This window comes from Mesoplodon mirus (assembly GCF_964341445.2).
Source record: "Mesoplodon mirus genome assembly, chromosome: 18".
NCBI classification, from domain to species: Eukaryota; Metazoa; Chordata; class Mammalia; order Artiodactyla; family Ziphiidae; genus Mesoplodon; species Mesoplodon mirus.
Genome location: NC_138994.1, coordinates 16,854,944 through 16,997,460, shown reverse-complemented (window position 1 = coordinate 16,997,460; position 142,517 = coordinate 16,854,944). Strand labels below are relative to the sequence as shown.

The 142,517-nt window shown below is 51.4% G+C and overlaps 1 protein-coding gene across 2 annotated transcripts; it reads left to right on the top strand.

Annotated features, from left to right (window-relative positions):
* Window positions 1-28,002: 28,002 nt before the first annotated feature.
* MGAT5B (alpha-1,6-mannosylglycoprotein 6-beta-N-acetylglucosaminyltransferase B) lies at window positions 28,003-96,797 on the top strand (the record flags this gene model as incomplete). Of its 2 annotated transcripts, XM_082604922.1 has the most annotated exons (18): window positions 28,003-28,070; window positions 31,890-32,002; window positions 41,118-41,265; window positions 52,715-52,830; window positions 53,362-53,435; window positions 54,464-54,634; window positions 55,492-55,656; window positions 56,367-56,536; window positions 73,689-73,820; window positions 75,210-75,343; window positions 79,653-79,783; window positions 80,171-80,255; window positions 87,148-87,407; window positions 88,421-88,567; window positions 88,755-88,871; window positions 93,979-94,053; window positions 94,443-94,699; window positions 95,229-96,797. In XM_082604922.1, 18 exons carry the CDS (start codon window positions 28,003-28,005, stop codon window positions 95,425-95,427), a joined length of 2,562 nt encoding a protein of 853 aa, XP_082461048.1. In that variant the 3' UTR covers window positions 95,428-96,797. The 2 variants fall into 2 exon arrangements, with proteins under 2 accessions (XP_082461048.1, XP_082461049.1); XM_082604923.1 differs by lacking the exon at window positions 80,171-80,255 and having other exon boundaries at window positions 87,252-87,407.
* Between the last annotated feature and the right edge of the window lie 45,720 nt (window positions 96,798-142,517).

The following is a 142,517-nucleotide window of genomic DNA, read 5'->3' as shown; positions in this document are numbered from 1 at the left end:
AGGTGGATTCTTAACCACTGCACCACCAGGGAAGTCCCAGTGAGTCTGTTTCTTTTTTGTTATATTCACTAGTTTGTTGTATTTTTAGATTCCATATATAAATGAGATCATACAGTATTTGTCTTTCTCTGTCTGACTTATTTCACTTACCATAATACCCTCCAAGTCCATCCACGTTGTTGCAAATGGCAAAATTTCATTCCCCTTTGTGGCTGAGTCGTATTCCATTGTGTGTAGGTATAAAACGACAGAAGTTTATCTGCTCACTGCTCTGGAAGGCAGACATCAAAATCAAGGTGTCAGCAGAGCATGCTCCTTCTGAGGACTCTAGGGAAAGGTCCTTCCTCACCTCCTCCAGCTTCTGGGGCTCCAGGTGTTTCTTGACTTGTGGCCACATCACTCAATCTCTGCCTCCCAAATCTCCCTCTGCCTTTCTCTCTCTCTTTCTTTTTTTTTTTTTTTTGGCTGCACTGCAGGCTGGCGGGACCTTAGTTCCCTGACCAGGGTTTGAACCCACACCCTTGGCAGTGAAAGCACGGGAGTCCTAACCACTGCACCGCCAGGGAATTCCCCTGCCTTTCCCTTATAAGGACAGTTGTCATTGGATTTAAGCCCAACCTGATAATTCAGGATAATCTTATCATGAGACCCTTGATTTAATGACATCTGCATAGAGTCTTTTTCCAAATAAGGTCACTTGCTCAGGATCCGGGAAGTGGACAAATATTTTTTTGGGGGGCCACCGTTTGGAGAGTGAGTGTGCTTTGGGGTGCAGCTGCAGCTGTGTTTCTGAGCTGTCCTTCCCCCCCAGGACTCTCTGAAAGGTGGACTGTCTCACGGCCTCTCTCTCACATCTGCAGGCTCTCCCTCCACCCCCAGCACATTTTCCTCACCTTGTAAACCACTCTCAGTCTTGAACACAAAACAAACTGAAGACCCGTTTTCTTAAGACCACTGTCCCTGGAACTCCATTCATCCCATTTTTCCTCAGCTCCCGGACGGCCCATAAAGACAGTCCATGTTCCAGGTCTCACACCGTGGGCCTCCCACTGGGCTCTGGACATTCTGAATCTGGGCCTGCCTCCCAAGGGGCTCCTGTGACCGTGACCGTGGCTGCTGGATGGAGCCCCTGGGATCCTCCATCTCTTTACCACGTTTCCTGGGTTGGAGCCTTACCCTCCCGCTGGCTCTGTAACAGCTCCCAGCTGGGGACACGTGGGCCAACCAGGGGTCTGTGCCAGTGGAGAGTGGGTCTCAGCTCAACCCCTCACTAGCTGCCTGTTGATTTTGAGCAAGGCACCTCTGCTCTGGTTCTCGGGGGCTTAGCTGGCCGTGGAGGCCATCGGATGGTGGAGGTTGAACAGGACCAATCGGCAGGCGCACTGTGACTTCCATGGCTAAGGGCTCCTCCAGGGGAAGGTGATTAGGACTTCCCTTTTCTCCCAACTCTGCTCTGAGGGTGAGACATTGGGGTGGGGGATGAGGCCCAGGGTTTCTGAAGCCCCGGCACCTCTTGCTCAGCGCAGCCTCGTCCTTTCAGTATGGCTGAGGTTTCTTCCTGGGAATCTCTATCAGCAACCTGGAAGGGCCTGGCTGGCAAGCGCTGGGGAACGAGGCTCCACACCTGCTGTTTCCTGGCTGGAGAAAGGGCGCAGCTCTGCTGATGAAATTCTACGTGGATTAATTAAAATGGGGGAAAGCATTTCATTGTTGGATCTTGTTACGGAGGTACCAGAGCCTCTTTTTTGGTGGTGGTGGTGGGGAACATGCTCCAAGCCTAGTTTTTTTGTTTTTTTGTTTTTTTTGGCCAGCCTGCACGGCTTTCGGGATCTTAGTTCCCTGCCAAGGATCGAACCCGGGCCCCGGGCATTGGAAGCTCAGAGTCCTAACCACTGGACCACCAGGGAAGTCCCAGCCTGGGGGTTTATTGTAGGGGAGAAGCCGGTTGCCTCAAAGGCTTTGATTGGCTTCATCTCAGGAAGACTCTGGGATACTCCCTGTCTCACTAGAGGTGCACTTCTGTGTTTTCTACTTGTTAGAAGCAGGTCCTTCGGTCCAGCCCACGCTCCAGCAAAGAAGATTCCACAGGGACACAGAGGTGAGGATCATGGGGCCATCGTGGAAGCTGCCTACCAGTTCACTGCCTATGGGAACGAATATGTGTCAGGGGAGTGTGATTTTGGTTCCATGGGAGCTATTAACACCCACAGATTTATAGGTCAGGAGCATCCTCTTCCTGGCTATCTGGAAGAGATAGGCCCACTCGGTGGCCCATTAATTTATTTGACTTATCATATTGTACACTTTGCACACCACTTTGCTTCTGTCTATGATAGAGCATCTAGTTAAAATCCACAAATTACAGATCTGTATAAGAGCAGGTAGCTGCATGTATAAGAAAATGCCAGGGACTTCCCTGGTGGTCCAGTGGTTAAGACTCTGAGCTCACAATGCAAGGGGCCCAGGTTCAATCCCTATTCAGGGAACTAGATCCCACATGCTGCAACTAAGACCCGGTGCAGCCAAATAAATAAGTAAATAAATATTAAAGAAAAGAAAAAGAAAATGCCCGCTCTCAAATGTCAGCATGAAAAGTTGTTTGTCGATAGTTGTAGGTTTGCAGATTGGGGCTCTGCCTGAAAAATGGCAGGGTGAGACTTCATCCTCTAGGGGAGCTCGGCCAGACCCATGTTAATGCAGCCACAGGATCGTGCTTACCCTGGAGAAATCAAGGTCCTAAGACAGTGGTTTCTCTCTATTGCCACTTCTGGTAGAAATGACTCGGCAAGGCTCAGCTCTGGCTAGAGGGGACCACCCCACCGAATGGGCCAGGCCAGCTCCTTAGGCCACTGGGCAGAGAACTGGGGGAGGGTGAGCAGGAATCAGGACACTCTCTTCCTTTCCTGAACAGGGACATATTTTAAAGCAGCTTAGAATCCTAGGAAATTACGGGGCCTGTGGTCCCATTCCATTCAACTAAAGGGGGCCCTGGAATGACTACTTTTGATCGGGAACTTCGACCAGGTCCTACTTCTGCTTCGTTATCTCTTCCTCCTCCCATGATCTACTGCCCTTTGTGGGGAGCCCCACTCCACCTGGCTCTTCCGGGCGTGTGATGTATTAGCAAGTGCATGGATGTGGCACAGGACAGACCCTTCAGGATCCTGGCCTCACGACTTCCCAGCTGTCAGACCTCAGTTTTCCCGTCTATAAAGTGGGGATAGTGCCACCTACTTCGTAAGGTGGTATGAGGATTAAATCATCTAAGCAAGAGGTTGGCAGAATTACAGACATATCACAGTCACGTGAAGTATTGGGCTCCTCCTCTCTCCTCCCATCCCCCACGACAAAGCAAGACAACCAGAGCTTTTCTTCTGATATGGAATGCTGACTGTTTATGTGGGCTTGTGGAGGGGCATTCCTTTTGTGCGGCAAGTGTGGGGAATGGGAGAATGTGTATGCGTTGGCGAGGTTGGGAGGGTAGCTCACAGAGATGGAAAGGCCAGAGTGCTGCTCTGATTCTCATTTCATTCCAGGAGGGCCTCCTTGTAAGTGATGATGCTAGGGATGCAGGGCATTGATGGAGCCCCCTCCCTGGAGGCGGCCCCAAGCAGCCTCCCTGGTCCCCTGTGGGGGGACAGTGGCGAAGGAGCCTTACAGAGTGTTACGGACCGAACATCCCTGTCCCCAAACTCACAGGTTGAAGCCCCAGCCCCCAGTGTGATGATAATGGGAGAGGGGGCCCTTGGGAGGTAATTAGGGTTAGATGAAGTCAGTAGCTGGAGTCCTCATGACGGGATTGGTGCTCTTACAGGCAGAGACATCAGAGCTCGCTCGCTCTCTCCACCACGTGAAGACACAGCAAGAAGGCGGCTGTCTACAAGCCAGGAAGGGAGCTCTCACCAGACCCCGACCATGCTGGCACCCTGATCTTGGACTTCCAGCCTCCAGGTCTGTGAGAATATAAATTTCTGTTGTTTAAGCCCCCAAGTCTATGGCGTTGAAGAGAGAGCCTTCCAAACTGCCCCTCTGGAAGCTTCTGCCTTGGCCGGTGGCAGCTCAGTGTAGTTACAGGATGTCATCTGTTGGAGGCTGGGCCCCTTGGATGGATGAGAATGCATCCTTCTTAGCGAGAGGTTGCTTGTCATTCAGCAGAGGTCAGGGGTGAAGGACAGTATCTGATTGGGTCGTAGCCCCTGACATTTGGTGGCCTCCCATGATTGAGAGAAAGGCACAAAGGTTGATTCTGAGCCAGGGCGAGGCTAAATAGGAGTCTTTGGGCAGCGATTGGATTATGTTCTTCCAACGGCCACCTGCAAGTTCTGTTCCTGCAGAGAACTTGAGAGCCTCTTGAGGGCTCAGTCAGGGAGGCCAGCCGCCCGTCTTGGATTGAAGAGGAGTCCTCCCCATCCTGGGGGGCTGCCCTCATCACTGATCCCTGTGGCTTCAGCAAAGACCCCCAGAGAGTGGTCTCTCTGTCCAGCCCCTGTCATCCAGGGCCTCAGCCTGCTGAGCCCTGGGGGACATCGCTCCCCACCTCCACACGGCCACATCAGCTCTGCACCTCCCCCAAAGATGTTCCCTTTGTTGCTAAATTTATTTTTGCCTTGTCTGTGCCCAATTATGCTTATTTTCTTCCACCGCTTGCCTCTGAGCAGGGGCGGAGAAGGGAACAAAAAAGGGAAACTGATTTGCGCTCATTGTGTCCACGGAATGCTCATTTTCTTTGTGAGATTGAAACGTCTGGGGGTCTGAGCTTTGAAAGTTTGTCTTAAATGGTCTAATTGCTTGATCTCAATCCTGGCTTGGTGTCTTGCATTTGGCATTTCCTGGATTTGAATCTGGAGAGACAGTGGGGGGGCGGGGCCGGGGGGTTGCCTAACTGATGGATATTTTTAGCACATCAAAGTTTGCTTTTCTGGGTCAATTCTATCCTGTCTCATCACCACCTTCCAACCTGTGGTATCCAATCTTGTCACTTCCCATTGCCTCTAGGACCTGGTACGAGGCCACCCCGGTGCTGCTGAATTAACTACAGGATCAATGGCACCAGCCTGACAGTGTCCCCAGAGAACCCAGGGGCACCGCCCAGCCCTGTGCCCAGGGAAGGGGATGCACGTTTATCGAGCTCCTGTTTGTACCAGAGACTAGGGACCAGGGGCTTCATTTAAGTCACCCATTCTCAAAGTGGGGTCTTCACAAAGCTCCAGGAATTTTTCTTTACACAAGTTGACCAAATGCAGAAACAGACATGAGAATCCAGCTGGCTTCGGTTAAGCCAGACCTTAAAGAGATCTGCACTATTGTAAAACGATGCCTTTCTTTGCACAGAAATTGTGTTGTTTTGGAAACTGGAGTTTTTTTTCATTAAAAAATGTTATTTAGGGCTTCCCTGGTGGCGCAGTGGTTGAGAGTTCGCCTGCCGATGCAGGGGACACGGGTTCGTGCCCCGGTTTGGGAGGATCCCACGTGCCACGGAGCGGCTGGGCCTGTGAGCCATGACCGCTGAGGCTGCGCGTCCGGAGCCTGTGCTCCGCAACAGGAGAGGCCACAACAGTGACAGGCCTGCGTACTGCAAAAAAAAAAAAAAAAAAAAAAAAAATGTTATTTATGCTAACATGTCGTTGCTTTTTTTTTCTTGGCCACGCTGCATGGTTTGCAGGATCCTAGTTCCCTGACCAGGAATTGAACGCGGGTCCCCTGCAGTGAAAGCACAGAGTCCCAACCACTGGACCGCCAGGGAATTCCCTTTTTTTTTTTTTTTTTTGGTTGCCCCTCCCCACATGCGGGGATCTTAGTTCCCTGAACAGGGCTCGAACTTGCAGCCCCTGCATTGGAAACACAGAGTCTTTTTTTTTTTTAAATAAATTCATTTATTTTATTTATTTATTTTTTGGCTGTGTTGGGTCTTTGTTGCTGTGCGTGAGCTTTCTCTAACTGAGGTGAGCAGGGGCTACTCTTCGTTGCGGTGTGCAGGCTTCTCATTGCGGTGGCTTCTCTTGTTGCAGAGCATGGGCTCTAGGCGCGCAGGCTTCAGTAGTTGTGGCACGTGGGCTCAGTAGTTGTGGCTCGCAGGCGTGGGCTCAGTAGTTGCAGCTCACTGGCTCTAGAGCACAGGCTCAGTAGTTGTGGCACACGGGCTTAGTTACTCTGCGGCATGTGGGATCTTCCTGGACCAGGGCTGGAACCCGTGTGCCATGCATTGCAGGCGGATTCTTAACCACTGAGACACCAGGGAAGCCCTGGAAGCACGGAGTCTTAACCACTGGACTGCCAGGAAAGTCCCCACCCTATTGCTATTTTTTAAGTGAGTTAATAGGTTAAAATTGAGATTTCTCAGTTTTAATTTCTAATATTATAAATATTGATCAACCATGCATGTAAACAAAAGTTCTCTGGGATCTTCAGTAATTTTTAAGAGGGTAAAGGAATTCTGGGACAAAAAAATTGGGAACCACTGACGTAAGTAACATCATTTAATTCTCCAACCACTCTTAAGGGAAGCAGTATTATCCCCATTTCACAGATGGAGAAGTTAAGCCTCTGACAAGTTATTTACCCAAGGTTTCACAGTAAAGTGGCTGAATTAGGACTGGAAAAAAATACTTCATTAAAAACAATAGTTAATACATACTAATTGGAAAAAAAACTGGAAGATTAAAAAATTTAACCCATCATAAGTCTGCCATTCAATATTTTGGAATACTTCCTTTGTCCCCAAACTTTAAAAAATAAATAAATTTATTTATTTTTTTAAAATTTATTTTTGGCTGCGTTGGGTCTTCATTGTGGTGCACGGGCTTTCTCTAGTTGCGGTGAGTGGGAGGCTACTTTTTGTTGACGTGTGCAGGCTTCTCATTGCAGTGGCTTCTCTTGTTGTGGAGCACGGGCTCTAGGCGTGTGGGCTTCAGTAGTTGTGGCACGTGGACTCAGTGGTTGTGGCTTGCGGGCTCTAGAGCGCAGGCTCAGTAGTTGTGGCGCATGGGCTTTGTTGCTCCGCGGCATGTGGGATCTTCCCGGACCAGGGATCGAACCCGTGTACCTGCATTGGCAGGTGAATTCTTAATCACTGTGCCACCGAGGAAGTCCCTGTCCCCAAACTTAATTTACATAATTTGGATCGTTACCATCGGTGCAGGATTTGAACCCAGAGGTGGGTCATAGCGACAAGCTGAGATTGTGTCTCTTGGAGGCAGTGGCGGGCAGCTGCGGTGAGGAGGTGGCTTCTGCCTTTGTTTCCTCCTGTTTTGAGAGTGTCTAGGGAATTCCCTGGCAGTCCAGTGGTTAGGACTCAGTGCTTTCACTGTTGAGGGCCTGGGTTCAATCCCTGGTTGGGGAACTAAGATTCCCAGAAGCTGTGCAGCAAGGCCAAAAATAAATAAATAAATAAATAGAGTGTCCAGGAATAGGTCCTGTAGACTGTATGTTACAGGCTGAATTGTGTCCCTTCAACCCCAGGGCCTCAGGCTGTGACTGTGTTTGGAGACAGGGCCTTTAGGAGGTGATTAAGTTAAAACGAGGCCATTAGAATGGGCCCAGATCTAGTGTGACTGTGCCCTCACAGGAAGAGGAAGTGTGGACATGGAGAGACGCCAGGGATGTGTGTGGTCAGAGGAGACCCTGTAAGGACCCAGCAAGAAGGCAACATGTGCAGCCAAGGAGAGAGGCCTCAGGAGAGACCAGACCCCCGACACCTTGACCTTGGACTTTCCGCCTCCAGAACTGTGAGGAAACCCATTTCTGTAGTTTAAGCCCAATGTCTGCGGTACTTTGTTGTGGCAGCCTGAGCAAACTACCACACGGTGTCTTATTCTCTCTTTGGGAACAGGAGCACGAGTGGGGTGGGGCCTTCAGACGACCCAGGCTGTCTCCCACGAGGGGGATCTGCAGGGTGAGGGGCACAAACCCACGAGAAGCAGCAGAGACTGGGCCTGTGAGCCCCTCCCAGGCCCGGCATCCTGGGGCCCCACTTGGCCTGCCTCAGGCTGGGGCCACCACCTTCACCCCGAGCTCACGGGGTGGGGAAGCAGCTCAGACCCTTCCAGGCACAGACGTCTGCTTCCGTGGATCTGACCCTGCAGAAAGGACCCCGCTGGCCCGGACCCACCGAAGAAGAGCTCAGGCCCGGCCTTGGTGGTGGGCCAGTGCCAGTGAAACCTGTACCGAGAAGAAGAAGCAAGACAGCAAAGTGCCACTCAGCACACCATCCAGGGAGTGAGCGCAGAGGTGGGACAGGGTGCCCCCTCCCCTTGCTGACTCCCGGCCTGCGCTCTGTCCTCTGGGCTCCACGTCTCAGGGACACCCTGGAGAAGGTGCAGCCAGGCAGCTCCGTGAGAGGCCGCCGAGCATTCCCAGTGGTGCCCAGGCCTGAAGGCCCCGTCCCTCCTCCTTAACGAGGACATGGACCTGAGCGTGCTTCCCACCTCCTGGTGTCACCCTTGAGCTTGTGGCCAAATCTAGCTCCCTGTGCACCTGTGCCGAAGAACAATACGGAGACAGAGAACTGGAAGATAAGACATAGAGAGGCTTTTTATTTTCTTTGCCAGGCAAAGGGAAGACACGGTAGGCTAACACCTCAAGAACTGTGTCCCCTCCTTGGGGAATTGGAGAAGATTTTATATGTGGGGCTCGTAGTCTGGGGCATGTGATAAAGGATCAAAAGTAGTGAAGATCTTGCATTTCTTTTCTTCTGTAAATTCATGGCCAAAGCTGGCATCAGGTGGCTCATCAACCAGTGTTGATGAGTTATTGGCTGGTGTTCCTGAAGTTATCGGCCTGTGACCTTCTTTCTGAAATGATGAGTGCTACAAGGGAGTGTAGGGGGAGAAGAAATGCCAGGTGCAAAGGGTAATTTGTACGGAGTCAGAGAGTAATCAGCTTTGTGAAGGACAAGTCTAGCTACAAGTGTTTCTTAGTAGTAACAACTAAAGAATAAGCAAGATTGCTTAACTCTTTTTTTTTTTTTTTTTTTTTTTTTTGCGGTTCACGGGCCTCTCATTGTTGTGGCCTCTCCCGTTGCGGAGCACAGGCTCCGGACACGCAGGCTCAGCGGCCATGGCTCATGGGCCCAGCCGCTCCGCGGCATGTGGGATCTTCCCGGACCAGGGCACGAACCCATGTCCCCTGCATCGGCAGGTGGACTCTCAACCACTGCGCCACCAGGGAAGCCCTGCTTAACTCTTTCAGGCCTGTTTATGTTGTTTCCTCAGCCTATTCATTGTTTCCTTATTTTTCCTGGTTATCAGGAGAGGAAAAAACCTCATTTCTTTTTTTTTCTTTTCTTTTTTTTTTTTTTTTTACTGCGTTGGGTTTTTGTTGCTGCGTGCGGCCTATCTCTAGTTGCGGTGAGCAGGGTCTACTTTTTGTCGTGGTGCGCGGGCTTCTCATTGCGGTGGCTTTTCGTTGTGGAGCACGGGCTCTAGGCATGCGGGTTTCAGTAGCTGTGGCGCACGGGCTTAGTTGCTCCGCGGCATGTGGGATTTTCCCGGACCAGGGCTTGAACCCATGTCCCCTGCATTGGCAGGGGGATTCTTAACCACTGTGCCACCAGGGAAGTCCCCATATGATTTTTCTTTATCCTTCATCTGTCTATAGACACTTTGGTTGTTTCCATACCTTAGCTATTGCAAATAAGGCTGCAAGGGACATGGCAGTACAGATAATTCCTCAAGATAGTGATTTCGTTTCCTAAGTGTATATACCCACAAGTGGGATTGCTGGATCACATGGTAATCACATGGAAATTTTTAATTTTTTAAGGAACCTCCATACTGTTTCCCATAGTGGCTGCACCTGCTTACATTCCCACCAACAGTGCACAAAAGCTCTCTTTCTCCACATCCTCACCAACACTATCTCTTGCCTTTTTGATGCTAGACATTCTAACAGGTATGAGGTGATATCTCATTGTGGTTTTGTTTTTCATTTCCCTGATGATTAGTGATGTTGAGCTTCTTTTCATGTACCTGTTGGCCATTTGTATGTCTTCTTTGGGAAAATGTCTATTTAGGTCCTTTGCCCATTTTTAAATTGGGTTATTTGGGAGGTTTTTTTGCTATTTTTAAAAATATTTATTTATTTATTTAGGCTGTGCCGGGTCTTAGTTTCAGCACACAGGATCTTAGTTGCAGCATGTTGGATCTAGTTCCCTGACAAGGGACTGAACCCTGGCCCCCCGCATTGCGAGTGCAGAGTTTTAGCCACTGGACCACCAGGGAAGTCCCTTTTTTAGCTATTAAGTTGTATGCATTTCTTGTTTTTTTTGGTTATTAACTCCTTATTGGATACAGGGTTTGTAAATACATTCTCCCATCCCATAGGTTGCCTTTTCATGCTATTTTTTAAAATATTTATTTATTTATTTGATGGTTGATAGTTTCCTTTGCTGTGTAGAAGCTTTCTTTTTTCTTTACGTAGAAGCTTTTTAGATTAATGTCACCCCACTGTTTATTTGCTCTTTCGTCCCCTTTGCAGCATGCTGTTTCTACAAGGTTGTCAGAATATCAGTCAGTGTCCGGTCAGGGCAGGAGCAGCCAAGCTTGGCTCCTGTTTCCTTGAACGTGTTGTCCTGGATCATCTGTTCTGTGATAAGAGAAACAGGAGCAGCGCTGGTGTGGAGCTGATGGATGGCTTCCAACACCCTCAGGCCAAGGTGCTTGCTGGGATTCTGAGTCATGCTGTTGCCACTGCTCCGCTCCCTGTGTCCCAGTCATGCCTGCCGGCCACTCTCATTGTTGGAGACCTTCTGAAGGTCACTGCCAAATCCTGATGCCCTAACTGCATTGTGGGTCAAGGTGAGAAGCGAGGTGAGTCTTCCCCTTGGACAGCGCACGGCCCAGTAGACACCCTCAGGAGGAATCATGGGTGCCTAAATGTATTACGGAGAGGAAGGATGGGGGGTGGATGTGGAGACAAGTCCCCAGGGGGACCTCCCTTGGGACAGATTGGAATCTACAGCCCTGGAAAAGGGTGTGACATGAGCTGGGAAGGCCTGGAGAGGGTGGATGTGGTCAGGGCCCCAGGGCCTGGAGCTGCCCAGTTAACTACAGGCGAGCAGCAGGATTTCTGCCCTGGGGCCCCCCTATCCTAACCATTCTGGGTGGCCCATCACCAGCATACTGTGTAGGCTGTTGCCTGTCTCCTGGGATGTTGGGCAGTTCTCTGAAGGTTTGACTCCCTGCAATGCCTCTCCGGGATCCCATTCAGCACGGCAACCCTCACCCAGGCCAGCCCCTTCCCGTCTTCCGTGACTGTTATGCTGAAGGAGTTCTAAGTTTTCAGATTATTTGTAGCCAAGGTAACCCATCAGTATAGCACAAACTGATTCCTGTTTTGGATGGAGACAGTTTTTATTGGATTTCCACTTAGTCCCCATCTTTCTCTTTGGTTCCCCTGTGTCTGGGGTTCCTGAGGCTGCCGCCACATTTGGTGATTCACTAGGACTCACAGGTCTCAGCATAGAGTTGTACCGACGACTAAGGTTTATTACAGAGAAAGGACACACAGTAGGATCACCAAGGGAAAAAGATGCAGGCGGAGTCAGGAGAAATCTGTGCACAGGCTTCTGATGCCCATCCCCACTTCCTCCCGTGAGAGGGCACGGAGCGTGCTCCTTCCTCCACAATGGAAATGCACTTACACGTGTACTGTGTGTCTGCCCTGGGACACCCATTACAGACTCAGCTCCCAGGGTTTTCAGTGGGGGCTTCTAACGGGGACATCTATGCTGAGCAACCTTCAAAGTTCCAGAGTCCTCTCAGCACGACAGACCCTCATCATAAACCACATCGTTTGGACAAGCAGGGCAGGCACAGCGAAACTGCCTTATTAGCTAGGGAAGGGAGGCATGGTTCAAGTACCAAATGACCAGGTGCCAGCTCTGAACCAACTTTTCTTCTTTAGAGTAAAATAAATGGGGTTTTTATTCACTCAAAGTTTTCTTTTTTTTAATTGAAGTATAGTTGATTTACAATGTTGTGTTAGTTTCAATCTATTCTTTTTCAGGTTCTTTTCCATTATAGGTTGTTACAAGATACTGAATACAGTTCCTTGTGCTATACAGTAGGCCCTTGTTGGCTATCTATTTTTAATTTCCATTTGCATGGAATATCTTTTTCCATCCCCTCACTTCAGTCTGTATGTGTCCCTAGATCTGAAGTGGGTCTCTTGTAGACAGCATATATATGGGTCTTGTTTTTGTATCCATTCAGCAAGCCTGTGTCTTTTGGTTGGAGCATTTAATCCATTCACGTTTAAGGTAATTATCGATATGTATGTTCCTATGACCATCTTCTTAATTGTTTTGGGTTTGTTTTTGTAGGTCCTTTTCTTCTCTTGTGTTTCCCACTTAGAGAAGTTCCTTTACCATTTGTTGTAGAGCTGGTTTGGTGGTGCTGAATTCTCTTAGCTTTTGCTTGTCTGTAAAGCTTTTGATTTCTCCATCGAATCTGAATGAGATTCTTACCAGGTAGAGTAATCTTGGTTGTAGTTTCTTCCCTTTCATCACTTTAAGTATATCATGCCACTCCCTTCTGGCTTGTAGAGTTTCTGCTGAGAAATCAGCTGTTCCCTTGTATGTTATTTGTCGTTTTTTCCTTGCTGCTTTCAATATTTTTTCTTTGTCTTTAATTTTTGCCAATATGATTACTATGTGTCTCGGCGTGTTTCTCCTTGGGTTTCTCCTGTATGGGACTCACTGTGCTTCCTGGACTTGGTGGCTATTTCCTTTCCCATGTTAGGGAAATTTTGGACTATAGTCTCTTCAAATATTTTCTCTGGTCCTTTCTCTCTCTCTTCTCCTTCAGGGACCCCTATAATGCGAATGTTGTTGTGTTTAATGTTGTCCCAGAGGTCTCTTAGGCTGTCTTCATTTCTTTTCATTCTTTTTTCTTTAGTCTGTTCCACAGCAGTGAATTCCACCATTCTGTCTTCCAGGTCACTTATCCGTTCTTCTGCCTCAGTTATTCTGCTATTGATTCCTTCTAGTGTAGTTTTCATTTCAGTTATTGTATTGTTCATCTCTGTTTGTTTGTTCTTTAATTCTTCTAGGTCTTTGTTAAACAGTTCTTGCATCTTCTCGATCTTTGCCTCCATTCTTTTTCCGAGGTCCTGGATCATCTTCACTATCATTATTCTGAATTCTTTTTCTGGAAGGTTCCCTACCTCCACTTCATTTAGTTGTTTTTCTGGGCTTTTATCTTGTTCCTTCATCTGGTATATAGCCCTCTGCCTTTTCATCTTGTCTATCTTTCTGTGAATGTGGTTTTTGTTTCACAGGCTGCAGGATTGTAGTTCTTGCTTCTGCTGTCTGCCCACTGGTGCATGAGGCTGTCTAAGAGGCTTGATGGGAGGGACTGGTGGTGGGTAGAGCTGACTGTTGCTCTGGTGGGCAGAGCTCAGTAAAACTTTAATCCACTTGACTGTTGATGGGTGGGGCTGGGTTCCCTCCCTGTTGGTTGTTTGGCCTGAGCCAGCCCAACACTGGAGCCTATCTGGGCTCTTTCGTGGGGCTAATGACAGACTCTGGGAGGGCTCACGCCAAGGAGTACTTCCCAGAACTTCTGCTGCCAGTGTCCTTGTCCCCACGGTGAAACAGAGCCACCCCCGCCTCTGCAGGAGACCTTCCAATACTAGCAGGTAGATCTGATTCAGTCTTCCCCGGGGTCACTGCTCCTTCCCCTGGGTCCTGATGTGCACACTACTTTGTGTGTGCCCTCCAAGAGTGGAGTCTCTGTTTCCCCCAGTCCTGTCGAAGTCCTGCAATCAATTTCCACTAGGCTTCAAAGTCTGATTCTCTAGGAACTCCTCCTCCTGTTGCTGGACCCCCAGGTTAGGAAGCCTGACGTGGGGCTCAGAACCTTCACTCCAGTTGGGTGGACTTCTGTGGTATAAGTGTTCACCAGTCTGTGAGTCACCCACCCACCAGTTATGGGATTTGATTTTACTGTGATTGCGCCCCTCATACCATCTCACTGTGGCTTCTCCTTTGTCTTTGGATGTGGGATATCTTTTTTGGTGAGTTCCAGTGTCTTCCTGTCAATGATTGTCCAGAAGTTAGTTGTGATTCTGGTGTTCTCGCAAGAGGGAGTGAGAGCACGTCCTTCTACTCCGCCATCTTGGTTCCTCCTCTATCTAGTTTTAAATTTTATTTATTTATTTATTTAATTTTTTGGCTGCACCGTACCACATGTGGGATCTTTTTAAAAAAAATTTCTAATTAATTAATTTAGTTTTTTTTGGCTGTGTTGGGTCTTCATTGCTGCATGCAGGCTTTTTCTAGTTGCGACAAGCGGGGACTATTCTTCATTGCAGTGCACGGGCTTCTCACTGTGGTGGCTTCTCCTGTTGCAGAGCACGGGCTCTAGGCGCGTGGGCTTCAGTAGTTGTGGCTTGCGGGCTCCAGAGTGCAGGCTCAGTAGTTGTGGCCCACGGGCTTAGTTGCTCCGTGGCATGTGGGATCTTCGAGACCAGGGCTTGAACCCATGTCCCCTGCATTGGCAGGCAGATTCTTAACCACTGCGCCACCAGGGAAGTCCCCCACATGTGGGATCTTAGTACCCCTACCAGGGATTGAACCCATGCCCCTTGCATTGAAGGCTTGGAGTCTTAACCACTGGATTTCCAGGGAAGTCGCCAGTTGTCTATTTTGTATATAGTAGTGTGTATATCTTCCTAAGCTCCTAATTTATCCCCACCCCCCACCCCCTGCACCAGCACCAATTCCCCTTTAGTAACCATAAGTTTGTTTACTATGTCTGGATCTATTTCTATTTTTTATGTAAGTTCATTTGTATCATTTTTTTTAGATTCTACATATATGTGATATCATATGATATTCGTTTTTCTCTGACTTACTTCACTTAGTATGATAATCTCTAGGTCTACCCATGTTGCCGCAAATGGCATTATTTCGTTCCTTTTTATGGCTGAGTAATATTGCATTGTATATATATATATATACCACATCTTCTTTATCCATTCATCTGCTGATGGATATTTAGGTTGCTTCCATGTCTTCGCTATTGTAAATAGCTCCACTGTGAACATTAGGGTGCATGTATCAGAACCAACTTTGCAAGCAAGCTGTTCTAGAGACAGTGGCTAGGACCTAGTCAGGCCCTCTCAGGTGGCTAACTTCTCCCTGTAAACAAACAACTGTACCTCGGAATGACTGTACTCTCAGCTCCTCTCCTCTGTCATCAGCTGTGACCCCAGTTTCCTGGCTCCCTGCCGTGGAACCTCCATTGTACATCAGATGTTGAATGGGCATTTCAGCTTCTGCTTTGAAAAGCACCCCCCCCACCCCAACCCAATACACACTAGTTATTCTTCCATCTTCACTGCCGACTGTTAACTTAGAGCCATATTCACACCATTTCTACCACACTGGATAGATTTTTCTAACTCATGCCTCCATGAGGGGGTCTCAACTTTGATGGTTTGGCATCTTCCTTGAGGGTGGTTCTAGCCTGTGAGAGAATGACCTCCTTCTGGCTGAATTCCTCTTCCAGATGCTTTCCACGAACCTTCAGTGGACAGAGCCGGAAGTGCCTGTGTAGTTATCTATGACTGTGTGTTACAAACAGTGCACAAGATGGAAGGAGATGCAAGAAATTGGTGCCCTAGATTGTCTCCATTGGAGTGGACAGGGTAGCTGGGTGGGGGTAAGAGTGGAAGGGAGACAAGGCACTTTATATCCTTGGATATCCTTTACAATTTTGTACCATATGCAAGGATTACTTTTTCAAGCAAAATTTAACTGCAATGAAAAAGAGGAGGAGGAGGAGAAGGAGAAAAGACCACAGCAGCACTATTCACAAGAGCTGAAAGGTGGAAACAACCCAAAGGTCCATCGACAGGTGAATGGATAAACACAGTGTGGTCCCTCCATACAGTGGAATATTATTCAGACATAAAAAGGAAGGAAATTCTGATACTATATGCTACAATATGGATGAACCTTGAAAATGTTATACTAAGTGAAAGGAGCCAGACACGAAAGACCACACAGATATTGTATGATTCCACTTGTATAAAATATCCAGACAAGGCAAATCCATAAAGACAGAAAGCAGATCAGTGATTCCCAAGGATGGGAGGGAGGGAAGAATAGGGAACAAGGCTCAGTGGATGTGGGGTTTCTTTGGGGAGATAAAATGTTTTGGAACAAGACAGAGATGGTGATTGCACAATGAATTGAATGTACGAAATGCCACTGAATTGTATATTAGAATATGGTTAATTTTATATTATGTGAATTTCACTTTGATTAAAAAAAATAGAATATATGCCAGAAAGATTCTGCTCAGCAGGAAGGGCTCTGTCCGTATACTGTGGGCTCTGGAGGGACGGGGTCCTGGGGCCCGGCTGAGTGCACGCTGTGTCCCGTGCCTCTCATTGCCTGTTCTGCATCTGGCTTTCCTGGGTTCCACAGGTGAAGTGGGGGTACGTGCACAGTACATCTCTACTGTGCAGGTTAAGTGTAATGATGCACCACATACAGACCCAGCTAGCAATCAACAAAAATGGCACTTAGGGGCAAATTCCGACCAGTACCCTGCAAATAACTGTGTTTTCAAAATGCACAAGGAAATGACAAAATCTGCTGTTAACCTCAGGCTGCAGCATCGCCAGGCTGGGCAGCTGGCAGATGGAAAGTGCTAATGGAGGAGTCTGTGGTGAGTCCAGTCTACCAGGAGCCCCTGGCTCCGTGCCTGTGTCCTTAGGAGACAGGAAGAAAGATCATGTTCATCTCCATCCGTGAGGCTGGAGGACCACACCTGGCCTGGTTGAGAAACCAACCATATTAGGACAGGGGCATCAGCACCCGGGGACAGGGCCTGCCAGCTGGGGTAAGGTTTCCTGCCATCAGGGTTTGGGTCCTAGCTGTTTGGGGAGAGACGGCACCAGGGCCTTGGGGTCTCCCTGTGAGATGATAACACTCATTCCCTGAGGACTGACCGGAGGTGCCAGGCCCCGCACTGAGCCCCTGACTCGCATCGACTCTTGCCCCCTCTCCCCCAAACCCCTCGCGCCGGCCTCTCAGGACACCCTCTCACGTGGTGGAGGGGACCAGAGCTCAGCTGGGCGGGGGACGTGCTCTGGTCCCCACAGCCAGCAAGTGGCAGTGCCAGGATCTGGACCCAGGGTTTGTTGACTCAGAATCTCAGCTTTACAAACGACATGATGCTGGGAGTTCAGGGTTAGGTCAACGTGAGGATAGTGACCCCTCCCCCAACTATGTGCAGGTGGAATTTCCATACATTTCAAACATCCCACGTGAATCATCAAAAAGCCAGTGAAGGCCTTTTGGGAGAGAATGGTTCTGGGCCAGCAAGGGGTCTTGGGGAGCCAGATGTCAGAGGCTGTCAGAGGCCTGGGTAGCTCAGAATGGGGAGTTCGGGGTCAGCTCCCCTGTGTCTGGGTGGTAGTTACCTGTGTCGGCTCCATTCTTTCTTCAAGTCAAGAGCTGTCTTGAAGGACAGAACTGAAAAATTTCACCATCTGAGTTCATTGAACTCCCCCCTTTCCACCTGAGGGCAAGTCTAAGATTGGGCGAGCCACACTTGTGGGACAGGTGCCGACAGGTGGGACTGAGTACAGCTCAGGAGCAGGGCAGGATTCTCTGAGACATCTGAGACATCTCAACGTGTTCCTGGAAAGTCACACAAAATACCTCTGACTTCCATGAAGTGAGAGAGTGGGACCAGGAGAGGGCGCACTTCTAGCCCCCCATCTCCCCACGCCCCTCCCCCCTCCCCCTCTACACCCCACCCCACCCCGGCCCCCCAGCCACCCTGGGCAGAAGCAAGAAGGAACAGGCTGAGGGGATGGGGCCCCATGGAGAGGTGGAGGCCTGGCCTCACAGGGGGTGGGAGGCTCTGGGGTCCTGTGAGAGATTTCATGCAGGGGTGACAAGTCCCTTTTTCCCCAGTGTCACCTCACTGGGCCACAGCTTTCTCAGATATTCCAAACAAGACTCAATTCATTATCATCTTAAAAATGGATTTATTAAAAAAAAAAAAAAGCCCGCAGCTCAGAGAACTGCTGGGATTTGGGATGACTGATGGCTTTATTAGCTTGCTTCAATTTATATTTATGGAATTAAACCAGCAGTCAAGGGGCACTTAATTAAGGTTCTTTCTCATCAGTTGAAGAAGAGAAGATGGCGGGGAGACAGGGCTGGTGACCCATATTCTAGGAGGAAAGTTTTTTTTTTTTTCCCGTATGTGGGCCTCTCACTGTCGTGGCCTCTCCCGTTGCGGAGCACAGGCTCCGGATGCGCAGGCTCAGCGGCCATGGCCCATGGGCCCAGCCGCTCTGGGGCATGTGGGATCTTCCCGGACCGGGGCACGAACCCGTGTCCCCTGCATCGGCAGGCGGACTCTCAACCACTGTGCCACCAGGGAAGCCCAGGAAAGTTTTAAGTACTTGCAATAACATGCTGGAGACCCTCGGTGGGGGGGCTTGGTGGGTCACAGGCCGGGAACAAGGGCTGTCTTCACGCTGGGAACCCTGGGGCCTGGTCCCGGTCCTTCACTTCTTAAGCATTTGCTGGTCAGAGCAGCATTTATTTGGCGTCTGGTCCACAGCGCCCTCTGTGCTGTGTCTGCATATACACAAGAGCACAGAGCAACCAGGGAGCTCGGGCTTGGAGACGGAATCGGGGTTCAAATCTCGGTTCTCCCCCTTACTAACTGTGTACTTGTGGGCAAGTTATTTCATTTATTAAAAATCGAGATATAATTCACATAAAATTCACCCCTTTTAAGGGTACAATTCAGTGGTTTAGTATATTCATAAGACTGTGCAAATATCACCACTATCCAGTCTTATATATTTTCATCACCCCAGAAAGAAACCCCCTACCCATAAGCAACCACTCCCGTTCCCCTCCCCCAAGCCCATAGTAATCATTAATCTACTTTCCATCTCTATAGATTTGCCTGTTCTGTACTTTTCTGATAAATGGGATAACAATATGTGACTGGCTTGTTTTACTTAGCATAATGTTCTCAAGGTCCATCCATGTTGTAGTGTGTCAGAACTTCCTTCCTTTTCAAGGCTGAAGAATGTTCCATTGTATGGATGGACCACATTTTATTTTTTCCTTCTTCTGTTAGTGGACATTTGGGATGCTTCCACCTTTTGGCAGTTGTGAATAACACTGCTCTTGGGACCCTGCTTTCAGTTCTTTGGGGGTATGTACCCAGAGGTGGAATTGCTGGATCATATGGTGATTCTATTTTAATTTTTTGAGGATCATTCCTTCTTAAGGCTGAATAAATAGCATTCCATCATAAGGACACACCACAGTTTATGCATTCATCCATCAATGAGCAACTTGGGTTTTTTACACTCCTTGGCTATTCTGAATCATGTTGCTATGAACATTTGTGTACTGGCTTGTGTGTGGCTGTGTGCTCTTGTTTCTCTTGGGAAAAGACCTAGGAATGAAATTACTTCATCCTTTGAGTCTCAGTGTTTGTTTGTGAAATAGTAGTTGTGACCTTGCAGGCTTAGTGTTAATTGATGCACCACCTGGTGCAACGTGGGTGCTCAAGAAATGGAAGCTAATAATAACAATGATTTTTATCTTTCTCTGTGCCTGAATCTAGTCCTTGAGGAGCTTATAATTTAGTAGGAAAATAAGACAGACAAAAATCAGCACTTACTTTGTATCAGGCCCTGTGAGAAGTCCTTAGGTGCAATCCTCACTCTTTATTTATTTATTTAACCATTTAAAAAATTGAAGTATAGATAACTTACAGTGTTGTGTTAATTTCAAGGTTATAGCAAAGTGATTCAGTTATACATACACACATACTTGGTTGGCCGAAAGTTCATTCGGGTTTTCAGTAGGATCATATATATATATTCTTTTTCAGATTCTTTTCTGTTATAGGTTATTACAAGATATTCGGTATATTTCCCTGTGCTATACAGTAGGTACAATCCTTACTTTAGAGATGAGGAAACTGAGGCTCTGAGAGTAATTTGCCCGATTAAGGCAGGGATGGGGCGGCAGGATTGGAGCACAGGCCCCTCTAACTCCAGACTCCTGCAGTGAGTGAGGCAGTGGCTTGTAGGGTCTTAGTTCCCCAACCAGGGATTGAACCCGGGCCATGGAAGGGAAAGAGCTGAGTCCTAACCACTGGACCACCAGGGAATTCCCAGAATGAGGCAGCTTCGATCTGGGGTTGAGAAGACCACCCCCCCCCATCCTGCAGACACCTGCTGCCCTTCAGGTGCCCAGGTGAGCATGCAGGGCAGGGGCCAGGCCATGCCCTGGGGGCTATGTGTATATACACCCCCAAAAGCCAGGAATAGCACAGGGAGGCTGACCTTGGGGGTGATACTCAGAGTGAATGGGGATTTGCACAAAGGAACCAGATTTGGTGACAGTGGGAAGTAGGGAAGGTTTGGGGCAGGAACTCTTTGGATGGCGTGGGAGTGAACACTGCATGAGGGGTGGGGGCTTGCGAAGTAGAAGTGGGGTGCCGAAGGCAAAGTGAGAAATGGCCCCAGCTGACGACATGTCAGGCTGGGCTTAGAAACTGGGGTCCTTAGAACCAGCCCTTCTACTTTTCCCTGCCCAAACTTCTCTACTGGATGTAGCTTGTGTCAGATACTGTCCAGGACATCTGGGGCACATCGCTAAACAAGAGATAAAAATCCTTCTCCTAGCTGGGGGAGTGCATCTTCACCCTCCCTCATCTGCCTCCTCCTCAAACCTCTCAAGGGACCTAGAAGGGATCATGGCCCCCCAACAACAAGCTGGGGCACGGGAGGCAGAGGCAGAGTGGGATTGATGAAGCGGGGAGGGACCGCTTTCCACACCTGCCGGGTGTTGGGAGGTCCTTGCCTCTCAGTAGGGGACGGTCCCACACGGGGTTGGATGCCAGGAGATCTTGCTAAAAAGGGACAGATTCCAAGGTGGTCTGAGACACAGCTCAGCGAAACTTGAAATCCTGCATCACCCTTGCCTGAATGGAAACCAGAGAGGGGAGCCTTTGGGCAGTTGCTCTTTTGAGATGATCTAGGGGTATTGGGGGAGAAGAAGGGGGAAACCGAGGCAGCTGGGTGGCTTCCCATGTCCACCAGCAGCTCTTGGAGGGAGGGAGCTTTCTTCCTGGGGGCTGAACTCTTTGGAGGACGCCTGCTCATGCCTGCCCCCCAGGACCCCTGGACCAGAGTTTTGGACACAAGGAGTGACATAGGTTCTGAGGTCTGCTGGGCTTGAGATTGGAGGCTGGATCTGCAGTGATCCCTTGAGCAAGATACTTCACCTCTCTGAACCTCTGTTTCCTCATCTGTGAAGTGGAGATATGAGCTTGTGTGCAGGGAGCATCAACCTTTGCAGTGCCTGGCAGTGGTGGCTCTAAAAGACGGTATGTCCGTTTTCTATTGCTGCTCTTACAAATAACCACACACATAGTGACTTACAACCACACAAAGGTATCAATCATTTTGCTGTTCTGGAGGTCAGGAGTCCAAAATGCGTCTTATGGGGCTAACGTCACGGTGACAGCAGGGCTGTTTTCTTCCTGGAGGCTCTGGGGAGAATCAGCTTCCGGAGGCCACCTGCATTCCTTGGCTTGTGGCCTCTTTCTCCATCTTCAAAGTCAGAGGTGGCCGGTCTTTTTCATGCTGCTTCCCTCTTCCATATTTAAGGACCCTTGTGATTACATTAGGCCAACCCAGATAATCCAGGATGATCTCCCTATTTTAAGGTCAGCCGATTTACAACCTTAATTCCACTTGCAGCCTTACTCTCCTTTTGCAATGTTACATAACATATTCACAGATTATGGGGATTGGGACATGGTCATCTTTGGGAGACCACGATTCCGCTCACCCCAGATGGCTGCTCCCATACTCCTGCAGTGACCTGTGATGCAACTGGGGAAACTGTCCAGAAAGAAAGGGAGTCTTTTTTAAAAAATTTTTGTTATAATTTTTTGTCTGTGCCATGTGGCATGCAGGATCTTAGTTCCCCGACCAGGGATCGAACCCGTGCCCCCTGACTTGGGAGCACGGAGTCTTAATCACTGGACCACCAGGGGAGTCCTGGGGGTCATTTTTTTTCAAGTTGCCCTGCTAAAGAAAATTTAAATAAAATAGCCATATAGCTGTGGTGACATATTTAGAATCCCTGAGTCATTTCTGGGCACCTGGTAGGTGCTCAATAAATGGAGTCTCGCGGTCATGTTAAATGAAGAGCTTGCCTTTGTCTCCAGCGCTGGGATGGGGTCCACTTGGGAGGGTCCCCTGTCTAGTTTGTCCTGGGCTTCCCTGCCCATCCACACACACGCACAGACACAGACACAGGCCTAGCCGCTAACTTCCCTGTAGAACAGGGAAGTACAATGGCTGTGTTTCCTGCTCTTACAAGCTGTGCGGCAGAATGGCCTTCTGTCATAAATAAAAATAAACCCCAGACGCTGCTTTTCAATTGGAGGATTAGCCTAAATGTGAAACAGAAAGCACGAAAGATGAATTGGAGCAATAGCTCTCCCCACTTCTCGGCTGCCCTGCCCGGCTCTAGGCTGCGTGCGGCTGCTTCTTCCCGCCCAGCGAGGTTGCCGATTATTTGTGCACAGTGTCAGTAAACGCTGTTAGGACATTATTAATGCCCCGCTCTCTGGCAAAGGACAATGGCCTGTTGCCTCTTAATGTGCTGTCTGCTGCGGCAGTCGGAGCACATTAAATGGGGATTTCAAACACCGTAAACCACATGTTTCTTTCTCTCCTCTTCCCACCCCAGGCCGCTGTGAGCTCCAGAAGCAACCTTGAAACCTTGGGCTGGTGGGTGTGTAGTCAAAGCTGTGATGCCCCAGGAGACTCCAGGGGGACCCTCAAGGGGGAAGGGAGGTCCCCAGGGAGCCCCTAGAACCACTAGGAGTCTTGACCTTCCTGGGGGCAGCACTGTGTCTTTGCTGCGGGGAGGGGGACCTGGCCTCAAGGGAAGCTGGACTTGCTGGGCGGGCAGGGCTGGTGGGCTCCCTGCTCTGCCCTTGGGTGACATCTGCAGGAGGGCCCAGATGGCAGACCTCCAACAGATTGTATCGGTCTTGCACAATGTTCTAAAAATATTGAGTCTGCATTTTAAAATTGTGTGGCCACACGTGAGAAGCCCAGGTTTCTGACTCCCTTGAAATAACTGGGCCCAGAGTCACACAGAGCAATGGCGGCACGTCCCCTCGGGGACCTCCAGTCTTTGGCGTTCTCTGATCACTCCAACCCCTTTCTACCAGGTCCCTGAAGTAGGTTGAACAGTGCCCGCCGCCACCGTCCCCCCCACCCCCCCGCAATTCATGTCCATCTGGAACCTGAGAACGTAATCTTATTTGGAAACAAAGTCTTTGCGGATGTAATTAGTTAAGATGAGGTCATGTGGGATTAGTGTGAACCCAAATCCAATGACTGGGGTCCTTATAAGAAGAGGAGAGGACACAGAGAGACACACAGAGAAGGTCACACGGAGACAGGGGCAGAGACCGGAGAGATGCAGTTATAGGCCAGAGGATGCCAAGGAGTGTTGGGCCCCGCCCGAAGCCAGCAGAGGAGCACGTGACAGTCTCCCTCAGGGCTTCTAGAAGGAACTGACTCTACCAGCACCTTGATTTAGGACTTCTGGCTTCCAGAACTGTGAGAGAATAAATTTCTTTTTCTTTTTTTGCCATACCGCACAGCATACCGGATCTTAGCTCCCCAACCAGTGATCGATCCCAGGCCCCCTGCAGTGGAAGCGCGGAGTCCTAACCACGGGACCGCCAGGGAAGTCCCGATCATACATTTCTATGGTTTGAAGCCCCCCAGTCTGTGGTCGCTTGTTACAGCATACCTAGGAGACTACTATAGCTCCCCTCCCTTCTTTGCATGGCCCACCATCTAGGTATTTTGAGTACGACACCCCCGAACAGTAGTACATCTCCCACTTTCCCCAAATTCTTTCACTGGAGTCCTGCTCCCCTTTTGGACAGAGGCCCTCCCCTGCCCGGCCAGTGCCTCTTGCTGGTGCTGAGCTTCTCCTGACCCTTCTCCAGACCATCGGGTCATGCAGAGGGCAGTGGGAGAGAGCCAGGAAGTGCCACATTTAGAACACCCGGGCTGATGCAGGGTCTGCACCTGACCCCCACGTTGGGCTAGCTTGTGGTTCTGTTTATAGCCTCAAAAGAGTAAAACAGTAGAAAGGGGAGGGTTTTGGAATCTGGTGTGACCCGGCATCCTGGGTCCTTGGATGTGCCCCCCAGCAGAAGTGTCCCCTATTCTCCTCTCATTTGTTTAGGGTCACTCTGCTTCTTATCTGAAGGCTGTGGGTATGTATCTAGAACATGGGTGTTTCTCCAGTGGTTCTCCATCCTGGCCAGCTATGTGGGCATAACCTGTGGCATTAAAAAACAAATGTGGGGACTTCCCTGGTGGCACAGTGGTTAAGAATCCGTCTGCCAATGCAGGGGACACAGGTTCAAGCCCTGGTCCGGAAAGATCCCACGTGCCGCGGAGCAACTAAGCCCGTGCACCACAGCTACTGAGCCTGCGCTCTAGAGCCCACAAGCCACAGCTGCTGAGGCCCGCATGCCTAGAGCCTGTGCTCTAGGCACAAGAGAAGCCACCGCAAGGAGAAGCCCACGCACACCGCAACGAAGAGTAGACCCTGCTCCCCATGGCTAGAGAAAGCCCGCGCGCAGCAACAAAAGACCCAATGCAGCCAAATATAAAATTAAAACAAAACAAAAAACAAATGTGGCATTGTAAAGCAATTATACTCCAATAAAGATGTTAAAAAACAAAATGAAACAAAACAAAAAAACCCCCCAAAAACCCCCTAAATGTGCCGGGAATTCCCTGGCAGTCCAGTGGTTAGGACTCTGTGCTTTCACTGCTGAGGGCCCAGGTTCAATCCCTGGTTGGGGAACTAAGATTCTATAAGCCACACAACATGGCTAAAAAAAAATGCCCAGGGCCCATCTTAGGTACCGAATCAAAATAAGGACTGCATTCTGCAGGTGATTCTGCTGAGTCAGGGCTGAGAACCACTGGCCTATAAGCCAGGGTCTTAGTTTGGGTTCCCCAGAAATAGATTCTGAGACAAGGGTTCAAGTGCCAGTAGTTTATTTGGGAGGTGGCCTCAGGAACATGGATGGAGGAGTGGGGGATGAGGCAGGGAAGGAAGGAAGCCAACATGGGGTACATGACAGAGCCGGTTACCACTGTGGGCAGAGGGAGCTCAGGGAACTCTGGGAACCGAGTATCCCACCTGAGGGAGAGGGAGCCCTTGAGGGCTGCTTCCGGGGCATGAATTCCCTGATACTTCTCTCTTGCCCCTGCATGTTCAAGCATATTCTCACAGCCAGGAAAAAAGCCTCAGGCGGCGTTGCATGTATTCTCCGTGGTCTGCCTTCTGGCATGTAGAGGTGAATGCCCGGGGAGTAGGACAAGGCACCAGCAGCAGCTGCTACAGGTGGACAATAACAAGAAAAATCATAACCACCTGCTGGGAGGGCTCCAAGGTGCCAGGCAATTCATGACTGGCAATTCACAAGTTTTCTCCTAATGTCTGCAGCACAGCGGAGAGCAAGCAGGGCCACATACACTGAATTTCACCGGAGACAAGAGGCTGACAAAGGGGAAATGGACTCTGAAAGGAAGAGGCAGCAGGGTGGTCTGGTTCAGGGTCTTTCGTTGTCTGCCCCAAGCCTCCCTGCCTGGCTCAAGCCTGCAATGGGGTACCCTCTCCCACCTTCTGAAATCTGGCTTCCGGCCAAGAGAAGGCCACTTCCCCAGATGAGCCACACCAGACATGGCTGTGCCTTTGGGGAGACCCCCATCTTCTCCCCTCCCTTTTGACCTAAATGCCAACCAGGAGCAAATGTGACCCCCTGAACTTACGGGAGAGGTGCACACAATGGGAAGAGGCATTTCATGCCCGAGTGTAGATGTGGCTTTTGCCCTGACATCCAAGGCTTCAGTTATTGCCTGAGTGTGTAGCAGATGTTGGTGCCCAGGGACAAGTGGGACCCCAGCAAAGATCCCCCCACCACCCTCAGAGATCTCCTTGGCCAGCCTGCCGTGATGCCCAAATTTCCCGTCACCATTTGTCACTCTTCGGCACGAAGGCCTGGTCAGCGTGTCCTTGTTCAATGTAAATTGGCTACCTAGCTGGAGTTAACATATTAATCCGCCAACACCCATTCATCATTGGTTTTCATATCAGCGGAGAGCAAGGCGATGAGGTAATGGAACGTGGGACAGGTGAATTTTGATGAGGAACGAGCAGGAAAAGCTGAACAAGAGTCACAGCTGGTGAGAAATGGCTCAGAAGGGGCTGGGAGGTGGGCTAGGCGGGCAGCAAAGGGGCTGGGGGCCAGGGGCCTAGTTGGACCAGGCAGGGACTGGATAGACCAGAATAAAGGTTTTGTCTTGTGGAAAGACCTTCAGGGTCAACTATGTCATTTTACACGTGGCCGGAGGCCTTGGGCTCTTCCCAGCCTGGGCCTTCCGTCTGTGCCTGGCCAAGCTGGTCTGGCAAGTGCTGTTCCTGACTGAGCAGCATCCGCAGATCCAGGCCTGGCTCTGGGAGCTGCCCTGCCTCGGGTGCTCACAGGGGCCGCTGACCCCTCTCTGCAGTGGCAAACACCTCTCCAGAGTCAAGAAGTGGAGGGAGGGTGGGGTGGGGGTGAAGGGGGGCCATGCATGCTTTATAGAGTTGGAAGGAGCATTACGGAACCTCGGGTCACTCTCATTTCATAGCAGAGAGACCGAGGACCGGGAGTCCCCCTGACTCTCAGGCATCACCCACTGGTCAATGGAGGGTCTGAAACTAGAACCCAGACCCACAGGGCGCGCCACTGCTTCTGGGATCAGTGGAAGAGCCTCAGTGTCACAGGCCGAGTTTGAAATCAGAAAGCAAAGGGGAGCTGCTGCAGTTTCTGTTCAGAGAGGGCCAGAGGATGGGCGAAGGTTGCAAAGCGAAATCACTGTGGGTGTGAAGGGGCCATTGCAGAAGCCCACTGCGGCGGCAGAGGCAGCAGCGGCGACTGGAGGGCGGGCCCTGGCACCGGGCGGAAGGGGGGATCGCCTCCCAGCGCCGACCTCCTCTGTGCTTCTGCAGGAGCCGAAGCAGCCCTCGGCCCTCAGAGCTGGTGGCACCCGGGATGCTTCCGAAATCCAGCCCGGGGAAGTTGCACAGCTGGAGGGAGGCTCAAGGACCCCAGCCCGCCGCCCGCCCACCGCCCCCGCCCCCCGCGCCCCGCCCCGGGCCGGGAGAGCGCGCTGCTGGGCCGCAGCCACGAGGTGGCGCCTGCGCGCCGAGGAAGCGCGGCGGCCGCTCCTGGGCCGCCCCAGACGCTGCTCGGCCGCCTCCTCCGAGGAAACAATGCGGCGCCTCCGGGCGTAACGCAGCGCGGGGCCGGACGCCGGACACCCGAGCGCGGGCAGACGAGCGAGCGGGAGGCAGGGCGGGCGCAGGGCGCCCTTGCCCGGAGCCATGGGCGCGGTGCGGCGCGGGGCCGGGGAGCGGCGCGGCCCGGAGGCGCGAGGGGCCGGGGCGCGGGCTCGGGGCCGCCTCTAGCCGGCACCGAGGGCGCGGGCCCGGGGATGAGGGCGACCGCGGCGGGGAGCCCGTCTGCGCGCCGCGGCGCCGTCCCGCCCAGAGAGCGAGCCCGAGCAGGCAGTCGCGTGGCCGGCGGTCTGGGGGCGCGCCGCCTCCCGGCCCCCAGAATGTGAAGCGGGGAGGGCAGAGACGCAGAGACGGCCCGGCCGGGCGCCCTCGCCGCCCTCCGGCAGCCGCGCCGCGCTCCCCTTCCCCTGCCTGCCGAGGCCGCGCCGACCCCGCGGGCCGCGGCCCGGGCAGCGAAGCCGCCGAGCCCCCGCGTCCCCCGCGTCGCTCGGACCCGGCTTCGGCCCGCAGCGGGTTCGTGGCCCGGACGTGGTAGGAGCAGGGCCAGGGACGGTGCGTCCGGCCTCGCCCGCGGCTCTTCGCCCAGACAAGTTTGAACAATGATCACAGTCAACCCCGATGGGAAGATAATGGTCAGAAGATGCCTGGTCACCCTGAGACCCTTTCGGTAAAGTTGTTTCCCGGTTGGCGTGGGGAGGTCTTTTTCTCCAAGGGGGCGTGGGTTGGGGTGGGCGAGGTCAGCCCCTGCGAGAGTGTCTGTCCCAAGGCTGCCTGTCCCGTTAGTAGAGGGGGCGGTTTGTGCTTCAGCCCTTGGTGGTGGCTAGTGGGGCTGGGAAAGGGATGGAGCTGTGGTTCCGGTTCGGGTGGGGAGGGAGGGTGTGTAACTCTGGGACGGGTACCGAGTTTGGTCTAGGTTGGAGAGGACTCGGGGTGTGAAGGTGGGAATGGGGGTAGAAGTCACCGATGTTGTGGTACTGGGCCCTGGAAGTCGCCCCAGCCAGGGTGCCCCTTCCCTGCCCCTCCGGTCCTTCCCCACCTCGCGGACGGCCCAACCCCCGCGGCAAAGTTAGCGCTCTGGGCGGGGCCGTATCCCAACCTGGCGGGCCAGCGGAGCCCTGAGTCGGCCCGCTCACCCCCTCAGCCTGTCCCACCCCCTCTGACCCTGCCTTCTGCGCGCACTCCTCTCCGCGGGGTGCGGGCCTCTGTCCAACGGGAGGGTCCCCGAGATTGCGGCAAGGACCCCCTCTGATGGGAATTCGATCCCCGATCGCGGGCCTTGGAGAGGCTGGGGCAGGGGCGGCGCTGTGGGGCGGAAGGGCGACGAGAGCTTGGAGGCGGGATGGAAGCGGAGACCGGCCCCCCCCACCAACCTCGGCGGTCAAGGCCAGGCAGGGCTACGGCCGTCGGGGTCTGCCTGGGTTCTGCTAGTCCCACCCCAGGGGCTCCCAGAGCCCGGCGGTTCCGGGGCAGCTCCCGCTCCTCCCAAGCGCCATCGGAGCCGGGCCTGCAGCCGGGGCTGGGGAGGGGCTCTAAGCGATGGGTGCCCAGCGGAGTCAGGATGCCACCTCGCCCAGGGGCTGAGCGGCGGAGGGCGCCGAGGGGGCGGCGGGGCCCGGGGCGGGGGGCGGGGGTGGGCCGCACTCCGGATGCGGCCACAGGTGGGGTCCGGGCGCTCGAGGGAGCCCGCGAAGGCAGGAGCTGTACGGGCAGAGGTGCTCGAAGTTTGGGGGGCGGGAGGGGCCAGATCTGAGGCCCTCCCCTCCAGACCTGAGGCGGAGACCCGGCCCCTCCCATGCCCCCCGCTGGTTTTCCTTCTAATGGAAAGACCGTGGCTCACGTGGCTCCCGCCCCGCCATTGCCTCCAGCTATTGGATCCTCCGACGTAGGGTGCAGAGTTGAGACAACCTTTAAGGACGGCAGGGGTCAAGCTGGACCACCAATGTCCAGAGGATTCGGGACGACCGTAGAGCTGGGGGTCCCTAGAATAGAGCCTTGGTCAGGTGATTGGGGGTGTCAGGAGCCCCCACGCCCTAAAGTTCCCATGGGAAGCAGGTGGGAAGCTAGCATCTCTGGAAAAGGCCTTGTTCCTCCGGGGAAATCCTCAAATCCCTAGCCATCCCAGACCGGTCCTCAGCCCTGTCTCTCCCACCCAGTGTTGGCCCCTCCCTCCAGGCCGTGGGAAGCCCAGCCTCTGACCTCAGCTTGGCTGGACCTTTCCCGGCACAATTGGAGGTAGCGGCTGGGGCCAGCACCGTGGACAGCGCCAGCTCCCTAGCGCTCCTTCCCTTTGGGTCCTGCCCCTGTGGCTCTTTCAGGCTCTTTTCTGAAAGCAGGATACAGAGGTGGGGTTGCATAGGTTCCCCTCCCGACCCCCAGGTTATGTAACTTCCTCTCAGGGTATCCCTAGGCTTCCCAGAGACCCACAGCCACCAGTGAAGTCTTAAAGTTCCCTTCCGATGCGGGGTGGGGGTGGGGTTTACGACCTCCAACCATATCAGCCCTACCTGTTAATCCTCAAGGGCAGCAGGGAGCCCTATTCCCAATGGTTTTCGCAGAGCCTCTGGCAGGGTCCTTATTCTATAATTGCTTCTGGAATGTTGCTTGAATGGATACATGGGTGGACGAAACCATTTTAACTTGAATCTACTGTAAATGGCCCCAGGATTGGCTCTGGCAGAGAGTGATGCAGATGAGGTGTTTTGGGGCTTCAGGTTCTGGGCTAAAGGCCTAGATACCTTTCTCACAGCAGGTTTTTGGACCCTGGCAGCTCAGGTCCCCAGCTCTAAATACAAGTACCCCATAGCTGGGGAAGGGGAGAGGGAGTGGGGGACGAGAAACTTGGAGAGACCCATCCTTGTCCTTAGGCTGAGGGGACAAACTGCTGATTTCCCCCAGGATCTTCCTGGATGTGTGACCACCCTCCCCCTACACTGTCCTTCTGGTTGCTAGCCTGAGACCAGCCTGACTTCATCTTGGGGATCCCAGGGCTAGAGTCCCACCCCCAGGCTTGGTAGAATTTAGTGAGGGGTCCCTGGGAGGTGAAGGAGCAGTGTTCCTTGTGCCATCTCTTGGGGGAAGCTCCCAGTGCCATCTCTGCTTTTGGGTTCTGCCCCCCTCTCTGATTCAATCTCTAACAGCTTCCTTTAAATATGGGTTGGGAATTTTGTTGTGCTTTTATTTTCTTCTACAATTATGTGTTTTCTTTAATGAATCAAATTTTAATTAAATACTGCTCTGCCAGTTTCAAATAATGAAGATTAAAATGCATAAACAAGTCTTGCATAGAGATACAAACAAATGTGGGGTTTGAGGATGGAGGTGGAGGTGGGAAGGCTGGAGGTCTCTGGCATGATTTGGGGGGCCCCCCATGGTGAGCCTGGCTCCACCAGAGATGGGGTTCCTCACCCTGACCTGGGGGGGCTCCCCTTTCAGCTCTGCCAGTTCATCAAGTCCTCGGGTAGATTCAAAATCCTAGAACAGCCTCCACCTCTGCTTCCCTAAGGCTGTGCTGGCCCAGAATCTAGTATGGAAGCAGCAGGAGCCTGGGGCCAGACTTGAGGGTGGGTTCCCTGCTGTCCCTCTGGGGATACCTTCGTTCTTGGCACTTGGGATGTAATCAAAAACTATGTGTTGAAGTATAGACAGTCGTGTTTTGGCCAACTCCCCTGACCACTGTGACGGCACACGCTTGTATGACACCCCATGCACAGGTGTTGGCTTACTCTGAGCCGTGGTGTAATCTACCATGTGCCTGGCTGGTGAAGATGTGGATAAGGGGAGTCTGGACACAGAAGGCAACCACAGGACCCTGCCCTTCTAGATCTTACCATCTGGTAGTGATGGGAGCCCTTCCCCACCCCCCGCCCTGAACATGACAAGGATGTGTTCAAGCTGGTTGCTACAGCAAGGCCTGTGTACACAAGTGCTGATCAGGGCCCAGGTGATTGATGGGCTCCAGGTGGGTTTTGTCTGGACCAATTACTTGCCCTCTGGCTGGCATCAGGTCCTGCTGTGTCCATCTATACCAGTTGTTCTCAAACTTGAGCGTGTATCAGGGTTACCTGGAGAGCTTGTTAAAATGCATTGCTTATCCCACCCCCAGAGTGTGTGATTCCGTAAGCCTGGGACTAGGGCCCAAGAATGAGCATTTCTGATATGTCCAAGGTGATGCTGATGCCGCTGGTCTGGGGACCACACATTGAGGACCTTTGTTGTCAATGAGCCAGCTTCCGTCTGGAGGCTAGAACTTGCCCAAACATACCTTAAGGATGCCTCACTGTCCTGCATGGTTTTGCGTGTGGCCACTTCCTTGTAGTTCAGCTCTCTTTATCCTGTGTGATGGGAGACCTACTGGTCTGGGAGCTCAAACCCCTGGTCTTTTATTCCTCCATCCATCCATCCCTTCCTCATTCATTCCTAGGGAGCCCTTACAGGATAGGGGTGCATGTGCTGACCTAACCCTGACCTGCCCTATTGCTCTCCACAGGCTTTTTGTCCTGGGCATTGGCTTCTTCTCACTCTGCTTCCTGATGACGTCTCTGGGAGGCCAGTTCTCAGCCCGGCGCCCGGGGGACTCCCCCTTCACTGTCCGCACAGAAGGTATGTTGATGGGGAAAAGGGGAGTCAGAAAGGGGTGCAGGGGTTTGGGGGTCAGAGGAGAGGGAAGCCTTTGAACCTAACCCTGCAAGGGGCTTTCTGGGGCTCTGTCTTGGGCATCTGGCCACCTCGTTGGTGGATGTATGAATGGTGGGGGCCTTGCACACTGCTTTGGCTCTTGTCCTGGCTGTGGTAATCAGGCTTCCTCTGGTCTAGCCTCTCAGGCCAGGAGGGGCCTTTGAGCCAGGGTCTCCCAGGCATCAGAAGAGGCTGCCTGTGTTGCTTCCCTAGTGGGGTGGTTTGAGGTGTCTGGATACGACACCTGTCTCTCTGAGATACACATATTCCGTACCTTCGGCCCAGGCACAGGGGAGAGGGCAGGACTGCCGTGGGCTCATGTGTCTTATCTCCGAGCTCTCTGGTCCTTCATTCTTGCCCACGTGATGCTTACAAGGCAGTGGAATGGAGGTTCAGAGCATGGGCTGTGGGGACCACATGGACCTGGTTTGTACCTTGGTTCATCATTTACTGGCTCTGTGCCACTGGCCACATCACTTAACTCGCCTTCAGAGAAGGAAAGCAGTGACCATTTTCAGGGGTTGGATTAAATGGGCTCACATGGCATGGGGGTGTGATGGGGTGGTGGCCTGGGAGACCTCCTCCTGACGGGGGGTCCCGCTTCCCCCTCATCCTACTCAAGGAAGAACGGAGAACAGTTCAGAACTGCTCAGTGTGTCATGGGGGCTCTCCCAGTAACCGTGGGAAGGAGACACATAGTGGGGAGACTGGGGCAAAGGGAGTTTCTGGAACTGTTCAGGGGGCTGCTTTGTGGGCTTTCCCCTGCCCCTCTGGGAGAGTCTCCGTTTGAAGTCCACCTTCTCAACCCCTGAGGCGTCATCCGGTTCCCCTCTTCCCAGCAACGGATAAACCCTCCAGTAGGATGGGTTGTGATCTAGGGTCGGTGCCCCGAGGGGCACTTACTCTGCCATCTGGTGTCTCCTTAGATTCATGCCTTTGGTTTAACACGCACTTCTTTAAATTTGCAACAGCTTCCATCAGGAATTTCACATGTATTAGACATTCTAGCCTGAGTGTAAACGAATCTATCCCCTCTCTGACTCACAGAGATCCCTCGGTCTCTCGAAGCCTCCGTTTTCTCCTCTGGTAAATGGGGCTAACAATACCCTCTTCCCCAGGATTGTCATGAGGGGTGTGAAGATAACATATATGAAGGGTCTCAAGCAGCTTCTGGCAAATACTGTGAGCTCTGTAAACATTTACTGGATGTGGTGAGTCTGAGACGGGGGCATTGCCGGAAAGAATGTTTAGGGAAAAGAGGACCAAGGAGTTACTGGGGTCTCTACGTGGGAGACTCCTGAGGATGGGGTGGGGGGCTGTGAAGGTGCACTTGAGGGGTAGCTTGGGGAGGTGTGGAGGGAGGTGGAGAGTGGGGGAAGGGGTATAGGGAGCAATGCTCAGACTACCTGGGTGCCATCCCTAGCAAGGGGGTGTGTCTGTCTGGGTGGGCTGCTGCAGGGGGCTTGGGCAAGCTGACCTTCAGCAAGGTCAGGGCCCCAGGAGGTGGGAATCAGGGACTGGGGGAGGAGGGATGTATGACTGGGCTCTGGTTCTTCTGTTTATCTGCCTGGGGTGGGGGGATGGGAGCCCTATCCTGGCAGGGGGTGGACCCAGTGCCCAGAGGACTGGGGGCTTGTGGGCATCCTGCCATGCTCTGCACTATGCAGTTTTGCCTGGCAGAGGGAGAAAGGGTCCAACTCCAATCTAGATGTTGTGTCTAAGGGGTGGGCAGAGCCATAGAGGGCAGAGGACTTGCCCAGGGTCATGCAGTTAGACTAGAGGCGTGTGTGTGTGTGTGTGCATGCGCGCGCGTACATGTGGTTAAGCTTCCTATCGGAGTATAGTATCCAGAAACTGAACCCATCCATGCACCAGCAACCTGGATCAAGAAACAGCGTGATCCATCCCCAGAAGTGCCCTCAGGCCTCCTTCCACTCACTACTTCCCCAAGGACTCCAGGCCCCTGACTTCTTTTTTTTTTTTTTTTTTTGCTGTACGCGGGCCTCTCACTGCTGTGGCCTCTCCCGTTGCGGAGCACAGGCTCCGGACACACAGGCTCCGCGGCCATGGCTCGCGGGCCCAGCCGCTCCGCGGCATGTGGGATCTTCCGGGATCGGGTCACGAACCCGTGTCCCCTGCATCGGCAGGCGGACTCTCAACCACTGCGCCACCAGGGAAGCCCCAAGGCCCCTGACTTCTAATAGCACAGAGGAATGTTGCCTGGTTCTCTGACTTTATGAGAATGGAATCATATGGCAGACGTTCCATTGCGTGCCCCCCTTTCTCTCGATAGTACATTTGGGAGATTCATCCGTCTCGTGGTGTGTGGTTGCAGACGTTTGTTTTCACTGCTGCACAGCATCCATTGTGTAGATATGTCACAATATATTTATCCACTCTACCCCGGGGCGGACATTGGGCTATTTCCAATTTGGGGCGTTTGTGAATTGTGCTGCTGTGAACATTCCAGCACATGTCTGTGGTGGACACATATGGGCATCTCTGTTGGGTGCACCTGGGGGTGGAGTTGCCGGGTCTCCTGTGTGTTGTGACATTAGTTCTCAGACCAAGTGTTTTCTTTTCACACCTCCCAGGCCCCTGTGCTGGAAGCTTCGTGCCTGGAATATGGAAGTAAAGGCCAGGAGGAGGAGCTAGACAAGGAGGGAGCCCTCTGAGAACCCCTGGGAACTGACCCCAATTCGGTTCACATCCCAGGTCCCATTGTCCCCTCAATTTTTTTTTTTTTTTCTTTTTTTGCGGTACGCGGGCCTCTCACTGCTGTGGCCTCTCCCGTTGCGGAGCACAGGCTCCGTACGCGCAGGCTCAGCGGCCATGGCTCACGGGCCCAGCCGCACCGCGGCATGTGGGATCTTCCCGGACCAGGGCACGAACCCGTGTCCCCTGCATAGGCAGGCGGACTCTCAACCACTGCGCCACCAAGGAAGCCCCCCTCAATTTGTTTCATGCCCTTGGATTAAGTTGATTTGCTTGGACAGACCCAAAGCAGAGACTTGGAAAAGCCCTAAGTTGACTTTGTGGGTTTAGAATCCTGATCCTGTCAGAGATGACCCCTCAAATGAGAACCCCACCCCGGACCTGGGGTGGCCCTGCAGACAACCTAGGAGGTGCCAGCATTTCTACCTAGGAGCCGCCCAGGGAAGGATGGGGTTGGAAGTGGGGGGCGGTTGTGAAGGGGTCTGGGGAGCGATACTGGAGGTCACAGTGGGGGTTGGATGTTGGATAATGTTTATTCTGGGGGTCTGTGAAGCCCCAAGGCAGAACCAGGAGAAGGAAACCCACTAAGGGTTAGAAAAAAGATTTAGAAAGAAAAATCCTCCATTGGTCAATAAAACTGTCTGAGCACAAATAGGGAAATAACCTCTCCTCTCCTTTGCCTGTCAAGCCTGTGAGGACGTGGAGGACATGGCTGGGGAGGGGAGGAGGGGCATGGTGAAGGGTTTTCTCTAAAAAGCGGAGAGCCTGCCACAGCCTCTTACGGACTGTGGTCTCCCTGGGGAGGCTCTGATTTGCCCTGTGGGGCCAGTTCCTATTTTGTGATAAAGTTCTCTAGTTTGGGGATAAAAAAGTGACAGACATCTCATTCTATATTCTACACACTCATCTTAAGATTCAGGGGAGCAATAGGCCGAGCAGAGAATCATAACTGGAAGGAGGGCTATAGCCCAATTCCCTCGTGCTGCAGTTGGGCCCAGCTTGGGCCTTGGGGGAGGATTTTGTTTTTTATGTGCTCCCTCTGCAGTCCTCCCTCCCCACCCCCGTCCCTCCTCCTTGCCTCCTCCTCTGCTTTCCTGCTCTTGTCTTAAGAGGAACTTGCTTCACTCCTAATGAGAGGGGACTTGAACTTATGTCTGAGGCCTCTTTCCTGGGGTCGCCGCAGATCCCCCAGAACCTGTGTGGGTGTTCCTGGCTCTCTGTCTTGTCTTGAAGTAGAGGTCAGAGGCAGTCTCCGGGGAGAGGGCTGCAGGCCACAGGTCCTTGCTTCAGCTGCTTGTGTCCGCCCTGAGGTTCCCCCGTGGACTGGCCCTGCCAGGCGTCCCGGACCCTGGCCAGCCTTGGAACCTGGGGCATATCAGAGACGTAGTTCCTTGCTCTGTGGTTGGCTCTGGCCCTGGATCTCGGTGCTAAGGGGGCTTTTCTTCTCAGAGGCTGGCAGTGGATGGGTGAGCCAGGGCCTGCCCTTGTCTCCCACGCTGCCCAGAGCTCCCGTGGCCTCAGCTGGTTTCCATGTTGGCCGTGTGCAGAGACAAGTGTGCATACTCCTCCAGCTGTGCAAACACCAAGTCACAGCCCCCTCTCAAGTGCCTGGGAGGTCTCTTCTGTCTGGAAAGGTGGGGGGCTCCTTCAGTTTCCAGGAACCAGTGCGAACGGGTGGCGGGTGGGGGCAAGAAAGGGGACAAGGGCAGAGAGGAGAGAGAAACAGAGAGCACGTCCGGGGAGGGGATGGGAGGGGATGGATGCCTCTCAGCATCCCAGCTTTCCTTATTTATATGGAAGTATGGAGGGAACCTGTGTGACTTCTGAGATGTGTCACTGGGGCCTCACATTAAATACATTTCAGTTTAGCCGCCGCTGAGAGCGGTGAGGTGACTCAGGGCAAGCACGTCGGGAGCCTGCTCTGCTGATAGTCGTGGTCGGCAGTGGCATCCAGGGAGCACGTCATGCGGCCGAGCGGCTGGACTGGCTGTGTGTGGCCTGCTTCCCTCCCGGGACCCACCCCCTGCCTCATCCAGGGCAGAAAATGTGCCTAGTGTCCTGGAGCTCCTCAGGAAGTGATGGGGGTGGGGGGTTGGTGGGGGGCTGTCTCCTGAGGTCTCAGGAGCTCCTGGAGTCCTGCGCCATCTGCACACAATGGGAGTGGCCCCCGAACCCCAGGTGCTGGGAGGGTATCTTGTGGTCTTCGTCCAGTCTGATGGAGGTGGCCTTACAGACCCAGCTGAGATCTGTCTCCTTAGCCCCAGTCTATAAGCCCTCTGGTCTTCTGGGGTCCCTCTTTCTGTTGACTTTTTTTTTTTTTCTTCTTTTTGGCCACACCATGTGGCATGAGGTACCTTAATTCTCCCACCAGAGATCAAACCCGTGCCCCCTGCAGTGGAAGCTCGGAGTCCTAACCACTGGACTGCCAGGGAATTCCCTCTGTTGACATTCTTAAAGAATTGGCTTCATCCCTTGTATGAAGGGCAATCCAGAACCCCCAGATATCTCTGAATACTCTAGGGGGCTTATGTTTCCCTGGTCACCTCTTGCTCTGATGCCCTGCTTCTACCGAATTATCCTACTGGATGTCTCCCCTCCTGCCTCCTCTGTGTCCCCTACACTGACCTAGTGGGAAGGACACCGCTTCCTCCCTAAACCCTCCACAGGGGTGGGGGCTCGGACCACTGCTCAGCACAGCAAACAGATGACAATTCTCTCTTTTATCCCTGCCTTTCACAGCCCCCCCCCACACTTCCCCACGGGGGAGCTTCCCCCATCCTGCTTAGCCCCTCTGGGTCGTTGTCCTGCCCCCTGCCCATGTCCTCAGGGCTTGTCCTCTCTCCTGGTCTCCTAGGCTGGGCTGGGAAACTCCAGTCTTCCTAGTTGAATATGCAGCGTCATTTAGGTTTCTCTCTGTCTCATTGCTCTGGGCATCTAGATGATGCTCTGGCCCACCCAGGGGGTTAGCAAAACAAAACAGAGCTCTCTCCCTAGAGATTCTGATGGCTTTTATAGGAACACTTCTTTCCTTTTCTATGGCCTTGATCTCTGGGGGCAATTAGGGGAAGAGCAGAAACAGGAGTCCCAGGCTGTAGACCATGGGACGCTGAGGCCCAGAGAAGGAAAGTGACATGCCCCTTCCCCCATCTAGTTGGGGGAGAGCAGGTCTGGAGTCAAGGCTTCCTGACTCCCACTCCGGCCTCTCCTGGGTCACAGTGCTGCCCCCAGGCTCTGTCTTGCTCTTGGGGCCGCTGTAGCTCTAGGCCAGATTTTGCAGTTATTGGCTCCATCAGCTATTTTGAAGTTTTTGAAATGGGGTGGGGGTGGGGTATGGTTGTCAGTGAGATCTTGGGAGGGGCAGGGACAGTGAGCTCAGAGGGAAAAGGAAGCTTGGGATGAGCCCAGAGAGAGAGCAGCCATATGACAGGGCAGGTGCTAGGCCTGAGGCATTGTGGGAACGCAGCGCCACCCCAGGAGCAGTGACGTGGCTCAGCACTGCTGGAGTGCTGTGTCTCAAGTTCCAGCTGCCGCCCATGCTCTGTGGTCCAGATGGGCCTGAGTGCATGGCTGGGGGGCCTCTGAGGCTCTGGCCTGAGAATGTTCCCAGCCATGGCCTCACTCTCCGTTTTTCATCCCACTCCTTTGGGGAAGGGACCACCCCAGCCTGAGCTATGAGAGATCAGGGCAACCCAGTGAGGCCGGCCAGGCTGTGCACTGCACAACTCCAGGACATCCATCAGGTGGCCCACAACATGAGCGGCTCCCCCTGGGGCTGTGCAAAGTGCTGCCAGGCCAGATCATCTGATGGGCTCCTATTTTTCTAGCTGAAATGAAGGGAACTCCCCTCTTGTTTTACTCTGTGCTCCAAGCACTGGTTGAAAGCAAGGTATTGTGTTTGAATGACGGGCTTTGGGGGGTGTCCTCAGGATGAGTGTGATTTGAAAGAGTCAACTGTTGTCCCCAGCTCTGTGGAGTTGAAAGAGAGAAGGAGCTATTTATAACTTGCTTTTTGATTGGCTAACCGATTGAGGCCATGAGTGAGTAGGGAGGGGCTGAGTGGTGGGAGAGACCTCAGTTTTGCTTCATTTAACACTATGGTGAAATTTCCTGATCCCAACTGAAAAATCCATCCAGTTTTCTGAGGGGAAAGTGGGAAGACATTAGCTCTTTCAGCTACTCGGGTGGGAGGAGTTGGAGACAGTTTCTTTCCTTCCTTCCTTCCGATGCCCAGTTTCTCCAGTACCCAACCCCACCCTGTGTCTCTCCTCCGCTCCCTCTGCTCTCCCCACCCTTGGCCCCCCCCCCCCCCGATTCATGCCCATCCTTTGCTTCGGAGCCAGGGATCCAGGCTCTTTGAGGAACCTGCAACTCCTCCTTGCTCTGGATTTGATGCTTGGCTGGGTCCCCCCCGCCCAGCTCCCCATGGCCTCTCATCTGACCTCAGGTGGGCTCAGCTGGCAGAGGAACCCAGCCAGGAGGTGACTTGGTGTGAGAAAGCAGTGGCAGTCACTGGAACGGGCCTGGTGCCAGGGGATATGGGGGACAAGCAAAGCGGAAATGTCACAAGCAGCCCTGGTGACGTGCAGCCTCTCTAGGCCCCCCTCCTTGGCTCAGTCCCAAGCATGGAGCATAGGAGACTGGCCCCCTCCTGCCCCCCTCCCCACTCCTCCCCCTGTCTCTGCCTCTGGTCCTCAGTGGCCAGCCATGGTCTCTCCTGCCCCGCTCCTGGCACCTTGACATTGGGTTGCAGACAGGGCCTGGTGTTATTGCCTTGGGTTTGGGACACTGAGGCTGAGAGCAGTATGATGACTCCCTTGGCCATATGGCCATGCAGCGGGCGCTGGCAGAGGCAGGTGAGGGGCCAGGTGTCCACTGTAGCCCCTCTGAGTCCGCTGCGTCCTGACCCCTTCTTTCCTGAGAAGCAGATGCTGTTGGTGCTCATGTCCTCAGCCCTCACGATTCCTGTCACATGCTGGAGACGGCTCTGCCACCCCACGGCAGGTGGAAAGTACCAGAACATGGCCGTCCTTGGGAGCAGCCCTTAAGCAGTGACTGGCGGGAGGTGGTGTACACATGCCTGGCCCCCTCGCCCCCCGGGGGAGAACTCTGAGGCCGAGTCTACACCTGCTGGTTTCCCCAGGTTGATGACGTGCCCTCTCTGGGCTGCCTCCTCGTCCCTGGGTCACCTCCCCACTTCCCTTCACCTCCCAAATAACGACTTGCCCTCAAACCCTTGTCTCAGGGTCTGATTCTGGAGAGCCCCACCCAAGGCACCCCCTGACACCCCCGCCCCTCCAGCAGCCTGGGGAGTCCCTGGGAGCATCTGTGTCCCCATGGATTCAGCTCATGTATTAAGAGTGACTCAGAGCTTGGCCCCTGGGGTTTGCAGGCAGCCTGGTTGGGGATTGCAGTGTCTGGAACCGGCACCTGTGGATGGTTTGGAGGGGCTGCTTAAACCCTTCACAAAATTTAATTAAAAAGGAAGGCAAGGGCTGCTCTCCCACACTGGCGCGTGCGGTGCTAATGATCGGGAGTGATTAGAAAGGAAATCGTGGAAAGTCTCGGGCTGGTTAATGGGATCTTGGTTGAAGCACCTCGTTTTCATTTAATTTTATTCTTCACAAGGTCTCCCGGCCCCTCAACCCTGGAGGTGATCTCTGGGAACCCAAAGACTGGGTTGAGAGTCGGGACAAATTCACAGTGGTGTTTCTAGGGTGGTGTCTGGGGGAGTGGGTGGGGATGGGAGGTGGCTGGGGCCCCAAACCCCTTGAACACGGGCTCACAGCCTGTGCATCCGAGCCACGTGAAGAGCAAGCAGAATGCAGGGTCCTGGGCCCCATGCCCTAGAGATCTGAATTGGCAGATCTAGACAGCGAGGGCCCAGGAATCTGGACTTTAACAGCCTGGCCAGGAGATTCAGGTGCGGGTGGATGGTTGACCACACTTTTAGAAACGCTGATTTACAGGTTCTTGCTGTTAAGGGGTTTTGGGGTTCCTGTCCCACTACTGGGCCTTCCCTGTCTTCTCACAGACCTGAGATTATGTCTAAAGCCAGATTTTGCTGGCGACAAAAACTGAGGCCCAGAGAGGTTAAAAGGTCATCCCAATGTCACACAGCTGGTAGGGAGTAGGGTGGGCCCAGGCCTCTCTGGATCCCTGTCCTGCAGGGGTGGGGGTGGGGCGGGCTCACTCTCCTGACCCCTCCCCTTCCCGAGAAGATGGGGGTGGGGCTGGGGTCTGAGCCACCCCGCCAGACACCAGGTGGTCTCAGATGGCCTCCGGGCTGCTTGGGCCGTGCCTGACTGCACCCACACTCTTCCTGCAGTGATGGGTGGGCCGGAGTCCCGCGGTGTCCTCCGCAAGATGAGTGACCTGTTGGAGCTGATGGTGAAGCGCATGGACATGCTGGCCAGACTGGAGAACAGTAGTGAGCTGCACCGGGCTGCCAGCGACAGGCACTTCCCTGTGGACAGGTGAGGGGGCCCCGGGAGGGAAAGGGGCACCCCACTGTGCGCTGGGCTGGGGATTCGGCCTCAAAATGCATTTTATACACACACACACACACACAAAATGCATAGTGTGTGGTTTTTATAAATCTTCCCTAAGTGGCTTCCCATTGTACATATGTTGCCCCTGCTTTTTTCACTCACGGTGGTGATTTTGAGCTCTGTCCATGTCGATGGGCATTGTGGATATGCACTTGGTTGTGATGGCCATAGTGATCATCTGTCCTCCTCCCGTGGACATGGGCCGTCTTTTTTTAAGTTTATTTATTAATTTTTGGCTGCATTGGGTCTTTGTTGCTATGCAGGTTTTTTCTCTAGTTGCAGCGAGCAGGGGCTACTCTGTCGTGGTGCGCGGGTTTCTAATTGCAGTGGCTTCTCTTGTCGTGGAGCACGGGCTCTAGGCGTGTGGGCTCAGTAGTTGTGGCACACGGGCTTAGTTGCTCCGCGGCATGTGGGATCTTCCTGGACCAGGCCTCGAACCCATGTCCCCTGCATTGGCAGGCAGATTCTTAACCACTGCGCCACCAGGGAAGCCCCGACATGGGCCCTCTTTGCAAGAAGAATTTCCTGGTTTATTCATTCTAAATATTCCCCCATTGAGGCCAGAATGTGCAAAGTTCCCCAAGGTTTTGTGCTGCAGCCCCATGTGCCTCTGTGTAGCCCCAGGAACCCAGGTGGTGCATCTTAAGTGTCGGGTTCTCCTGAATCCCAGAGAATGAGGGGGCGTGAAGTCAGGGCCGTCCCAGCTGGGAGTCCTGGGCCCCAGACTTGGATGTGGAGGGAGGAGGCTTGGACCCCACCCATCCCAGGGAGGCACTCTGCACCTGACCTTTTAGATGTTGAGGTTCTTGATGAGACGGAATTGCTCAGTGTGTTCTAACTGCTGAAAAATTAGTTTGAAACCCATACTTTTACACAATTTGGGAAAAGCTATACCTCGGCCAGTGTGATTTGCTAAAAGTGTTCTACTGCTGAAAAATATGTTTGAAATCCACACTTTTAGACAATTTGTGGGAAAGCTATACCTCAGCCAATGTGTGTGATGTAAAAGCCAAAGTTCCAGGCATTTCTGAAGTTCGGTGTTGGGCAAAATCAAAGAAAGTAATGGTGGTGAGTCCTGGTCATTGAGGGGCCCTGGCTGGGTGGAGCCTGAAGCACAGCCCACCTCTTTGGTCTAGTCGGGGATCCTTTGCCCCATAGGCTGCCTGGGCTGGACTACTGGCCGTGGGTCCCAACTCAAACAGGCCTTGCTGATTGAATATTCTGGATGCCCAGTCAGGTCAGCCGATGTCAGCATCCCTGTCCTCATCATGGGCGCCATTTACTGAAAGCTCATCTTATTGAGTTACCTCCATGATCCTGTCAATCCCACAGCCACCTTATGGGGGGCTTTAATCCCTGTTGCATAGAGGAGGAAACTGAGGCACAGAGATGTTCATGAACCTGCTCAAAGTTGCACAGCTGCTGAGGAGCTGGGGCCAGGTCAGATGGCCCCAGAGCCCCACCTTTCTAACCAGTGTGCTCTTCATGGCCGTTCATTAAATATGGGGCTACATAGGGGTTCATTTTTATCCCTTTGCAAGACTTTTCATATCAATTAATTCACAGCTCAGGGCAAACAAATCCTTTGTTAGACCTTTGCTCTGATTTTTTTGTTTTGGAAAATGTAGGCACTAAAATTACATTCCTGGAGCCTGGGATGAAATGCAGTTGTGGGTGTGAGGAGCCCACCTCAGTGCCTGGCTCCGGGTGGGAGCTCTCCACCTGCGGGAAGTCGGGGTCCCTGGGTGGGCTGTGCGGCTGTGTGCTGGGTCCCCGGTTAAATGCTCTCACCCTCCAGGGACTGAGCATCTGACAGAAGAAACTAAAGGGATCTGTCTGCTCATGAAATACGTCTTGGCACCTACTAAGCACCAGGCACTTCTCCCGGTGCTGGGGACACAGTGATGAGCCTTGTCCTTATTCCTGCAGGGAAGACAGACAGTAACTGAGAAAAAGAAAGAAATGAGATAAAGTCAGATACTGAGCCATGTTCTAAGGATGAGGCAGTGGGTGACTGGGAAAGGGGCTATTCAAACAGGGCGGTCTGGCAAGGCCCTTGGGAGTTGGTGATATTTGAGCCCAATTCTGCATGATGGGAAGGAGCCAGCCACGTGAGGAGCTGGGGGGCAGAGAATTTGAGGTAGAGAGAGCAGCAAGTGCAAAGGCCCTGGGGTAGGAGCAAGCTTGGTGTGTTGCAGGAAAGGAACCAGTGTGAAGGCGAACCTGGTGGAGCGTGGTGGGGTCTGGGAGGGGTCAGCTGTGGTAAGAAGCATTGGGACACTATTCTTAGAGCTGCGGGGAGTCTCTGGATTAGTGGGGTGGGAAGGGGGGAAGCAGAGGGGCCAGTGGCAGAGACAGGAGATGGAGGCAAAGCTGCTGGGCTCCCCTGGACCCCCCCGGAGGCGTGAGACTGCTTCTTCTCCACGTGCACCGGGCGATTCTCTCCCATGCTGCTGTGTCCCCTCTGATTCAGCCCCTCGCCCCCCTCTCATCCTTTCCACTTTCCCGGCTGCCCCCAGCTGTGCTCCCACCTGTCTGGGCTGCGGATCCAGCCTCTGTCCACAGGTCTGTTCATCAGGGTGAGGGCAGAGGGCCCGGGCCTGCCTCCTTGGGCTGGGAGTGCTCCTGCCAGCACATTCAGTGTCTCTGGTTTCTTCCAGTCCTGGCCTTCCCTCCCTCCCTCCCATGCTCTGCCCTTCATCTCCACCCCCTCCAGCTCCATCCCAGGAAATAGCAACAATCTACCAGGACCAGCAGAGCCATCAAACCCCAAGGGCAGAGCCATAAATTTCAGGGACACTGTTGCTTCTGGTTTCAGGGCGAGAAGCCGTGGGTGTGTCCAGGGCTCGCTGAGGCTGCTTGCCCCCACTCCTCATGTGCACAAACACCGCAGCCCCCTCCCCACCTATCCCCCTCCGGGCTGTCAACATGGAGCTGGCGGGCGCCAGAATCCTGCAGACACGAACCCTGCTGTGTTTCTAGCAGACTCTTGAGTGACCTGCACTTGGATTTCTCACTTTACAATTATCTGTGGCTTGAAAAAGAACAACCCCCACTGCCCTCCTTCTGCCCTTTGGAAGCTTCTGGGCTGTGCCTCCCACTCATGGCTGGTTTATCCTCAGGGAAAACAAATTTGCCTTTTTTAGCCTAGGAAAACAAAATTTGGGATTATTTGCAGATTTGTTGCAAATGGCATCATATTATGTATCCTAAAACCAAATAGTAGTGATCTCTGAATTTTCCATAAGGCTTCTCTGCAGTGGCAAATGCGGCCAGGATTTGAGGCTATCTGTGTTCAAGCCGGTCCGTATTTGTTGAGTGCCTACTGTGTGCGCGGTCTGGGCTGGAGCGTCAGGGATGAGTGAAGACCCAGGAGACAGAAGTCAGAGAGCTCTGTCCTCAAAGAGTGTCCGAGCCTCTTAGGGAGAGGGAGCCAGCACCCTGTCCCTGTGCAGAGGAGACGGCAGGAAGGAAGAGACATCAAAATTCTTGTCTGTGGGTGAGGAGTTGAGGGTTTTGTCCCAATTTTGTTTAAGCTTTATTTAAAAACTCAAAAACGCTTCTAGACATTCCTGGCCATCTCTGTGCTGGCGGGGCCAGGTGCCGGGGAACGTAGCTTCCCTGGGGTTCTATGTGTGAGGGTGGGGAGACGCTACCGGTTAAGATGACTTTGGGCTCAGTTTTAAAAGATATGCCTCACTTCTCTCAGGCCCTGTGCTGGGCCCAGCCTCTGGATTTGCCCCTTCCTAACAGGACAGATCTGGGGGCATGTCTGGCTCCTGGGCTGGAGAGAGGCCAGACTGGTGGGGGTCAGGGGTAGTTGGCGGCTGGGTGAGAAGGTCACTCCAGGGCAGACACCTATCAAATGTGACAGAAGTGTGAAGGGTTAAACATCCCTAACAAAGACAGAGGTTCTCAACATCCAATTATATGCCATTTGTAAGACAGACCTAAAAACAAACGACTCAGAAATTAAGAATGAAAGGAAATGTATCCGGGACACACAAACAGAAAGAAAGTTTAGATGGCAGTGTTTATAGCGAACAAAGCAGAATTTGAGGCAAAAGAACATTCAACAGGACAAAGAATTCAGCTTCACTAATAATAAAAATCCCACCCTTAAGAAATGGTTTAACTTATCAAACTGACAAGTATGTTTTAATTATAAGACTTTTATCCTTGAGGGTACAGCCAAATAGACACATGTACTGTGAAGATACTTAAAAGCACTATTATTATTATTATTATTTTTTTTTTTTGCGGTACGCGGGCCTCTCACTGTTGTGGCCTCTCCCACTGTGGAGCACAGGCTCCGGACGCGCAGGCTCAGTGGCCATGGCTCACGGGCCCAGCCGCTCGCATGTGGGATCTTCCCGGACTGGGGCACGAACCCGTGTCCCCTGCATCGGCAGGCGGACTCTCAACCACTGCGCCACCAGGGAAGCCCAAAAGCACGATTATTAAGAAGACAATAGGAAAAGGGCCAGTACAGTAGGGATATCTGTGATGGAATAAAATGTAACCACTAAAAAATATGTTTTAAGAGAGATTTACTGACTGGCAATGTATTTATTCATACAGTCTAAGTAAAAGAGACAAGATACAAGGCGTATGTAGCAGGATCTCAATGTGTCTTAAATAGAATAAACATATGAGATGTTAAAAAGGAAAATCCTCCAGGGGAAGTCTGGGCCCTGGGGTGTGAGTGGGGCCTCTGTCCATAGTCCGGCTTTGCCCCGCCCATGGGGTACCACTCCCTTCCCCAAGTGATGAAACCACACGCAGTCCAACTCCAGCTCTCTTCCTATCAATAGTGGGAAGATATCTATCTAATATAAATATATATGTGTACACGTACGTGTATATATATTTCTTGGTGTAAGAGAGAAGGAGTCCTCTCTGCTCTTGGGGAGGGGAGGCAGGTCCTTAGTCATCACTTGGGAGCACTCACAGCATCAGGACCTCTGATGGGAATGAGGGAGGGGCTGAAATAGAGGAGGAGAGCAGTAAAAATGCAGGGACGGCTGGACACCAGGCTGGGGGTTTCCTGTGTCCTGTGTGGTGTGCGTGAGAGGTAGACAGATAGACAGACAGACAGACAAACCCAGAAAGTACACATCTCCTGTCTGTGGTGCTTGTGTTTCTGGCTGTAGTGTTTGTCTACAACACGTCTTGGTACGTGTGTCTGCGGGCACCTGTGAGCGCGAGTCTCTGTGTTTTAAAAGGAAAGCGATCAGTTTCATAGTAAAATAACAACTCGCAGCAAGCATGCTGGCTGGGTGGGCAGAAATCAATATCTCATTAATTGAATGAAACCCTCATAAATCACGGGAGGAACTCGAAATTAAACCTCCTTCCCGCGGCTTCCTGGAGAGTTCGCGCTCAGGGCCAGGGGACTGAGGGCTGGAATCAGCGATGGCCTCGTGGGACTGGGAGGAGGGGGCCAAGCCTCAAGGGGGCCTTTTGGGGGCCTGGCATGATGGGAGGTGATGCCTGGAGCTGGTGTCCTGGGGGGAGGTGGCCACTGGCTACCAGCTGGAGCCAGAGTTTCCTGCTTGGCTCTGGCCCCTGGCCCCTGGACCTGGGTGGTGGAGGGAGCAGAGTGTCCTGAGGCCAGTGGGTGGCCTGTGGTGTTGGTTACTTCTTTAGGGCACCCTGGGCCAGTGCTCAGAGGCTGGCTGCACCTTGGAGGATGGCTGGCTCCAGGAAGCCACTTACGCCCGATCAGGAGGGGCTGGTGGCCAGTCTGTCAGTGTGAGTGAGGGATGCTCAGATAGGTGTTTGAGGATTTAAAGAACCATGGATGCTTCGAATACCCCAGGGGGGCTCCCTGGGGCTGAGGAGTGGGGTGGGCGGGTGACCAGGGGCCTGTCTTGGCCTTCTTTTACTTTCCAAGTAAGAATCGATCATTTTGGTGGAATGCCTGGTACTTTAGTATGTGTGCACAGAGGCCCAGGGCTCACAGTCTGAGCATGTTTAGTTATTTTGCAAATACAGTGGGAGGGAACAGGGCTGGCACAGAGCACGAGTGTCTGAGTCTCTGCCCCGTCCCCAGCCTGCAGTGCAACCTTGGGAAATCATTTTACCTTCTCTGGGCCAGTTTCAGAGCTAACTGAAGTAGCAGTAATAACGATTAATGATGAGAATAATAAAAGCGGCTACCCCCTACTGGGTACATATTATGAACTTTGACCTTGGCCAGCGGCCCAATGAGGAAGATCCTATTCAGGTCTGCATTTGACAGATCTGAGGGAACTGGGCTCAGACAGGAAAAGGACTGGCCCAGGTCTTAGGGCTGGAGGGGACCGAGCCTGCCTGCCTTGTCTGCACTGCCCCGTGGTGCTGAGAGCCGGGCAACCACGTGACTATCACATTGGTGGGGGAGGGCTGAGAGGATGGCTGGACCCTTAGGGCTGGTGTGATAATGCAGAATGTCCCCAGCTTTCCTGCCCCTGCCTGGCACCTACAGATTACAGGTTGGGGCCAGAGAACCTCACTCCTCTTGCTGGGGTGCTCGTGGGGCCCCTCCCACACTGGCTCAGGAAGAACCTTTTGCTCCTGGAGGGAGTGTAAGGCCTGGGTCAAACCTGCCTCAGCCTGGAGCCCAGGCACCTCCAGAGTCCCGGGCCTGGAAGGGGACAGGGCAAGGCTGATCCCCTGGGCAAACTTGGGTGGGACCGGGGGGGACACAGTTTAACCAATAGCAAACTAATATTTTATGACCGCATTGGCAGAAAGAGGCATATAGTAACATTACATATTAAAACCTTTTCTTTGACCTGCAATTGTTTCCCGATGTTTAAAGAGATGGAAACACTTTCGTGGACCCCTAAAAGCACTATGGGCCCTGGTACTGAACTGCCTGGGCCTGATGGGGAAGCCAGCCCTGCCACCACCCTGACCCCGTGGTGACAACACTGTTAGCTGCAGGCAGCTGCACACCGGCTCCCCAATCCATCCCCCCTTTTTCTTTCCCACGGAAGCATTTCCCAAGTCATAGATGTGCTGCGGTTTGAGGTCTCGTGACATCTTCTTTGATTGTCATTAAAAAAAAGCTTCCCAGGGAGAGAAGCCTAATCCTATATTATTTGAAAATAGAAAGTGCTGTGCAAATGCTAAGTCCAGTATAATAATAGAGATGCCAAGTAATTCTGTTTTGAACAAGTTGAACTTGTTAAATCAGACAGATGCCATCTGCACTGTTTTAAAGCCGGGGCTGGTGATATGTTTTATGCAAAAAATGCTTATCAGATGAAAATTGCTGAATCTCCCCGAAAGTAAATTGCTTTGCTCCGTAGTTAGACTTACAAGACTTCCTCTCAGGGATGGGGTGACCACTATAGGTAGGGAGTGAAAACATCTCAAGCATTTATTGAGCACTTACTGTATGCTGAGCACTTGACAGTCAGCCTCATGTTTAATCCTTGCAATTCATCACTCTGTGAGGTAGTTGAGATTATTCAGATTTTATATGAGCTAACCCTCATATAAAGGGTTATAAATCAAAGGGGCTCAGAGAGGTTAGATAACTTGCCCAAGGTCACACAGCTCTCCAGTGGAACCAGGATTTGAATCCAGGACCTCAGACTCTGGGGCCCTTTCTTGGTCCAATAAGTCTCCAAATAATGTGGGGAGTCATGGACCTAGAAGTGGGAGGAGTCAAGGGCTCCCCCCGCTCCCCCGTGGCTCTTCATCTCCCATGAAAGGAGCAGCAGGATGGAGGCTGGACTTCTGCAAGAGGAGGATGGGTGGGAGATAAGACCGTTCCTGACAGCAGGGTGGCAGGAGAACCTGGGCTCTTTTTCTGTAATGGATTAAAAGCCGTTTTCCCTCAATTCTGCAGATGATGATTGTGTTTCGTTTCCTAGGGCTGCCGTAAAAACTGACCACAAACCAGGCGTCTTAAAACAACAGAGACTTACTTTCTCTCCATTCTGGAGGCTGGAAGCCCACAATCTAGGTATCAGTAGGGCCTCACTCCTTCTGAAGTCTCCGAGGGAGGATCCTTCCTTGCCTCTTCCAGCTTCTGGTGGCTTCACGTGTCCCTGGCTTGTAGACACGTCACTCCAGTCTCTGCTTCCATCGTCACGTGGCCTCCTTCTCCCTGTGTGTCTCCACACGGCCTTCTTATAAGGGCACCAGCAACTGAACTTAGGGCCACCCTCCTCCAGTGTGACCTCATCTTAACTAGTTACCTCTGCAGTGACCCTATTTCCAAATAAGGTCACATCCTGAGGTTCCAGGTAGATGTGAATTTTGGGGGGACACTATTCAACCCAGTACAGTGATGGAGCTCTGGGCACGTGGCCCGTGTGGGGCAGTACCAGGCTCCACTTATGAAAGCAAATCTCTGTCCTTGAAGGCGCAGGACTCCTTTGGGGGTTTTAAACCAGCCACTCATAACCACCCCCAGGCATGGGGGTGCCCAGAGAGGTGGATCGAGCAGAACCTGGACGGAGAGGTGCCTTCAGGAAAGTTTGAAGTGAGGTGGGGTCCCTTCCAAAGTTTCCAGGGACCTGGCAGGACCCCCACTGGTCCCACACAGGGGTTGCTTGTGCCCTAAGGTCTCTGGTTAGAAGCTGGAGGGCACCCAGTCCTTCTCCACCTGGGAGCCCCTCCTGTTGGGCCTCAGCCGCCCTTGCTCTGGGCCAGCCCTGGCCCAGCAGCTGTCAGATCTGGACTTCTGCCCTGTGGCCGCCTCCCTCCATCACCAAAATGCTCCTTCCAGGCAGTGCAGTGTCCATCCTGTCCCTGGAGGTCAGTGGGGAAAGCATTCCACGACCCTCATTCCGAATTTATTTCAGAGCCCAACGGACACCAAGGTCATCACGTTCCTTCTCTGCTGTAGCCCAGGCATTGTCAGTGGGTGCGTATCACCCCCTAAAGGGTGAAAATTGGCTCTTGTAATTTTAGCTACTACAGTGGTTTCTGGCCCTCCACAGGCTATAGAGTGTAAACAGATCTGCAGAACATCCGTGGCGTTAACATTTCAAGGCGGGAGGGTGAGAAGGGGAAACAATGTCTAAAAAGGCTCCTTAAGGGGGTGATAATGAGAAAAGGTTGAGAAACAATGGTCCAGCCCAAATCCCTTCTGCCGCAGCTCCAACCCCACCTCCACAATAATGATTGCTAACACAGACAGGGCTGCTTTCATGTAGGCACTGCTGTCCTGTGTGCCTTACACATTTCCTCACTGAGTCCCCCCAGTGCTATGAGGGAGGTGCCACTATCTCCTCCATTTTATTTGATTTTTTATTTATTTTAAATTTTTTATTTATTTTTTATTTTGGCCTTGTGCACGGCTTGCAAGATCTTAGTTCCCTGACCAGAGATCGAACCCAGGCCCCCTGCAGCGAAAGTGCAGAGTCCTAACCACTGGACCACCAGGGAAGTTCCTTTCTCCTCCATTTTCAAAGATGAGAGCCGGAGGCACAGAGAGGCTAAGTGACTTGCCCAAGGTCACACAGCTCATAAGAGGCAGAGCTTCAGCTCATCTCCTTGTGTGTCACTGTAAATTGGAGATGAACTGACTGGTCTCTTCCCTACAGCATTACTTGACAATCTGAAGACCAAGGAGAAATATTGCTACTTCCTGCCTGAGGACTTTCTTGAGCAAAAGAAACATCATCTTATATGTCTTTGCTCATTCTTATTTGTAATTTCATAGAAGGTTGTTGAAGGTTGAGTTGTGTCTTCCAAAGGGATATGTTGACCTTCTAACCCCCGGTACCTATGCATAGGATCTTATTTGGAAATAGGGTCTTGGCAGATGTAATCAAATTAAGAGGAGGTCATACTCGATCAGGGTAGGCCCTGATCCAATGACTGGTGTCCCTATAAGAGGAAATTCGGATACACACAGAAGAAGGCAAGTGAAGACAGAGGCGGAGGAGACTGGAGTAATGCATCTACTAGCCCAGGAACGCGGAGGACCACTGGTCCCAGCCAGAAGCTGGGACAGATGCTCCCTTAGAGCCTCCAGGAGGAACCAACTCTGTCGACACCTTGATTTCAGACTTCTGGCATCCAGAAGTGTGAGAGAAGACGTTTGTGTTGCTTTAAGCGCCCCCAGTATGTGGTCATTTGTTACAGCAGGAAGTGAATAAACGGCAATGCCATTTTCCATTAGAGTTTGGAGAGGGTGGACTGGACTGTGTGTGCACATGTGTATATGTGTGTGTGCACATGTGTATATGTGTGTGGAGGGCTCGTCTGTCACCCCCTTCCTGTCACCTCTGCCTTCTGTCCCCACCCCCACCTCCATGTCTCCCATCCCAGTTGCCTTTCTCTGTGGATGGAGCCACGCCCTTCCTCTCCTTACAGAAGGTAGAGGTAGGGGGGGCGGGGGCAGCCCGAGGTGCCAGGTGGCCAAGGAGGGGCACCACTGTGCCTCCTCTGGTGAGAGGTGGGGTTTACAGACCCCAGAGGAGCCCAGGTTGGAAAAATCCTCCTTCGTATAATTCTCATTATGTGCGGCAATAAAGAGCTTACAATAAAGTCCTTGTAAAGGGATAAATGGAGCTTAAACGGGGCCTGCGAAGCCAGAGGAGGTGGTGAAAATCAAAGGAATTGGAATTATCGTCTTCAGAAAAAGTAAGCAGCTTCCTGGAGAAGGGCCTCCAGAGCCTTCCTTGCTCTGAGACCCACGTGCCAGCCGAGTGGGATCTGTCTCAGTAGAAGTTTTTGCAATGAGATAAATACTGCATCGGATGTCTAATAAACTTCTCTGAGAGGGGAGTAGTAATCAACACCAGGAAATAAATTCTCCAAAAATAAAGGCAGCACGAGTATCGATGATGAGGTGAAGGGCTGTGATGTTTATGGCACTAAACTCATTTAGGATCCTGGGAAGAATTCATTCTTGGGAACCCAACAATAATTTACTAGAGGTTTAATAGTTGGCAAGTCCCCAGGCTGCACTGGGTGGAATTTACTTTGGCAAGATACAACTCCTCTGGGAGAAAATAGAGAAAACAGACTGGGCAGCCGGCTGTGCTCAGGAAAAGGGCCTCCGTCACCTGGAGATCCCTAGACAGATCTCGTCCAGGCTCTTGAATGGAATTCCTCTGCCCATGTGAGCCTCAGACACTGCCCTTCACACGTGTGCAGACACGCCTGGCACCTGCAGATGTGGGCATTCCCAGATGCATGCCACGTGGGTCCGTTGATGGTTAGCGAGCCCCTCCAGCCCGGGCTGGGGCAGCAGCGGCTCCATTTCCTGGCCTGACTTTACCCATCGCTACCTTTCCGTTTGGTGCAGGGCGGTGTCTGGGTGCCGGGGGCCCTGCGGTCCCGCTGCCTTTGCTGGCAGGCCGAGGCCTGCCCTGCCCGGGAAGGAGACTGCAGCAGGCTCACCCTGCCTTCTCCCACTTAGGCTACCCCCCGGGGCTGGCCTCATGGAGCGGATCCAGGCCATAGCCCAGAACGTCTCGGACATCGCCGTGAAGGTGGACCAGATCCTGCGCCACAGCCTGCTCCTGCACGGCAAGGGTGGGGGCCGGGGGCACCCCTCTACTCCCAGGAGGCCAGAGTACAGGGTGGGGCGTCCGGGGTGGGGCCCTGATTTCTCCCCACGGCAGCTGCCCTGGCTCCCGGGGGCCCTGCGTCGGGCTCTCAGCGGGGTGCCTCAGGGTTCACCCCACCGCCCCTGGGCGGCCCCTTCCATTCCTCTTGATGTGGGGGCATCAGGCTCGGAGGCCCAACCTCTGCCTCCGTCAAAAAGTCAGGAGTACATTTGGGTGGATGCCCGAGGTCTGCCTGTCCAGAAAGCTGGTTCATAGCCATTCAGACCAGCTCCGCACTGGTTCTGAACCCCCTAAGGAGGGTGGGAGTGTTGGAAGAGGGGGCACCCCAGGCACAGGGACCCCCTGGTGGTGGCCTTTCAGGGGAGAAAACTCAGGCCAAGGGCAGAGTGGGCTCCTGCACTGCCCCACCCCAGGCCAGCCCACCTGCCTCACGCTTTCTCTACCGCGCTTCTCCTTGGACCCAGGTCCTCAGCAAGGTGACCTTCTCTCCCTGCAGTGTCTGAAGGCCAGCGGGACCAGTGTGAGGCGCCCAGCGACCCCAAGTTCCCTGACTGCTCAGGGAAGGTAGAGGTGAGGCCTGGGCCTGAGGGTGGGGATGACCAGGGGCCCCTCCTCCACGGGGGCCATACCCCAGATTAGCTCTGCGATTCTGCTCCTGGCAGGGATATCCACCATCAAGGGCCTCTCTGCCTGGCCTCTGGACCCAGAACCTGGCACTAGCTGGCAGAGGCCCACCTCAGGGAAACCACTTCTCTGCTTGGGCCATCTGCCTGGGGCACCAACCCAAATGTCCCAGGATGGGTCATGTTGCAGGGTTTTCAGTACTTTCTTACAGCAGACGAACTATTAAGTATACGTATGGCACCACCAGCAAGCAGCCTGATTCCCAACAAATTCAGACAAGGTGTGGACCTCATTCTCTCTCCCCCTCCCTCCTGGCCCAGCTGACCAGCTGGATGCAGAGATCCCCTCCCTGTCCCCACCTCCAGGGTCCCACCTCTGGCTGCATGAAGTCTGTCCATCCGGGGAACCAGTCCACAGACATAAAAGCCAGCCCCCTCACTGGTGCTGAAATCCCTAAGAGCGTGGGGTGTTGGCACTGCAGACCCCTTCCTTGGGGGCCAGGTGGGGGTCACTGTGGATGAGTCCTGCCCTGGCCGCAGCCCTGGCCCCCCTCAGAGGCTGCTCCCTGACCTTGGCTTCAGCTGGACCCTGCTCTTGGTTACGGGCAGAGGACAAAGGAAGAGGGACCAGCCAGGCCCTGAGCTGCTGCACCTCCACTGTTGCCCCTGGAACCTTGGCCGCGTGTGTCCTGGACTGACCTCATTCCCCCAGCGTCTTTCTCTTTCTGGGCCTGGGGGATGGTGGTCCTGTCTGGCCTTCCCTGAGGCTCTCAGCAGCCAGGACACAGGGCTGGGTCCTAGGGCCCTGGTCCAGTCTCTCTTCTCTGCTTCTAGCCTTGCTGCATCTTTAGGGTGGGCCCCAGGGACCCTGTCCTGGGGGACCTCGGGGTCCCCAGGGACATGCATGCAGGGGCTCACCGAGGGTGCACATGGGGCTGGCGCTGGCTCCTTGGCCCAGGCTGGCCCTCTCCACAGTGGATGCGTGCCCGCTGGACCTCTGACCCCTGCTACGCCTTCTTCGGGGTGGACGGCACCGAGTGTTCCTTCCTCATCTACCTCAGTGAGGTCGAGTGGTTCTGCCCCCCGCTGCCCTGGAGGAACCGGACGGCCACCCAGAGAGCCCGCAAGCCCCTCCCCAAAGTCCAGGTAGGTGTGGGAGGTGAGTGGGCTGGCACGGGGCTGCCAGCCAGCTCTGCCAGGTGGGTGGGCTGGTCCCAGCCCGCCAGCCTATGGGTGCCCGTCCCGACTTCTGCAGGATGCTGCAAAGCTGAGGCTGCTTAAGGGGCAGGCTGGGGCCCTGGAGGTGCCCCCTTAATGGACTGGAATAATGGTAATAATAGCTGTCACTCATCGAGGACTTCCTGTGTGCCACTTTATTTGTACTTAAATCTCCCAGCAGTCCTTATGCAATCGCATTTAATAGATGACGGATCTGAGGTCTGGAGAGCTGAGTTAACTTCTTCAAGGCATATAGTTACTCTGGCTCCACTGAAAGGCGGCCTGGCTTCCCTGCCCTTGGAGCCCCGGCTCCGACCACTACCTACTGCTTCCTTGTCGTGGCTGGGATCCTGGGAACTGTCATAGCTGACCCCCTCACGAAGGGCTTGGGACAGGTGGCTGATTGGAGCTGGGCTGGGGCAGACCAGTGTGGCTGGGGAGTGAGTGTTGGGGGAGGAGAGCTGGGCTCCCTGACTGTGGGGACTGGTGGGCCTCTTAGAAAAAGTGGGAGGGACTTCCCTGGTGGGCCAGTGGTTAAGACTCCACACTTCCAGTGCAGGGGGTGCGGGTTCGATCCCTGGTCAGGGAACTAAGATCCCATGTGCCGGGTGCTCGCAGCCAAAAAATAAAATCAAAAAACAAGAAAACAGAAAAAGTTGGAGAAGCTAGAACAGGCCCAGCCTCACGGGGAAGGTGCCAGCCCCTGTGCCCAGGGCAGTGGGTGATGGCGGTGTCGTGGCTGCTGGGTGAAGGATTAGAGAACTGAGGTCTGGACCCTCCTCCAGGCAGTTTTCCGGAGCAATCTATCCCACCTCCTGGAGCTGATGGGCAGTGGGAAGGAGTCTCTAATCTTCATGAAGAAACGTACCAAGCGGCTCACGGCCCAGTGGGCACTGGCTGCCCAGCGCCTGGCACAGAAGCTGGGGAGCACCTGGAGGGACCAGAAGCAGGTATCTTATCCTCTATGTGCATTGAAGGAACTGAGCTCAGAGAGCTTAGGAAGGTAGCTCAGGGCCTCAGGCTGCCAAGTAGACACGGGGTCTACCCTTACAAAAGTTTTATTGCGTTTATTTGAATTTGAGCTGCGGGCAGGGGGAGTCAGAGTCTGGATAGATGCATGCGGTAGCCCTGGCCCTTTTCATGTTTCTGGCAGAGTGACACCCCCTCCGCCTTAGGAGTCCTGCAGTCTGTAGACATCTTGTTCTTGTCAGGCAGAAGGGTCATGGCATTTGCCTGGAATGCTGGGAATAACGTAGCCTGTTTGGGGGAAGTTCCTTGGTTCATTGGTTCGTCCGTCTGTCTGTCCATCCATCCATTCATGCAATAAATATTTACCTGACTCTCTCATCACCCTGTTTATTTCTTTCAGAGTCCTTATCATTTCATGAAATTCTCTCTTGTCTGTGTTTACTGTTGTCTACCTCTTCCATCTGGAACATAAGCGCCTAGAGGGCAGGATGTGACCGTCTTGTTCACCTGTGTCTCCAGCGAGGTCACTCTGCCTCTTGGTCCCTCCGCTGTGCTCTGGTGCCAGAAAGCTCCCTTCCAGGCACAGCCTGGAGACAGTGTCTTCTGCTGGCCAGGTCTCCCTGGGGGTGGCAGGGCTGAGGGCTGCTGCTCCTCTGTGCCGATCCTCTGTGTCCCCCCCCTCCACCACCAGATCCTTGTCCACATCGGCTTCCTGACGGAGGAGTCTGGGGACGTGTTCAGCCCGCGGGTGCTGAAGGGCGGGCCTCTGGGGGAGATGGTGCAGTGGGCAGACATCCTGGCTGCTCTCTACGTCCTGGGCCACGGCCTCCGGATCACAGTGTCCCTGAAGGAGCTGCAGAGGTGAGTGCCGGGGGAGCGGAGGGGAGGAAGGGGAGTCCGTCGTCCCCTAGGAGCTCTGGCTCCTGCTGTTGTTGGATGGTGACATTCCTAATTCCCTCCTCCAGCTGCTCAGTCTGCCTCCTGCCCTTCCGTCCTCAACGCTGATGCCTGGTCATTTTGGGGGATGCACCAAGGGAGTGTATTTGCATAGTGCTGTTCAAACAGGGTCCTGTTCTCCATCTCGGGACTGACAGGGGTCCTAGTGTTTGTGCTCAGGGACGGACCAATACTGGCTAGTGGAGTTGAGCCTTGTCATGCAGATGGGGTCCCCTCTGCCTGCTGTCCTGGTGGACTTGGTGCAGCCTCAGGGGTCCTCTTCTGGAACGGGGCTCCTTCCTGGGCCTGTTCTGGGGGTTGGGGGCCAGGAAGACCTGGAGGGTGGTGAGGTGGGCCGGCGATGCCTACCCCTTCCAGTGCTTGCCTTTCCAGGGTCCCTCGGATATTGTTGGAGGTGGGAGACTGGTGATTAGAGTGGGTAGGATTTTGTGTGTGTGTGTGTGTGTGTGTGTGTGTGTGTGTATGATGAGGTTTATTTTAACCACTGTATCTGTGGGATGTAGAAACATGTAAGGTTTTTCTTCTTTTATTTAATAATATTTATTATATGATATTTGATACATACAAAAATATACGTACCGTATGTCATGAAGTACAAGAATGGAGTGATGGCCCGTGATTCTGCCTCCACCTTTAGAATGAGAATATTACCAGGGCCCTCATGTTCGCCCGGGACTCCTCTTGCCCATCCCTCTGTCCTGCCCGCCACCCCCACCCCCACCCCCCTGCCCCGGCCCTGGAGGAAACCTGGAACTTGGACTTTGTGTTTATCATTCTTTGCTTTTTATTATTTATTTATTTATTTATTTTGGCTGGCCATGTGGCACGTGGGATCTTAGTTCCCTGACCAGGGATCAAACCCCTGCCCCTTGCAGTGAAAGCTCGGAGTCCTAACCACTGGACAGCCAGGGAAGTCCCTCTTTTGCTTTTTTACAAATTCATGCATCAATAAATAATATATTGTTTAGTTTTATTTTCATTTGGTTTGGAAGGCAGCTATGCTTACCACTATACCACCAACGCCCGCTTCATTTGGTTTGAACTCTGTAAAAATGACATCTGCTATCTGTAGCCTCCAAGACTTGTTTTCTCCACCCATTATTAGGTTTTGGTTTTTTTTGTTGTTGTTGTTGTTTTTTGCGGTACGCGGGCCTCTCACTGTTGTGGCCTCTCCCCTTGTGGAGCACAGGCTCCGGATGCGCAGGCTCAGCGGCCGTGGCGCGCGGGCCCAGCCGCTCTGCGGCATGTGGGATCTTCCTGGACTGGGGCACGAACCCGCGTCCCCTGCATCGGCAGGCGGACTCTCAACCACTGCGCCACCAGGGAAGCCCCATTATTAGGTTTTAAAGATTTCTCCAGGGCCTCCCTGGTGGCGCAGTGGTTGAGAGTCCGCCTGCCGATGCAGGGGATACGGGTTCGTGCCCCGGTCCGGGAGGATCCCATATGCCGCGGAGCGGCTGGGCCCGTGAGCCATGGCCGCTGAGCCTGTGCGTCCGGAGCCTGTGCTCCGCAACGGGAGAGGCCACAACAGTGAGAGGCCCGCATACCGCAAAAAAAAAAAAAAAAAAAAAAAAAAAAAAAAAGATTTCTCCACACTGCTGCCTGTAGCTCTATTTCATTCATGTTCAGTGCTGTATGATATTCCATTGTGTGAATGTACCGTAATTGATCACTTCTTCCTGTCTGTGGACATTTTCCCCTGTTTTTACAAGTTTTTTTTTTTTTAATTTTATTTATTTTTTTGGCTGCATTGGGTCTTTCATTGTGTGGTCTTTCTCTAGTTGTGGCGAGCGGGGGCTACTCTTCATTGTGGTGCGCGGGCTTCTCACTACGGTGGCTTCTCTTGTTGCGGAGCACAGGCTCTAGGCATGTGGGCTTCAGTAGCTGCAGCACACGGGGTCAGTAGTTGCAGCCTGCGGGCTCTAGAGCGCAGGCTCAGTAGTTGTGGCGCACGGGCTTAGTTACTCTGCTTCCTGTGGGATCTTCCCAGACCAGGGATCGAACCCGTGTCCCCTGCATTGGCAGGCGGAGTCTTAACCACTACACCACCAGGGGAGTCCTTTACAGGTTATTTTATTTTTTTTTTTTTTTTCTGTACGCGGGCCTCTCACTGTTGTGGCCTCTCCCGTTGCGGAGCACAGGCTCCGGACGCACAGGCTCAGCGGCCATGGCTCACGGGCCCAGCCGCTCCGCGGCATATGGGATCCTCCCAGACCGGGGCACGAACCCGTATCCCCTGCATCGGCAGGCGGACTCTCAACCACTGCGCCACCAGGGAGGCCCCTACAGGTTATTTTGAATGATGCTGTGGTGGACATTTTGTACATGTCACCTGGTGTCCCTGGGTCAGAGTTTCCCTTGGGTATAGACTGAGTTTTTTCTTTGGTATAGACTTTGGTGCACAGTTGCTGGGACTTAGGGTGTCTGAAAATTCAGCTTGACAAGAAAATGCCAACTGTTTTCCTAGGTGACTGTACCAGTCCAGTCCTACCGTGTGTAGGTTCCCAGTGGGATCCATTCTTACCCGCATTTAGTGTTATTGGACTTTCTCATTAGGGGTGTGGAGTGGTATTGTAATATCTTGTTATGGTCTTAACTTGTATTCCCTGACAACGGATGAGACTGAGCAGTTTGTTATAGTTTTGGCCCTCCTTCTTTCCTCTTGATGGAATGCCACTTCATGTCATTTGCTCACTTTTCTGCCATGTTGTTTATCTTTTCCATATTGAGTTGGAGGAGTTCTTTATATATTATGGGTATAAATCCTGTGTATGTTATATGTGTTTTAAAATCTTCTAAGGCTAATTTGTGGCTTGTCTTTGTAATTTCTTTATGGTCTTTTGTTTTGTTTTAAGGAACAGAAGGTCTTAATTTCAATGTAATCAAAGTTATCAAATATTTTCTTTACGGCTTGGGATTTTGTCCTTGGTGAATTTCTATTCCTTTCACTGGCAATGGGATAAGATTGTCTTAACTTTGTGCCAGGGCATAACTAAGGAAGGCCTCTGAGTTGTTTGCCTGCAAATGAACTTTTCTCCATCAGCCCATTAAATTACTCTCAGGTGGTTTTCAAGCTAGAATGTGATTCCTCTCCAGAGCCCTCCCACCAGCCGGATGGTCTGTTTGTTCTAGAAGTGTTTCTCTTTTTCTGATTGGCATTTTGTCCCGACCACGAGTGCTGATGCTCTGTAACGTGGAAGTGTTGGAGAGAGGAGGATGCTGATGGGGACAGAGCCATCCACAATCCTAGGTCGACAGGGCCCAGGGAGCACTGGTCTCGGGCAGCTAATCAGCCTCTGCAGTTTTCCCCTGCGGCTTAAAGTCTGCCCGTGACTCAGGTAGAACTTCTTGTGACCTCAGTCGGAGAGAGAGTAGGGGGAGAGGGAGGCTGAGACTGGGGTGTGCTTTGGAGGTTTACATCCCCATGGCTTGAAATTCACCCCTCTGGAGTCATCCTTTTAAGTTGATGCGCTTGTCTCCAGTAGGCCTAGTAAAGATGGAAAGTGTCTTCAGAGGGGAGCGGAACATGTGAGTGTGGATGTGGAAGAGGGTCCGCTTTGAGGGGGAGAAGGTGACAGGGACTAACGAAGGGGCTGCATGGTTGTGGCAGCGTTGCGAAGCCCATCCCGGGTTGGGGGGGGCAGCAGGTTCTGGGGGAGGAGGTGCCACCTTGAAATGGCACCTCTGCCCCATCTGTTTGAATGTCACCAGAGTGGGAAGGAATTAGGCTGGGAGCTGTCCCCGTATGCCGGTGCTGAACCGTCAAACTAGCTACCCGGTGCTGGGAGAGGGAACCGGCACGTCCCGCACGCTGGCTCTCACCCTGTGGCATTTTGTTGTCAGAAAGCTGTTGCCATCGTGCGGGCCGTTTCAGAGCGGTGTGCCCTCTCGCTGCCCACCAGAGCGCCCTGCTGCTCGCTGAGCTGTGCCCGGCCCTGCTCCCTCTGAACAGAGGGCTCAGGAGATGTGTCTACACTGTGTGTGGAGCACAGCACTGCAGAGGCAGCTGACGTTTGCAAATCATAAAAAGAGGTACCTCTCCCTGGCCTCAAAGCTTCCTACGGGAAACTCAGAGGGGGTGGGTGGGGGGAGGAGGAGGGAGGAGGAAAGGGACCCGAGGTGTGGGACACCAAAGAGGTCTTAGGCCACTTAGGATGGCACAGCCAGTGCTGTGGGAAGCCAGACCTGCCTCAGGCAGAACAGCAGGCAAGGGTCGGGGGACCCTTGTCCCCTGGGTCACCAGAGACCCCAAGTTGCAGTGGGAAGAATCCTGGGGGTGGGGACTGTCCAGAGCCCTCATCCCAGACTCTGCCACATACAAGTCCTCTGTCAGTGTGAAGCATCCTTCGGTCAACACCACGGACCCAGCTCCACCTCGAGGGTTAGATGAATTCACGTTTATCAAATGGCACTGAGCTGGATTCCTCCCTTCTGACTGTGCATATTCTGGGGCCAGAGAGGTGAGAACTTCCTTCCTTTACTGCTCCCTCAGGGAATGGGAAGGCTCCCGTGCATTTGTGACAGCCCAACATCGCACTTAGAGGACCATCCTTCCGTGAGAGAGAGCAGGTTATGACAAGTCTCCCTAAGAGGCAGGAATTTAACTCAGTTGTTCTGCTTCTCAGCCCATGCTGGGGTGTCTCCTCTTCCAACCGGGACCCTGAGTCCTTACCTGCCCAGAGTACTTCCTCTTCCTCTGGCCACTCTGGGCCCTGCTGGAGCTGAGCCTGTGGTCAGTGAGGTTGCTTTTGCCCATCACAGTGCCAGAGCAGTGAAGATGGGGGGTCACTGCACTTGGGAGGCCCTGAAAGTGAGGCCCTGGTGAAAAGTGCCAGAATCTGAAATATGCCCCTGCTGCCATTTCTTTCACTCCACACATGCACCCACATACGTGCATGCACGCCCCTGTGCACAACCACACATGCACACCCTTGTATGTGCACACCCCATGCCTGCACACCCCTGCACACGGGTGCATGCCTCCACACCCATGCAAACACACACCCTTGCACATGGACACGCACATACCCTTGTGCATGACATGCAGCCCATGGCACACTCATGCACACACATGCACACAGGCACACCCCCAATGCACACACGCACACACCCCACAGAGAATCCATATCTTTCCACCAGTGTGTCGCTTCCTGCCAAGCCTGCACGGATCTGAAATTCCCAGAAGCAGGGGCTCTAGGGAGAGGTCGCCCCACCTCCGCTTTGCAGTGTGTTAAAGGGGCAGGCCCAAGGCTGTGCCCAGACAGCTCTGCCCTTGGCTCCCTGTGGGGCGTAGGTGCAAGCAAAGACTCTTGCTCAGACGTGGCAGAACTGTGTAAACAGCTCAGTCACCTCAGGAAACAGTCTCAGGAAGACTCTTTCTAAGTCTGTTAGCAGGTACAATTTTTTTTTTTTTTTTTTTTTTTTTTAGAAAGTGTCTCCTGACTTCTTTTAAATACATTTATTTATTTATTTTTAGCTGTGTTGGGTCTTCGTTTCTGTGCTAGGGCTTTCTCCAGTTGTGGCGAGCGGGGGCCACTCTTCATCGCGGTGCACGGGCCTCTCACTATCGCGGCCTCTCTTGTTGTGGAGCACAGGCTCCAGACGCGCAGGCTCAGTAGTTGTGGCTCACGGGTCCAGTTGCTCCGCGGCATGTGGGATCTTCCCAGACCAGGGCTCGAACCCGTGTCCCCTGCATTGGCAGGCAGATTCTCAACTACTGCGCCAGGGAAGCCCTAGCAGGTACAGTTTAAAACAACTAAACGAATAAAAATTTAAAAAAAAGAAAACCACCTTCCCGAGGAGACATAGCACACTTATATCTATAAAATTAACAGCCCCCACTGTGTTGGAATTCGTTTCAGGTGGGAATTCTTAACCCTGGCTGTAGCCAAACTGCCTTAGAAATATACTGACCTTTGGGCCCACTCTTGGCGTCTCTGATTTAATTGATCTGGGGTGGCGCCGGGTATCAAGTCTTCAGAGCTCCCCCAGGCAATCTATGATCTAATGAGCAGTGACAGTTGGGAAGTAGAAAAGTTGAGGCTGTGGCTTTTCAACGCCCCCCCCCGCCCCCCCAGTCTGGGTAACAGGATAGCTGTGGGGTTAGGACATTGCAGAATGTGTGCACGGTCCCGAGGAGCAGGATGAGGGCCTGGGGTAAGGGCTCAGCGCCTTAAAGATGTGCGGATTCCTCCCGAGCCTGCATTTGCACACTCAAAAGCACCAATGTTACCCTTGGTTGCAGGGTCGGGGTCAAGTGGAGGGGCAGGCCAGGCAGGTACTCCTTGGAGGTGGCCCAGGTAGTGGGGCCTCTCGCAGCCCACCCAGGACGTCCGTGCGAACCTCTGCCCTGGAATGTACTTCATGCGTCGCCCTTTCCTGGATGTACTTTTCCCTGGTGACAGCTGTCAGCTGGGGCTCTGCGCTCCTCAAACTGATTCTTTGCTGGGACCACCCGGACGCTGCATAAGTGCAGGCCTTTCCTTGAGTGGAGATTAAAATACAGATGGGATTTAGTTGGCTAAAGTTGCCATAACAAAGTACCACAGACTGGGGGGCGGTTTAAACAACAGAAGTGTATTGTCTCCTAGTTCTGGAGGCCGGAAGTCCGAGATCAAGGTGTTGGCAGGGTTGGTTGGTTCTGAGGGTGTGAAGGAGGCCTGTCTCAGGCCTCTCCCATAGCTTCTGGCAGTTGTTGGTGATCTTTGGCGCTGGTTGGCTTGTGGAAGCATCACCTCCATCTTCGCCTTTATCTGCACATGGCATTCTCTCTGTGTATGTGTCTGGGTCCAACTTTCCCCTTCTTATAAGGACACCAGTCATATCAGATCAGTACCTACACTAATGACCTTATTTCAACTTGGTCACCTTTGTAAAAGCTCTACCTCCATATAAGGTCATATTCTGAGGTTTTGGGGGCTAGGACTCCAAAATATGATTGGCAGGGGGTGCACAATGCAACCCATAACAAGATGGTGACCATTTGAACCTAGAAAGGGGTTGTGGGCAGAGATACCATTGAATACAGGCATGGCACTGCCATGGGTTCTGTGGGAGGTGGGATCATCCGGGACCCCCGTCTCCCAGCCTTGTGGAGCTGTTCCATGCAGGTGGCACCGGGGTAATGTGAAAACAGGTCAACGGGATGTGAAGCTAATCCGAATTCTGAGAGTCGCAGCTTGGGTCCTGCCATAGTATGTCTCCCTGGGCTGGCAAAATGCCCCGCGTGGGGAAGACAGCAGGACAGAGACGCCGCCTGTACATTTGTTGTAGTTTATTCACAGATGTTCACGGCAGCTGTCTTGGCCACTGACTCAACGACGAGGCTGGACGGATGAGCCGCTTTTCTCTGCTCCTCGTGTTTTGGTGTTTTAATTAACCGACTCACTGGAGTGATGTTTGGGGCAATGCACAGAATCTGCATCTGGCTTTGCTGCTGCAAGTTGTTTCCGGGGTGAGAGCGCTGGCGTGCAAGGACAATGGGCCCTGATCAGACTGCAGCTTGGGCATGTCAGACAGTCCCGCCCGTGCCTTGCGCGTGAGATGGGAGGAGAGATGAAGCCAGAGCTCCCGTCAGCTGCATCTGAGACATCCTCCTGGATGCCCGGATCCACGGTGGGCATTTTAAAGTGAAGCCTTTCCCTTCCTGCCTGCCCAGAATCGGCTGTGCTCATCCATTTTATTTGCATAATTTCAAGCATCATTAATAGTACATTGACATGAGGAAAAATTACCAAGCTCTTCCTCCCTCCATGAGTGAAATTGGGTTTAGTAGAAAATTAGTTGACTTAACTGGAAAATAATGAAAGTTTGAGAGGAGAATGTTTAAATAAGGAGGATGAGGATGGGAAGCTCGGCTGTGTAGCCCTGGCCCCTGTGGAAATCGGTCTCCTGGCATTTTTGTTTGTTCAGTGTTTGTTCAAGGGAAATACTGGGGAGGGTCCCCGGAGAATGACGAAGGCAGCGACCACATCCTGTCCCTCGTGCTCAGCCCAGCTTGACCAAGCTGCAGCCAGTAAACCCTCTGAGGAGCCAGTCCAGGCAGGCCTCAGGGTTTGAACCCATTCAGATCTGTCTGTGACTGGCTCAAACTGGCCTGAACTAGCCAGCTTAAGGCAGCCACTGGGGGGATGGTGCTGCCATTCTCTGGAGTGGGGGGAGGGGAGAGAAGAGAAAAGCACTGATTTTGGGGGGCACATGGGGAAGACCTTGAATTTGGGTTTAGACACGTCGAATTAGAGGTGCCCACGTGGAGGCAGCTGAGTGATGGGCTGCGGGGGCTCAGAATGGAGACGGAGTCTTGGCAGCCGCTGGTAACTGAACACAAGCATGAATAAAATTGCCAAGTGATAGGGGAAGAGGCCTGAGAGCAAAGCCTTAAGAAACAGCAACACTGAAAGGCTTCTTGGGGAGAGAGGTGCTGGCAGAGGGATTGAGAAGGAGTGGGCACCCATGGAGAAGATGCTTCTAGAAGGAGGGTGTGGCCAATGATGTCACATCTCACAAAAACTAAGAAGGAGACTGAAAAATGTCCACAGCATTTGGTCACGTGGGCGTCATTGTCGACCCTAGAAAGAGCCATTTTGGTTGAGTTGTGGGTACAGAAGCCAGAAATTTGTGGGTTGTGGAAGGAGGGGGCTGCTGAGGAAACCAGCAGCGAGTTAGGTTCTTCTCCAAGGAGTTGAGCTGTGAGCGGGAGGAGAGAGAGAAGTGGGGGGACAGTGGAGTTGTAGATGGTGTGTGAGTTTCTTGGGGCTGCTGAAACAAAGTACTGCAAACTGGGGGATTATTGTCTTCCAGTTCTGGAGGCCAGAAGTCCGAAATCAAGGTGTCGGCAGGGTTGGTTCCTCCAGAGGCTGGTGGAAGACTGCTCCATGCCTCTTCTAGATGCTGGGAGCCTCAGGCTTTCCTCGGCTTGTAGATGTCTGTCTTCTCCCAGTGTCTTCACACCATCTTCCTTCTATTGTGTCTGTCTCTGTGTCCAATTTCCCCTTCTTGTGAGGACAATAATGACCTCACCTTAACTTGACCATCTGCAAAGACCATTTCCAAATGAGTCACATCCCAGATACTGGGGTTAGGACTTCAACATCTTTTGGGGAGAATACAATTCAACCCATAACAGAGGTTTGCATGTTTATTTTTCAAGATGGGAGAGTTGTAAGCATGTTTAAATGCTGGTGTGAAGGAACCAGAAAAAGGAGGAATTGAAGCTACAGGAGGGAAGATAGTATCATGCATAGTGGTCCAAGAGGATGGCCCCCGGGAGGAAGGAGAAGAGGGCGGGATGTGGTGGGGGTACCGATGGGGCTACAGGGATGGAGGCAGGGGTTGGAGCATGCCCACTGATGCTTTTGATTTTATCTTTGATGTAGGAGGGATGAACATCTGCTGGGAGTGAGGTGGAGGGGGCGGGAGGTGTGAGGAGAGTGGACAAGACCAGAACACCCTGAAGGCCGCCCTGGATTTGTGATGTGTTAGCCCTTAACAAAGAGATTTCAACCAAATATGGCAAAATCTTATGACTGGACAAGGCTGGGAAGTGGGAGCACAGATACTCATTATATCATTGTATTATTTTCTATAACTTTCTGGATGCTCGAAATATTTTATTGTTCAATTCGAACAGGGGAGGAAGAGCTGCATCCAGCATCTGCTTGGCACTTAGCAGACCCTGTACACAGTGGTTCTTTCTCCCCCACCTATTCCCACAGGAGGCATGAGAGGCAAATGACTAATTTACACTAAAACACTGTATCCCCTCCCTCTCCCTTCTGGTTTGTTTATTTGTTTTTTTGGCTGTGCCGCATGGCTTGCAGGATCTTAGTTCCCCAACCAGGGATCAAACCCGTGCCTCCTGCAATGGAAGCGTGAAGTCCTAACCACTGGACCGCCAGGGAATTCCCGCCTCTCCCTTCTTTTGCCTTCTTCCTCCTTGGGTTCCAAGGAGGCATTTAAATCTGCGTAGCGGGATCGTGTTCGGTGTAGCTGAACACCGAGGAAGATGAGGGCCTCTGCTGCTGGGGGCCCAGAGCCTCGCTGGTCCCTGCGCTTCATCCTTCCCCGGGATCCAGGAGGGATGATTCCCTGCACCTCCCCCTCCACGCTGCTCTGAGCCACAAAGAGTGGGAGTCTGTCTCTTGCAAATCAAGGCCCCTAAGCCTTGACCTTGGCCCGTAAGTGTGACCTCACGGATGTAGTGGCCGAGGCGCCTTTTCCAGCTCCGGCCTGGTCGACATTGGGGCTGGAGGTTGCAAAGGAGGAACGATTTAAAAGAAATCACAGGCCCTCAGGAAAGGTCCGCGCAACCCAAGTGGGGTGGGGAGAACTTGGGGGGAGTCAGAGAAGAAATGAAGAGAGGGCTGGCTTCTGAAGGCTTTTGAAGGAAGGGTAAGGAGGTGGGATTCCTTCCGGGGGGGCGGTGGGAGGGATGCATCAGTACATCTTCATCAAATCTGAGGAGCCATGGGTTCTTGTAAACAGAGGTGGGGTCCTGAGCAAGAGGAGGTCTTGTCCCATGGCGGCTGGAGAGGAAGAAGGCAGACAGTGGGATGAACTTCCTGGAGACTGAAATGCCCCTCGACAGGAGGGATAAAACTCCACTGCTCTGGGCTCAGAGCAGGGGCAGGGCCGGCCTGGGACTCCTTTTATTCCTAGTGAAGCTGGCAGAAGCATAGGATGGTACAAATAACCCCTGGCACTCCTTCTGACTTCCCTGAAATCATAAAAGGGCTCTGGTCAAGGGAGGATTTATCTTGGGAGCCAGACTGTGCTTTCCTCGGCTGTTCAGGAACGGACGCAGATTACCCTACGGTTCGTGGCGGCGCTCCAGGGCTGTGTCTTTCCTTTAACCCAAGTCCCCCACGGGGCTTGTTCCAGTGGGATTGAGAGCAGAGCCTCACCCATCTTTGTTTCCTCCATGGGTTGGTTCCCCACAAAGGTCTGTGGGACTGGATAGAACAGCGAGAGCCCCTAGGACCTGAGAATCCCCGGAAAAACTGAAAACCAACGTCCCAGTGGCAGGCCCCACCCCAGAGCAAAGAGGTGGCACCTCTGGGACTGACCTGGCCGTCAAGAGCCAACACGGGCTTCAGTGACCCTAACCTGCACCTGGGCCTGAGAGCCACCTTCACTGAAATCCTGGCTTGGATGAGAGAAGCCTTGATTCGTGCTCAGCATTCACATGCATTGTTACATAAATGGGGGAAGGAGGCAGGGGACAGCCAGAGGGATGTGTTCCCGGGCCCGGCGGTCCCCAGCGAGCTGGAGGAATGAGTCTGTCGTTTCATCCAGCTCTCCTGGGAGCAGCAGCCATATTTTTAGCCCTGAGTTTGCTTACTAGGAGGGAACGCTGGGGAAGAAAGTGTTGGCCTTGGACCACAGGCCCAATGCAGGCCGCCCAGTGCAGCCGCCCAGTTCCATTTCCAAATCCTCCTGCCTGTGTTTCCTTTGGGCTTTGGCTAAGGAGTGGCTTTTGCTTTGAACTCCCTTTTCCACTGAGCTCTGACTCCACTGGGGACCTGACCGTTCTCTTTAGCTGTGATCCCTGACCTCCGAGGGCACTGGGACACCTGCCTTTTCAGGAGACAGAAGCTGCAGGTGAGCCCATCATGAGGGCTTCATAAGGCTGCTTTTGTTGGCTCAGGAAGGTCAGCTCACGCTGGGCAAGGGAAGAAAACCCTTCAGGAGAATTTAATTCCTTCCTTGTTAGTGATCCTAACCTACCTGCTAAAGCAGCTCGTTAGAAGCCCAGTTAACTTTCTGGGTTTATTTCTCTGTGGTCCTCACGCTCTGGGGATGGGGCGGCAGCCGCTCTAACAATGGCCGTGAGAGAGAGACGGGGTCAATGCCTTAGTGCTCAGGGGGTGGGCACCGGACGGGGTCAGAGGGCTAGCAGGCCCCAGAGGAGACAAAGGTCCTGGGCTGCCCAGGCGGGGTGCTCCCAGTAATGAGATGGATCCAGGGAAGCTGAAGTTCCCCATGGGCACTTCGCGCCTGGAGACAAAGATCTTTGAGCGCTTTGTAAGGATTCTTTTTAATTAGGTCCATCCCACACAGAGAAGACAGAGAGGGAGAGAGAATAGTTTGTTCCAGAATTTGAGCACTACCTGGAGAGATTATTTCTAGCCACAGACCAAAGGCACAGGGAGAAATAAAACCGGAGAATTTTTAGCCTAGAAGGAACCGTGGAGATTTGTCCATGTATCATGGAATGGGAGTGGAGGTGGACACCAGAGCGATTCTGTGTCTGTGCAAGGTCACCCAGCAAGGTCCCTGGAGCTTACACCCAGGGATGCTCTTCACGTGTAGAACTCAGCATTTTGATTCCTAGCTGAGGTTTTTGTTTTCTTTTGGGCGTAGATTATATTTTTTCTCTGCCTTGTCCCATTTACCCATTCACCTTTTGATCTTTTAGCAGAGTAACAGGCATCCTGCTCTGGCTATTTGCTGAGCCCCTACATTGTGGGGGGCCCTGGAGAAGATGGGGACAGGGGTGCCTTTGGGAGACAGAGTGCTGGGCGTGCACTTGCGCGTCTGGGCAAGGACACTGTGAGTGTGGACAGTTTGGTTTTGGCTCTTTAAAAAAAATTGTAGTAAAGTACATACAACGTAAAATTTACCATCTTAACTGGGTGCGGTTCAGTGACGTTAGGTTCGTTCACGTGGTTGTACAACCATCCCCACCATCCATCTCCAGAGCCTTTTCCTCTTTCCAGACTGAAACGGTCCCCATTAAACCCTAAGTCCCCATCCCCCACTGCCCCTGACAGATTGGCTTTCAAGGGTGGATTAATCTGGGTTGGGCACTGGGACCAGATGACGAGGTGACCTGTAGAAAGGCTCTTTTTCCCTAGATCACTCCTTCCCCCACCCCCTTCATCTGTATTTAGACTCCCACTCAGGTGGCCTGGGGACATTTGGAAATTCATTCCAACCACCCAATTTGGCAATTCCACAGAAACTTCCCAAGCGTTGAGGGTGGTAGTGGGCGGGCAGGGGAGGCTGAGTGGGTGCATCTGAAGTCCCTTCATGCTGAGAGGCTGCTTGTCCCCCTCTCACCAGGGCCATGGGGGTGGGGAGGCTCTGTGAGCCCCTCCCGACGCAGCTCTGGGCTAAGAGTCGGAAGAGAAGTGAACTTGACATTGGAATTAGGAAAATGTCTGGACAGGGGCCTTTTGAGGAGTCAGCACGGAAGGTGGAATTGTACAGCTGAGCCTCCCTGGGCACCTTTGTCTGAAGGTTGTCAAGAGACAGCATTTTTCAATTCATGTCACTGCTCCAACCAACCACTTAGAGTAAAATTGCCCATAAAAGTGAACTTAAATTACAAGTGATAAAACCACAGCCCCCTCTCCCCTCGGCTGACCCTCTGTGTTCTCCTTGGGACGAGCTCAGATTCCTTGTGACAAGAGTAATGAGGAAGCTTCAGACACATTTCCAGTGAAGTCACCGTAAATTGAAAATCTTTTTTTTCTAGGGCTGGGGGGACTGTGGGTCTCCTCGTTAACTCCTCCTGGGAAGGGAACCTGCTGTATCTGGACCAATTTGTCTCTCATCCTCTTCTTCTTGCTGTGATGTCCTTTTGGGACCCGTGGGGCCACTTGTGTCCAGTCCAGACCAGGAGGCTACTCAGCTAATAACCCTCGGCGACGCCCATCAGCCCTGGGCCCCTCTCACCCACCCCCTTTCTCCTAACATGCTTTTCTTGACCATATTTTCAACCTTTAAACCAGTTCTTCCAGGGGTGGGGGGAGGGCGGGATCCCCTGGCTCATTACCTTGTGAATTCGTTCATGAACACAACAGTACTTATTGGGTCAGATCCTGTCCCCGCTTTGGGCTTTCAAAGATAACCTGGCCCTGCCCTGGAGGGGTCCTGGTTGTGAGGAAGTGACTCAGGGCAGTGCAGAGGAATGGTAGGGAGGGGAGTGGGATGCTGGGGCAGGGGGATCGAGGGAGAAGGGCGTCTCACTCTGACCAGAGGTCCAAGGAGGGCTTCCTGGAGGAGGAGGCAAGGTTTGAGTCCAGGAACAGGAGGTGAGAAGTCTCTGGAAAGGATCAGATAGAGCCAGGGATGACTGACCAGGTTGACATCATGGAAAGATCTCTCTAGAAAAGAGGCAAGACAGGAGGGAGGCAGAATGGAGAGGAAATTATCTCAAGATTCTAGCTGAAAAATGACCGGGACCTTAAGTGAGGGGTGTGTGTGTTGGGCGTGGGGACGGGGTAAGGAGTTGCCAGACTTGGAAATTCAGAAGGTGAACCTGATGACTAAAGTAATAATAATCAATGGAACTTTCACTCTCCTTGCCCCACTTGATCCTACCAGGAACCCCGTGAGGTAGGCATTTTTATTTGTCTTTTGCTGATGAGAAAAATGAAATCCCTAGAGGCTTATGGCCCCTCCAAAGTTAGCAACAAAACTGGGACTGGGGCCCAATCTCTGCTAGCAGCCCGGGGCTCCAATTTCAGGATGTCACTGTGGTCCAGTGACCCACCATTGTGCTGTCTGATGCCCGGTGGCCCTGGGGAGGAAGGAGAGCTCAGTGAGTGGGAGTGTGGGTGCTGGAGCCCACTGCCTGGGTTCCAATCCCAGCTCCATGCCTTCCTGGCTGTATGATCCTGGGTAAATGACTAAACCTCTCTGTTTCCCAATCTGTAAAGAGGGGAGCAGGATGGGAATGGGTCTGATCTCATCGGGTAGTTGCCCAGATGAAAGGAATTGAAGAATTGATGAGTTGAAAGCACGTAGAATGGTGCCTGTGTTCAAAATGGTAGCCGTGAAGGTGAGGAAGACGACACAGGCTCTAGGAAGTCAGTGTGGGGTCATTTTCCCAGGAGAGGGCTGTGACTTGCTCATCTGGCCTCTCAGTGGCCCTGGTGTCTGGGGCTGGGGCCAGGGTCGAGGCAACCAAAGGAAGCCCCCATGACTTTGTTGGCACCACCCATGGCCACAGAGGGACAACACGTTGCCTGGTAACCAGCCGGAAAGGCAGTGTGGGAAAATCAAGCATGCGGCTGGTGCAGGTAGCAGCAACTAGACCCACCTACGGTTTATATTTTCAGAATCGTCTTAATTTTCCCAGACCCAGATTCCGTGAGGGAGGAGCAGCCACCCGCTTCCTCACTTCTGCAAGAGGAATCATCACCTTGTCTTTCTATTTGTGGTTCTCAATTGAGTGGAGGAAGTGGGGAGGGGGACCAGGGTCTGTCCTAAACCCGGAGCTTCTATAGCCCAGGACAAAACTGATGCTCCATCTGACTGGAGGACTTTGGGGTGTGAGAGACAGCCACACTGGAAAGAAAACAGGGATCCTACAGAGGAGAATGTAAAACCTGCTCGACACTTAAAAATACCACCAAATATTTCATGAAGTCTCTAGGTTGTGGGAACTGTTTCCTGTGATGGCTCCAGACCCCTGGGGTCCTGGGCTTATTCCCCTTTGCTTTCTGAGTAATTCAGCAAAAAAGCCGAAGAAGCACGCCCTGCCTTAGAAGCCCTGGGTTTGAGAATCCTGTGTGGCCGTCTGGTTGGAAAGAGGGACTCATTGGAGGGTTGGACGGGTGGAGACGGGGGTGGGGGGGTGCTTGGCCATTTTTAAGTTTATAGATAAGAAATGGGGAGAAAATGGTTATAAGATTTTTGCACTCCTCTCTCCCCACTTAGCAGCAAAGGTTCTACCACTGGGGGAGCCAGCGTGGGGAAGCTGAGTGAGGCTGGGTGCCCTGGCTGGGGGAGGGCATGCCCTTCTCTGCCAGCCACAGACCAACCCCTGATGCCTTGATCCCCGTCGCCCGAAGCTCCCCTTGACATCTTTCCATCATGGCCTTGTCATCAGGTTGTCATAAACATCGCTGAAAAGGCCGCGTTAGGGCAGTTTGCTCAGGGGACAGTGTTTACTGAGCCTCTGTGTGTGTCTTGCTGAATGTGAGCAAGGTAGTGCAGAGGCGTCCAGGTGCTACTTCTCCACATGGCTTGAATTGTCTCAAGGAGCCGGAGATACGACCCAGGGAACTGATGATAACTGTGGCCTTTTGCCATGTGGATCCCTGAAGGGGCTCACTGGGAGGTCTCATGGATGCCTTCCAGCATCTGGACCACGCATCCAAGGGAGGCGGGAATGGGGGAGGTGGGCAGCTGCTGGAGGGCTTCCCTGGGGGCCGACACTACTCTCTGCCTGGCTCAGCCGCTCAGTACAGACTTACTGAGTCATTCATCCAAAAGCCCCATCATCTCTGCAGGGGGTGTGTAGTCAGGCTTAGCAAAGGCTCCTGGATGGTGGGCAGGGGCATCCAGGACAAAGTTCACGCTGGCACTGTGGGGGCCAGGCAGGGGGCTTTGAGCCTGTCTCCAGGGAGGTGGACTGGGCAGATGGGAGGCCGTGTCCTTCAGGCTCCAGTGAGATGATCCAAAGTCTCCACCCTGGGTCACCAGTGGCAGCCCTGTTCCCATATGAAAGCCTGTAAGTAAGTGACCCAGCAGGCAGGGTCTGCCTGTGGGGCAGGGCTAGCCATCTCCGTGGGCCAGGGGCCAGTCAGCAGAGCAGGATTATATCTTCTGGGGCACAGGTTTGGGGACCCTTCAGCTTCTAACAAATGCTGAAGCTGTGCTGAGGACCTCGGCGGGTGTTTATGGCACTTTGTGAACATTGGGTAAAGGTGCCCCCTCTGGGTGGACACAGCCCTGCAGGGGTCAGGTTTGTGCAAATTAACAGAAGGTGCTCCTTCCTTCTGGCAGGTAGCCCAGGCCAGGTACAGTCTTGGCAAGCTAGCCGGGGCTGGATCTCAGTCCCATCTGCCCCTCGTTGGAGTCTCTTGTGCAGTGAAAAACCTATACAACCGTACATGGCTACCCTGTTTGCTTCCTCTCCAAGAGTTCGTCAGGATTCATGCACTGACCTCACTTTCCTTTACAGTGTTCTCCCCGCCACTTATTCTGGGCTATAGGAGCCAGGGTGGGCTTCAGGTTCCCCCAACGCAAGCCTGTTTGGGAAGAGGGGTTTTTGCTGTCTGTGGGTCCCTCTCGGGGCTCAGACTCTGAAGGGTTCTTCTCTCAGTAACTTAGGGGTGCCGCCAGGCCGGGGGAACTGCCCGCTCACCATGCCCCTGCCTTTCGACCTCATCTACACCGACTACCACGGCCTGCAGCAGATGAAGCAGCACATGGGACTCTCCTTCAAGAAGTACCGGTGAGAGGGCAGCGGGATGGTGGTGATGGCCCACGGCAGCCCCGGGGGTCTGGATGCCGGCTGGTCCCCAAGGTGGGGGATTGCACTTTCCCAGGTTCCGCAGTGGAGAGAAGGCTCCCCTCCCCCACTGCCTTCCTTCTCTGACAGCTTTGCCTCCTGACTAAGGCTGACTCAGATGACAATTAATAGACCACAGCCAGGCGATCCAGGCCCCTGTGCTGCTGGACAGGCTGGGGGGCAGGGTCAGAGCTGACCCAGATGGAGGGGGCAGAGGAATTGCAGGGAGCGGTGGAGGGGAACAAGGCAGGTAACGGGGCGTGACCTCTGTGCGTGGGGACCCAGCAGCCCCCTCCCCCCTCCCTCCTCCACCCCACCCCCTCCGGGGCAGGAGGAAGGCCAGTGCCGTAGCTCTGGCTCTCTGCAGCCAGCCGGGTACGGGGTTTAATTTAGCACAGAGGCCCCTGCTATTTATTACGTCTGCTCTAGTCTCATTGACTATCCCACACGATTTTATTAGGGAAAAAAAAGTGACAGGCAGCGTTATTGCTTTTATTATTAATGCATGTTCTCCGTGCACTGGGGGCCTCTTCCTGCCATCCCCGCCTCTTCTGGGGGAGGAGTGCCGACCTCAGCAGTCCGGACCATTCTGGGTCACCGGCAAGGACTCTGGGTGAGGGAACTCCTTGTAGGGGCGTCTGAGTCTCAGCGGTTTTCTTCAGGTGCCCACCCCGGGGTGGCCCAGATGGAGGGAGAGGTTCTGGGCTTTGGCCCATTGACAGCAGCCTCAATGGGCCAAAGGGTGGGACAGAGCCTCCACCGGCTGAGAGGCCCACCTGAAGGGGCCACCCTTGCAGGAGACTTTGAGGCACGATGGGCACGATGGGCACGATGGGCCCGAGGCAGTGGCTGGTCCCTCTGGGGCCCTGCTCTTCTGCGTCTCAGCCCAGATAACCCAGGCACATGCTGCGGGTGTCAGGCTCCTGGGCGGAGGGACTGTGGACTCCCTGCCCAGGAAAGTAGAAATCGTACAAGTGATCCCTGGGGCAGTGGGGAGGGATCCCATTCCAGGCTGGGCCTCCCCTTCTAGGCTCCCTTGGGGCTTCTGTAAAAACTAACGGTTTCTGAGTTAGTGGTCCCTGGTTCAGGTGTATCACTAAGACCCTGAGACAGTTATCCCCATTTCACTGATGGGGAAGCTGACCCAGAGAGGTTAAGGCACTTGCCCGTGGTCACACAGCCAGCTACTGTCTGAGCCCAAGCCCTGACCACACATCACACTATCCTGACCAGCCACCTTCGGGTTACAGAGCCCACGGCTGGCACAATCCTAGCCCAGGGAGACACAGGGAGGTTGGTGACCCTGGTTCCTGATCCCGGGGGGGTGGACAGGTGCCGCATCCGAGTCATAGACACCTTCGGGACAGAACCTGCGTACAACCACGAGGAGTACGCCACGCTGCACGGCTACCGGACAAACTGGGGCTACTGGAACCTCAACCCTAAGCAGTTCATGACCATGTTCCGTGAGTGTCCGGCCATTGGGAGGCGGTGGGGGCCTCTCCGAGGTGGCCCGGGAGGAGGCAGGTCCCATTCCTTCCTCTCCTTCCTTTTGGGGCCTGTGCGGGGAGGGGAACACACCCCCTTGGCGTGTCCCCTTGGACGGGAAAGCCTCATTCCCCTCTCTGCAGATGTGTGAGCCACAGAGGAAGCCTCTGGTGGTGTGTAGGGAGGGGGCAGCCTGGGTGCGGGGGGAAGTGTGGTGACCTTTCCAACACCCGGAGGACGCGGCCTTTGTCCCCCTGGAGCACACGTTGTTCTCTTGCTCTCAAAAGCGGCTCAGCACAGGGTTCCAGAACAAAGAGGGTTCCATGGCCTTTGAGAAAGAGAGACATTCCAACGTGGAGGGAGACTTAAGTGAGTGGCGAGGGGGCAGCATAAGGAGGCTTTCTAAGCAGAGGGAACAGACGTTGTAAAGATGGATATGGAAAGAACGGAAGGTTCTGGAAATGCAAATGCTCCGGGAGGCTCTAGCATTGGGGATAATGGGAAGTAAGGCTGGGTGGGGTGGGGTGGCTGGGGCCCCTGTGGGTGACGGGCTTTGGACAAGGGATGCTATTCGAGCTGAGCTTTCGCAATTTAAAAAAATTTTTATTTATTTAATTTATTTATTTTTGGCTGCTTTGGGTTTTCGTTGCTGCGTGCGGGCTTTTCTCTAGTTGCGGTGAGCTGGGGCTTCTCTCGTGTGCGGGCTTCTCATTGCGGTGGCTTCTCTTGTTGCGGAGCATGGGCTTTAGGCACACGAGCTTCAGTAGTTGTGGCTCGCGGGCTCTAGAGCGCAGGCTCAGTAGTTGTGGCGCACGGGCTTAGTTGCTCTGCGGCATGTGGGATCTTCCCGGACCAGGGCTCGAACCCCTATGCCCTGCATTGGCAGGCGGATTCTTAACCACTGGGCCACCAGGGAAGCCCGCTTTTGCGATTTTTAATGAGACTTTAAAATATATACACACTGACCTCCCTCTTAACATGCAGCGCGCTGAAAATAATTTAAACTTTTCATGACAGCTCAGGGTCAGTGCTCTATCTTTCTGGTGTGGAGCCTGCCCTGCGGGGCCAGCAGAGGTGTGCGGAGCCACGTCCCCTGCTGAGTGGCCCCTTCTCCTGTCGCTGTTTGGTGTGGCGCCTTTTCTCCTACTTGGGAGACTGTCAGCTGTCACTTTTAATCGTCGTCAAGCTATCTGCATCCAGCAGCATCTTGGACGTCTAATTGGCGGCTCTTTGAAGGCTGTGGGTCAGAAAGCCGGATAAGCGCCCTCATTAGGATTGTGTCTAAATTAAGAGTGAGCTTGGTTCCAAGAAGGGTCCCGAGGAACTTGCTCGTAAGTAAAATAGCTGATCTCTGCTGAGCCTGTCAAATGAATGCCTCCCTTTTGGGTGCTTAGGGACTGCTTTTGTATTACTCTTCAGGTTCTAGGCTGTATTAGAGGCAGACAAGATTTCTGAATAATACACGAGTAATGGCTTGATTGGATCCCAGAGGGTTGGGAAGGTGGGAAGTTTCCTTGGAGCCCAGATGAGGAAACTGAGGCCCAGAAAGGTGGAATGTGCTGTCTGAGGCCACATGGCTCTGTGGGGACCAGACTCCCTCCCCATAGCCCGTTGCAAGGTTGTATGAGGCTTCTCCAAGAGAAGAGTGACTGTCCTAACAGGTCATCTGGTGGCATTGTGCTCCCAGCAGAGTGATTGGAGTGGGATGGGTCCTGAGGAGATTTCTGGAGGGAAAGGAAGTGGGGGTGGGTAGTGGTGGTGATACTGTAGGCTGTGGAAACAGCATATGTGATAGCAGAGCAGAAAAAATACGATTGAGGATCTGCGAGCAGAAGGATGGGGTCTTTTAGCAAAGATTCCTGAGTTTACATCGGATATGGTAATTCGAGGTTCACTGTAGGTCCCTGAGCTAGGGAATATCATGGAGAAATTTTTTTTTTTTTTTTTTGGTTTGGTCACGCCGGGCGGCTTGCGGGATTTTAGTTCCCTGACCAGAGATTGAACTCAGGCCCTCAGCAGTGAAAGCACGGAGTCCTAACCACTGGACCTCCAGGGAATTCCCCCCCCCCAATTTTTTGAGATATATTATTCTGGCAGACTGCAGATGGCCAAAGGAACAGTGGTAGAGGATGGGGAAGCAGGAGATGGGTTAAGAGCCCTCTGTGATAATCTACACTGAGAAAATGAGGACTTGCCCTGGGGTAAAACCCACTGGATCTAGAGTTCCAAAGCTGGCAAACTCCTACTCGTCCTCCAAAGCCCCATGTCAAATGTCTCTTCTGTTTACTGTCACTTTCACTGATCACCTTATCTATTCCAGGCAGAATGCTTTTATAACTCTTAAACCTAATTCTGTTAAAGCATATATTGAAATAGAGTTATTTGCTTATACATTTATTTCCACTGATAGATTATGTATGAATCACTCAAAAAGGAGCCACTGACTGATTTATCTTTATTTCCCTGGAGCCTATCAGAGGTCCTCAAAAAATGTTAATTGACTGAATCAATTAAAGAAAGAGAGAACAAAAAACAGACTTGCCTGTCTTAATGATATACCAAGTCCAGGAAGGAATTCATGAGCAGGCCTCTTTCCCCATCTATTGATAGCTGGTTGATTTCCCCAAAGAGCTAACTGGGAGGCTGGCTGCCTCTCCCTGCCTTGCCCTGCCCCCAGGAGCTCTTTGCTTAATGGTCCCTGTTATTTTAGTTGGTTGCAATACTTCGCTGTCTCACGCCCACTAGTTTAGCTAATTGTTCTAAACCTGTCCCTTCTGGTGGGGTTGGTGGAATGAGATTTTCTTCATCTCTGAGAATAGGGAGGAAATGGCGAATGGGAGAGAGACCTGGGTGCAGCCCCAGCTAGAGCCAGAGGGTAGGGACAGAGGCCAGGGTGGGGCTGGGCAGGCAAACTGGGTCAGGGAGGGTCTGGTCTGCCTTCTTGGGGCCTCTCCCTGGCCTGGCAGAGCCTCCTGAGACAGGAGAGCTGCCTGAGCTCTGACTGTCACAGAAACAACTCCAGGCCTCCAGGGCCCCCCTTATGCCTCTGAAGCCCTAGAGGAGAGATCGTTTTGTTCTACAGCCCGTCCTTACAGTGGTCGGATTTTCAGACTCAAGAATCCGTGAGCTTTCTGGGGCACTTCGACAGAAAACCACCACCTCTTCTAAGGTGCACCAGATATTGATTATAGATTTTGTGGGTATTGAGAGGGATGGGTAGACATATTGTGTTAAATCTACACATTTGATTCAAGTATGCATCCCAATTTCAGAAATGCTAAAATGTGAAAAAACATGCATCTGAAATGAAGAAATAGGTTATTTGGCATCAGGGCTGTTCTGGGAAATCAAGGGTGTATGGTTGTTACCAACCTACTCCCCGCAGCCTCTCCCACCTGGGAAGGTAGAGTAGGTTTAATTGGGTTCCATAAGCATTCTATTCAAGGTCCTCTAGGTGGAAGGGAGGGATCATGTGACTTGCAAATGGATGGCACTTGTGCCTGCCCCGCTACCCTGCCACGGCAGACAGAGCTCATCAGTGACATTGCTGCAGCGTGGCCGAGGAATTGGAGCCCTAGCTGAAACGCATTCCTCGCCCCTGGTGTGCTTGGTTCTGGGAGGTGAGGCACGGTGCGATCCGCGCTTTGCCGGAGACCTAACTACAGTGGATGGGGCCACAGGGGAGGGCACGTGGACCCCAGAGAAGGCTTCTGGGAGGAGAGGAGGTGATGTGCGAGTGGGGCCCTGAAGCAGAATAGGATTTTCTCATCCTAGAAAAGGGTGGTGGGCGCTCCAGGCAGAGGGAAGGGCAGGGCAGAAGCTGGCAGGTGTGAAAGGGAAGATGTTCCGCACATTTGTGAGCCGGCCGGCCGGGCGTTCCCATGTGCCGGGGACACAGACAGAGCGTTTGCTCTCACCGGGCTTAGATTCTGATGATAATACACAACCCAATCAATAGATACTATCGCATCTGGTCAGTGAGTGCTGGGACAAGAAATAAAGCAGGGAAAGGAGACAGAGTGGAATTGGGGTCAGGAAAGACCTCTCAGCAGGGCCTTGTGAGCAAAGGGCTGCGTGGAGAGAGGGCTGGGTCGGTGGTAGGAGATGCTGTGGAAGGGGGCCAGGGCACTGATGCTCTTCCGGCCCCAAACAGGACCCCTTACCTCCTAGCCCCCTTCCCCATCCTTGCCAAACAGGGAGCCCTCTGATGGGGCGGGGCCGGGTAGACCCAGGGTGTGCCCTTGGCTGCCTGGTAACCGTCTTACTGACCTCGTGGTCTGGCTGCAGCTCACACCCCGGACAACTCCTTCATGGGCTTCGTGACCCAGGAGCTCAACGAGACGGAGAAGCAGCTCATCAAAGGCGGCAAGGCCAGCAACATGGCCGTGGTGTACGGCAAGGAGGCGAGTATCTGGAAGGTGAGCCCCGCTGACCGCAAGCACCAGCCCTCGGCCCCCAGGGGCTCCCAGCCCCAGGATTTGGCTCCCATCCACCGTCCCCAGCACTGGACGACGGTGGAAAACAGCCCCCACTAACGGGTCAGAAAAGAGGCCTCTAACTGCCTTTGGAAATACCAGCCTGGGGGCTCATGCCTCACCCCTCTCCCTGCTCCCATGCTTTGCAACAAATTCAAGTGGCTTAACCTTCCACCCTCCCTCGGATGGATCAACAGACACTCTAACCCCGCGAAGGGGGTTTAGGCTAGACGTGGTGATTCTGTGGGGTGGGAGGCAGTGGAGAAGCAGGAGTGGACTAGGAACTGGAACCCCATCTTCAGGGCGGGGTCCCGCGAGAAGCACTGCCAGCATGGGAGGGTACCCACTCACCCGGCCACTGACTTGTTCTCTCTCCTCTTTTCTCTCTGCCCCCCTGGCAACGAGGCAGCTCCAGGTATGCCACGTGTTCCCTTCACCTCCTGCCCCCCCTACTCTCTATAGGGTCTCCCCTGGGGGTGCTCCCGAGGCGGGCCTTCCGGGGTTTGTGGCTCCTGTGGATGGACCAGACCAAGGTGGGAGGAGGGTGATGGGGACAGCGGGGTCTCAGGCTCTTCCCGGGGCCCTCTGAGGGGAGGCAGGCCCTGGAGGTCAGGATCCAGCTCCGCGTGGCGCCGGGCAGCTCCTAGGATGGGCTATTGACCTAAGGCAGGCGGCATGAGGCTAAAGGTTAATAATAAAGACGCCGATCGTGGGGAACATTGAGCAGCCCCTGGACCCCGTGTCAAGCCTCTCACATGACCATCTTAGTTAATGATTCTCATGCTGTGTTGATTAGGATTAAGTCCAGCTGTCACAGAAAAGCCCTGAATAATAGTGATTGAGGCAAGATGGAAGTATGTCTTCTTTTCTGTTGACAAACTCTGGAGGTGTCAGTCCTGGCCTGACACCTGGGGCTCTTCTCCCCTGGTTGACCCGCCCTGTTTAGTTCCCACCCTGGTCTTGCCTCATCATTTAAGATGACCACAAACAGTGCACAATCATTACATCTGCCCTCCAGCTGGGAGGGGGTGGGAGAGGAGGAGGAGGAAGGAGAAGGGGCGGGGGAAGGGCAGGTTTAGGGACATCTGACCGTTATGTGCATCTCTTCCCCATGTGGCCCTGTGGCTAGGTCTCGGTCCCACGGCCATGCCCGGTCTCAGGGGATGCTGGAAGTGGCTGTGCCCCCAGCAACCAGGTGCCCAGCTCAGCCCTGGAGTTCTGTGACCGAGGAAGGGGGAGGAAAGCGATATTATGGGACATCTCATGGTCTGTGCCACAACAACCCTATGAGGTCATAGCCATGGCTAATATTGGTCCATCCAGATCTTACTGTTGCCAGGTGCTCGCATATATTTTCTCACTTGACCATCAACTACGAGGTTAGAGTGACAGGCTAGTTAAGTGGTGGGGCTGGGATTTGAACCCACATCTAACTCTAAGAGCCAGAACACTTAACTCCGACTCTACATAGCCTCCCCGGTTATGACGCCTTGGATAGAGGCAGAGAGAAGCTCTGGATTAGGCTGGACTACGGGTCCAAGCCCTGGCTGAGACATCAGTGCCCACTGCCAGGTGTGGGGAGAGGGGCGAGGACTCATCCTCATTTGATGCCAGACAAGCTGGCTGCCAGGATGCCCGGGGTGCTGGGCAAGGGAGCGAGCACAGACGGTGTCTGCTTGTACCAGAAAGTACTGTTAAGAAACTGCCCCAAGAGAATGAGAGGTTATGAGGCCTGGGAAGAGAACAGTTTTCTCTGTAGCTCAGGAGCTTCTGGGATAGCCAGGAGCAACGCTGTGCAGCAAGAGACCTCAAAGCAGCTGCTTCCAAAAAAAGACATCTTTGCTCTGGTCTTTGTGACCCAAGGAAGGCAGAGGTGGCTGGCTGAAGAAAGGAGTGATAGCAGCATCCTGGGACAAATGCCATCTAGAGTTCAGGGGACCAGGTGTCGAGAAGCGGAGGAGGGAGGAGGGTATGAGGTCGTGACGTCCTTAGGGGAGCGGCAGCCGGGGTCAGGAAGAGGGTTTTGGTGAATGTTGTGCCAAGGAGGCTTGTCTTATCCTGGGTCCCCACAGCTGGAGGCTAAGGCTTAGATGCTGCTGTTTTAGGAGGGCCTGTCCCAGGGAGAAGGACCGAAGGATGGGAGAGAGGCTGCTTGGCCGGACGCAGGGCAAACCCAGCCTTGCTGTTGGAGGAAACATTCCAGGCCTCAGAAGTGCTTCTGGGGGAGCTAAGGTGGACTTTTCAAACTGCAACTTGGCTCTGGTTGTTTTTTGTTTTTTTTTTCTCCTCAGGTTTACTGAGGTATAATTGACAAAGAGAAATTGTATGTATTGAAGGTGTACAACATGATGGCTTGATAAACATTTATATTGTGAAATGAGTGCCACAATCAAGCTAATTTACACATCCACCACCTCAGTTATCATGTGTGTGTGGTGAGAACATTTAAGATTGACTCTCTTAGCAAATTTCAAGTATACAATATAGGTTTATTAACTATAATCACCATGCTGGACATTAAATCCCTGAATTGATTTATCTTAAAACTGAAAGTTTGTCCCCTTTGACCCATATGTCCCCATCCCCCCCACGCCTAGCCCTTGACACACACCATTCTACTGTTGCTATGAGTTTGACTCTTTTCAATTTGGCATATTAGTGAGATCATGCAGTATTTGTCTTTTTTTAACTCAGAGAGCCTTGATTAGCCTTTTAAATGAAGCAGAATAACTTAGAAACAATAGAGTAAAAGGATATCAGAGGACTTTATATATATTAAGAGTAATTATTGTGAAACAATAGAGTAAAAGGATATCAGAGGACTTTATATGTATTAAGAGTAATTATTGTTTTGTAAAACTTTAAGTTTTCATACATAAATACACACACGTGTATGATTAGGTGAAAAAAAGTTACTCAACTGTGCCTGTAACATGAACCCATTTGTGCATGTATGTGTGTTTTAAAGAAAATGTACATCTGCTTATAATGCATAAAAGATCTGAGGAAGGCACACAAGAAACTTAATCATAGCTGCTCTGGTAATGGGATCAGGAAGTTGAATGGGGGCTTTGGAGACATTTTCTAAACACTTTATGTCCTTGATTTGATTTTTTCCTAGGGCCATAATTCAGTTTTATAATAAGTAGTCCTTTTAAAATTTTGGTGTGATTACTGATATTATTTGGCTTTGAATCTACCATTTTATTAGTTGGTTTCTTTTTTTTTTTTTTTACCTGTTCTATGTTCCTTTTCCGCTCATTTCTTATCTTTTTACATTGATATACCTTTAAAAATCCACCTTCCTTTAGCTAATTGCACTCTCATATTCTTTTGGTTCCGATCTTCTTAATATTTTTATACTCTTTAGGCTACCCTAAAGGTTATAACACGCACCTTTGACTTATCGAAGTCTAAGCCAATACTTTTACGTTTCATTGGGTTATAACAGAACTTTAAACTGTCTTATTTCTATCCGGCCCCATCTTATATGTTTTATGGTGCTTTAATACTCTCCAAATATTTTATACCCCACGATATATTATTATTATTATTATTGTTGCTACTGTTGTTTTGCAAAGTCAATATTCATTTCCATTTACCCACATTTACCCTTTGTATTGTTCTCTGTTCCTTCTTACATCTCAGAGATTCCATCTGGAATCATTGTCTGTCTCCAGAAGAAACCAACTTAGTCTGGGACTGCTGTTTTTGGTTTTCTAAAAATGTCTCAGAGGATATGTTCACTATGTACAAATTCTAGCTTGTCCTCTGCCTTCTGTCATTTCTGCTGAGAAGTCAGTGTAGGTCTGATTGTTCCTTTAAAGGTCATTTCTTTTTTGTGTTTTCCTTTGCCTGCTTTTAAGGCTTCCGTTTGGCTTTCAGAAGTTTTACTATGATAAGCCTCAGTGTGGTTTTTTGCTTGTTTGTTTGTTTTGTTTTGTTTTGTTTTTATCCTACATGGAGTTGCTTGTAGATCTCTTTGGATCTGTGGTTTGATCTTTCACTAATTTTAGAAAATTCTCAGCTACTCTCTCTTTAAATGTTGCCTCTGCCCCAGTCTCTCTCCTGTACTTCTGGGACTCCATTTACACAGACATTAAATCTTCATTATATCCCCTTGTCTCCAACACTCTTTTCTGCAGTTTCCATCCTTTAGTTTCTCTATGCTTCATTCTGGATGTTTTCTTTTCTTCTTTCAGTAAGTGAAGTTTCTCTTCAGCTGTGTTTAATCTGCTGTTAAATCCATCCATTTAGTCTTTAGTTTCTGCCACTGTGGGTTTTTTTTTCCATTTGGTTTCAAATTTTATCTTCTATTTCCTAGACTATATTCAGCATATTTATCTTAAAGTCTGTGCCTGGTAACTCCAGCATATAGATCTCCTATGAATCTGTTTTTATTGTCGTGTCTCTTGGGTGTTGGTCATATAGTCTTGTCTCTTTATGTATGTGATTTTTTTAAAAAATCAAGGTATTTAAATTTTTAAATTTAAACATCTATTTTAATAGCTTTATTGGGGAAAATTGACATGCAATACACTAAACTTGTTTAAAGTGTATAATTTTATGGCTGAGAGAGAATAGATCCACCACCCCTGAAATTTCCTTCTTCCCTTTGGTATCTCTTCCTCCCATCTCTCCTCTCCTCCTCATCTCCAGGCAACCAGTGATCTGCTTTCTGTCACTATGGATTAGTTTTCATTTTCTATTGATATAATTTTATATAAATGGAATCATATGGTATATACTCATTTTTGTCTGGATTTTCTCACTGAGTATAATTATTTTGAGATTCCTTCATCCTGTTGCATGTAACGATAGTTCATTCCTTTTTATTGCTGAGTAGTATTCCATTGCATGGATGGACTACACTTTATTTATCCATTCACCTGTTAGTGGACATTTGGGTTGTTTCCAGTATTTGGCTATTACAAATAAAGCTGTTATGAACATTCACGTACAAATCTTTGTATACACATATGCTCTCATTCCTGTGGGTAAATGCCTAGGAGTGGAATGGCTGGGTCATACTGTAGAACTATGTTTAACATTTTAAGAAAAGTGGTTTTGCCGTTTTACAATCCTGCCAGCAATGTATGAGAGTTCCAATTCCTTTACAAATTCATCAATACTTTGCATGGTCAGTCTTTCTAATTTTAGCCATTTTAACAGGTGTGCGGTATTATCTTATTGTGGGTTTAATTTGTAATTCTCTAATGACTAAGGATGTTGAAGATGTTTTTGTGTGCTTATTTGTCTTCCGTTTATCTTTTTTGGTGAAATACCTTCAAAAATGTTACCCATTTAAAAGATTGGGTTGTTTATTTTCTTATTATTGAGTGGTTAGAGTTCTTTACATTTTCTGGATATAGGTTCTTTAACAAATAGATGCTTTGCAAAAATTTTCTCCCAGGCTGTGGCTTGTCTTTCTCTTAACAGCATTTTTCAAAGAGCAAAAAGTTTTTAATTTTAATGAAGTCCAGTGTTTTCTTTTATGGATTGGGCTTTTGGTGTATCCAAGAAATCTTTGTCTAACCCCAGGTCACAAAGATTTTTCTCCTATGGGTTTTATAGTTTTAGGTCCACATTTAAGTCTGTGATCCATTTTGAATTAACTTTTATATATGATATGAAGTATGGGTTGAAGTCTTTTTTTCCCTTCCCTCTCCTTTTTTTTTTTTTTTTTTTGCATATAGAGTGATCCGTGACTGTTTGTTGAAAAGATTATCCTTCCTCTGCTGAAATGTCTTTGCATCTTTGTCAGGATTCAATTGACCCTACATGTGTAGGTCTATTTCTGGACTCTCTCTTCTGCTCTGTTGATCTCTCTCGATGCCAATATCACACTGTCTTGATTACTGTAACTCTACAATAAGTCTTGAAATCAGGTAATATAAGTCTGCCCAATTTCTTCTTCTTTTTCAAAGTTATTTTGTCCCTTCTAGGTCCTTGCATTTCCAAATGAGTTTTAGAATTAGCTTGTCAATTCCTATTTTAAAAAGCCTGCTGGGATTTTGATTGGGACTTCACTGGTTCCTTTTTCTTTTCTTTTCTTTTTTATTCTTTTTGAGAAAAACTACCTCTAGGTAGTTCTGGAAGGTGAATATGAAAAACTGTAGAAATAATTTGAGGTCAAGGGTGATGCTCTCTTCTTCCAGAGAGGATTTACTTTTATTCTTGGATCACAGCTGGAGCCCTAGCAATCCCAGATCACCTCAACCAATGATAGTGATTGAGACAATTTTAAAAGGATTCAGCCCCTGCCAGAGCTGCTCTAGTTCTGGTCCCCCCTTTCTTCCAGGCTGTAACTCCTCAGAGTTCCAACCCAAAGTATGGATTTCCATCAGGGCTCCCCATCTTTGGCAGGCCCCGAACTCTGACTTTTGTCTCTCAGGTCTGCTTAGCTGCCTAGATGCTGCCCCTGGAATCAGCAGGTGCCCCCAGGAGGAAAACCAACCCCAACACTGGCCTCAGCAATCTCTTTTCCTCCTTCTCCCAGGTCTTGGCCTTGTAATTCTTCATTCTTTGTTAGATTTTTCAGGGCCTTCATAGATGTTTTTTACATTTTCCCATTTTTCCTGGTCATTCTCAGGCAGGGCTGATCTGCATTACCCAAAGTGGAAAGCCTCCTTGTGAAAAATGTATACGGTTTGAGTTTCAAAATGTGAATTGTTAACAATTATTCTGATGTCCATTGATAATATTCTTCAAGAGCTGTGGTTTATAAAGTGAACCTGGGCTGGAGCTCATGGCGGTCTGATCTCATGCTGGCCGGCGGGACCTGGGGAACCATGAGTTCTTTTCCTCTGACCCATTGGCCTGTTGGGAACTAATCCTCCCTGAAGAGAGCCCCACGCCCCACCCTTCAGTGTGATCTCGAAGCTACTTTCCCCTCCCTCTCTTCTGCAAGCCTCAGAAAAGCTCTAAAAAATAGAACCCAGCAGCCGATCCCATGCTTATTCCTGTCGAGGTCCTACACAGACCGCAGCTCCCAGCTCAGGGCCCTGGCCGTAGGGTCAGATGGGTGCCCGGACGCTGAGGTGTTATGTATTCACCTATGCTCCATGCCTCCTCAGAGGTCCTTGGAGGTAATCAGGGATTCAGGGGAGGCCAAGTAGCTCCAGCTGGATACAATTAAATGTTGGTCTCTGTAGGAGACCTTGGGAAAGAAAACAGGTCCGTGGCTAAAAATAGTCTGGAGGCCTCTGGTCTAATCCAACCTCTGTAACTCATAGATAAAGAAATTGAGGACCAGAGCGGGCAGGGGCCTCCTCAGGGTCACACAGCTGGTTAGGGGCCGAACTGAGACTGGCCCCATGTTTTCCGACTTCCTGACCGTGGGTGTCTCTTCAGCTGGCTCTGCCGTCTGAGGTTGGAGCAAGGCTCCCATCCCCTCCTCCTCCTCTTCCAGGGGAAGGAGAAGTTCCTGAGCATCCTGAACAAGTACATGGAGATCCACGGCACCGTGTACTACGAGAGCCAGCGGCCCCCTGAAGTCCCGGCCTTCGTGAAGAACCACGGCCTCTTGCCGCAGCCCGAGTTCCAGCAGCTGCTGCGCAAGGCCAAGGTGAGCCCCACCCCGTCCTCCATCCTCACCCCAGCCCGGCCATAGATGTCCAGGAGGTGCCCATATGTGCCTGCCACGCCTGCCACCATCACTTGTGGCCCCCTCTACGTGTGGACATGCCCAGCACACTCTGCTGCCCTGAGCCTCGTGTCTGGGCCTCTTAGGGGCTGGTCAGAGCTGGGGGCAGAGATGGGGATGGCCATCAGGCAGGGGAGGCCCCACAGTGATGGTGAAGAGGAGTTGGGCTGCCCACCTGCCCCCCCGCCCCAACACCAGTCCAGCCCAGCTGACTCCTGGACCTGGCTTTCAGAGCCACTGAGAGGGTGGAAGGGCAGGCTGGGGGCAAAGGGACGGGGAGCAGCCTGGCTGGAGTTCCATTGGGCCACTAGTCCTGACGAACTGCTTCTGGAATTCCCGGAGCTGTGTCCCTGGAGCGTGATCCTGCTGTTGGGCCCTGAAGTGCCCGCTGCCAGGTCCTCTCCTGTTCTCACCATAACTTATTTCTTCAGGCCTCTTGGATGTGTGTGTATGTGTGTGTGTGTGTGTGTGTATGTGTGTGTGTCGGGGTGGAGAGAGGGTATCTTTGTGCAGTGAGCAACCTGAACAACCCTACATGGCAATCCCAGATTCAGAATCACTTACTGATCACCTTTCAGGGGCCAACCCTATGAGCATTCCGAGTACAAGTCAGGTGCTGAATGAATGTTTTTTGGGTGAATGAGTAAAGGTCCTTTGAGGTCAGCTGTAGGAGTGGCCTGAAGCCTTCTAAGCTTGGGAACCCTTGTTCTTTTCCCCTCCAGAATCATAGCCTTTAGAGCAGGAGGAGGCCACTGATAGGACCTAAGTAGACACCCTGATTCCACAGTGGCTGAGGCGCACAGCTGCTCTGGGCTCTCTGCTGCCCCAGCTGCCTCCTGTGAATGTCCCAACCCCAGCCTCGCTCCCAGCTTCCTGGGGCTCCTCGGCTGTGATACCCAACCTTCCCTGACTATCGTGCCACCTCGGTTCTGCAGCTCTTCATAGGGTTTGGCTTCCCCTACGAGGGCCCTGCCCCACTGGAGGCCATCGCCAACGGCTGTGTCTTCCTGCAGTCCCGCTTCAGCCCGCCCCACAGCTCGCTCAACCATGAGTTCTTCCGGGGCAAACCCACCTCCAGAGAGGTGAGTGGGAAGGGCCTGGTCCCACATCGGGAGGGTCCGAGATGGGACCCCTGCAGTTCCTGGAAGGGGGAGACTGAGACATGGGGTGAAGGGAGAGATGGGACAGATGGGTGGGGGGCTCCTGGTCTTCATGCAGCCCAGCCTGGCAGGCAGAGGGAGAAGCCTCCCGTCTCTGTGCCCTGGCTAGGTGTTCTCCCAGCATCCCTACGCAGAGAACTTCATTGGCAAGCCCCACGTGTGGACCGTCAACTACAACGACTCAGAGGAGCTTGAAGCAGCCATCAAGGCCATCGTGAGAACCCAGGTGAGGCTCGGATCCAGTCAGGACCACCAATATCCTAAACTTTGGGTCTTTGCTATAATTAGAAAAAGATGCTCCTCTTGGTGAATTCAGACTTGCAGGCCTGGGTTGGCAACTTGGATGCGTGTGTGTTTGTTGAGGGAGTGGGGGGAAAACCTGCCTCTGTGCTGTGAGCAACCTGCACAGCCTTACAGGGCGGCCCTGGATCCAGAATCATTTATCGCGTGTCTCTGGGGGCCAGGTCCTGTGAGCACTCCGAGCACAGGTTAAGTGCTGAGTAAATGTTTTCAGGGTGAACGCGTGAAGGTTCTTTGAACTCTTTGAACCTTTGAAGGTTCTTTGTGGTCTTTTAGCAGCACATCTCAGACTATAATGTGCATACAGATCACCTGGGGATCTTGTTAAAGCGCAGGTTTAGAGTCAGCAAGTTGGGTGGGGCTGAAGCCCTGCATTTCAGGCCAGGTCTGTGTGGTGCCACCTTTGCATAGCAAATGGGTAGAGCGTTCTTGTTCTGCGTTTCCTCCGGCAAGTAAGTGTTGGTGGGTGTGGGCGGAGGGCAACGAGGGGCTTGTGCAGCTCCTCTCCCCGATGGGCACCTCTGTGGCTTCTGATGGCTCCCTGTGCGTGTGTGCTCTCGCGGTCCCTTCATTTTGAGAAGCGGGCAGACTGTGTGAGCACAGGGGGCAGGGGCGGCCCTGTTCTCTGTGATCCCTCTGGACCCATTTCTTGCTGTAGCTCGGACACCAGGCTGAGCAAAAAACCCCACTCCTGTCAGGTCCCCTTCTCTGCCCATCACCAAGGTCACTGAGCGTGCCCTCCCTGGTGGGGCGCTGGAGGTGGTTGGGCTGCTCTGGGCAGACTTGTGGCAGAATCAGAGAGCATTAGGCTGCTGGGGCAGGGGCCGCCACAAGGGAGGGCCCTGCCCAGGAGGACACACAGCTGTCTGGGGAGCTGGGGACACTGCCGGGCTTGGGGCAGAGGCCAGCACGCATCGATGCCCCATGCGGTCTTAAGGGCTTAGCTTTGGGTCCAGAGCCCTGCCTGGTTGTCCTGACCGTGAGGCAGGGTTGCATATTTTTAAAATTTTTTTTTGGCCGTGCCATGCAACTTGCAGGATCTTAGTTTCCTGATCAGGGATTGAATCCAGGCCCCGGCAGTGAAAGTGCCGAGTCCTAACCACTGGACTGCCAGTTTTGTTTTTTTTTTAATTTTATTTATTTATTAGGTTGCAGCAGGTCTTAGTTGCGGCAGGCGGGGTCCTTAGTTGTGGCTCGCCGACTCCTTAGTTGTGGCATGCGAACTCTTAGTTGCGGCATGTGGGATCTAGTTCCCTGACCAGGGACTGAGCCTGGGCCCCCTGCACTGGGAGCTCAGAGTCTTAACCACTGTGCCACCAGGGAAGTCCCTGTATTTTTTTTTCTTTTTAACACCCTCCTGCATCCCATGGATCAGTCCCTTCCATTCGGCACTCCCAGCCTTAGCCCACCCCCTCAGCAAATGACCCCAGAAAATCCCTGCCCACCCTGCCCACTCCCTTCCTCTACCCACCCCACTCTCGTCCTTCCCTCCTGTCTGGGTGTGAGTGTTTCTCTAGTGAAAGTACCAAGGAAACTGCTGTGTCACAACCTAGGTGCATCTCTGGTTCTGGCAGATGTGGCCAGGTTGACCCGCGAAGTGGCTGAACCCCTGGACCTCCACCAGTGGTGCAGGGAGAGCCCCCCGCCCCCTCTTAAGCATCCGCTTAAACAAATCCTCCTCTGCTGGAAGTTCCTCCAGGTCCCGGGCTGAGATTGGGTTCTTCCCGGAGCTGACCCCAGGCAGGGATTTGAGCACAAGTAGTTTATTTGGGGGGTGATCCCAGGAAGGAAGGTCCTGGAGTGCCAGTGAGTCAGGGTGTGTTATCAAGAAGGTTACCCCTGCCTTCAGGCACCTGGTGCTCAATGCCGGCGGGACCTACGAGAGGTGGGGTACTCGCATCCCGGATTGTCCTGAGAAATGAGGAAACCGGGGTGTTTTTCCCACAACTCCATCTACCGCTGGCTGAGGCTGAACCGGGAGGGGCAGGTGTCAGCTCTCAACATTGGGCTGAGCAAGCTAGAAAAAGCCGCCCACCCCCGACAGACGGTATGGGGGAGGGCGCTGTGGGAAGCTGCCCTGCAGGGGACCCCCATCCCACACTCTGTTCCTGCTCCCTCTCTGCACCCGTTGCAAAAGCAACCCTCAGGGGCTTCCACCCCAGGGGGGCAGGGGCGGGGTGGGAAGGGGACCAGGAAGGCTTTTGTCCACCCCCAGGCCTCAGGTCTGGCTCCACCTTCAAGATCCCTTGTGACTGAGTGAGCGAGATCCCAGCCCTGTGGAGAGCCATGTTCCCAGCCGCAGACCTAAACAGGGGTGTATGTTGGGGGGCGTCTGTGCGTGTGAGCATTCTCATCTATTCACGCGTTATTTCTGGCTGGACACACGAGAAATTGATAACAGTGCCTGTCCTGGGGAAGGGGCTGGGCGTCTGGGGTCAGAGGAGAACTTGCTTTGCCTTGTTTTCTCTTGATTTTTAAAAACATGAACATCTGTTTAATTGTTAGTTAATTAAAAATCAATAACAAAAGGGTCCAGGAACCAAGGTACTGCAAATTCGTCAGGCTGACTTGCAGCTGGACCCCAAACCAGCCCGTGGCCCCCCTGCCTTTAGCCATCCCACCCCCACCCTGACTCTTGGGCAGTTAGCCCTTTACCCAAGAATTGCCTGGGCGGGGAGGCGTGGTGGTGGTGGTGTTTAAAATGCAGATTCCTGGGCCCATCCCCAGCTTCTGATTTAAAAGGACCTGTGCGGCCTTGGCGTTTGCGTTTCAAACAAGCACCGTGGGTAACTCTGATCATCCTGTTTTAGAAAACTGCCTTAGAGACAGCTGGCAGGAGCTGAGAGAGCGAGTGAGGGCCCGCATCAGGGGGCGCAGCTCCTGCACGTCGTGGGGCCTTTTGCGGGCTGAGGGAGGAGGGGTGAGAGAGACCTGAGGCACCCAGCAAGCAGCCGGGAGGCTCCAGGTGGGGGTGGGCTTGCCCTCCGTCTAGGGTGAGGCCATTCGAGGTGAGGGGAAGGAGGTTGGGGGGGGATGCCAGCACCTGCTCCCGCCCCCTTCCCCCCTCATCATCACAGGCCAGCAGTCCCAGCAGGACCAGCACCTGCCATTCTGTCCAGACGGATCACCGTGCACACCTGTAATTAGACCTAATGGGGGTAATTTCCAGGCAGGCTGGCTCCTCCGGTGGGAGATTCACGGCAGGCGGGACGTGGCTGCTGCGAATGGTCCCCTCCCTCGCACGGGTGGAGGGGGGCTTAGAATCACCACGTGACGGGCTTCGAACCACGCGGGGGATAACTCAGTGGCTGCCGCCAGGAGCCGGCAGGGTGACATTTGGAGGGGAAATCTCTTCTCTGGGGGGTTTATTTATAACCAGGACTTAAAGGCTTGGACCCGAGGCGACTGGGGATCCCCTGGGGCAGCAGCTGGTGGCCAGGGCCTCAGTGGCCATCAGCTGGGGTTGGGCTTGGCTGTGTGGAGCTCAGGGCTGGAAAGGCTGTGCTGGTTGATGGGCTGTGAAATGGTGGCTGCATGTGGCCCTGGGGATCCTCTGGGATCCCAGAACTGCCCCAGGATTAAGGACACCGGCTTACAGTGCAGGCGAAGTCAGAACTGGGGCAAGGTCAGATGGGTGGGGCCTTGTCCCGAGAATCAGTCCTGGTGGCAGCTGCTGCTTCCCTGAGACCCTCCTCAGCTTGAAGTCGGGGATGTCCCCTGGGCCAGAGGGCCCAGGATGGGCCTCCAGCCCTTCGAGGTGGGGTCCACAGGAGGCAGGACCCAGCGCAGCCTGATTGGGTTCTGACACACCCATCTCTGATGAGGAGAAAGGACTTGGGCACACCAGCAAGATTTCACTACCTGGCCTGAAACTGCCTGATTGCTAGAGCTGCTGGCAGGGAAACGGCATTAACAGGAGGCGGCTCGGCTGCGTATGGTGCCAACACACATGTTGGGGAGCGGGGGGTGGGGCCAAAGGCTAAAACAGACCTTCCTCTGAGTCTGAGGTGGACCATCTCCCAGGTCACCGCGATCTCGCCTCCCGCCCGCCTGGCCGACAGTTTCCTCCAAGGAGGCTGTGTGCTGGGCCACCGAGGGTTGCTGTAAACAGGGAGGGGGTGGCCAGGTAAGAAGAGTGGAGAGGAGGTGGGGGTACCCGCGCTGGGGAGGCGGCCTCCTCATCACCTCTTCCGTTCCCCTTGCTCTTTGCGCCCCAGCTACCAAATCCATCTGGTCCCGTCGGCCCCAGCATGCGTTGTTCTATAACTCTGATATTTAGACTGAGGGTATGTGGCCTCCCTTTGGGGGCACCTAGTTCATGTAGCTCCCGGGTGCCTGGTCTGGGCAGGAAGCTTTACAAATGTCATCTCATTCCGTCAGGCTGGGAGATACCGTGTTGCTTTGCGTGAAACTTCCACATCTTGGGCAGAGCACAGGCAGAGCTGGGGATGCTTTTTCATTCCATGACTAGTTCCTCAGTGACTGCTGTGTACCAGGCATTGTGCCAGGCACCAGGGATTCAATGGTGAACAAGTCGTGGTCCCACAGCCCATGGGGCTTATGACCTGAGGGAGACAAGGGATAAATCAGAAATGATGACACAGGCACTAATTCTCTACTGGGGAAGTCTGGGGTGTGTGCAAAGGAAAGTGGTCCTTTAACAGGAGAGGGGGTGGAGCTCTGGGTCTCCTTCCTGGAGGAGGTGAGGTCTAAGAGGGGAGGGTGCATCCGGTGGTTGGCTGGAGAAAAGCAGGCATCACAGCCGAGGCGGGGATGGAATGCTGAGCTTTACGGAAAGAGGAGAAGCGCTCAGTGGAACTGGGAGGGGGCCAGGGAGGGATGAGCTGTCGTGAGCCCCCCTGAGGGCCACTGAAGGGTGCGCCGGGGAGCGGGTCATCTGCGTGGATAGGGTGGTCGGCTCTCTGGATGCAGGCCGTGAGAGCCCCCAGATCTCTGCTCCCAAGGCCGAGCAGCCAGGTCTGGGGAGGCCCAGGGCTTCTCCTGCGCCACGTGTCTGCCTGTCTCGCTCACAGGTGGACCCCTACCTGCCCTACGAGTACACGTGTGAGGGGATGCTGGAGCGGGTCCATGCCTACATCCAGCACCAGGTAGGTGGGTCCCCCGCTCTCTGGCTCCAGGGGCCGAGCTGGCTCCAGTGTCTGAGGACCCACCTCTGCCCAGGGTGCAGCGTGCTTTAACCTTCAGGTCCTCCTCCAGTCTGTTTCCTTCCCCGCGGGGTTGGAGATGGGTGGAGCCAAGCAGTACTGCTGAGAGACCAGGCCTGGGGCGCCCCTGCCCTGGGCCCCCAGCTCGAGTCCCAACCTCCATATCACAGCACAGAAATGCAAAGACTCATTTTTCATTTTTATTACACAGTTGTTTAGAAGTTTAGTGAGTGGGGAGTAGGGAAGACCCTCCCCCTGCAACCCCTACCCACAGGATGAGTTGTGAGTGAGGTATTCCATTTTCCCTCTTGACACTGCTTTCCTCTGGGCAGGACTTCTGTGTGGCCCCAGGCCCTGCCCCACCAGGGGCCCGAGCCCCGGAGAGCCCCTTCATCCTGGCCCCCAACGCCACTCACCTCAAGTGGGCCCGCAACGCCAGCTTGGCCCCTGGGGCCTGGCCCCCAGCGCACTCCCTCCGGGCCTGGCTGGCCGCTGCTGGGAGGGCCTGCACGGACGCCTGCCTGGACCACGGGCTGATCTGCGAGCCCTCCTTCTTCCCGTTCCTCAACAGCCAGGACGCCTTCCAGACGTGAGTGAGCCCCGGCCCGCCCCGGCCCAGCTGACCTCACCTGTAGCTCCTTTGCTCCCGTGGCCACGTTGCCCCCGGCCCTGCCAGCAGTGGGGGCATGCAGTGCTTTCCAGTGAGTCAGGAAGGATCCAGAAGGGACCTTCCGGGCAGGTATCCACAGCACAGCTGCCCACTCTTGGCAAAGCCTCTGCCCCAAACCACTAGGGGCAGCTCCCTGCCCAGCCCCTGACCTCCTCATCCCTCCCTCAGCCCCTGCCCAGCCTGTCTGGGCATCTTCTAGGTCCAGGCCACAGAGGCTGCCCCAGGTTCCTCCTGATGGGTGAGCCTGGGGCCCTGGCCCTCCTGCCCACTCTCCTGTCTCACAGCAGGGGCGCGGAGGAGCTGCAGCCCAGCGTTTGTTCTGGCGCCTCCTAGAGACATCTCCCTGGGTCTGGAATGGGATGGGCTAGGGAGAGGGAGTGGGCAGTGCCAGGCTGGGGCAGCCCCCGCCCCGTCCGCTGAGTGACCACCTCCGTTGGTGCCCACCCAGGCTGCAGGTGCCCTGTGATGGCACCGAGTCGGAGATGAACCACCTGTACCCGGCCTTTGCCCAGCCGGGCCAGGAGTGCTTCCTGCAGAAGGAGCCTCTGCTCTTCAGCTGCGCCGGCTCCAGCACCAAGTACCGCCGGCTCTGCCCCTGCCGAGACTTCCGCAAGGGCCAGGTGGCCTTGTGCCAGGACTGTCTGTGAGGGCGCCCACCCGGCTGGCCCTCCCCGCCACAGGAGAAAGCACCAGCAGATTCTGAGCTCCAGCGACCCGCCCTACCACCCCCCACACCCGCCCCAAAGCCCCCAGGCTGGAGCCTCCTTTCTTGGCCAGGACGTGGGCCAAGCCGATAGGTGCGCAGGTCTGGGGAGGGAGGCAAGTCTGCCGAGTGTCTCGTGCCCACCCTAGGCAGACTCCTTGTTCTCACCCCGAGGGCTCGTGGCAGCGTTGTGGGCAAGCAGCTGGGGGTTGGTTAGAGGGTCCCACTGGCCCAGGAGCAGGTGGTCGGAGGCCCCTTGCTTTGTGCAAGACCAGATCTGGACCAGATGGAGTGCGGGCCTTTGTCCTTCTTGGGCCCAAGGATGGGGCCTCTGGGCATATGATAGAGGAAACAGGGTGATGCTTGCCCAGTGGCCCACTGGAGGGTCCACAGAGTGGGGAGTGATGCATGAGGGGTCAGCCTTGTCCCTGTGGAGTTGTTTGGGGTGTGGACAGAAAGGGCCGGGGACTGGGGGAAGGCCAGGCTGGGGGACCCTGTTCATGCCGCCGCAGCCCCACCCCTCCTGTTTTCCCAAATTCCCCCTCCCTTCCACACTTGGGCACCAGAGTTAGGGTTGCAGGGACCACTTAGACCCTGGGTTGAATTGTTTCCCTCTTGCCTATTCCAACTTTCTTCACTTTGGGCATTTCCTGAAACCTATCCCAGCATGACTGCGATTCCAGACCGTGGATTTGTTTCCAAAGCCTCAGTCCCCACCCCAGCCTCTGAGAACAGGCTCTAGAATCTACCCTGCCCCCACCTCCTAAGCATCTTTTGTAGGTTTGGGATGAAGCTTCAGCCCCATGGCACACGTGGCCCAGTTCCTGGATGCCCAGGCCTGCTATCCCCACGTAGCCACCCCTGCCCCATCAATGCTGTGTCTGTGTTCCTAACCTCCAGCTTCCTCCAGCCTCAAACCGCCTCTGGATCCAGCCGTCCATCCGTGTGGCATGCCTCCCCCTTCACCCTGAGCGCTGCCTGAGGAAACAGATCGGGCCGTCAGAAACACTGCCACCCCACCCCCGTTTTTAATCCCACTCCCAGGCAACCCGCCCCACTCACCTAGGCCTGCCCCTCCTCCCTTCCAGGGAGACAGCCACAGGGCCCTGAGTCCAGAGGGCAGGGCCTGAAGGTGGATACCTCCCATCAGAGAGCCCTCTCGGCCTGGGCAGCTCCTGTGGCCACAGAAACTCAACAGTCATCAAGGACCTGACCTGTCGGGGGAAAGCAATAGAGATACTCTTTTCTCTCTCTCTCTTTTTTTTTAAAGATTTCTTGAAATAATAAATATTTTATTGGGATGTGAGGTGCAGAGGAGGAGCTGTGCTATTTCTCATCTTTTCCTGGGACGCCCAGGCCTGGAGGAGTGAGGGGGTGTGGACACCCTGGGTGGGGGGGTGAATATCTGGGGCCCCCGGGCCCCTCCTCCACATTGTCACTCCAGCTACAAAGTTGGTGCTGTGTCAGGCTGCCTAAAGGAAGTCCCTGCGGGCACCAGAAGTCCACGGCCCCTCCCGGCACTCCGGCACTGTGACTCTAGGGACCCCGCTTGACCAGCAGGGCTGGATCCAGTTCTGTTCACCTGGGGCTGGCCTCTGCTGGCTGTGGTTGCTGTGAGGTCAGAGAACATAAATGCATTTTGATGACAGCCTGAGCCAGGTCGTGATAAGAAGACTAACTAGGGGAGGGAGATCAAGATGGCAGAATAGGGACTTCCCTGGTGGCGCAGTGGTTAAGAACCCGCCTGCCAATGCAGGGGACACGGGTTCGAGCCCTGGTCTGGGAAGATCCCACATGCCACGGAGCAACTAAGCCCGTGCGCCACAACTACTGAGCCTGCACTCTAGAGCCCGCGAGCCACAACTACTGAGCCCACGCACCTAGAGCCCATGCTTTGCAACAAGAGAAGTCACCGCAATGAGAAGCCCACGCACCCAACGAAGAGTAGCCCCCGCTCGCCGCAACTAGAGGAAGCCTGCGCGCAGCAACAAAGACCCAATGCAGCCAAAAATTTTAAAAGATTGCATAGAAGGACACAGAGCTCACCTCCCCCCACAAACATCACAAATACATCTATAGGTGGAAGAGTTCTCCCAGAAAGCCAACTGAAAGCTGGCAGAAGATCTTTCACAACCAAAGCTGTAAGAAAGATCTCTTTGTAACCAGGTAGGAAAGAAGAAAAAAAACAAAGCAGTATGGAAACTGGGCCCCTGGGAGGGAGCTCTGAAAGAGGAAAGGTTCCTCGCCTTGGGATCCCCCTTCACCATTTGCTCGGGAGGTGTGTGTGGGTGCTGACTTGCTGCCAGGCAGGGTAGAGAGAGACCAGCACCAACAGGGGCCACGTCTCCACACTTCTCAGCCCCAAACATGCTAGTATGCACAGTGGCTGGGGCTTCACCGGACAGACCCAGGGAGAACACTTGATTTAGCTGTGTGGAAACAGCCCAAAGGGCCTGGAATATGGTCTGGGCACTACTGTTAACACGTGCAGGACGGGGCGCAAGTCTGCCATATGAGACCCCTGCTGTCAGTGTGCTCAGGTGGGGCGTGGCTACAGTGGCCATGGGCTCTCTGAGTGCATACACTGCGGGGGCAGGGCTGACATCTGAGCCTATTATCAGCACTCCCTCAGCAGGGGCAGGTTCAGGGACAGGTCCAGCAGCAGAGGACTTTGTTGGTAGGCACACTGGGTGTCAGGCAGCATCACAGAATTGCATGTCCCCTGTGGGCAACCCCTGGTGAGGAATACACAAGGGTTCTTTTCCCAGCGGAAGTGCTCCAGTCCCACCTACCTCACACTGCAGCTTAGAGCCGGATCTGGGAGCTTCTATTCCAACAGCTGGGGAGCAGACCCTGCCCCCAACATAGCTGTGACAACCACAGAGCAAAGAGGAGGACCCACCCAACATCCAGTGCAGGCTCTGGTCACCACAACACCAAACACACCCCCTATCAAAGGGACAACAGCCAGCACACCCTGAGGAAAGATGTGGCAGACATCCATACCAAAAACAGCCCTCACACCAAAAATATTGGACTCACACAGTCTATACCGGGTCACTCCCATGTAAAAGCAGCCCTTCGAGACCACAGTAGAAAACTGTTTCTCCTAAATTCAGAGACAGAGAATTTAAGTAAAATGAAAAAGTGGAGGAACTACTCCCAATTAAAAGAACAAGAGAAATCCCCTGAAAAAACAAACAATGAAACAGACCTCTGCAGTTGACCAGACCCCAAATTCAAAAAGGAGGTAATAAAAATGTTAAAGGAATGAAGAAAGATTATTGATAGAAATATAGATCACTGTAACAAGGGACTAGAAACTATAAAGAGGAACCAGTCAAAATTAGACAACTCAATTGCCAAGATAAAAACTGAGCTAAAGGCAATGAATAGCAGACTAAATAATGCAGGAGAACAAATAAGTGATCTGGGAGATAGAATAATGGAAATCACCCAATCAGAACAGCAGACAGAAAGACAAATAAAAAAAAATGAAGGCAATATACGAGATCTATGGAATAATATAAAATGTGCCAACCTACACATAATAGGGGTTCCAGAAGGAAAAGAAAAGGGGATTTAAAATGTATTTGAAGAACTTATGGCTGAAAACTTCCCAAACCTAGAGAAAGAAACAGTTATCCAGCTACAGGAAGCACAGAGGGTCCCAAACAGATGAACCCAAACAGGCCCACACCAAGACATGTCATAATTAAAATGGTAAAAGTTAAAGATAGGATTCTAAAGACAGCAAGAGAAAAAGTGTCAGTTACAAACGAACCCTCATAAGGCTATCAGTTGATTTCTCTACAGAAACTTTGCAGGCCAGCAGGGATAATATATTCAAAGTACTGAAAAGGAAAAATCTGCAACCTAGGATACTCTACCCAGCAAGATTATCATTTAGAATAGGAGGAGACACTAAGAATTTCTCAGACAAGCAAAAACTAAAAGAATACAGCAATACTAAACCTAACCTAAAAGAAATATTGAAAGACCTTCTTTAAATAGAAAAGAAGAATCAATAGGAAAGGGAACAACACAACAGGAAAGGCAAATAGATCAAAGGACTGAAGATGACTTAAATAAGCCAGTACATAGATTAAAAAATAATCAAAATATTTTTGTGAAAGTGATTATTACTGTAATTAACAGCAAAGGATAAACATGTGGATGTAAAATAGGACATCAAAATCACAAAATGGGGCTTCCCTGGTGGCGCAGTGGTTGAAAGTCCGCCTGCTGATGCAGGGGACACGGGTTCGTGCCCCGGTCCGGGAAGATCCCACATGCCGCGGAGCGGCTGGGCCCGTGAGCCGTGGCCGCTGAGCCTGCGCGTCCGGAGCCTGTGCTCCGCAACGGGAGAGGCCACAACGGTGAGAGGCTCGCGAACCGCAAAAAAAAAATCACAAAATGTGGGGGAGAGAAGTAAAAAAATGTAGATCTTGTAGAATGTATTTGAACTTATACGACTGTAAGTCTACAGCAAGCATATATAGTTATGGGTTAACATACTTGAAAACCAGGGTAACCACAGATATAAAACATATAATAGAATCACAAAAAACCAAAAAGAAAGGAACTCAAGCACAATACAAAAGAAAACCATCAGAACACTAAAGGAAAAACAAAAGAAGAACAAAGAACTGCAAAATCAACTAGAAAACCAGGTTTAAAATGGCAATAAATACATACTTATCAATAATTACTTTAAATATCAATGGACTAAATGCTCTGATCAAAAGACATGGAGTGGCAGATTGAATAAAAAACAAGCACTTACAATATGCTGCCTACAAGAGATTCACTTTAGGGTGAAAGACACATAGAAAGTGAGGGGATGGAAAAAGATATTTCATGCAAATGGAAATGACAAGAAAACAGGGATAACAATAATCATATCAGATAAAATAGACTTTAAAATGAAGTCCGTAAAGAAAGACAAAGAAGGACACTATTTAACGATAAAGGGATCAATACAAGAAAAGGATATTGCACTCGTCAACATAGGCACCCAATATAGGAGCACCTAAATATATGAAACAAATACTAACAGACATAAAGGGAGAAATTTACAGGAATACAACAATATTAGGAGACCTTAATACCCCACTGACATTAATGGACAGATCATCCAGACAGAAAATCAATAAGGCAACAGAGGTCCTAAATGACACAATACAACAGTTGGACTTAATTGATATCTACAGGACACTATATATTTAAAAAAATACACATTTTTTTCAAGTGCACATGGAACATTCTCTAGGATAGACCACAAAGTAGGATAAAAAATAAGCCTCAACAAATTTAAGAGGATAGAAATTATTTCAAGCATCTTTTCTGACCACAGCACTATGATTATAGGCCAATATCTCTGATGAATATGGATGCAAACAAAACTCAACAGAATATTAGCAAACCAATCCAACAGTATATAGAAAGGATCATACACCATGATCAAGTTGAATTCATTCCAGAGTCACCAGGATGATTCAATATATGCAAATCAATGTGATATGCCACATCAACAAAATACACAGACCACATTATCTCAACAGAGGCAGAAAAAGCATTTGATAAAACTCAACATCCATTCATGATAAAAACTCTTATCAAAGTGGGTATAGAGGGAACATATCTCAACATAATAAAAGCCATTAGTGACAAACCCACAGCCAACAATAATACTCAACAGTGAAAAGCTGAAAGCCTTCCCACTAAATTCTGGAACAAGACAAGGATGCCCACACTCACCACTTTTATTCAACATGCTATCCAAAGTCCTAGCCACAGCAATCAGATAAGAAAAAGAAATAAAACATATCCAGATTGGAAGGGAAGAGGTAAAATTGTCATTATATGCAGATGGCATGATATACTCTATATAGAAAACCCTAAAGACTCTACACAAAAACTATTAGACCTAATAAATGAATTCAGCAAGGTAGCAGGATACAAGATTAATATATAGAAATCTGTTGCATTTCTTTTTTCTTAAACATTTATTTGTTTATTTATTTGGCTGCATCGGGTCTTCTCTGTGGCACGAGGGAACGTCACGCAGGATCTTCATCGCGGCACTCGTTGCGGCACACAGGCTCTTTGCTGTGGCGCACGGGCTTCTCTCCAGGTGTGGTGGCAGGTTTTCTCTTCTCTAGTTGTGGCGCGGGCTCCAGAGCATATAGGCCCTGTAGTTTGTGGCACGTGAGCTCAGTAGTTGTGGCACATGGGCTTAGTTGCCCTGTGGCATATGGGATATTAGTTCCCTGACCAGGGATCAAATCCACATCCCCTGCATTGGAAGGCAGATTATTTTTTTTAATTAATTAATTTATTTTATATTTTGGCTGCACCGTTAGTTGTGGCATGAGGGATCTTCGTTGTGGCATGCAGGATCTTTCGTTGCAGTGCGTGGGCTCTTCATTGCGACATGCGGGCTTCTCTCTAGTTGTGGCATGTGGTCTTCTCTCTAGTTGTGGCACACGGGCTCCAGGGCACATGGGCTCTGTAGTTTGCAGCATGTGGGCCCTCTAGTTGAGGCACGTGAGCCCAGTAGTTGTGGCCTGCGGGCTTAGTTGCCCCACAGCATGTGGGATCTTAGTTCCCTGACTAGAGATCAAACCCGCATCCCCTGCATTGGAAGGCGGATTCTTTACCACTGGACCACCAGGGAAGTCCCAGTTGCATTTCTTTACACTAAAAATGAAATATGAGAAACTTAAAAAAAAAATCCCATTTAAAATCCCATAAAAAAAAAAGTACCCAGGAATAAACCTAACCAAGGAGGTGAAAGATCTATATGCTGAGAACTATAAAACATTGATAAAGGAAATTGAAGATGATTCAAAGAAATGGAATGTTATCCCATGCTCTTGGATTGGAAGAATTAATATTGTTAAAATGGCCTTACTACCCAAAGCAATCTACAGATTTAATGTGATCCCTATCAAATCACCCATGACATTTTTCAAAGAACTAGAACAAATAATCCTAAAATTTGTACAGAACCACAAAAGACCCAAAACTGCCAGAGCAATCCTGAGGAAGAAGAACAAAGCTGGAGACATAACCCTCCCAGATTTCAGACAATACTACAAAGCTACAGTAATCAAAATAGCATGGTATTGGCATAAAAACAGACATACAGATCAATGGAACAGAATAGAGAGCCCAGAAATAAACTCACACACCTACAGTCAATTAATCTTCGACAAAGGAGGAAAAACTATACAATGGAGAAAAGACAGTCTCTTCGGCAAATGGTGTTGGGAAAGCTGACAGCCTCACGTAAATCAATGAAGTTAGAAGACTCCCTCACACCATACACAAACTGAAAATGGTTTGACCTAAATATAATATGTGATACCATAAAAGTCCTAGAAGAGAACATAGCAAAACGTTCTGACATAAATCGTAGCAATATTTCTTAGATCAGTTTCCCAAGGCAAAATAAATAAAAGCAAAAATAAACAAATGGAACCTAATCAAACTTAAAAGATTTTGCACAGCAAAGGAAGCCATAAACAAAATGAAAAAACCTATGGACTGGGAGAAAAAATTTGCAAACAATGCAACCCACAGGGGGAGAACAAATTTGCAAACCATGCAACCGACAGGCGGTTAATTTCCAAAATATACAAACAGCTCATACAACTCTATATCAAAGAAACAACCCAGTCAAAAAATGGGTAGTAGACCTACATAGACATTTCTGCAAAGAAGACATACAGATGGCCAACAGGCACATGAAAAGATGCTCAACATTGCTAATTATTAGAGAAATGCAAATTAAAACTACAATGAGGTACCAGCTCATACCAGTCAGAATGGCCATCATCAAAAAGTCTACAAATAATAAATGCTGGAGAGGGTGTGGAGAAAAGGGAACCCTCCTACACTGCTGGTGAGAATGTAAATTGGTGCAGCCACTGTGGAAAACAGTATGGAGGTTCCTTAAAAAAGTAAAAATAGAGTTTCCGTATGATCCAGCAATCCCACTCTGGGCATATATCCAGAAAAGATGAAAACTAATTCGAACTGATACATGCACCTCAATGTTCATAGCAGCATTATTTACAATAGCCAAGACATGGAAACAACCCAAGTATCCATCAACACACAATTGGCTTAAGAAGAGGTATATTGGAATAATACCTTGCCATTTGGAGCAACATGGATGGACGTAGAAATTATCATACTAAGTGAAGTAAGTCAGACAAAGAGAGACAAATATTATATCACTTATATGTGGAATCTAAAAAATATCAAATGAATTTATTTACAAAACAGAAACAGACTCACAGACATAGAAAACAAGCTTATGGTTACCAAGGGGAAAGGTGGAGGAGGGAAAATTAGGAGTATGGGATTAACAGATACACACTACTATACATAAAATAGATAAGCAATAAGGATTTACTGTGTAGCACAGAGAATTATATTTAATATCTGTAATAACCTATAATGGAAAAGAATCTGAAAAATATGTATACATAAATATAACTGAATCACTTTTCTGCACACCTGAAACTAATACAATATTGTAAATCAACTATACTTCAATTTAAAAAAAAGACGTATTTCCTGAGCATTTACTGTACTTCAGACACCATGCTGAGAGTTTGATACACCATGATTTGTCATTTTATGTGCTTAGCCATCCTACCATGTAGGTACTATTCTATCCCCATTTTACAGTTGAGAAAACTGAGGCACAAAGTTTAAGTAACTTGCCCAAGGTCACAAAGCTTATAAGCTGTGAGATGGGATTTGCTATAAAGTGAGGATCAAATGACCCAATAGAGGGACAGTCCAGCATGGTGCCCAAGCCACAGGATATGTTCATGGTTTTACATAATCCTGTGTTTGAGATGCTCCCCTAGCCAGTGGTTCTCAACGGGGGCAGTTAGCTCCCCAGAGGACAACTGGCATGATCTGGAGATGTTTGACTGTCATGATAGGGGCAGGGGAGTCGCCTACTCCTGGCACTCAGTGGGCAGAGGCCAGGGATGTGGGTCAACCTCCCACAGTGCACAGGACGGCCGGCACCAACACGAACAATCTGGCCCAAAGCATCAGCAGTGCCGAGGGGGAGGAACCCTGTTCTGGGCCGGCTGTTCTCACACTTTGATGGGCATCAGAATCACCTGAGTCTGAGCTTATTAAAACCCATGCTGCTCTCACCGCCCGAGTTTCCGATTCAGTCGGTCTGGGGTGGGCGCTGGGAATTTGAGTTCTTACCAAGGCAGCGTTGCTGCTGCAGGCCCAAGGCCCACACGTTGCACACCGCTGGCCTAGATCAAGCGGGTACCAGCAGCTATTTTACTTATTTTTAATAGAAGTTTAGTTTGCAATTCCCTGAGGACATAGGATGTGGAGCATCTTTTCATATGCCCACTGGACAGCTGTACATCTTTTTTGTGAGGTGTCTGTTCAGGTCTTTTGCCCATTTTTTAATCGAGTTGTTTGCTTTCTTATTGTGGAGTTTTGAGGCTTCTTTGTATAGGAGACTACATTTGAATTCTCTTAAAATGTTAATGAGGTGGATGGGTGGGGTGGGGAGAAGGTGAAGCTGGAGGGGCAGGCAAGAGAAAGAAGTCAGGCGCCGGGAAGAAACTGCAGCCCGGATACAAGACCAGATGCTGGTGCCAGGAGGCCCTTCCTCCCTAAAACCGAAGCTGGCCACCCCCTGCTTCACCCCTACCACTGCTGAAATAGGCATGGACCGGCCTCATCACCACCCTGCCAGGCGACTCCATTCTCTCCACTTACAGATGAGGAAGCAGGTGTGATGAGGCCCCGCCCTAGCCTTTGCAGTCACCTGTGGAGCGTTAGCCATCCCCATGTCCAAGGCTGCACCCAGGCTAATTAAACTGAAATCTCTGGGCGGGGGCCAGGCATCAGAATTTTAAAATACAACAAAAAACCCAACACTCCGGTGTTTCTAATGTGTGTCCAGCATGAACCACCGGTTTCCCCGTCATGCCTGGATGGCTCCTCCCTGCTCCCTCACCTCCCGGCTTTGTTCTCATAGACCAATCAGGTTGAGGGCGCTGGAGGAGGCCTCCTTTGAAGGCTTAGCACCCCCCCAGTCCCCACCTGCAGCCCTCAGGCTTAAAGCAGCTCCTCCCTGCAGCCCAGGGCTCCGGAGGCTGCCAAGCCTGGGAATGAAGAGGGAAGAGGCTGGGTCCGGCCTGGGCCTGGAGCCAAGAGCGCACATAGGCTCCAAGACAGAATCCTGAGATCAAGGCCAGGAGAGAGAGTGCAGGGAGGCTGTTGACCAGCTTGCTAGCCCAGAACCAGGGAGGGGGGAGGGCTGCCGAGGGGCAGAGTCTCCTCTAGTCTCTGCAGAGCGCTGAAAGGCATTCCCAACTCCAGTTCCTTCTCCTGGTCACCAAGGACCCTCTTAGCCGGGGCTGGGCCTGGCAGATATGCCTCCCCCATGTCCTGGCACCGCAGCTGCAGCCCCTCCCTTTAGCTGACTCAAAGTCCCCTGAAACCCCATGTGTTCCTCCTGCCATGTCTGGGGGAATGAGCCCAGGGCAGGGGTGAGGTCTCAAGAAAAAAGGCCCACCCACACTCCCTGCATTGGGAGCACAGAGTCTTAACCACTGGACTGCCAGGGGAGTCCCGGTGGCCCATGGGGGTCACGCTGGTTCCTCCAGCATCTTATCCTAGTAACCTTTAAAGTGGTCACAACATTTCCTTAATTGGGGGGTCTTTTCAGGACGGTGCTAGGGAGAGGTTCCCCCGTTCCCCATGGCCTCTCCTTGTGCAGCCCTGCCCCCAGCTCAGAAGGGAAGACAGGTGTGGATGTCCCTGTTCCAGCTCTTTTTTTTTTTTTTTTTTTTTTTCCTGTTCCAGCTCTTAAAAGAGCTGAGTCAGGCCCAGGCTGGCATCCGGGCACCCAACCTGCTGCCGTGGGGCTTACCTTATTTTGCCCTTTTTTTTCTCCTGTGTGAAACGAGGAAAATGCTCCCAGCACACAAGGGGGTTAAAGATGAACCAAGGTCAGGCAGGTACAAGCCGGGTTGCGATGTGTGGGATGAGGCGGGCGTTGAGTAAGTGGGCTGTGAAGGCTCAGGGTCGCCTCCAGGTGCTTCCAGGTAAGAGGGGCTGACCGCCCCTTCCGGGCAGGTGAGACCAGTAAGGCTCGCGGGAAATGCTGCTCCCAGCCTGCTGCTGCACCAGATATTCTGAACCCCCAACCTGGAGGGCCTTCCTCTAGCCACAGCTGCTGGGGGTGGGGGATGGCTGTCCTTGGGTAGAACGAGATGCAAGGTGTCGTGATTGAATTGAGCACCGCTTCCCATCCGCCCCCGCAAAGCTGTGTTGAAGTCCTAACCCCAGTGCCTGTGAATGTGACTTATTTGGAAAGAGTCTTCATAGGCGTAGTTAAGACGAGGTCATACTGGATTAGGATGGGCCCTGAGTCCTTTATCACAGAGGGAAATTTGGACACATACATACACAGGGGAGAAGGCGATTTGGAGACGGAGCAGAGATTAGAGCGATGTAGCTACAAACCAAGGAATGCCAAGGACTGCCTGCAACACCAGAAGCTGGAAGAGGCAAGGGAAGATTCTTCCCTCGAGGATTCAGAGCGAAGGCAGCCCTGCCAACACCTTGATCTCAGACTTCTAACCTCCAGAACTATGAGAGAATACATTTCTGTTGTTAAAGCCATGCAGTTTGTGATAACTGATTACAGCAGCCATAGGAAACGAATACAGATGGGGTCAGATTTCTGCTGCTTTTAAAGATAATAGCAGGAGAGAGGTAACCAGACTGAGTGCCCTCAGTCATGAGCCCAATGGCCCCCCGGCCAGGCTGTGGGCCCCAGCACACAGCCCAGTCCATCTTTTCTCATAAAAGCGTGGTGCTGGCTCAATAAAAGCTCCCAAAGGGAAAACAACGCTTGTGCCCAGGGATCTAGGCAGGCTGTGGATCATGCCCATTCTCCTCCCCGCCGAAACCCCCAAATACGGGCTCTCAGGGCACCTGGGAGCAGCATCCGGGCACCTCCAGCAGGAGGGGGGCGGTCCCTCCAGCCTGACTTCCCAGGTTGGCTCCGCTCAATCAGCCTTAGATCATCTCCCCCTGACTCTGCTAAATATAGCCCAGCCTCGACTTCTGCATATATTTGAATACTGGGCTCCAGAGACGCGTGATTCTGGAGAAACGGTGCAGCTGAGTCCCCTGAGTTGGGTGTGAAACGAACGGAATAGAGACCCTTTGTTCTTCCAATTCAACTCTCAGTTACCTCCTCTGTCCCTGGCTTCCCAGGCTTGACCATCGGCCACCTCTTCCTATCAAGACCCTTTCGGCGGCGTCTTCTCCAGCGGGGATCCCCAGGGCTTGGGTGGGGTTGGGCATTTGGCTTTTGGAGTTTCAGGCTGGGGGCTAGGTCATGTGAGGGTGCCTTGGACCCACGTGAGATATCCCTCGGCGCTTGATACCCTTTCCCTAGCCCCGCCTCGGTTCCCCAGAACCCCTCTCTGTCCACCCCATTCTGGGGTCCTAAGAAGGTGGGGATGGAGGGGTGGGTGGAGATTGTGAATTCCCAGCCTTGTCTAAAGCTGGCATCCTCATTTCCCGTCACTCATTCATCCAGCAAACACTGGCCCAGCACAAGTGCTTGTTGCAGCGTTTGGCCCAGAAGATACAAAGTCTCCCACCTAGTGCCCGTGTTTTGGGCACCAGCATCCAGGACCTGGGGTAATGGGACTCACCGGGCTTCCTGAATCTGATGACGCTTGGTTTTCATCCGTTCTGGAAAGTGCTCAGCCAGCATCTCCTCGTATTTCGCCTCTTCCACAAAAAAAGAGCAGCCTCCTCATCTCCCTGCACTGGGACAGGTATTTTCTGCTCTACCCTTTCACTGAAGCTGTGGTCCTTAAGAGGTTGCTTTTCCCCACCTCAATCTCCAGGCCCCGTCTCCCGCCTCCTGCCTCCAGGGAGAGGTTGACATCCAAGCCCCTTGGTGCAGGGTTTGGAAACGCCTCTCAGCCTCATAGGCTTAAAGGCCAGGCTCATACACTGAACACCTGGTAGTTTTCATCTCCAGCTTCATTTGGGCCACACCTACCCCGCGGAGGGGGCGGGTTCCCTCCTCCAGCAGCTCAGCTTTGCCTTCACCTGGACGTCGCTCTTTGTGGTGATTTGTTTTCTGGTGTTTGGTAAAGAAAACTTTCCAGATACCTAGGCTGAAATAGGACTAAGTTGGTAACCTTCCTAAGGGCGTTTACATTTAAAGAATGGCTTTTCTCATGAGACAGACGAAGAACTTGGCCCTTGGAATCAGACAGCCCTAGGCTCAAACCCCATTGACCTTCATCACTATGGCAACCTGGGCAGCCTGCTTCTCTGAGTTTTAGGCTCATCATCTAGTTAACTGGGGACAATACATGTTGGTATTAGTTTCCTATGGTTGCTGTCACAGATGACCACAAACTTAGTGGCATAAAACAATACAAATGTATTAGTTTACAGTTCTGGAGGTCAAAGTCCGAGATGGGTCTCATAGCTAAAATCAAGGTGTCAGCAAAGCTGTGTTCCTTCTAGAGGCTCTGGGGAAGAATCTGTGTCCTTGCCTTTTCCTCCTTCTAGAGGCTGCCCACATTCCTTGCTTTGTGGCCCCATGACACGGCTGGCCAGGTCTGTTACATCTCATCACTTGGACACTGACCCTCCTGCCCGCTCTTGTGATTCCGCAGTGCCCTTGTGGATTATCCAGGACAATCTCGCTATTTCAGTCGGCTGATTAACAACCTTAATTCCATCTGCAACCTTAATTCTCCCCTGTTTTCTCCCTTGCCATGTGTATTAGTCAGGGTTCTCCAGAGAAACGGATGTGTATGTATGTGTATATACAGGATATGTACATATATAGGAAGAGATTTATTTTAAGAAATTGGCTCATGTGATTATGGAGCTGGGATAGTACAAAATCTGAAGAGTGGACCATCTGGCTGGAGACCCAGGGAAAAGCTGATGCTGCAATTCAGGTCTGAAGGCAGAATTTTCTCTTAGGGGAGCTCAGTCTTTTGTTCCATTCAGGCCTTCAACTGATTGGATAAGGCCTACCCACATTAGGGAGGGCAATCTGCTTTACTCAAAGTCCACCTATTTAAATGGTAAGCTCATCCAAAAATAACGTTTGACTGCTTCTGGGCACTGTGGCCCAGTGAAGTTGACACATAAAACTAATCAACACATGATGTAACATAACATATTCATAGGTTCTGGGGATTAGAACATGGACATCTTTGTGTAGGTGGGGGCATTATTCTGGTGACCACCACTACCCCTGTATTACGGTTCTCCAGAGAAACAGAACCAACAGGAGATTATCTATCTATCTATCTATCTATCTATATGTAAAATGGAGGCTGGCAACTCTCACCATCTTCCTCTGGCAAGCTGGAGACCCAGGGGGGCTAATAGTGTAATTCTAGTCTGAGTCCAAAGCCTAAGAATCTGGTGAGCCAATAGAGTATGTTCCGGTCCAAAAATCAGAAGCTCAAGACCCAGAAGAACCAGTGTTTCAGTTTGAGTCCAAAGGCAGGAAAAAAAATCAATTTCCCAGCTCAAGACAGTCAGGCCTTACTCAGGGAAGCATCAGTCTTTTTGTCCTATTCTGGTCCTCAACTGATTAGACAAGGCCCCTCCACACTGGGGAGGGCAATCTGTTTTATTCAGTCTACTCACTCAAAAGTTAATGTCATCCAAAACACCCTCAAAGACACACCCAGGTTAATGTTTGACCAAATATCTGGGTACACATGGCCTAGTCAAGCTGACACATGAAATTAACTAACGATGACACCTTCTTGCAGGGAAGCTTTGAATACCATCACACACACTGTGGTGCTGGGGATGGCTCTCACTAACGTGCAGAAATGGTTGTTAAATTTTCAGGAATTTTACAAGCCAACTGTTAACTTGTTGGTATCTTGAAACTGGCCATGGTGGGAGTGTTTACATCTTGGAAATTGGCATGTGCTACAGATCAGGGCTTTGAAGGTCTTGTTTGCATTTTGTTTTCAGAAAGTAGGTTTATCCCATGTGTAAGGCACCTCCGTCATTGTTCAGTAAGTGGTGATTCTCTTCTCTTTCCTGCTCTGCTGAAGACAAAAGTCCTCACTACCCCATGGAGGGGATCTCCAGAGGTGAGGTCTCTCCCGGGTGGAAGGGGTGTTTTTGCCAGTACAGCCCTCTCCCTCTCCCCTGCCTTCTTTCCTCCCAAAGTTTGGAGTTCCCAGCTCTGGCTCTGGCCCCACTTAGGCTGCTCCCTTGCCCACCCTCGGCCCAGGCGAGCCTGATGGAGCCAACAGGGCAGCTGCTCAGAGCCCCACTCATCCGAGGGTTTGACAGCTGACATGTGGCTGTGGACTGAGCAGGGTCCTGCCTCCCCGTTGCCACTGCTCAATAATGAATAATAATTAATGAAGAAACTGTTTATTGAGAGCCGTTTACCATAAAAGCCTCAGGGTACGTTGCAGTCAAACATAATTAAAAGTGGCATCTTTTAAACTTTGATTTGCAACGGAAAGCTTGGCTCTGTTGCCCAGCATGAGTGCCGCCACACCTCTCTGTGATCCCAACTTTTGCAGATGGGGCCTGAGAAGGCGGGAGTGAGGGGCCTGGTCATGGGGATAAAGGTGCAACCAGAAAGCATGGGAAGGGCCCTGGGGAGTGGGTCCCCAAAGATCAGGGTGTGCCCTCAAGTCTATGAGGGCTGGTGCAGCTGTGGCCACCAGTGGGGAGGGAAGCAGATGGCCTAGAAGCAGGTGGCCACCCTCCATGAAAGGGCAAGACACAGCCTGTGTGCCAAGCTTGGACCACATGGCCTCTGTGCCAGCTGAGTCCAAAGTTAAGACTTTCTCTTTTTAGACCCAACACCCTGTGCTCCTTCCTAGACAGCAACTGTGATTCACTCATTCAGTCAGCAAGAGTTTATTGAGAACCTACTATGTGTTAAGTACTGTTCAGGAGATCTGTGCACAAAAGACGCCTGTTATCATTGAGCATATATTGCAGCTGGTGGAAGATAGACAATAAACAAAAATGAGAAAATTACAGCAAGAAGGAGAGGGAGTATGGAAGGTGGGAAGGTGGCTATTGGTTTATAAGAAGACACTTGCTGAGATGGCATTTGGCCAGGAAGCTGGAGGAAGTGAGTCAAAAGGAAGAGCATCCCAGGCAGAGGGAACAGCCTGTGCAAAGGCCCTGAGGCAGGTGCAAGGTGGAAAAAAGAGGCAAGTGTGGGTGGAGCAAAGACAGGGATGGGGAGAGTGGTGATCAGACTCCGCGCTCTTTACAGAGAGTCCTAAACTCCAGTTCCATGCCTGGCCCTGGGCTAGACCCTCAAGGTACTGTGGTTGAACCCCCAAACGGAGAGGCATTTAGATGGCAGTGAAAAATATAGCAATAGAACCCTAACCTGCCAGGGCTTGTGATGATCAGCCGGGTGGGGGACCCCACCCTAAGAGCCCGGGCATCCCAGCCTTGAACAAGGACGGGTGGAGCCTGGGAGGTAGCTTCCCCTGGGGATTGCCTCCCACTCAGCTTTCCATCTCGCTCCAGCTGGGTCCTTTCCTGGCTTCCCTGGCCGCATCAGCCTTATTCTTTTCCTGTTGAGAACCCCTTGGGAAAACCTCCTCCAGGAGGCCGTGAGTCACTGCTGACTCTGGATGATGATTGTGTCCTTCCCCTTCTCCTGGGGAAAGAACGGAATGAACAGGACGCATCAGGGTGCCAGGGCCCCTCCCAGAGATCAGCGGTCACATGAACGTGGACCATCTGCGGTTGCCCTGCTCGCTTGCTCTTTACGTTTCTCTAAAATCAGAGATGCTTATCCCTTTGTATCTCAAGTAAGGCTAATGGGAACTGCACTGAGGTGACACCAAGGACCCCCGATTCCTGCCAGGAGTGGGAGAAGAGTAAAAGGTATTAGAAGGGTGTCCCTGCCTGCTAGAGTGGTCACCTGGCTGTCCCCAAAGGGGGCCATGCTGAGGGCTGCAGACCAAAGCTCTCTGCTCCCCCCTCATCAGTAAGCACACTCCAGGCCCAGGATGGTGCCAATGCTTTAAAAATCCTGCCTCTAGGAGAAGGCTGGAAGCAGGTCACATCTAGAACGTGAGGTGGGCTGGCATCGGATAGGGCAGAAAGGAAAAGCAGAAATTTTTAGCCAGTTTCTCAGCCCCTTGGTGTCCTGCAATTTCCATTTCATTTTTTTAAAAATATTTATTTATTTATTTATTCGGCTGCACCGAATAAATTAGTTGCGGCACACAGGGTCTTCGTTGCCGCGTATGGGATTTTTAGTTGCGGCATATGGAATCTAGTTCCCTGACCAGGGATTGAACCCAGGCCCCCTGCATTGGAGTGTGGAGTCTTAGTCACTGGACCACCAGGGGAGTCTCTCCATTTCATTTTGATAAGAGAAACAAAATTGGTTTTAGCTCAGAAAGTAAGGAGAATCATCCCTAATTTTGGAAGCTTCTATACAGCTGGCTTGATGCTTGACCTTTGGAGTCCTTGTTTCCATCCATCCATCCATTAATTAAAAAGCAATGTCCAGGGCTTCCCTGGTGGCGCAGTGGTTCGGAATCCGCCTGCCAGTGCAGGGGACGTGGGTCCGTGCCCCGGTCCGGGAAGATGCCACATGCCGTGGAGCGGCTGGGCCCATGGGCCACGTCTGCTGAGCCTGCGCATCCGGAGCCTGTGCTCCGCAGCGGGAGAGGCTGCGACGGTGAGAGGCCCGCGTTAAAAAAAAAAAAAAAGCAATGTCCAGGTGCGCTGTCTGAGCCAAGCACTGTGTTTTAAGCTCTCCAGACATAGATTTGTTCCATCCATCCCTGGAGAAGGCGGGCTCACTCAAATGCTTCAGACTGCAGTGGAATTATAATTATAAAAAGCACACACACTGCAATTCAGGTTTAGGTTGAAAGTACTAATTTTCTGGTTTCAATTATTCAACAGAAATTAATGAAAATGCAAAAGGAATCTCAAAGGAGCCGCTCTCACCAGCTGTGGTGGGTGTGGGCGAGGAAAGTTGCATGCAGGGGAGTCTAGGAAAGTCGGGTGAACCCAAAGGCCAAGGACTGCAGCGTCTATCCCCAACCCCATCGGCCTAGGAGCTTCCCGAGGGTGGGGAGCCTCCTGCACCGACCCAAGACTTGGAGTTCGCACCTTCATTTGGGGGCGGGCACGGGGGATGTGTTGGCGCCATCTGTGCCAGATTCTGGGGAGACAAATAAGACAGCCCTGCCCTCAGGGACCTCATAGCCCAACAGGAAGACGGACTGGTGACTTCCCCATCCCACCACTGTGGGATCAGAGCCGCAGCCACGGTGTTATGGCAACACCGGGGGCAGGGGGGCGGGTGTGTGTGTGTGCGGCTCAGCCGGCAAGGGATGGCTGGGAGGTGGGGAAAGGAAAGGCTTCCCGGAGGCGGAGGCGGTAACTCCTGGCAGAATTCCCGAACTCAGAAAACCCCGCTTTGAACAAAGGCACCATTCTGGGCTCCTGCTGACAGCTTGAGGCAGGATAGTTTCCCATGTGGCATGTCTAATGTGTCCTTCCTGTAAAAGAATCCCACTTCAGAGAGCTCTTTTTTCTTGTCCACCCCAAAAGAACAAGATGGGGTGGGCTTTGAGTCCAGATGACTGAATTACTGGGGGCGGACAGTTCCGGGGCTTTCAGAATGGGGACACTGGCTGGGAGGTGGCTTCCCCAGGAAGGAAGAAGTTCAGAGCTTTGAGGGTGGATGATTCTGAGGGTGGGGAAACCTGTGTCCCAGGCCCATGAGGATCCTTATCAGGAGATAGGTCTTCAGAAGGGATGATGCACAGAGGTAGACAGATCCCAAGAGCTCTGGCCTCGGGAGCCCTGGCAAAGGAGTCCCCAAACCCAAGTTTGCCCCAGGGATGGAGCTGCCCATCTTTGAAGGGACCGCCAGCATCTTGGACGAGGAGCATCTCCACGGGGACCATGCAGGGATAAAGATGGGGGCTTCCCCATTCTTGTATGACCTTTGAGAGGGTGGGGTGGGGGGCAGAAAACATGACTGACTCCAAACTTCTTGCCTCTCTCAGTAGCAGGATTTGGAGTAAGATTTTACTGGAGTTAGCCAAGTGCTATCTATTTCAAGAGAATGAGAAGACAAGCCACAGACTGGGAGAAAATATTTGCAAAAGACACATCTGATAAAGACTGTTATCCAAAACATACAAAAAATTCTTAAAACTCAACAGTAAGAAAATGAACAGCTCCAGATAGCTGGCTCACTTTCCTTTGCTCTGATGGTTCCTCTCTCAGAGACCCTTGGATTTCAAGATTTCCTTTGTGTTTACAGACAAGTGACCCCCAGGATCTTGTCCCCTGCTGGGGAAGGAGGCCACACACACAGCAATTAGTGATGTGAATGGGCCAAAGGGTGTTGATGCAGAGAAGGACCCAAGTTCAAAGAGGGAGAGGGCTCTGTGCTGGGCAGGGCAGGTGGGAGCTCAGATGTACCTGAGGGTCAGGGGACACCAAGTTCACCACACACCAAGGCAAAGGGACACAGAGGGAAGAGCCTGGGCTTTGAAGAGAGCAGACCCTGAGTTTGAATCCCACAAATGACTGACCTTCTGTGTGCCTCAGTGTCCCCAGCTGGAAACGTGGATGTTTCCATGGCCATCCATGACACCCATGTCCTGGGGTTGTTGATTGGATGCTGGTATTTTTCTGGTGATCCGGTAACCAAGCTTTGTTTTGTTTTTTTAATTAATTAATTAATTATTGGCTGCGTTGGGTCTTCATTGCTGCCCATGGGCTTTCTCTAGTTGCGGCGAGCGGGGTCTACTCTTTGTTGTGGTGCGCGGGCTTCTCATTGTGGTGGCTTCTCTTGTTGCGGAGCACGGGCTCTAGGAATGCGGGCTTCAGTAGTTGTGGCTCGCGGACTCTAGAGCTCAGGTTAAGTACTTGTGGTGCACAGGCTTAGTTGCTCCGCGGCATGTGGGATCTTCCTGGACCAGGGCTCGAACTCATGTCCACTGCATTGGCAGGCGTATTCTTAACCACTGCGCCACAAGGGAAGTCCCCCAAGCCTCGTTTTTATGGTGTCAGCACCCTGGTTTTCCTTGAGGGAATAGTCACCTCTCTCCCTTGGTGGCACATGACCCAAGGCAGATCAACAGGACCCCATCCTCCCCCAGGACCTTATCTCCAAGAGTGACTCAGGGCAGAAATGGGTTACATCAGGCATGGGGCTGGAGCCACTCTGGTTCCTGTCCTCCCTGGCCTGGCTCTCCCCATATGTTCTGAGCTCCCAAGGCAACAAACTCCTGATTCTGCTTAAACCAGTCAGAATTGGCTATCTTGTGTAATCAGTGAGTATCAGCTGATGGTAATTGCCACTGATGGAGGGTCCAAGGTGTCAGGCACTGGGGTTATTGAGAGACTCAATATACAAATGGATAACAGCCAGACTGTATATAAAAATAGAACGCTGACCCACAGCCTGCAGCAACCAGCCCAGGAAACAAACCCTATCTACAGTAACCAGTCCAGGAAGCCGGCCTGCTGGCTGTAAGTCAGACTTGGAGGAATTCAGACCACTATCTCTAGCAAACATCCTGGAAGCCTAACAACCAGCCCTGTAACAACTGGCCCCAAACAGCTAGGACCTGATTCATAACTGGCAGCATCCCTAATTTTTGTCCCCACTTCCAACTTAGGACCAACCAGAGAGTGCCAAATATGCACCCCTAACCAATGGGATGCCCTGCTGCTAGCAGACCCCCACCAGCTTGCCCAGGCTGCCAGCCACCAATCGGCGCACACCTGAGGTCTCCTCTTTGCACCCCTAGAAGGCTTTCCCACTCACTTGCCTGCCTTTGAGTTTCTGCTGAAAGAAAAGTGATGGGGGCTACAGCAATCTTGAATAAATGGTCTTTGTCTATTCTCATTTGGTTGGTCTTCACTTATGTATCAATATTTCCACATTATTATTATTATTATTATTATTTGCGGTACACGGGCCTCTCACTGTTGTGGCCTCTCCCGTTGCGGAGCACAGGCTCCGGACGCGCAGGCTCAGCGGCCATGGCTCACAGGCCCAGCCGCTCCGCGGCATGTGGGATCTTCCCGGACCGGGGCACGAACCCGTGTCCCCTGCATCGGCAGGCGGACTCTCAACCGCTGCGCCACCAGGGAAGCCCTCCACATTATTTTTTACAAAAACTTGTATAGCACTTACTATATACTGGGCACTGTGTGTAGTGATTCATTTATGCTGAAAAAGACCCTGACATGGGCAAAAAACCCAAACCTCTTACTGGGTATCCTATCTCACACACCTTTGGGGTTATCTCCACTTTTTGTTGTCTTTGAGCTACAGCTCTAAGTTGTAGAAAACTGATAATAATGCACGTAATTTTTGTCCATAGGAATGCATAGGAGCTGAGTTGATGGAACGCAATTGATTATTGTCCTGGGGCCAGGTTTGCATCACTTCGTAAATTTATTTCAGCATTCCCAGTTACCCACATGTGTGTGTTCTTTGAAATCTCCTTTGAACTGGTTGTAACATCTTGGTTCCCTCAGGAATTAATGAGTTCAAGAAAATCTTTGATACATGTTCATTTTCCATTTGAGCCATGATTTTACCCTCATAAAAAGTATCCCTTAGCTATGTCTCACGGTCCTTGGCATGGGTACTGTTGTCATCCCTCATGTTACAGAGGAAGACCCCGAGGCACAGAGAGGTAAAGTAGTTTGCACAAGGTCACACAGCTAAGTGGAGCTGGAATTTGGACCCAGGAATCTGGCTCTAGAGTCTTGGTGCCTCTGAGAGTCCTCAAGCTTTTTTATCTGAGTAAATCCCTCATTAACCCCACAAAATAGGTACATTATTTGTAGAATGAGAACAGGAAAGCACAGAGAGGTTAAGTAACATATCCAAGCTCCTGCTCCTTTAGTGAATGGCTGATTCTATCAATACAATATGGCAGCTGTCCACAGTAGGGGTGGTCTGATGTTGGTGCTGATAGAATACTGCATTGATACAAATCATGGCTAACATTTATGAAATGCTTTCTAAGTTCCAGACACTGTGCCAAGGGCTATACCCAGGCCATCTCATTTACTCCTCACAGCGGCCCTACAAGGCAGATAATCGTACTATCGCATTTTACAGGTAGGGGGACTCCAGGCACCCAGAGAATGAGCAATGAGTCTTCATCTCTTGGTTTATCTGGGGCTGAGCTCTGCAAGCTGAGGTCCCTCCACCAGGGCCCCATCGGGGGTCTCCCTTAAGATCTGGTGTGTGTGTCCCTGGGCTCCCTGACCCCACCTCCCCACCTCCACCTCGAAGTCTAAATCCTCGGACTTCTGAGAGGCATGGTGACAGGTCCAGCTTGACCTGCGCAGCAGACCTCTCCCGCTGGGCGTGGCTTTGGGGCACCAGTCTTGAAAATACACTAATTACCACTGAAGGTGGGAGCCCCAGCTCCCTGGGCTTCAGCCAGGGCCGGGGTGTGGGGGGGCGGGTCAGGGATCGAAGGTGCCCCGTATGCTTAATGGGGACTCATCAAGCTAATTGAAATGTGCCAGCTACCTGCCTGGGGACCGATGAGCTGAGCAGCCCTGGGCTCCTGGGTCTACCGCTGAGTTGATGAGGTTTTAAAGAGGAAAAGACACGGGAGCAGTGGCTTCATTTGCAAGGGAAATGACAGGGGCCTTTCATTTGCAATCTCTGCCCAGAGGTTTTGATTAACTGCGGAGGAAAAGCTTCCTCCTGTTTTATGTACGAAGAGCTGTGCCTGGGGACGCCAGGGGCCCCAGCGGCCGGCAGCTCCCTCACCCTTTCCTTCTCTGCCTCCAGGATGGGGAAGGAGGAGAGGGGTCAGGGCGAGGGTTGCCAGAAGGCAGGATCGATTGCCAAAGCCCAAGGCCAGCCCTTGAGGGTGAGAATGGAAATTTCCCGAGGCAAGCCTCTCCCTCCTCATCTGTGAGACCTTGTCCTGAGGCTGGCGGGGGCAGGAATTTATGGAGCTCAGCGTGCGGGCGCCTGGCATGAAGCAGGAGGTCCTTTCTGTCTTGCTACTCCACTTGTCAGGGGGCTCAGTGTGAGCCTTCCCCGCCCAGAAGGCTGCTGTCCCCAGGCCCCCTCCATTCCCACCAGCCCCTCTGAGCCAAGACACCAGCCCTCCACCGAGGGCCCTGGTACCTACTGCTGGGAAAGTGGAGGGGGCGGGGACTGAACCAGATGCTTTTCAAAAGGTTTCTCTCCAGCTACCAATTTGGGGGACAGTTCCCCTTTAAAAGTTAGATTTAACTTCCGATTCTCCTTTCCTTTCCTTCCCATCACACCCCCTTCCCCGTGTGCTTTCTTGGGTTTTTTCCACCTTCTGTAAGGGCTGCCACCGCCTGCTCTGCACAGGTGATGACAGGCGGAATCAAGTTCTGCAAGGCTTGAAGGCTGTGAGTGGCCGAGCGGGGTCGGGTGGCCAGCAAGGCCATGCAGGCGAGGGAGGACTGATCCAGAATCTTGACCAACAACAATGTGGCTGTTTCTCCAGGACCATGGGGAGGGGGGCGCCCAGGATTCAGCCTCCAAAATTCCCAACCCAGTGGCCTTGGGAACACCCAGGCCAGGGGCCTCTTGGGGTCAGCCTCTGGGGCTTGACTGCTCCTTCGGGCCACTCCAGGCTGTGGCAGAGGTGGGAATCCTGTCACCATGTACGGGGCACGCGGCCGTAACTTTCAGACACAGGTTAATGTTTATGCCACTTACCAGCTGCTGCTCTTCGACAAGTTTCTTAACCTCTGAGCCTCAGCTTCCTCATCAGAAGAATGGAGATGGTCATCCCTACCTGAAAGTGTTAATGGAAAATTAGAGATGATGTACGTATTGCACGTGACTGTGGGAGGCCTTCAATAGATGGTAGCTATTACTCTGAAACTCCTCAGGTGGTGTTACCTGCAGACCAGGTGGGGGATGATGGGGACAGCTCTGCCTTAGGCTCAGGTATCCCCGCGCCATCAGGCATCTCATCTCCTTCTTCATACAGCTGCCTTCAGAACAGGAGGTGGCCCCAGGTGAGGCTCTAATCGAGGTGCATTAATAACCCAGAAGAGAGAAGGAAGCTGCAAGGGGCAGCAAGGGCCCTGGAGAAAGCTAGTGTTGGCAGTGTTCCTGGAACACAAGTGTGGGTGAGGATATCGGATGCGAGGGCCTGGGTGTGTGGGAATATCTCCCCCAATGCTTGGCGTGGACTTTGCTGATTCCTGAAGGCTGGAGCTGTCTTGCCCATGGACGATGGTCCAGTGGGGCCACAGGGAGGCTGCAGAGCCATCTGGACCTTCGTGGCAAATGCGCTGGGGTTGGAATTCTGGTTCCCCCCAATTTGGAGTGAGTTAATTTCTCTGTCTCGGTTTTAAACTGTAAAACGGGGAAAGAATAATAACAAGAAATAAATGAGAGAAGCACGTGAAGCGCTGTGCCTGGTGTGTTACAAGTGGGGATCAATGTCCAATTTCATTCGTGTTGTGAGAACTTCTATTTCCTACTGAGCCCCAATTCAATCTTGGGGTGAGGCTTCCATTTTGAGCGCTGTGCACATGAGCATCTTCCAAGTCCCCAGTGAAAGGCAAGTGTACAAGCAGGAAAGGAACGGCCACAACAGCAAAGATAGCCCTGGGTGGGGGGCTCACCAATCCCTGGAAGAGACAGTGGTAAGAGGGTACTGTGGGGCTACATAGGGGGAGCTGCTTCCGCCCAGAATAGACTGTGACAGAGCTGCAGAGAGAGGGCAAGGCCATGCAGGTGAGGGAGGACTGATCCAGTCCTGAGGCTCTGCGCTCAGGTCAAGAGATACTGCAGAACTCAAGCGCGAAGAGGGGTTGCTGAGGACAGGGGAGGGATGGAGGGTCTGTTTATAAGACAATGACACCAGGGGCAACTCACCCCTCCCCGTCCCTGTGCTTCTCACCCAACCAAACTCCAGCGGGCTCCCTTGCTAAAGAGGTTGAAACAACTGTTAGGGAAAGCTAAGGCCACTGAGCTGCAAGGCCACCAAGTAGGATTGTGGTACCCAGGAGGATATTATAAAGCCCTACCCCTCTGGCAATGGGAGGTGGTTGGGGAACTGGGGTAGCTCTCTCTGAAATAAGGCCTGCCCTTACCAGGTTTATATAGAATTCTCACTCCAGAGAGGATGGAGAGGCCTAGTGACACAATGGCAGAGGAAACACCAACCTGTCACCCAGTCCTTGTCTCTTATACGTGAATGAGCCACAAACGGTCACCAGGCATTTGAGGAAGGTCACTAGTGTGAAGGAGAAGATTCAGGAAAACAACAGAAACACTGGCCCTGAGGAAGCAGAGATGAGTCATGAACAGAAGATAGCATTTAAAACCTCTGCTGAGCACAGAGAATGCTACTCAATACTCTGTAATGACCTATATGGGGAAAGAATCTAAAAAAAGAGTGGATATATGTATATGTATAACCGATTCACTTTTCTGTACAGCAAAAACTAACACAACATTGTAAATCAACTATATGCCAATAAAAATTTAAAAAATAAATTTAAAAATCCTCTGCTGAATATAATCAGAGATTAGAGGTGATGTTCCATCTATAAAACAAGAACTGAGTTTGGTTGGGGGAATAAAATCAGAACAACTAAAGAGCTCTTAATTTTAAAAACATGCTCGCCAAGATTAAAACTCCAATAGACACACCAGAAAACAAGTGGACTAAAGGAAACAGAGATGGGAAGCATAAGAGAAAAGAGAAGCAGGCTCAATAAAGAAAGGAGAGTCAGGCTGGCGCCACACTACCTATCAGTAAAACTGGATGCTTGAGGAAAATGAAACATTCCTTCCAAGTTACAAGGAAAAATTATTTCCAACCTAGAATTCTATATCTAGCTAAACTATCCATCAATAAACCTCAGGGAAGAACTAAAGACATGGAAGGACACAGTTTATCTTTAACACACCCTTTCTCTAAAAATTGCTGGAGGATATCAGAGAAGTCGGGAAATAAAGAAAGAGGATGATATAGTATCCAGAAAGCTGGATTCAATCTAGGAGTCAACGGAAGTTTCAGGATCGAGTGACCGACTCATTCCAGGTTGCCAGGATGTTTTCATTTTTAGCACTAATAGGCTTATTTATGTGTTGGGAAACCAGTATGGTTGTTCACCCCAGGCCTTGAGACCAACCAGTCAAGAGTGGAGCAGGAGGAATAAAGATTCTAAGAGCAAGGTTGGCTGGGGGCAGGGGTATCCATAGAATTTACAGTATGATAGACATATGATTAAAGTCAAACTATGGATAAAGCAGACAAGACTTGGTTGTAGTTCAGAGACAGATTATAGATGTGAAGAACTTTGACGACGTAAAGATTCAAATGTGGTTGTCAGAAGGAGTGGAAAAGATTGTTAGGGAAAAGGGTGGGCGTGCACATATCCTTGTTACAAAGTCGGAGTCAGGAGATACTGTCAAAAGTTGATGGCAACATGAAATAGAGGTTCATATGTTAGAGTTGAAAGGTACTCAAGAGAACAAAATAACAACAACAACTTTCAAACTTTGAGAGGCAGAGAGGGGAAGAGAAAGAAGTGAGCTAAATCCTCATGCTTACAGCAGGAAGCCAATAAAGTTTTTAAAAAGTCATGATACAGACTTGGAGAAAACATTTGTGAAGCACATAGCTGATAAAGAACTTGTATCCAGAATATATGTGAAGAACTCTCATAACTTAATATGAAAACAAACAATTGGCCAATAAAAAATGGGCAAAACATTTGAACAGACACTTCACCGAAGAAGAGAGGCAGATGGCCAATAAGTACATGAAAAGATGTTCAACCTCATAAGTCTTCACAGAAATTCAAATTAAAGCCACAACTAGATACCATTACACACCTATTAGAATGGCTAAAGCTTAGGGGAAAAAAAACCCCGACAATACCCACTTTGGGCGAGGATACAGAGCAACAGGAACTTTCGTACACTGTTGTAAGGAATGCAAGATGGGACAGCAGCTCTGGAAAATATCTGGCAGTTTCTTACAAAGTTAAGCAAACCCAGCATCCCACTCCTAGAGTAACCAAGCAGGACCCTATGAGGCCTTCCCAGGACAGAACACCCCTTCCCATGTTTTCTGCCTGCACTGGGCTACTCTTCATTGCGGTGCATGGGCTTCTCATTGTGGTGGCTTCTCTTTGTGGAGCATGGGCTCTAGGCACACGGGTTTCAGTAGTTGTGGTGCACGGGCTCAGTGGTTGTGGCTCGCAGGCTCTAGAGCACAGGCTCAATAGTTGTGGCACACGGGCTTAGTTGCCCCGCGGCATGTGGGATCTTCCCGGACCAGGGCTCGAACCTGTGTCCCCTGCGTTGGGAGGCAGATTCTTAACCACTGTGCCACCAGGGAAGTCCCTACCTTGCTATTTTTTAATTTAACATTAAATCTCAGAGATTCTTCCATATAAATACATCCACAGTTGCCTCATCCTTTGTACGAGCTGTACAATATGCCTTTGTGTCTACGCACCATAATTAATTTAACCTGTTCCTTACTGATTGACATTAGTTTCCAATACTTTTCTCTTACGAGAAACAATGCCACAAATGTTTTTATTTGTATATGTGCTAGGGGTCAAAGTTTTATTTCCAAGAAGTGAAAAGCATGATTCTTGCACCACTATAAAGTGACTGTGTGTCAAAGACCTTGAACTCATTAAGGGAGGAACCAGCAGGATGGCAAAATTGGTTCAAAGAGAATTCAAGAGGCTGGATACATATAGGCACGAAAGAAATCTGGAATAAGGCAGCTGTGTTACATAGAAAACTGGTTAATGTATAAACTCCAGGGCAGTAAAACTGTAACCTTTGGGATTAGTACTTCTACAGGATAGAAATTATTTGCATCTCTTCCAGACAACGTTCATTTGAATTGTTATTAGATAAGCATCATTTGCATAGCTGACAGTTTTCTACAAGTTGACATCGGCCCTTCAGCACTGTAAAATACCCTAACCCATAGCAAAAAGTAGGTCAAACCAAGGTGCAAATGTCTATAAAATTAGATGATCCTCCTGTGGGTCTGGTAGACAATACCCTCACAGGACACTGAAAGGACAAGCAGCCACCAGTTTAGGATTATTTTTCTTAACATGGGACAGCTGTGGGATACATTCCCAGTAGACCTGTTGGGTCCAAGGGTATGTGCATTTGTAATTTCCATGGATATGGCCATGGAGGCCCCGTGGAGTGGTACCAATATGGTGGCTTCCGATCCTGCTGTTCATTGTGATAACTGCATCCATTGGGATGCTGATGGTTAGGTGTTGCCACGTGGCCTCTGTTGTTTCGGGGAGGGGAGGACGTAGAGAGCGGGGTGGGGTCCTCTTCCTCCCACTGCTCTCAGCTCTGCCCTTTGGGCAACTGTACCTCCCACCCTCAGCCTGGGCTTACAGAGGAGGCACCAGTGCACCTTCTAGCGATGCTGGCGCCCTCTCCCCAGCACGTTCCATACGCTTTGGCAAATGGTGTGTCCTCTGGGACTTCCCGTGGTGCTTGCTCATCTGGTGGCTTTCTGGCCTCACCTGGTAGATCTCCTTGAACCCACCCACTTCTCTGGCCTTTTGACCCCATGGAATTCGGGCATTTCTACCTCTCTTGGTGCAGGCTATCACCTTCCTATGCTGCTGGGGGCTGTCCTAACAGGGTGTTCGCATCACCTCCAGGGGTCCCTGCCCAGAAGAGTGCTCCCCCGGCCGGCCCCGTGTTCCACTTACTTGGTCAGCACGTCTGGCACCGGTTCCGTGCGGATTCGTCTGCCTTCAGCAGGAACCAGCCGGCCGCTTCCCAAGCTCCTCTGCGGCGTGGTCTGCTTCCTCTTCCATCAGGCCCAGAGTGTCCCCAGCTGAGCTATGTTGCCAACTTGCCCTGGCCACCAGGGGGGGAGGAGGGAGCAGTTTCTGAAAAGGATGCCTGTTGTTTTGCAGGGGAGAGGCCTCCAGGTGGTCATCAAGCAGGAGGGTGCTACATGCAGTCATGGGCCTCTCTGCAGATAATGTAAAGCTGAGAGCTGGAGAAATCTTGAGATTCAAGATTTGGGGAATATCATCCCATAAATTCCTATCCCACGTGTCAGGGTCCCATTCTTCCCAACCAGGACTCTGACCTTGGCATGGCAGATCTTCCTGGATTAGGAGTTTAGCCTTCTATGGAGTTCTGCTACTCTTGGGGTCAGGTCTTGGGCCAAAACTGGGGTCTCACCCCAAGACATGAGAGCCTCTTATGTTTTTCCCAGGAAGGCCCTCCATCTTTCACACTTGGCCTTTAATTGCCCATTAATCACTCTCAGCTGGACATTCTCTTTTCCCAAAGCATTGCGGTCCTCATTTGATAAGTGTTTCCTCCGTATTTATCGAATGCCAGATATACCACGCCAGCTGGTGCATTCTCCTCCCCCAAAATGCCAGGTCACCATGGGGAAAATTTTCACAATGTTTTCTACCTGTGTGAAGATCTATGCTCCCCTGACCACTGCTGGGGTCCTCATTGCCAACCAGATGGTAGATGATCCAGCTCCAAAATCCAACTCCATGTGGGTGTTTTGGACCCTTCTGACACCCCAGGCTGGATTCTCCAGTGGGCAGACCCTGAGTCAGAGACTAGCATCACAAGGTTGATTGGGGTGCTCTTGGAATCACGCCTGTGGAAGGGAAGGGAAGGAAACAGATTGGGCCGGGGAAAAGCTGGGATGTGATGTAGTCTCAACAGAAGCCCCGGCTGACCCCACAGGGATTTGTGAAGATGGGTGACCCCCAGAGCCATCCCAAGGTGGGAGGAGAGGCCCGGACTTTAAATCCCTGTGTTGATTAGTCCTTTGACACGGGTCACTCTGAGAAGGGGGTGTCATCCAAGCAAGGCTGCTGTCTTCAGATGAGGCAGTCCCCAAAAGGAGCTGCCAGCTGAGGGCTGAGTGTCGGTGACTCAGGCCCCCAGTCCTTCCTTGCTGAGTAGGGATCTGGGCAGCTCCAGCACCCACCACACAGGTGCTCAATAAATACTTGTCAAGCAAGCAAAACACAGAAGAGGCCCAGAGGGAGGAGTGAGGATGGGATAGGTCATCAGGGGCAGTCACAGTGACAGCTGCCATGTATTGACACTGGACAGTCCATTTGTACCCATTGTCTCATTGGATCCTCCGAGACACAGCAGGTTCTCTCATCTGCCCCATTTTACAGATGCAGACACAGTGGTTCAGAGAGGTTAAGTAACTTGCCTGAGGTCACCCAGCTAGGAGGCGCCCATGTGGTGACACCCCTCGTGAGCTGGGTAGCAGCCCCCCTCTAGAGGGGTCACATGCTCTCCAGTTTTCCACAGGTTGCACCATGCCCTACAGTGTTCCCTGACCATTTCCATCACCTGACTGGCTCTGTAGCTGTATGAGTCTGTGAACTCAGATCTGGTGGTTTCTTCGGGCCTTTCTGGTACTAATGTTTTCTATGGCTAATCATGCCACTTGGGAGGGATTAAAAGATAGCCCTACGAGACTAGTGTCATTCACATTTATAATAATGTTCTGGCTGGCTTACCCCCAAGGTCTGTCCCCAACCTGTGCAGAGTCTGCCCCTTGGCCCGTTGGGAGCCTGGACTCCCTGACCTTAGAGCCACTCCTCAGAGCTGGGGTGAATACACATGCTACACAGATTCCAGCCTGCTGTCCCCTGGGAAAGGCAAGATGTCATCTAAGGAACACCCTGGCAGGGACCTGGGTGCCTTGACTAATCCCCATGTGCATTTTCTCCAGCTGAAAGCAGGCCCTAGAGGAACGCAACCCTGGGCAGTTTTGTCATGATGGGAGTAGAAAGAGCATAAAATATCTCTGGGGAATTGGGCTGCCAAGGCTGAGATTGGGACAAGAAAGGGTAGTTGAGTGAGGGCCCTACAAGCTGGGAGACTGGGACGGGCTATGGAAAGAGTCAGGGTGAACCGTCCATAACCAACGTCCTTCGCACTGGTTCTGAGCCCCTGACCCTGAGTGGTGCCACCCACACCTGCCCAGACATCCCCTCCCTGATGCCATGCCAGGGCTCTTGGTGACATCTACTGACTCCTGCTACGTGCAAGGCCCATGCTGGGCACCTCACATCTGCTGACCCAGTGGCAATTCTAGGGTTGGGGAACTGAGGGTCAGGGAAGTTAAGAAGGTGACACATTTGGAAGAAGAATCTAGGTGCATCGATGCCTCAGTGATTTCTGCCTCACGATGTGGTCCCAGCCTAAGGGCCCCACCCACCCCCAATTCATACACCCCCTCACCAGGAGGGCAGGAGGCAGCCCCCTTGTACCAAGGCCTGCAGCATCAAATCTCTGATCCTGTTGCCATAGAAACAGCTTTAGACCTCACCAGTGTCTCCTAGGCTGACTAGGGAGGTACTGGAGGGCATCGTGTACCATTTGCTGGCAAAGTAAGGGAACTGGGGGATCGTGCTAAGCAGAAAGGCAGTGATGGGGGGTGGGGAGGCAGCTTGGTGTAATTTCAGCCTCTCTCCCTGTTCAGGATGGGGAGATACAGCAGCCTCCCACCCTTTAGAGACCCCTCCCTGTCGGGGAGGCTGGGCATCTGGAGGAAGAGGTCCCAAGGCTGACCCCAAGGAGTTCGGCCTCCTGGGATCATCCTCACTCAACCAATAGCCATTCTGCTGCTTCTCTTCGCCAGGCGCTCTTCTGGAGATGTGGGGATGGACATGTATGACAAGGATTCCTGCCCTGGAGGCGCTTACATCCTTGTGGGGGGATCAGACAAGCTACCATAGACACAGCACATGCATAATAAACAGTGCTGGCAGATGTTATGCAAAAAAGAAACAGTAGCTCTGTGTACTGGCAATTGGGAGAAGCATGGGTTTGCTTTGAAGTAATAATGCAGCTCCATCTTGGAGGGGGGTATCAAGGTGCCCATAAACAGGGTCCTACTTGCCCATTTCCGGGCTGACATGGGACCCAGAAAGGTGCTTGTTTTGTGCAAAGTCCAGAATTACAGGATTCCAGATGAATCACAGGGTCCAAGAGTGGGTCAGCAGGTCCCCCACCCCACCCCGGCCCCAAATTTCACAACCCAGAATTCCTAAGCTTGAACATTAAAGGCTTCCTGTGTTGAAACCTCTCCTGCCATCAACTGGACATGTGGGGAGGTTCTGCTCATAGAGCACGTCATGGGGTAGTTAGCGGCTCTCGGGAAGCAGGCATAGACCCTGGGTGGGGCAAAGACAAAACTGCTTGGAAATGAGCCGTCCAGCTGACCCTGGGAAGAAGCATTGCCACCCTCACCAGGCCATCGAGATGGAGGGAAGGCAGCAGGATAGAGCAGAAAAGCAGAGGTGAGTCTGCTTCTGATTGGCAAGGACCTGGGATTTTGAATTTCAAAAGTCAGCTTTGAAGGACTTAGGACATAAAGTTGATGGACTGGTGTGAAAAGATGAAGAGCCAGCCACCGTGTCCCACCCACTCCCAAGACAAAATGTATAAAGTACTGTTGCCATGAGATAATAAGGCAAATAACCCCTTTTTTTTTTTTTTTTTTTTTTTGCGGTATGCGCGCCTCTCCCTGTTGTGGCCTCTCCCATCGCGGAGCACAGGCTCCGGACGCGCAGACCCAGCAGCCATGGCTCACGGGCCCAGGCGCTCCGCGGCATGTGGGATCTTCGCGGACTGGGGCACGAACCCGTGTCCCCTGCATCGGCAGGCGGACTCTCAACCACTGCGCCACCAGGGAAGCCCAACCCAAAATTTTTTAATGGACAAAAGATTTGAACACACACGTCACCGAAGAAGATATGCAGATGGCAAAGAAGCTCATGAAGAGATGCTTACTATCGTTAGCCATAAGGGAAATGCAAGTAAATTAAAACCATCATGAGATAGCACCGCCTGCCTTTCAAAATAACTGTTGGAGAGGATGTGAAGGAACCAGAACGCTCAGATGCTGCTGGTGGGAATGAAAAATGGAACCACTTCGGAAAACACCTGGTTCGTTTCTTAAAAAGTGAAATGTACTCCTACCATGTGACCCATCATTCCATTCCCCAATGAAAATGTGTTTACTCAAGAAAGACTTGCAGGGCTTCCCTGGTGGCGCAGTGGTTGGGAGTCCGCCTGCTGATGCAGGGGACACGGGTTCGTGCCCCAGCCCGGGAAGATCCCACATGCCGCGGAGCGGCTGGGCCCGTGAGCCATGGCCGCTAAGCCTGCACGTCCAGAGCCCGTGCTCCGCAACGGGAGAGGCCACAGTGGTGAGAGGCCTGCGTACCGCCAAAAAAAAAAAAAGAAAGACTTGCACAGAAATAGTCATAGCAGCTTCATCTGTAATAGCCCTGACACTGAGAATAGAGATGAGGGAATGCCAAGGGGAGCACCAGGGCTCTGCTAAACCATCACATCGGGTCACCTGGGGTCACAGGCAAAAGGCCACTTCCACAGAGTAGCCAACTGGTTCCCCTGACCTGAGGCTTTAGGGCTCAAAGTCCTTGCAGCTCCTTCCCCGCAGAAGTGCGAAAAGAGCCAAGTTCTCACTACGTCCATGCCCTGAGAACCGCCTGTTGCCCTAGAATATTCCGCTGGACCATTACTGACAAGCTCCTGTAGCCACCCAGTCTTCCCTCACGGACACTCTTCCCAGATCTAAACACAGAAGTCAAAAATCAGTTTTACCAAAAAAGGAGATAGGGCTGATGTGCCTTATAATAATTTGGTTTTTTTTTTTTTTACTGTGCCTAAAGTTTCCCTTTCAAATAGCAAGCACACCTGGGGCACTGGAAATAGAATTCAACTCACAAAATTCTGACTCACGCCCAGGTTTCAGGGACCCCACCTACTGGCCTGGTGAAATGGAGCTGGACTCCAAAGATGATTTGTGGTGAGTGGAGGTGACGGCGGAAGATGTTTGCATCTTACCCATGAGACAGCACTCTGGGGCAGGGTCCCCAAGATGACAGACGTCATTCTTCCCCGGTTTCCAAAAACCCTTGCAATTTCACTATATTAACGGGTATATATTTTTGCAGGATTTTCTGTTTCTGCTCACGAGATTTTATTGTTTTCCATAAAAGAGAGCTGTTCAATGTATAACAGAATGTGACTTAATGTTTATGGCTGTTTTGTCGATGCGCCAGATGCACTGTGGTTACCTGGAGTCATGGGGTTATTGGAAGGAATGACGTGCAGGGAAACCAGGAAGAGCTGAAGCTCCGGGCTGGGGAGAGCTGGACTGGGGCTGCCCACAGGGAATAGAACTGGCTATCGTCATCTTTCTTATTGAAATGCATTCTCGAGGTAAAGGGGGCGAATCCAGGCATAATTTTTGGCTCAGAAAATATAGACGTTCTCTAGTTTATTTTTCCTGTCTGTTCTCTGCCTTCCCGAGATGGACTTGCCTTCTCTTTATAGCCGCCCCAGCAGGGAACAACTCAGTCCTGCCGGTCTGGGACCCAAGGTACTATTGCCCCTGAGGGCTCTGAGTCTCCCCTCTTTCCATGCCTCCTCAGGAAGGTCTTGGCTGTTTACGAAAGCCTGCCTGGTGCTTCTTTAACATGGGCTGTTCAAGAAAAAAACCTTTTCTGACCGCTTGGCTGTGAGCACACGTCAAAGTTTACATGCATAAGGGCTGTTCCCTCCCCGACCCAAGTTGAGAATCACCCTCTGAAGGGGGTCTGGCTTCCCCGGCCGCCCTCTGAGCACTGACTTCTCTCCCAGCTCAGGCTGGCTTCTCCCCAGTGGATATGGGTGGGTGTTTGCTCCAGCCCCTGCACCCCACCCAGCCCGTGTGTGTGAACACATTCCCTGCTCACCGGGAACACACACCCGTGTATACCATGTGACACGCATTCTGGGGACAAAGACAGTCTGCTCAGAGGGAGTCCCACCTGCTGTGTGCTCTCAGGCAGCCTCTGTGTGTCTGGGATTCTTTGCACACCATGGAGGCCAAACCCTCCTCCCGGGAACCTTCTTTCCTTTCATCCGCCTTCATCCTGAGAGTGGCCCCCCTCCCACTCCTGTGGGCTGATGCTCTCTTAGTTCAGGCTGCTGTAACCAATTACCATAGACTGAGGGGATTATCAACAACAGACATGCATTTCTCATGGTTCTGGAGGCTGGAACTCAGAGATCAGGTGCCCATCTACTCTCCTACAAACTGTGGCTCAGTTCTTTCCTTGTCTTACTTCTCTTTCTTTGAAGGGACTGGAGCTTTAGCTGAGATCCTCAAGAGCCTCCAGAAGTGTGCCCTGTGTCTGAGTTTCCTGCTGTCACTGTAACAAATGAGCACAGACTGAGTGGGTTAACACAGCAGGTGTTTATCCTCTGACGGTTCTATGGGTTAGAAGTCCAACATGGGTCTTACTGGACTCGATCAGGTGTCAGCGGGGCTGAGTTCCTTCTGGAGGCTCTGGAGTGGGGGGCAGTTGTGTCTTTCCCTTTTCCAGCTTCTAGAAGCCACTCGCATCCCTGGGCTCGCAGCCCCCCCTCCTCCACCACCAAAGCCAGCAATGGCCAGTTGAGTCCTTCTCTCTGCTTCCAATTTCAGCCTCCCTCTTCCTCATTTTAAGAGCACTGTGGGGGACTTCCCTGGTGGTGCAGTGGTTAAGAATCTGCCTGCCAATGCAGGGGACACGGGTTCGAGCCCTGGTCCTGGAAGATCCCACATGCCGCGGAACAACTGAGACCATGTGCCATAACTACTAGAGCCCGTGAGCCACAACTACTGAGCCCACGAGCCACAGTGACTGAAGCCCGCGCGCCTAGAGCCCGTGCTCTGCAACAAGAGAAGCCACCACAATGAGAAGCCTGCGCACCACAACGAAGAGTAGCCCCTGCTCTCCGCAACTAGGGAAAGCCCGCGCGCAGCAACGAAGACCTAACATAGCCAAAAATAAATAAATAAAATAAATAAATTTAAAAAAAAAAAAGAAAGAGCCCTGTGATTAGGTTAGGCCCACCTGCATAATCCACAATAATCTCCCCATCTCGAGGTCTTCAATCACATCTGCAAAGTCTTTTTTTCATATGAAGGGAAAAGTTTTTTTCTCTTCTCTTTCAATAACTCTGATACCAGATGTGTGTGTGCGGAGCGGGGAGGTGTTTTCCACATCAAGAAATCCTCCAGTTCTCAGCAGACACTAGCTGGCTGTCCTATAACTCAACTCAGTTCTGACGCTATCTATCTGGAGATAGCCTCCGACCCCACGGGTTAAGGGCTCAGTCCCACCGGACTCCCGCAACACACAGATTGTCACCAGTACTTCTGACCTACTGGTTATAAATCAGGACTCTCACCACCACCTCCTCAGGTTTGATCATTTGCTAGAATGGCTCACAAAGCTCAGGGAAACATTTACTGATGTTTACCAGTTGATTATAAAGGATACAGATGAATGGCCAGATGAGGAAATCCCCACAGGGCCAGGGCCAGAAGTGACCTAAGAGCAGGAGCTTCTGTCCCTGTGGGATGAGCCAACCTCACCAACCGGAAGCTCATCAAACCTTCTTCAAGAGTTTTCACTGAGCTGAATCTCCAGGCCCTCTCCTTCCCTGGAGGCCAGTGGGTGGGGTTAGGTCCAACTCTCCAATCACTTGGTCTTTCTGGAGACCAGCCCCATCCAGAGGCCATCTTGGAGGGGGCACCCTAAGTCACCTCATCAGCGTAAACTCAGGTGAGATCAAAAAGTGCTTCTTGGGCTTCCCTGGTGGCACAGTGGTTGAGAGTCCACCTGCCGATGCAGAGGACATGGGTTCGTGCCCCGGTCCGGGAAGATCCCACATGCCGCGGAGCGGCTGGGCCTGTGAGCCGTGGCTGCTGAGCCTGCGCATCTGGAGCCTGTGCTCCGCAACGGGAGAGGCCACAACGGTGAGAGGCCCGTGTACCGAAAAAAAAAAAAAGTGCTTCTTATGGGGTTAAATTAGGAATTTGGGGTTAACAGATACATACTAATATACATAAAATAGATAAACAGCAAGGACCTACTGTATAGCACAGGGGACTATATTCAAGATCTTGTAATAACCTATAATGGAAAAGAATCTGAAAAAGAATATATATATACATATATGTATGTATGTATATCTCAATCTGCTGTACACCTGAAACGTGGTAAGTCAGCTGTATTTCAATTTTTAAAAAGGGAGGGCTCCTTATGAGTGACAGAGGACACTCCTGACACTCAGGAAATTCCAAGGGTCTTAGGAGCTCTGTGCCTAGGACCTGGGACAAAAACGAAATATATATTTTATTATTCCACACCATGTAAGGTAATATATTCACAGGTTCCCTGGATTAGGATGTGGACAACTCTGCGAGCCATTATCCTGCTGAGGACACTCTGTGACTGGCTCTCAGGCCTTTCCTGAATTGGGAGTGAAATCTGATTCAAATATATATATATATTTTTGTGGTACGCGGGCCTCTCACTGTTGTGGCCTCTCCCGCTGCGGAGCACAGGCTCCGGACGCGCAGGCTCAGCGGCCATGGCCCACGGGCCCAGCCGCTCTGCGGCATGTGGGATCCTCCCAGACCGGGGCACAAACCCGTGTCCCCTGCATCGGCAGGCGGAATCTCAACCACTGCGCCACCAGGGAAGCCCCTGATTCAAATTTTGAGTGCAGTGTTCCTGGTATAGTGGTGAGCATAGCTGCCTTCCAAATTTTGTGGGCTCTGTGGATGGAGGGCATGCCCATGCACCCCCAGTCCTGCTGGAAGGCTGAGCCCCAAGCTCCAGGACCTAGGATGGGGAGGGCTAGAGAGGTGAAGGCCATTTGGGTACGATGACCACAGTCCTGCATCAGGACCAGCAGAGGTGGGGTCCTTCCCAGCCTTCCTCAGCAGTTTCCTTTTTTGCTTTGCCTCATCCTCAGATAAAAGGAAACTCAGCACAAGTTCTGCCTGACTGTGAAGGCAGCTCATGATACCAGGAAATCCCTCCCATTCCACCCTCCTCCCAGCCCTTGCCTTGAGAAGCTGTTTCTCGCAATTTGTTCTTTGGGCCGGTGGATGTTTATTTGTTCAAATGCACAGCCTACACTTGTGCACCACCTCCCAGGAGAGCTGGACGGCGATGCATGATGCAAAACATATTAGGAAAGAACTGGGAGCAGAAACATCGCCATCCACGGCCCCCAGAGGTCTTAGGCAATTTTCTTATCCTGCGCTCGTGCTAACCCTGTGGGTCCATTTCTCCCTCACCTGGAGATGATGGAGAAGAACTCAGGAGACAATGGTCATTTCAAGCTCAGACTTCCTGCTGAGGGTTGGCGACTTCCTCATGGTTCCTCTGCAAATTAATAGAGTAGCCCACCCCCAGTCACTATAGCAACCGCCCCCCACACCCCCCCCCAGGGCTTTTGTCACCAAGAAATTGAATTCATCGGACCTGCCATTCAGTGCACTCTTCTCCAGACAAAGAGATGGAAGAAGAAATTACCGGAAGTCCAGCACCTCCAAACAGGTCTTTGTTTCCAGGAGAACAGTTCAAGTGGCTGATGAGAGACCCAGAAACCACTGCAGAAAAGGACATCTATTAATTAAGGAGTGTTCGGGAAGTTGCCCTGGCCACGGTGGTGGCGCGTGCTTTGCAGATCCCCTGGCACCGCAATTAACCCAAAGCCCTCCTGAAATTTCAAAGACAATGGGGTTTTATTTTTCTCCTGCTCTCCCACTATCTTGAATTTGACTCCAATATTCCCACTTCATATTGCCTTAATCGGGTTCCCATCTCTTTGAGGGAGGGTGTGTGCAGAACAAATGCACCTCAAAAGCAGAAATCCAGGAGCCTCAAACCGTTGGCCGCCTTGCGGGGTTCATGGAGGCTCCTGCAGGCAGGCAGGATGGTGAGTGAGCTTTGCCAGTTTATAATAACACTCCAGGACCTGCTTGTGAAGAAAAGTTTCCTCCTGGCTTCTGTGGATTCCTTAAACGTTCCCTGCCTGTCTCTGGGGTACCTATGGCCCTAGGTGTGCTCGTCAAATTCTGAATGGCCCCATGTGACTCCTTCCTCTTGACTGAACAGCCATCAGGAGTCCCTGCAGCATCCTGCTGGGCACCGCCCCTAACCCCATCAGACAACCCCATTGGACAGGTCCCCGTGTGGCCCCTGGCAGATTCCCTCTCTGGTCCACAAAGAACATCTCATCTCCTTGCTCGCACTGAAAAACCTGGGCCTGTGGGCTGTCCTTTCACCCCTAAGCCCTCTCCTGGCTCTGCCATCTGAAGAGCCGAAGCCCATTTCCCTGCTATGTTGTCTCTGGGCGTGCAGACCCCGTCCCTATTCATGCAAGCTTCTTTAGGCTGGGCTGGGTGTCTGTCTTTTTGCATCTCTCAACTATAAGGGACACATTTCAAGGCTCTCTTAGGGGCCGTAACAGAGACCATGCAGCCCACAGTCTAAAATATTTACCACGGGGCCCTTTATAGAAGAAGTTTGTCAACCTCTGCGATGGAGGATTAGATCCCCCTGCTTTTTGAACTCAGGGGTGTCCAGGTGATCCGCTCCAACCAATGAAATGTCAGCAGAGTGACTGGGTCACTTTTGTGCGGAAGCTTTGAGAACCAGCTCATACTTTGTGCCTTGCTTTCTTTTGCTTCCAGGAAAACCTCCAGTGGTCTGGGTAGAAGCTGCTCGGTCAACCTGGGTCCCTCAGTGAAGATATAACTTGTATCAGTTTCTTATGGTTGCTGTAACAAAGTACCACGAACTTGAAACAACAGAAAAGGATTCTCTCAGGGTTCTGGAGGGCCAAGGTCAGAAATCATGGTATCATAGGACTGTGCTCCGTCCCAAGCCTCTAGGGGAGAATTTGCCCTTGCTCCCTCCAGCTTCTGGTGGCCCCCAGTGTTCCTGGACTTGTGGCTACGTCACTCCAACCTCTGCCTCTGTCATCACTGGGGGCAGGGCCATAGATGACCCACAATGGACCCTATTCACAGGGAGCCCCTGAGACTCGGGGCTTGTTTGCCTTTGCACCACGGCACCACGTGGCCTGTGCTGAGTGATGCTAAACATTAGGTAACACCAGGTGAGGAGGTCATGAGCCTCGAAGCATGGAAGGCAGGTGTGGCCAGTGACCAGGCCAACTTGGACAGTGGTGGGAGGCACGCCCTGCCGAGTGTCATGCTTTTAGAAAGCTTTGCTTCGTAATATCTGAAACTACTTAATTTTCTTCCACCTGTGTTCTCTTATTTTTTTTCAAGTGCATCAATTATAATGTTAAGAATTGAAAGTAAGCTATCGGTTGGGACTCTCTGGGAGAAAGCAGAGAACTTTTGACATGGTTTTGGGACATGGACCCCCCGCCCATGGTCCCTGCCCAAACAGTAACCCCTCATCCCGGCAGTTCCAGCTCTGACCAGAAATCTGCTGCCAGCCTGTTTTATCTTTGCTTGTGACCTGGCTGGAGACCAAAAGTGTTGCACCAGGAAGACTGCAGATTGTCTGAATTTACATATAGATTTCCCTGGACAGGTAGGTTCCAGCTTTTTCCCTGGGAGGGGAGTTTGTTCTCCATTTTCTGATTACTTAGAGGTCGGGTTGATGGTGCAGCCTTTTGTGGAAAGGTTTTGGGAGTGGCGTGGGGTGGGAATTTAACAGTGGAAGTTGGTGATCTTGGAGGGGAGCTGGCTAGTCAGATGCACAGACTGGGGATTCCTTTCACAAGTCTGTGCCGCAGAGTCAAAACATTCCTTGCAAGGAGTAGGGAAGAAAACAAACCTCCACCTCCTTCCCTTTCATGTTCCAGAGTCACCACCTGGAAGACAAGCTTCCTCTACAGGACTTCCCTCCAGTGTCTTTCTTACCGCTTCCATCCTCCAGCTAATCTTACATTCCTCTTCCGAGGCTGGCCTGGTCAGCTTAATGAACCTCACTGATTTGCCCCCAGATGAATAATGGACCATTAGCTGTCATTTGACGACCATATTTCTTCCTCCCGGTGAGGGCTCAGTATCCCATGAAATATGGCTTGAAGAGCCTCCATCCCAGACTTGAAGTTCCAAGTAATTACTCAGCAGTGATTCTGGAGCTGTGGCCTCTTGATGACAGGTGCCTCTTCCGTCTCCTCTGCTTGATTGGAGATCAGAAATGAGCAGGATTCTATTTGACGAGAGATGGATGCCTCTTCCCCAGCGTTTTTTTGGCTCTCTGTGAAGTCTTCCCTCCAGTGTCCTCTTTCCATCCTGCATTCTAGAGCCACGGGTCTCAGGGTGCTCAAGGGCTGAGATGGTCTGCAGGCTGGACCTCTGCTAGAGGGAGGTGGCTGACCTGGCCGGACCATGGCCCTGACCTGGGGCAACCATGGGGTTAATTCCCATGAGGTCATGTTACCATTGAAAAGATAATAGAGTGAGACACAGGACATCTACTCTGGAGGACTCTTTCCAACCACCCTACCGAGTTGCCTATTTAAATAGGCCCATCCCTGACCCCAAACAAGGTCTCCCCAAATCCATCCCTGTAGAGACTGGCCCTGTGGTCACTCAGGTCATGTATCCGTCCATTATTATTTATCCTCCTCTCCCTTGCTGGTCCATGTCCCTCCCCCCTACCTCCTCTATCTAAGGGCCTTTGGAAACATGCCTGTGTCTATGTTAAAAGCAAGTGGAGGGCAGGTGAATGGAAGGAGAGAAGGGCTTCTAGCAACATGGCAGACCAAGTGGATGGGGGCTTTTCTCTCCTCTCTTCTAGCACAAGGATAAGCAGAACAGAATATAATGCCACTACCAAAAGGTTTTTTAAATGAGTATTCATACTCAAAAGAGAGAGAGAAAAATTCCCAGGGTGGAAAATAGATCATTAAAGGCTGGGGCAGGATAGCAGAGGCTGACCCCAACAGTCCCCAGGTTTGGGGATGGGGGCTGAGGTTCTAATGTGTCAAGAAGAGGTGACGTTTGGAGCTTACTTGAGGTGATATAGCTGGAATGGAAGCCCAGTTTGAAGCCCAGAGTCTTTAAGAGCTGCCCATTACTGCCCTGAAGCTGGTGCGAAGGGGGCTAGAAAAACTCCACCTATTGGGCCAGTTACTTAGGGACCTGGATAGAAAAAAAAAAAATCCACCTATCAGAAATCAAAACCCCAGGCCTCTGCCAAAAATGGGGGAAAGTTATAATATTATGAAATCCGAGAAGTGGAGGAAACCTAAGTCATGAGAATAACATAAAAACTGGTCTAGAACCATTTAAACACTCGTACCCTGGCAGAAGCAAATATGAAACTTCTTTTCAAGGACAATTCACAACCCAGAGCATACTGGACTCCCATGGGGCAGGGGCAAATACTCTTAATATGGACCCACAATAGAAAAATTACAAAACTTGTATGTAAACAAACCACCATAAAAAAGAGACATTAGAAATAATAAAAGGAGGGCTTCCCTAGTGGCACAGAGGTTAAGAATCTGCCTGCCAATGCAGGGGACATGGGTTCGATCCCTGGTCCAGGCAGATCCCACATGCCGTGGAGCAACTAAGCCCACGAGCCACAACTACTGAGCCTGTGTGCGACAACTACTGAAGCCTGCGTGCCTAGAGCCTGTGCTCTGCAACAAGAGAAGCCACCGCAATGAGAAGTCCACGCATCACAATGAAGAGTAGCCCCACCCCACTGCTCCTAGCAACTAGAGAAAGCCCGCATGCAGCAATGAAGACCCAACGTAGCCAAAAAATGAAAAATAAAATAAAAATAAAGTAAAAAAAAAAGGAAATAATAAAAGGAGAATTAGCTCTCCTATAACTAAACTTAATAGAACATCTGAACATCTGAAATACATTTAAAGTATATTTTAAATGACATGGGAAGTAAAAGAAGGAATCAGAGCCATAAAGAAAGAATAGGACATTTTGAAAAGAGAATAAGCAGACATGAAAAAAATCAAACAGACCTAAATTTTTTTAAAATTTCATTGAAAGTATAAATTAAATTTCTGAGATTAATAGCAAAGTTTACAATGTTAAAGAAAGAATTAAAGAAGTAGAAGATAAATAGAAAGAAATCATCCCAAATGCAATATGAGATATAAAGACATCAAAAATATGAAAACACAATACATCAATGTGGAAGATGGAATGCGTAGGTTGAAGACACATCTTACAGATGGTCTAGAAGGAGAGAATAAAGACAATGAGGGGAGGGAAATTTAAAATGAAAAAACTATAGGGTTTTTCCATAATTGAAAGAGTGAGTCATCAGGGTGAAGTCACATTATTCAAACAGGAGAAATAAAAATAAATAAGCATCTAGACACATGGTGGAGAAACAAGAGAGCATCAAAGACATAGCGATCTCAAAAGCAACCAAAGAGATAAGACTCACTACCTAAAAAGAAATGACAATTTGATCAACAGAATTCTCAGCATCAACAATAGATGCCAGGAGACAAAGCTGTGTTTGCAATGTAGTGAGAGAATGTATCTGTTAACTAGAATTATATGCCCAGCTAAACTATCATCCAAAAGTAAGGATTGTAATAGAGACATTTTCAGACAGAGACAAAAAGAGTGTGCTATTCATGGATCCTCACTGAATGAACTAGGTTTGGAGTGGAAATTAAATCCAGAATGATTTAAATGATAATCAACCCAATGCGCACTGACTATAACTAACCATAATATTAATAAAAATAACAATGAAACAGGGGGGTTAAAAACAAACTGAAACTAAAATGCTAGCCGAGAATAACATGCAAGATAGGAGGGAAAAATTAGGGTAGAGACATGATAAATAAGATAACAGATGTAAATCCAAATATATCCATAATTACAATAGTAGTAAATGTATTGCACTTACCTGTTAATTGACTCAGACTGACCGGATGAAAAAAATCCAGACTAACTGGATTGGATGAAAAAAAATCTACCTGTACAAAATGTTTTAAGATACAACTGACCCCAAACAACACAGAAAGGTTGAAAACAAATAAAGGTTGAAAAAAATATGTATACAAAAGAAAGCTGGTATAGCAGTACTATTGCCACACAAAGGAGTCATTAAGACAGAAAGCAAGCCTTTACTCAATAATGAAAGACATAATTCTTCAAGAAAATGCGCCACACCTGAGCCTCTGTGCCTCTAACTATTTAGTGTCAAATATAGAAAGGAAAACTGGGAATTCCCTGGCGTTCCAGTGGTTAGGACTTGGCACTTTCACTGTCGTGGCCCCGGGTTCAATACCTGGTCAGGGAACTAAGATCCTGCAAGCCACTAGGCGTGGCAAAAAAAAAAGCAAAACTTCAGGAGAAACCCATCACAGTGGAAAATTTTAACATATCTCTGTCAGAAAAATTATAGCTTAATTAGTAAGACTATAGAAGATCTGAACCACATAATTAATAAAAGCTTGATGTAGACATACACAGGAGCTAAATATTCTTTTCAAACATGCATCTGACACTTAACAAATTTAATCAGATATTAGGCTCAAAAAGGAAGTTTCAACAAATACCAGAGAATTGATACCATCTAGATCACTTCCTGACACTAAATAAAGAAATGAGAAATCACAAGTGTTTGGAAACTGAAAAGCATACTTCTAAATCATTCAAAAGATAAAGCATAATAAAAAGTATCAAATATTTAGAACTGAATGTCAATGAAAGGACTACATTTCCAAACAGGGGAGATAGCTGAAGCAGTAATGGGTAATTTAAAAAACTCGTTAACAAGTAAGAGTGAAAATTAATTAAGCATTCAACAGAAGAAATTAAAATACCAGAGAAATTTTTAAAAGAATGGGAGGAAGGAAATAATAAAGATAACTACAGAAATTAGTGAAATAAAATCTACAAAAGAAATAATTAACCAATGAGAAATTGATTCTTCAAGAAGACAAAGTAGATAAACTCTTAGAAGTAAAGATCATGAAAGAAAAAAAAGGAAATCACGAATGAATATTATCAGGAATGCAAAGGAAGACATAACTACACAGTAGAGTTCCTAGAAAAATAAAGAGAGCATGCCCTAGTGCAACTTTATGTCAAAATGTTTAAAAACAGATGAAACAGACAAATACATAGAAAAAGTAGAAATAATCAAAACTATCTCAAAAGGTAATAGAAACCCTGTAAGCATTAAGACTATTAAACCAATAGTCACAAATCTATTTGCAAAAAAAATTAAAGCACCAAACTGGACAGTATTACCAAGTAAGTTTTGTACTTCTAAGTTTTGTATAGTAACACCAAGACAAGTTTTACCAAACCTTCAAGGAGCATTTAACCCTTATCAGATACAAATTGTTCCATAGAAATTTCCTGGGATGGGGGCAGGAGGAACGGACCCCCCCACAACTCCTTTTATAAGGGTAGCAGAACTTTGATCCCAAAAGTAGACAAGAACAGTATCTACAAGAAAAATGGAACACAGATGCACAAATCCTGTATCAAAATTAGCAAACCAAATCCAGCAATCTATATATAAATACTTTATCACGAGCACAGAGTCTTTAACTCGGGAATATAAAGACAACTTAACACTAAAATATCTGTTAAAGTCATTCACCACATTAAAAAGATTAAAGGAGAGTTTCCATGGTGGCACAGTGGTTAAGAATCCGCCTGCCAATGCAGGGGACACGGGTTTGAACGCTGGTCCAGGAAGATCCCACATGCCGTGGAGCAACTAAGCCTGTGTGCCACAACTACTAAGCCTGTGCTCTAGAGCCCGTGAGCCACAACTACTGAGCCTGCGTGCCACAGCTACTGAAGCCCATGTGCCTAGAACCCATGCTCCACAAGAGAAGCCACCGCAATGAGAAGCCCGCGCACTGCAGGGAAGAGTAACCCCCGCTCGTCGCAACTAGAGAAAGCCTGCGCACAGCAACGAAGACCCAAAGCTGCCAAAAATAAATAAATAAATAATAAATTTATTTAAAAAAAAAAGATTAAAGGAGAAAGTCCATATATAATCATCTTCTTAGACGCAGGGAAGGCATTCAGTAAAATGTAATATACACTCATAATTCTTTAAAGAAAATTCTCAGCAAACAGAATAGATGGAAGTTTTCTTAAACCAATAAGAAACATCTACCAAAAAAGCATCATACTCAATGGTAAAACATTAGAATTATTTTCTCTAAAGCCAAGAACAAGGTAAGGTTGCCTGCTCCACCATTTCGATTCAGCATTTTACCAGGATCTTCAGCTAAGTTAATAAATAAGAAAAATATTATTACTTAAGATAAATATTTGCCTGCACTTAATTGATATCCAGGCAAATTGATAGTGACTTAAGCAAAATGGGTATTTCTTCCTCACATGAGTATCTGGATGTGGTCCAGGGCTGATGTTTGTGGTTCATGAGGTTGTCCAGGAACCCAGACTCCATCTACCTTGTTGTTTTACCATCCCCAGCACAGTGTCTTCATTCCAAGGTCCACCACACCTGCCACCATGTCCACATGTAAAAGTCCAACAATCGCCAAGACAATTTTGAAGCAGAAGGATGAGAGATTTGTCCTTTCAGATGTAAATACTTACTATAAAGTGATATGTAGAAATAAAACAGCGTAGGGAAGGTGGGAGGGAGACGCAAGAGGGAGGGGATATGAGGATATATGTATACGTACAGCTGATTCACTTTGTTATACAGCAGCAACTAACATAACAACGTAAAGCAATTATACTCCAATAAAGATGTTAAAAAAAAAAGAAATAAAACAGTGTGGTTTGGATCTAAGACAAATAAACCAATGAGATAAAATAGGGAAACCAGAAACTGATGATCAGTTTGTGGAAATTTGGCAAATGACAAAGGTATCAGTACAAGTCAGTGGTGGGAAGACTGAGTCATATAATACATGGTATTAGGACACCCGGCTATCCGTGAGAAACACATAAAATTTGTGATTACCATATGCTATGCATGAAAATCAATTCCAGATGAATTAAAGTCCTAGATGTGAAAAAGAAAACTTCAAATCTTTTAGGAGAAAATATAGAACATCTTTTCTTTTTTAACATAGAGAAGAGCTTCTTA